The following is a 118,998-nucleotide window of genomic DNA, read 5'->3' as shown; positions in this document are numbered from 1 at the left end:
CAGTGCACATAAAATGGATGCATTTTATTGTACATAATTTATACCTCAATGAAGTTAATTTTTAAAATTAAAAAACCTCCAAACAGTGGCTTACATTTACTACTTGTCTCTTCACTAGTTGTACTAGTCTAGGAAGACTAAGGAACCCTGTAGTAACCTCTCTAAATTGAAGAGGTTTCAAACGCCAGGAATTTTTTTCTTCTCATTTACTCTATATGTTCATGGTAGAGTGGATGCAGGCACTGGGACCCTGGACAGTGGAAAAAAGAAAATGCGATAACTTGCATAACTTCTGCCTGGATACGAGACGTGCCACTTCTGTCCACATTTCATTGGCCAGAGCAAGTCATGTGGCCAAGCCTGATTTCAAAGAGATGGGACATTGAGCTCTACAGTGTGCCCTGAAGGAAAAACAGAATATTTGTGTACCGCCCTCATGACTACTAAACTAGTCATTTCTTCTTTTACAGTGTGGCTTCTACAACCACCATCCCTCTAAAATGATTGCGTCCAAACTGGGACTCAGAAAAATTGGAGATCATTTTTTCTGGTGAATGGTGACAGTAATTTGGCAGGATCATAGGACACATACCGGGAAGTTAATGAAAAGTAGGTAAAAAGGTAGGTGCCAGTAAAGAGTTTAAATTTTGTTCAACAGGCACAAAGGAGCCGTTGAAGGTATTCAAATGAAGGCATAATTTAGACAGGAAATAGGAAGACTGATTTGGCAACTGTAAGTAGAAGGGTTTGGAGGGGAGAGAGAATAGATTGGGCGACTCTTGCAAGAAATGTTGTGACTCCTGGAATTACACAGGACGGAACGACATGCAGACCATTTCTCGACATTATGTATTTGCTGTCTTTCTTGCCCCAGTAGGTAAACTTTAATGAAGTTAGATACTTCCTCCATTTGACTAGGGCAATGTCTAGCATATTGCAGACATTAATTAGATATTTGTAGAATAAATACATTAAATCAGTAAAAAAAAAAAGAATTTGGAGACACTTTTTACATTTCATCACAGAAATCTAAAAGGACTTTCAGGACTAGTTTCACTCACCTGGTTTATTGCAACTGGCAGAGTTCCTCTACCTCCTTCAAAAATTTGAGCCATCTCTTTAAGACTAGAAAATTCTAACCATGATTAAGAATCTGCTAAAAAAAAAAAAAAGGAGAGGGAGTTCTTTGGTGGCCTAGTGCTTAGGATTCCAGGCTTTCACTGCTGTGGCCCGGGTTAAGTCCCTGGTCGGGGAACTGAGATCCTGCAAGCCACGGATCAGAATCTGCTGAATTTTTAGATTATGTCACAGTATTTGCAGCAACAAACTTGAGACAGATCCCCAGTGCTGTTCACTAACCTTATGCACATTCTTCCTAAATAATAGCTTCCGTCACAGACCTGCTACTCCCAGACTGCTGAATGCCATAGGAAAAAAAAAATCACACCACCTTGAAGATTGATGCACCACAACTGCATGATGTCTAACCCACCTGAAACATATTTTTCTGCATGTCCCATCTCAGTTATCTCTCTTACTCTTCACATTAGTTATTTCAGATTTTACCACTGTCCTCATGCCAGCCACATACCCCTTTCTGCCCTTTCAGCAAATCACTATGTCTCCACCTTCAGAGAAAATAGAAGCTATCAGGTTGAAATTCCCTCAACTTGCTCACTGAGGCAGAGACTGCCATCTGCCCACCAAATACACATTTTCCTTGGTAACAGAACCTAGCTTGATTAAATTGGGCTGCCTGGAATAAGGACTACATTTTCCAGACTCTCACGCAGCTAGGTGTGGCCGTGGATCTAACTTTTGGCCAGTGGATGTGTTATATAGAACTTTTAGGAAGGTACCTTACAGGGAGAAGCCCTGAAAATCCCCCTTCCAGTCACATCATCCCCTCTTCTCACCAGGTTAGAACAGGGAAAAAAAATGGATAGAGTATAAGCAGCCAACTACTGACCATAAATGACCTTTAGGATTTAAGCCATGTGATGAAGATAGCAGAACTGAACAGACGAAGTGTGGACTGACCTTGTGGAGCTGTTATACCAGGTGTGGACTGCCAACTCCAGATACTGCCTGTCTAAGCAGTCGTTGTTTTGGGTTTCATATGCAGCATAACCTAATCCCAATACTTTGACCCTCCAACTTAACAAATGTCTCTACTTGACTCTTGCCCTTCGGTTTTGCCTCCTATCTCAAAGAAAGTGTATCTTCCTTTGTCTAAGCCCCATTCCTCCACTTGAACTTAAAGATTTTATTTTTTATTTCCATTTTATGAATTTATATTTGGATAGGCAATGCATTTACATGGTTCAAATGCAAATGATACAAAAGCTTATATAGTGGGAAGTCTTTCTACTATTCTTGCTACCTTAGAAAGCCAGTTCCCATCCCCAGAGACAGTAACATCAAACTTGTTAACTACCTTCCAGAGATACTTTTATTATACATGCAATTAAATAATGCAATTTATTGGACCTCTCATGAGCTTTCTATAATTTGCCAGTTTATGTCTTCAATCAAGGAAAATTTCCTTTTGGTAATTTCTTATAGCTTCTCTTTTCTTGTTGGGATTGCCTATTTGTACATTTATGAGAATGTTTTTCTTTACATCGTCACGCATAGTTATAAGAGCCATTGTAATATCTTTGCCAATTCCAGATGTTGGAAATAAGATCTTGGGGTGAACCTCCACTGATTGTGTTTTCTCTTGAGACTAGGTCATATTTTTATATTTCTTTGTATGCCAGGTAAGTTTGGATTGTATCATGGATGTTGGATTTATTACGTTACACTCTGGATTCTGGGACATGCCTCTGGAGGTGTTTCGTTTGCTTGGTTAAGAAAGCAATTAACTTGGTTTGATTCTCTTTCTGTTGGGCAGCATCTCAAATATCAGTTTAGTTCTTTGATTCTTAGGATGCTTGGATTCCTCCCCACACGTATGTGGTTCGTGATTCAGCTAGAGATTTGGGCCATTCTCAGGCAAGATATCATAAAAATGAGACACTCATCTAATGCCATTCCTCTCTACCAAGTGTTGACTTCCACCCAGAACCTGCCTGCTCTTGGTTCCACTTCTGCATCTTTAGTTTTTTTTCCCCCTGAATTTATAGTTGTTACATATGATAAAGTCAATCCATCAGGAGCTTACTTGGTTACACTAGAAGCAGAATCTAGAATTATCTTTCAAGTATGTCATTTGGTTGACAGTTGGATAATAAACTTGAAGGACCAGAATGAAGTCAAAGACTCCAGTTAGGAAGTTACTACAATAATTCAGTCAAGAGTTGATGAGGGCCTTCACCAGTCAGAATGGCCATCATCAAAAAATCTACAAACAATAAATACTGGAGAGGGTGTGGAGAAAAGGGAACCCTCTTGCACTGTTGGTGGGAATGTAAATTGATACAGTCACTATGGAGAACAGTATGGAGGTTCCTTAAAAAGCTAAAAATAGAACTACCATACCACCCAGCAATCCCACTACTGGGCATATACCCTGAGAAAACCATAATTCAAAAAGAGTCATGTACCACAATGTTCACTGCAGCTCTATTTACAATAGCCAGGTCATGGAAGCAAACTAAGTGTCCATCGACAGATGAATGGATAAAGAAGATGTGGCACATATATACAATGGAATATTACTCAGCCATAAAAAGAAATGAAATTGAGTTATTTGCAGTGAGGTGGATGGACCTAGAGACTGTCATACAGAGTGAAGTAAGTCAGAAAGAGAAAAACAAATACCGTATGCTAACACATATATATGGAATCTAAAAAAAAAAAAAAGGCCCCGAAGAATCTAGGGGCAGGACAGGAATAAAGACGCAGATGTAGGGGATGGACTTGAGGACACAGGGAGGGGGAAGGGTAAGCTGGGACGAAGTGAGAGTGTCGTGGACATATATACACTACCAAATGTAAAATAGAGAGCTAGTGGGAAGCAGCTGCACAGCACAGGGAGATCAGCTCGGTGCTTTGTGTCCCCCTAGAGGGGTGGGATAGGGAGGGTGGGAGGGAGACACAAGAGGGAGGGGATATGGGGATATATGTATACATATAGCTGATTCACTTTGTTATACAGCAGAAACCAACACACCATTGTAAAGCAATTATACTCCCAATAAAGATGTTTAAAAAAAAAAGTGTTGATGAGGGCCTTAACCAAATTAGTTTAACCAAACAGTGGGGATGAAGATGATGAATTAGAGAAAAATGCACTAGGTAAATAACCGAATTTCATGAATCATTGCATGGGAGATAGACAAAGTATAAAATGACCTTAAATTGTTTTGCAAATCAGATTATACACTAACACAAAGTACACGTTAGTTGGGGTACAAGTTCAGCAACAGTAACAAATGGTACATATATATATGAATTTTTTTTCCTTTTAGTATTCTGCAGTTGGACAGACAGCCCTGCTTCAAGCCATCTTTCAGGTAGCCAGGTTTTATTCATTTTGTTAATCCACCATCACTAGGGTATTTTCCTAGATTTTATGGGTCAATATAAAGTCATGATTCTATGTTCCACCTGTGGGAAGAGGGAAGGAGCAAGTGAAGGGCAAGCAATATCAACTTTTAAGTGTATGAAGTAGAATTTGCATATATCACATCTGCTCATATCCCAGTGGCCAAAACCTAGTCATGTGGCCACAACTAATTACAAGGCAATATGAGAAACATGGGCTCTAGTGGGACAGTTGAAACATGAACAGGGATGGGGGCTCTATTAGTAAAAGGAAAACTGAGAGAATGGAAGCTGGAGAATAAGAGCAGCCTGTGTCATTAGTCAGCCCCTCTGGGAGCTAGGAACTCTTGAGAATCCCCCTTTTCACTACAGAACAAATTTAACCCTCCTCCAGGGAAAACAACTCAAAATCCCACCCAGATTGTGAATCCACCAAAATGTCCAGGATCTCTGGGTGACTTTATGGAAGGGAGAAGGAAAGACTGGATACTTGGGAGGACAATAACTGCCTATGTTTCAAACATAAATTTGACATCCTCCCTTTAGCCTTCACACAAAAGCAGATACATTTTCTGTGTATTTGCCTTTGGCATAACAAGGTATGGTCACAATTTCAAGCATGCCAAACATGGATCCAAAATGCAGTAAAATGAGAGAGCTAATGAGCTAGACAGAGGGTTCCACAATGGCACCCGTCAGCACCAGGGTCCACGCAGTAGAACAAACTCCAAAGAATGGCTGCCACCAGTGTCTGTGTTCCCAGGGTGAGCCGCAGCTGCCTCCCACCTCAACAGGAGGCTCTCCAGGACCAGCAGTGTATGTCCACCATTCAATTGTCTGCTAGAAGATGGTGTGGAAGTCACGGAAAAGTAGCTTGGGCAAAGAAAGAAATTAAATTGTGATGCAGGTCTGCTGAAACCACAGCTAACCTGGCTGAGAGCTCCTGGATGATGATGATGACATATGAAGGCAAACACACTGTATTAGAGACATTTTCTCTGGGAACCTATCATCAGAGCTACAGAATTAAAAGGGAACTTGGATTCCATGGAGTCCTTATCACTTCTCACCCACCAAAAATATGCTAACTAAAAGGACAAATAAATACATTAATTGGAAATCTTAAAAAAATGCAGTAAAATGAATCATAAGCATAATGCAGTTTGCATCAGCTATACAACAGCCTCATGTAGACCAAATATAATTTTACAAGTGGCACTTCCCTGTTGGTCCAGTGGTTAAGACTCCGCACTCCCAATGCAGGGGGCCTGGGTTTGAGCCCTGGTCAGGGAACTAGATCCCGCATGCCGCAACTAAGAGCCAGCGCAGCCAAATAAATAAATATTAAAAAATTTTTTTTTACAAGTGAGTGCAAACAAGAGGATAAAAGGAGACCTAAGAATGATGGTAGGGACTTCCCTGGGGGCACAGTGGTTAAGAATTTGCCTGCCAATGCAGGGGACACGGGTTTGAGCCCTGGTCCGGGAAGATCTCACATGTTCTGGAGCAACTAAGCCCGTGCGCCACAACTGCTGAGCCCATGTGCCACAACTACTGAAGCCCTTGCACCTAGAGCCCGTGCTCCGCAACAAGAGAAGCCACTACAATGAGAAGCATGCGCACCGCAATGAAGAGTAGCCCCTGCTCGCTGCAACTAGAGAAAGCCCAGGCGCAGCAACAAAGACCCAACGCAGCCAAAAATAAATAAATTAAAAAAAAAAAGAATGATGGTAATGCTTGAAAAAGGGGGAGAAAAAACCCTAAATATTTGTTCATCTTTGTAAAGTTGATTTAAGATGTAACATCAACATATATACTTTATTTGGTAGGCAGTTCATGTGATAAAGTAAAAAGATTGTAAATAAAAAGAGATTAGCTAATAACTTCACATTTTAAAAAATTACTAACTGGGCTCAAATGATACTAAATGCAGAGTTTAATAATTAAAAAAGGTTTAAATCTGTGATCTAAAGGGAGCCTTTAACATGAAATATTTATTGTACTTATACTGGACAAAATGAAAACATTTTACTGGGCTACACTAACTCTACTCAGTTTGCCTTAATTTAAGTAGGGATTATCATTAGCTATATATGCTTTAGTTTCAAAGCATCACATTTTTTTTTTTAAAGAACTTTAGTACTTTTTTATTTTTTATCTTTGGCTGCGTTGGGTCTTTGTTGCTGCGCGTGGGCTTTCTTCTAGTTGCGGTGAGCGGGATCTACTCTTCGTTGTGGTGCGCGGGCCTCTCATCGCGGTGGCTTCTCTTGTTGCGGAGCATGGGCTCTAGGCACATGGGCTTCAGTAGTTGCAGCATGTGGGCTCAGTAGTTGCGGCACGCAGGCCCTAGCATGCGCGGGCTTCAGTAGTTGAGGTGCGCAGGCTCTAGGGCGTGTGGGCTTCAGTAGTTGTGGTGCATGGGCTTAGTTGCTCTGCAGCATGTGGGATCTTCCCGGACCAGGGATGGAACCTGTGTCCCATGCATTGGCAAGCAGATTCTTAACCACTGTGCCACCAGGGAAGTCCTCAAATTTTTAATCATAAATTTTCTCTGAGAATAAAAAGATTAAATTTTTGAATTAAAAAATCAACTTACTTAACTAAGCAGCCTAAAAGTCAGCTTTCCACACATAATTTAAAGATTTGAATTTTGCTTTTTTTTTTTATTATGATCCCAGCAAATGTTACACTAGAGAAAATGATTGGGGAAATACAAATAGATTCATTAAGAACACAGGCTGATTATTCATATCTACTACATTCAGAAGTATGCAAAACAATTTAGTTATATTGCAATGCTGTAACTCCTTTTCCTAACAAAGCATTATTTTATAAAACTGTAGTGTTGTATTGATTCAATTTTAATACAAAATACTTATATACATAATACAATATAAAAGTAAACTGTGGTATAGTGCCTTCACAAAGGGATCTATTAAGGCGCTTTACAAATACACCATTATGTTGACCCAAATTACTTTTTGTTTTAGATTAAAACAAACAGGCTAAATGTTTCACTTTAAATACCAAAGGGATTTTTGTTTATTTTTGTTTATTAAAGAAAAATTTCTAAAGTACCTTAGGTAACAGCAGCAGCAATATCTAAAAATCCTCCCACTGTATCCTCTAATTTCAACATATTATTAAGTCAGAAGAAAACATTTCCACTCACAGTTTTGCACTTTGCAACAGCAGAAGGTAATAACTTTTTAAAAAAGTCAATCTCAAAGTGACTTCTTAGTCATACATTCTATAGTTTCTATTACAAATAAGGTAGAAAAGATACAGCAACAGGGCCTGCCTTAGGACGTCACTGGACAATACATAACTGTATCTACAATTACATAATTATAGAACACATTTCATAAATACCACTGATATGCATAAAAGGGTTGAGTGTAAGAAAGACAGCAAGTTTTTTTTTTTAATGAGTGGGAAAATTATTTTAAAAAGAAAACATGAATGATCAATGTTTTCACTCCATTTCAATTGACAGCATATAGATTTTTGACATCGTTCTCATCTTTTTGGTCAGGAAGCACCAGATTCTATACTGGAAGATCTGGATATAGTTTGGGAATAAGACAGCTAATAAGTAGATCCAAACTGCTAAAAATGCAGATACTAAAGGCTTGTACAATGCTTCAGATAAACACAAAAAGCTTACACTGTCAGAAGAAATTTAAAAGAATACAAAATTTGTAGTGTCTGTTACATTTGAGGAATAAGGGCAACACAGATTTTGGGGGGAGGGAGGGGGAGAAGACAGCACCTTAGTTTTCCTACAATGTAAATGTAACAAAGTTGGTTTTGTTCTGTATTGCACCATAGTCCAGAAATAAAACAACTAAATGGAAATTTCAATAAATCTGACTGAGAAAGCCTGAAGAACAAGGGGGATAACTTAAAAATTTGAGTACTGAGCTAGAAAGTTCTTGAACTAATTTGTGTTGCATAGAATTTTACAGGACTAATCGAACGTTCCATGAAGTGAAGACTGCCATCTTATATAGTGCATTTTCCTACAATCCTCTGAGTAGAAGTCCTTCAGAAATATTTCTTTATTAAGCTTGTAACAAGCCAAACATGTATTTCAGTGCCCTCAAAAGGGTGTGTTTAAAATGTCTTGGTGCTGTACCAGCAAGAGAGGCGGTCCTAAGGATATCTTATCACATGGTACAGACCTTTCACACCATAAATTATCAGTGTTTATACAAGATCTGCTAATCTGAGTACTAATTAGTAAACTTACAGCAAAGTTCCTAGTTTAATATATCAGTGTTCTTGCAAGACAGAGGTCCCTAACCAAGAGTTTGTGACAGGTTTCAACACATCCAAAATCCCTAAACTACATGCAACATTTTACGCATATGTGTTGATGTGCATTTTTCTGGGAAGAGAGGCCACAGCTTTCATCAGATTCTCGGAAGGACCAATGACTCCCAAAGACCTACCATTACATAGTGGGTAATGCACTGGTTTACAAGCTGAGAAGGCCAACTATAGAAAGGCCACCTATAGAAAGGAGGGAAGTGTGAGCTAGTAAATCTTTTTTGCTCTCCCCAATTCAACCAGAACAACTTTGCCTCTAATTTTACTTGCATACATGATTCCATTAGCTTTTATTTGAAGAAAGCTATAAGTCTGAAAATTCACTAAAATTCTGCTTCTTCTCCACAAATATTGTTTTGATAAAACAATTCCCTATCAGTGGAGCTTCAGGAAATAAAATACAAATTTTACTAATGTGAGAATAGAGCCCTTTCCCCCTTCCTAAAAGTTAAGCTATATGTATTTTGGTATGAAACCACAAGTTGTCCTTATACCTAAGTATTATATATAATAGTAATGCTGAAAAACATACTGTTTAACCTTAATAAGTTAGGAGGTTTTGAATTTTCTACTAAGACCACTATGTATTTTTTCCTAATTACTAATGGCCACCTTAATTAGGAGTTAAATAATAATTTTTTTCACCAATTAATCTCTGCCCATGGGTAAAATATTGCCAAATAGCCACGTTTTCTTTTGCCAGTAACAATCTGTGTATGCATCTCTGTTCTGAAAGAGGAAAACTATAACATTACTGATGACATAATCAAAACTGTCACTATATAGAAAAAGTACTTTTCTAGTAAGTACCCACAAATAATTTCTAATTAAAGTTTCATATGAAGCTGAAAATAATCTCTCTGCTTAGGATGTGGAACTTTTTTTAAAATTTCAAAGTAAAAATATGAAAGATCTTATTAGCTTTTAGTATTGAAAATTTTAATTTATGGCAGCTTTGTTCCCTTTAAAAACTGAAAGCAGCATTAAAAATACCAAAAGAAAAATGGTAGTGCTTTGCTTCTTTCAAAGCCAGTAATTTTCTGAGATATGTTAGAAAATTAAATATCCCACAGATGGGAAAAGAAGATAAACTGCACTGTTTTTCATTTGGCTGAGCATACTGTTTCAACCTTGTATTTCTTAGTTACAAAATGTGAATTATACAGATTATCATTAGCCCGGGAACACTCACCACCATGATGGCTTCATTTCTATAGCTTATTTTTTTCCAAAAACAAATTATGGGGGAAGAAAAAAAAAACACCTCCGTAAATGTGGGGTATATTTCATATTTGGTTAAAGCAACAAGATAAAACTAAAACTGTCTTTCAAAAAATTTTCAAAAATTCTTGTTTTTTTAAAAATTATTTAGCATATGTACAAATAGATATCAGGCTTCTCCTTTTAAACAAAGCACTATTTTTTATTTTAAGTACTTTAAGTACCAAGAACTGACTATAATATTCAGCTCATAATTTACTTTATAACAATTTTTTTTCTAAATTACTGATTAAAAAGGCTGGAATAAATTAACATTTCAAAAGGATTTCCCATAATTTAGGAACATAAAAAATTGTACACAGAGCACACATACATAGCTCTGTTACATTTGCATAATTTTACTCTCAGAGCTTCAAAAACCCCTGCGTTTTAGGCCTTTTTGCAAAGCCTCATTACAATTATTTCCTAGTGTGTTAAACATACACTAGGTCACGATTTTTGATCTCTGAGCCTGTGTGCTGATCATCTTCATCTGACTGTTGCTCTGAGCCTTGTGAATTAATATATTCATATTCAATAGGCTTTGGATAATTATATGGGTAGCCATTGTCATCAAAAAACCTCCGAAAGGTAAATTCATAGAAAGCATGTTCAGGGTGCTTTCCATTTTTATACCATCCGTTCAGAGTGTCATTTACATTTTCTTCTTCATTATCATCACTCCGTAACTTATCAGGATCAACAGGATCAAAATTTGATGTATCTGTTGGGTGTGTGATTTTAGGAATGTATGAAGCAGACTGCTGTCTCAGGTCACTGGAAAAATCAATTGTTTTAAAAAACGGATGAGCTTTTATTTCATCAGCACCATTCTTGCCTAAGCGATCTTCTGGTCCTCTGCAGAGTTTAATAATAAGATCAGAGGCTTCAGGACTCAGTTTAGCTTGCGGTGGGATATGAAGAGATGTTTGCCAGTTGATAACCTTTAAGGAAGATTTTTAAAAATTAGAAGGAAAGAAATAAATAAGAAAAACAAAAATTTCCTCCAAGTTTCAAATGAAAAAATCTTACTGGACTATTAGTGTTTTTTTAAAATAAATTGCATGGTATTTCACCTTCCTTACCTTTTTATTTTACTTTATTTTTTTGGCCGTGCTGCACAGCTCGTGGGATCTTAGATTCCTCCATCAGGGATCAAACCCAGGCCCTTGGCAGTGGAAGTGTGAGTCCTAACCACTGGATCGCTAGGGAATTCCCTCACCTTCCTCACCTTTAATAATGAATCAGTGGGAAATAACCTTTCTTTCCATTCCCTCCTCTCCAGGCAACTTATACTCGTATTACATGACTCACTGTAAGTTTTAGCTCCTCTGTTAAGACCTTCAACCTATGGTAGAGATGACTTTCTACTGTGCCTCCCCAGTTCTATACATTTCCTTGTAGCATAATATCTCTAATACTTTGTGGTATCTATTTATGTTTGTGTCCTACTACATAATAAAATTTCATAAGGCTATAGACCATGTTTTGTCTTTGCATTTCCCAGTGTTTGGCAAATTGCCTGGCACATAATTAATAGATATTCAATAAACACTTATTCTTGTTTTGAATAAACTGGAATGAGGGAGGGAGGGAGGGAGGAAGGAAGGGAGGGAGAGAAGGAAGGGGTAGGTCTCCATAAATATTTGTTAAATAAATGAATAAATGAATTTCATTCTTCCTTATTCATATATGAGCTTATCAGCGCTGTGTAGGGAAGAAAATTAAACCCCCTCTTCAATAACCAAAGTAAAAACTCAATGGACCCTTTTGGCCTCGGCGTGTGACTCGGCTCAGTCCAGTTCGAGATGCTGACAAACAGGGCTGGTGCTTGAAAGCTTTTTGAGGAGATCACATGTATTTGAACATGTTATGACTGATATATACAGAGTAGAGGTTTTTGCTTACTATCCCTTTCATGGTGGTAGCAGGGGAGAACTTCTGAAAAGGTGCCAAAGATCTGCAAGAACATATATCTGCCCCATAGAGAATTTCTGTAGAATTCAATTCCACTGAAACTATTTAAAATCATTTTTCTGCCAAGCAGCCCCAGCCTGAAGCTCAACATAGTAACTAGACTAGCTATCCTAGCAATACAACTATCTTAAGACAACTTTGTCAGCTGCTTTAATTTACAAAGGTTAGTTCTAAATCCCATTCTTTTGACTATTCTAAACATTGTATGTTTCAAAGTATCCTTTTAAAAACTTGTTTTGGGCTTCCCTGGTGGCGCAGTGGTTGAGAATCCACCTGCCAATGCAGGGGACACGGGTTTGAGCCCTGGTCTGGGAAGATCCCACATGCCGCGGAGCAACTGGGCCCGTGAGCCACAACTACTGAGCCTGCGCGTCTGGAGCCTGTGCTCCGCAACAAGAGAGGCCATGACAGTGAGAGGCCCGCGCACCGCGATGAAGAGTGGCCCCTGCTCGCCGCAACTAGAGAAAGCCCTTGCACAGAAATTAAGACCCAACACAGCCAAAAATAAATAAATAAATATATTTTTAAAAAAAAGCAGCACTCCCACAGGGATTGCCTTTAAAAAAAAAAAAAAAAACTTGTTTTTTTGTGCTTACAATTTTTTCTATAATAGATTATTTTGATGATTAAATTTGACCCCTTTGACAGAAGATGGACCAGTGGATTCCTAAGGGTCAGGGAGGAGTTTGCACATAGGGTTTCGGGCGGGGGGCAGGTGTTGAAGAACTGTTCTACACTTTGATTATGGTGGTGATTGCAGTTGTTAAATTTCGGAGTGAGTTTTACTGAATGTAAATTCAACGTGAATAAACATGACTTTAAAAACTTAAAAAAACAAAAAACAAAAACAAAAACAAAAACTCAGTGGATGGGCTCAACAGCAGAATGGAGATGTCAGAGGAAAGAATCAGTGAACTTAAAGAAAACTCGATAGAAATGATACAATCTGAACAACAGAGAGAAAAAGAGTTTGAAAATATGAGAACCTCAGTAACCTATGGGACTATACCAAAAGGTCTAACGTTGGTGTCAGAGTTCCAAAAGGAAAAAATATGTGGTACAGAAAAAATATTTGAAGAAATGATGGCTGAAAATTCTCCAAATCTGATAAAAGACAAACCTGTAAATTCAAGATGCTGTTTGATGTCAAGAGACACCAAAGAGGATAAGCCCTAAGAAATCCATGCCCAGACAAATCATAATTACAACACTGAAAGCTAAAGAAAATTTCTTGTAAGTAGCCAGTGAAAAATGATGCATTACTTGAGGGAACAATGATTTGAATTACTGTAGATTTCTCATCAGAAAACTATGGAGGACAGAAGGAAGTGGATACATTTTAAAGTGCTGCAAGAACTGAAACCCAGACTTCTATTACCAAGTGATAATATCCTAAGGAAGGTGAAATAAAGACATTCTTAGATGAAGGAAAACTAAAATAATCTCCTGTAAGCAAACCTGCTCTAAAATATTTGCTAAATGAAGTTCTTCAGACAGAAGGGATTGATATAGAAAGAATTGTAAAACATCAGGAATGCAGGAAAGCAAGGAAAATGCTATCTAGGTAAATACAAATGACTATTCTCATCTTGAGTTCTTTAAAATAAGTTGATGGTTGAAAACAAAAACTGTAACATTGTTGGATGAGGCTTTTTTTTTTTTGATGTGGACCATTTTTAAAGTCTTTGTTGAATTTGTTACAATATTGCTTCTGTTTCATGTTCTGGTTTTTATTTTGGCCAGGAGGCATGTGGGATCTTAGCTGCCCATGCTTTGGAAGGTGAAGTCTTAACCACTGGACCACCAGCGAAGTCCTGGATGAAGTTTTAAATGTATGTAGATGTGATGTATAAGAAACTAAGACACAAAGGGTAGAGAATGAAGGGGCCTATATGGTAGTAAGGTTCTACACTGAACGTTTAGTGGTAAGATACTGATTCTAAATAGACAATGAAAATTTAGTATGTATCTTGTAATCACTAGAGCAACCTCTAACAGAACTATATAAAGAGATAATAGTCAAAAACACAGTAGAGTGAGATCTCATGGAAAATGGCAAATAGGAAGCCTCAGTGGTCAGTGCCTCCACAAAAACAATCATTAAACTGAGGAAAAAAAAAATTCAACTCTCATCATAATCAACCATTTTGGTACTCTGGAATCTGACTAGACCCTAAGAGCAACGAGGGGAGTGCTTCACGAAGGGAAAAGCTACTAAAACTTGGTAAGATAGCAGTGAGCATGAACCAACTACCATTCTCCATCCTCAGCCCCACTGTGGTTATGGAGAGGGCAGCCCATTTTCCTGCAACGGCTGTATGGTGCCAAGGTAGGCAGTAAGGACTTCGCCTTCCAAAAATTTGAGGTTGTGCATTTTGGTTGGTCTTGGTGATTCCCTGAGGGACCAGCCCAGAGGCCTGCCTTTCTTTTGACCCTCTCAGGAATACTTAAAGAGAGAGACATGCTTTTCTTTTCTGATACAGACATTTAAGGAAATCTCTATCAAGTCACTGGATTAGGCTGTTTTTCTTTAAGTTTTGAGACTTCTTAAATAGTCTAGAGATAAGCCTGCTGTTGGGTATGTGACCTGCAAGTATTTTCTCCCAAACTGTAGCTTGTCTTTTCATTGTTTGACTATGTCTTTGGCAGACTGAAAGTTTTTAATTTTTGATGAAGTCCAAATTCTCAACCTTTTCTTTAATGAACCATGATTTTGATGTCATTTCTAAGAACTCTTCACCTAAGCCCAGGCCATAGAGATTTTCTCCTACATTTTCTTTTAAAAGTATAGCCTTTATATTTTATCTAGATCTATGACTTATTTTGAGGTAATCTTTGTGTAAGGTGTGAGGTTTATGTTGAGTCAGTATTTTTTGTATATGGCTGACCAATCTTTCCATCACCATTTGTTGAAATACTATCCTTTCTCCATTTGTACCTTTGTCAAAGAACAAATGGCCATATTTGTGTGGTCCTATTTCCCCATTCACTATCCTGTTCCATTATCTGTGTGTGTATCCTCTTGCCAATATCATACTGTCTGGACTACTGTAACTTCATAGTAAGTCTTAAAATCAAGTAGTTGTTTCCTCAAACTTTGTCCTTCTTTTAAAAAACTGTTTTTGTGGGACTTCCCTGGTGGCGCAGTAGTTAAGAATCCGCCTGCCAATGCAGGGGACACGGGAAGATCCCAAATGCCGTGGAGCAACTAAGCCCTGTGCGCCACAACTACTGAGCCTGCGCTCTAGAGCCCGTGAGCCACAGCTACTGAAGCCCGCGCGCCTAGAGCCTGTGCTCCGCAACAAGAGAAGCCACCACAATGAGAAGCCCACGCACCGCAACAAAGACCCAACACAGCCAAAAATAAATAAATAAATAATAAATTTATTTAAAAAAACCTGTTTTGTTATCAGTTTCTCTGTCTACCCATATGAATTTTAGAATTGGCTCACCTATACCTACAAAAATTCCTGCTGGGAATTTTTATTGGATTTTAGTGAAATCTGTAGATTAGTTTTGGGGGAACTGATAGCTTTACTATGTTGAGTCTTGCAATCCATCAACACGGTATGATTCTCCATTTATTAAGATCTTGGTTTTTTCCATCAGAGTCTGTAACTTTTAGCATTCACATCTTGTTCATGTTCTATTAGATTTATACCTAATAGAATTATAGGTATAATATGACCCAATATTATACCTAAGTATTTCATTTTGGGGAAGCTACTGTAAATGGTATTGTTTTAAAATTTCAGTTTCCATTTGTTCATTGCTCGACTATAGAAATACAATTGATTTTTACATAGTACCCTTATATCCTACAACCTTGCTAAACTCACTTATTAGTTCTTTGGAGTTTTTCACAGATTCCCTGGGATTTTCAGTATAGAAAATTATGTCATCTGTGAATAAAGCAAGTTTTTATTTTTTTCTAATCTTTATGCCTTTAATTTTTTTTGTTGCTGTATTACGCTGGCTAAGACTTCCAGAACTTTGTTGAATAAGACTCATTAGAATAGACATCCTTGCCTTGTTCTTGAAATTAGGGAGAAAGCATCCAATTTTTTACACACACAGCACCCACACAAATACGTATGTATTTATACATATGCATATACTTACATATATATATATATATTAAAATGAAGGAAAAATAAAGACACTTTCAAACAAATCTGACACAAACCTGAGAGAATGCATTACCAGTAGACCTGTAATAAAAGAAATTCTAAAAGAAGTTTTAAATATAATGTATTAAATGCAATGACAGAAGTTGTAACTTGAGGAGAGCATCATAGAAAAGATGATACATTAAGACATTCTCAGAGAATGATTAAAATGACCAGGAGTGAACCAGAAAGGGGGGAAGGTTGTGAAACATGGGAGAGAAAGAAGGACATTCCAGACAGAGGGAATGGTATGAACAAAGGAACTGAGGACAAATTTGGACTTTAACCCACAGACAAGGCCACTAAAGAGTTTTTTAATGGGACAATTTATGGTCAAAATTGTGAGCAGCTTTTCATTTAAGTGCCAGGGAGATACAGACATTTGTTAGTAGTTTGGGGCTAGAATGTGCATGAAAGGAAACAAAGCCAGCAGCCAGTAGTAAGAGTAAACTGGAATACATCTTCAAAAGGTACTAAAAACTTCTATGAGAATGAAATATTGAATGTAGTGTATGAGTGAGGAAGGATATGAGTATGGTAACACTGATATGATGGAGATAAGAGTTCACTCATGGAATTTTAGTGGGTTCCTGTATCCTTACAAGTTCTTTCTTTAATTCTAGATTAAGATGCTCAAAGTAAAGGACTGATAAAGGTGTATGGTATTGGGACTTCATAACAATTCTTTTGGTATAGATTCTATACCTTACCTTCACTTGTGTTTCAAATGGTGTTTGTGCCAAGAAAGGAGGTTGTCCCACCAACATTTCAAAAAGAATGACACCAACACTCCACCAGTCACATAACTGTGTATAGCCTAAAATAAGATACCAAAGTTATGGTTATTCACAAGCACTTTTTAAAAAGTGCTCAGAATTAATACAATCAAAATTAATATTAAATCACCAATTTATACTGTAAAATTAATACTTTTATTATAAGCCTGAAACGAGCCATATTCTAATGTAAGTTTCAGCTGGTCTATAGGCATACTGAGATTTATGAAACAAACGTTTTACCTGTTCGTAACAACACTTCAGGCGCAATATAATTGGGAGTCCCAACCAAAGAATGTGCAAGACATCGCTGGTGCTGGCGTGCAGCTCTCCGCTCTAGTGGCTTCAGTCTATCTCCACATCGACAGTTAGAGGGGTCACCCCATTCATTACTGAAATCCATGCTATCTTGCCGTGGATGGTCACCTGTATAGTAAATAAATAAATAAACAAAAGCAACAAGAACAAGAGTAAACCTAGTCTGTTTAACCTTTTGACGTCATAGTTTAGAGTTAACAACGCTTCCCCTTGTTGACAAGCTGAGATGCAATGTATGGCAAATCACTGATGGTGTTTATTAATAATTAGAGCCTGCACTCTTGAAATATCAATAGGACAAGTTTTACACTAAGAAAGATAAGCCTAAGATGCAGTAATTTACTCAAGTGATGACAGTAAAAATCACTAAGTAGGTAGGATTGAGAATTTGGTACTCAGACTGCTCTGCAATACTACTCTGGACAAAGTTTCAAACAAATTAGATTTGTGTTTCATTCATTCAGCAAATGACAACGATAATAATAAAGACACTATTCTTCTCTCAGGCAGCTTCTCTGTAGGGGAGAAATACAACAAACAAATACATATATAACAAACAGTGATGCATTCCATACAGAGAATCAACATGGGGTGGTGATATGGCAAATTTCTAGGGTGGCTTGGGAAGACCAACTGAGGTGACATTTGTAAAAAAAATAAGAGGAACTCAAACATCTGAAAACCAGAGCAAGGCATCCTACACAATCACAACAGTACCAGAGAGAAGACCAGTGTGGTTAGTAAGGGGAATGGAGCAGAAGCCAGTGCACAAGGGTGTTGCAAGCAAAAGAAATGGTCTGCTTTTTCCTCGAAGTACAGTGGGAAGATACTGGAGAGTTTGAAGCAAGAGAATGAAAAGGTCTGATAAATGTTTAAAAAAGAAAACTTTAACTGCTGTATAGAGAACAGATTATAGGGAGGACAAGGGTGAAAAAGAGATCAGGTAAGAGGCTATTACAGTTAAGTTTGGACTGTAATATGTAATGGTAATAGTGCACATGGAGAAAAGTGAACAGATTGAAGGTATATTTAGATATATTTAGAGGTGGAGTAAGCAGGACTTACTGAGGGATTAGATGTGGAGGGTATGGAAAAAGAATCAAGGATGGGTGGTGGTAGTACAATTTACTAAAAGGGAGGGGGAACAAATATGGAGGGGGAGAAATTAAGAGTTGTTTATTGGCAATGTTAAGTTTGAAAGGTCTATTAGGAATCCTTGTGAAAGGGAGAGGCTGTTTCTGAAGAGAGAAATTTGCAAGTCATTGATGTAGAGCTAGTAATTAAAGCCATGACTGGATGAAATCATCTAGGAAAAAAAATATTTGAAATTAACCTGACTGTAATAATCATCTAGGATGTTTGATTAAAATACAATTTCTACCCTCAGTGGAGATTTTCAATCAGAAGACTGGAATAGAGCCTAAGAATCATGTTTGTAAGATGAACCCCAAGTAATTCAGGTGAATCTGGGGAGACATTAAATTATGTTAAGCTGAATATTAAAGTAGGTTCAGGATCTACTCCTAGTAGTATCTCAGTTCTATCCATTTAATGTCTATCTACTTGTGTTCACAAGAAGCACTGGAGGCCAGTTATACTCACCTCAGAGGATTGCTGTAAGCATTAGATCAGAAAATACGTAAAGTACCTACTCATAGTAAGTATTCAACGAATGTTAGATTGACTTACACTTCCGTTAGTGCTTGGAGGGATCTTGGTGAGGCAGTGTGGTATAGAAGAAATAACATGGGCCCTGTAAGCAGACAAACCTGAGTTCAAAGCCTAGCCCTTACACTTATTTTCTGTCTGACCATGGGCAAGTTTCTTATTCTAACTTAGCCTCAGTTTCTTCACTCTGCCTCACAATGACGTTGTGAAGATTAAACAGAATCATGTACATAAAGTGTTTAAGGTTAAACAAGTTGTATAACAGTCATACAACAGAAGCCTAAACAGTTGTGAAAATAAATGTTATATGCAGGAACACAGACGAACCTCAAACAAATAAAGGAAGTCAACACAGAAGACTACATATAGAATGATTACATTTAAATAAAGGTTCAAGAGTAGGCAAAATGAAATAATAAATTATTTAGGGATATATACATAGGTGATAAGAGTGTAGAGAAAAGTAAAGAACTGATTATAGAGTTCTGAAATACTCCTATGGAAGAAAGAAAAGGAAGTGGTTGTTTAGGGTCTTCAAAAGTACTAATAATCTAGTTCTTAAGCTGAATGGTGGGTATGGGGCTTCATTTAAAAATTATTTTCAAATTGTTATTTGTCTGACATATTTCAAATTAATAAAATGTAAAGAGATTAACTCAAAAATGTTAATGATATTTAGAAATAATTAATTCTAGCACACTCTTTCATTTTATAAATCTAAGTATCTAAAGGATTCACCCACATTTATCCAGTGGAGTCAAGACCTGACCCAGGACTTCTGGCTCCCATCCAGGGATAATACCATCTTATATTTTACTGCATCATAAATCATATGAATATGTCCAAACAAATTTTATGATTTTACTCACCACTCTGATAGTACTTAGAATCATGCGTCCATCTGAAGCCAGTGCAGAGGCCGAAGTCAGTCAATTTAATATGACCATCACGATCAATCAAAATGTTATCAGGTTTAATATCTCTATGAATAAAACCCATTTTATGAACACTTTCGACCGCACAGGTAAGTTCTGCTATGTAGAATCGTGCCAGATTTTCTGGAAAGATGCCCATTCTAATTAATAGGCTCATCATATCACCCCCAGGAATATAGTCCATTACAAAGTATAAATTGTCCTTGTCTTGGAATGAATAATAAAGACGAACTACCCATTCGTTGTCAGCTTCGGCCAGGATATCTCTCTCAGCTTTAACATGAGCAACTTGATTTCGAAGCAGAACATCTTTCTTTCGAAGAGTTTTTGTTGCATACAAAGCCTTAGTATCTACTTTTCTTGCTAGGCAGACTTCACCAAATGCTCCTATTCCTAATGTCTTTATCTTCACAAACATAGACTTGTCCATTTTAGCCCTCTTAAGACGGATGTAATTAGACTCTTTTTGGCAAAGCATCTTTCTCATTTGATCTTGGGCATCTTGAGATAATCCAACCTAGGCAAATAAACTAAATATTAAATGAGGAATTATCTTCTATACTGAATATTAAGAAATCGCTTGGAAAAAATTCAGGCATATATTTAAAGGTTAAATGCATAATAATTTTTAATAAAGCATGTTAGAAATCTAGAATATACTTCAGAGAAAATTAATTATCAAAAGTGCAGCATAAGAAATAGTTAACAGGATACACAAGGTGAGTGTATATGCAGAGTCTGCTGTAGAGAGCAAGGAGAAGATGATATCAATGGTCAGCTTTCTACTCTTCTCTAATGCACTCAAAAAACATGTTCCCAGTGTGCAGTAGCCAAACATGTTAACATGCACCCTCATCTATCTCTCCATGCATATTCATCCCAAACTACGTAATCAGATTGCTTTCATTATATGCATCTCTTTGTGGAATGCCTATGCCTCAAATAGTCTTCTTCTCATTTTATCCTTCATGAAAAGAAATTCTTCCAACTCCAGGTTCATTTATTCTAAAAAACTTATGTATTAAGAACAAAAGAATGTCTTTCCTAACCTAACCACTCATTAATAGTCTTTCCTTTTATCTTTCTCAGGGCATTAGACTAAGGGTAGGACTCACAGCCACCACTAACGCAAAATGCAAAGGGTATGTCCTACATTATTTAAAAGGGACAACTTTTTTGATTACAAGGTATCTTTTAGATATTTTGGAATGTTTCAAAGAATAGTCAGTGTGACTTATGAAGATACCAAAAAAACAGATAAAAACAAAAACCAACGTCTAAGTAGACATGGAATACCTGGATTCAGAAGGAATGAATAGTTCATTTTTGACTAGTTAATGAAGAATTAACTTAAGAATTTAAATAGAAAAGGAATTTGATTTGAAAAGTAGAGCATAATTCTAGAAATGCAAGACTAAGTAAAATATAGCAACCTCATGCTTCTGTTAGGATGCGCGTTTGCATGCAAAATCTTTTAAGGGTGGCATGCCAGACTTAGTACAGAACTATTTCTCTAAAAATCTTACTTGCCTACACAGTAATGGAGGCTACAGAAGTCAGCAAAGCTTCCAACACCATAAAAGTTTAAATCAGCTATTAGTGAAAGTGAAGAGGAAAAAGGAAAAATAAACTAAGAAAATACATACAGACAGACTTTAGTAAGAAATCCTAAGAGCTAAATATGGATAAGTCATACAGGTTATCATGGTATTTCTCACCTCACAAAATTCAATTTATAGCAGGAGTAACTATACTGTAAAATCAGATTTAGAAAAATCATTTTAAAAGAATGGCTCTCTCAAGTTTCATAAGGAAGTTTAACACAAATTTAAGCCTCTTGGCTTTTGAGCACTAGATGTAAGATTAGGAGCCAAACCTTTGAACTGTAAACATAGGATAAAAATAATAATGAGAGTACCACCGTAATATCTAGTGAAGAGATCTACATGGACTCAACAACAGACATTAATCTAAAGTGTTTAATTATTCTGATCTCCTTTTTAGTAGTTTGATTTAATAATTTCAACATATTTTTCTAGTACATTATAAAAATAAAATTAGAAGGGGAAATAACTGAAAGGAGATGTGTCTGACACTTTCTAATAAGACCAATCTGATGAATAAGCCCCCAAGCCCAAAAACTACTGTAAATAAAAATGTTTCATAAGTTTATCAAGAGATGGGACCCAGATATTTCTAGCTTATTTTAAAATGTAAGATAATGTGTAAACTCTAGGAAAAAACCCTTGCTCCAATTTCCATTAAAGGGATTATGCATACCTAAACTACACACTGTAAACTGTGTTTTTCTTAATTTATTACAACTTTATTATAAAAAATTCTGAGTAAATCATGAAATGCTAAAATAAAATGGTATAATCAAAAATACTTAATGTTTACTGACTTTTAAATAATTGATAATACATTTAGGATAAAAAGAAAGAAAAATACTGGACCACAGTATTTTAAAATAAACAACAAGCAAATACATAATCAAGTATAAAAATGGACATTTTAAAAGGTTTTATACTCAGCTGTAAAAAAGAATGAAATAATGCCATTTGCAGCAACATGGATAGACCTAGAGATTGTCACACTGAGTGAAGTAAGTCAGACAGAGAAAGACAAATATCATATGATATTGCTTATATGTGGAATCTAAAAAAAAAAATGGTACAAATGGACTTATTTACAAAACAGAAATAGAGTCACAGATGTAGAAAACAAACTGATGGTTACCAGGGGGGTAAGGAGGGGGGAGGGATAAATTAGGAGATTGGGATTGACATATACACACTACTATATATTAAATAGATAACTAATAAGGACCTACTGTATAGCACAGAACTCTACTCAATATTCTGTAATGGGCTATATGGGAAAAGAATCTAAAAAAGAGTGGATATATGTATATGTATAACTGACTCACTTTGCTGTACACCTGAAACTAACACAACATTGTAAATCAACTATACTTCAATAAAAAAATAAAAAATTTTTAAAAAGAGGTTTTACCCGCATCATTTCGTTCTCTAATTGTTTTTTACGATGTAGACGCTGCTGATGAGATTTGAGTACATTTTCTACATGTTGCTCCATAAAGAATTTAAATGCCTGAGGAGAATAACTTTGGATACGAGATTCCCTTCGCTCTTCATCTTTCTTGTTTTTCCTAACGGTGATAGGTGAAGTGGTAATCTGTTTCTTTTCTTTATCTCCATTATCAACATTTTCATAACTTTTCTCACTCTCATCTTCCTTGGGCAAGCTCGGCTGTTCCTCTTTGCTAGATTTATTGATTGATTCATATGGAGGAACAGATGGGTTTTGGTGTAGCAGATGTTTGGGATAAGGTGGTGGTGGACCTTGATAGTTTGGAGCTTCAGCAACAGGCAGCATAACGGTCATATTTGAAGTGGTACCCTCAGAAAAAGGACCAGGTTGAACAGTTTGAATTGGCTGTGGTATCCAAGAAGGGTGTGTAGGTGCTAAAGCAGTCTGCAGCTCTGGTTTCAATACACGTATACTTTTCACAGGCTGTTGAATGGGAGCTGGTGTAATAGCAGTGACTGTTGTAGCTGAAGGCTGAGAATTAGCAGAATGACTTGTTCTGTTTCCTAATGGGTTATTAAAAGAATTTGACCTCACTGGTATGTTAGGTTGCCATGTAGGGATTTCATGTCCACTGCTCGGGGATGACTGGGCAGGAGCAGAAGATGACTGAGGCCAAGTTGTTTGCAGTCCAGGTACATTAATGTTATAAAGTTCCATGTTATGACTATTTCTGTTTGGCACCATCATAGATTGAGGAATATTCCCATTTGTGTATGATGAAGGAGCAGCAGGTCCTCCTGTTTGTAAAGCAGAAGGGCTTTGTCCGTTAGCTGGGGTCAGAGGATATGGAGGGGGTGGCTGCCGATTCACAGCGCCAGCAGGGACAACATTTTGGTGTATCATAAAATCAGTCTGGCCACTACCATTCTGAATTCCAGGTCTCCCTGGTGGAAAGTTAAATTTGTTAGCACTCTGCATGATGATTGGTTGCCTGCCAACAGGAACAGAATTAATGCCTCTCTGTCCCTGATTAGGAGGATTCATTGGGGACGTGTTAAGAGGTGGTGGAGGATAGCCCTCCTGCCAGGCTCCAGGTGGAACAGGAGAGATGCGGGAGATTACGTATTCCATGTTCCCAGAATAGCGCTTTGTTTGAGAGTTTGGTTCCCATGATGGGGGAGGTGGAGTTGTACCTCTTGGCGGGGGAGTCTGGCCTCTTGGAGGTGGTGGAGGAGTGACACTCCTGACTTGAGGAGGTGGGGGGGGGTTCACTCTCTGTCCGTTGCTAGGGTGAGCTTGAGTAAATGCTGTTATACCAGATCCTGACAAAGGTCTTCCTACATCTGTCTGTGAGTTGGGACTTTCAGAACGATAGGCCACACTTTCTCCTAGTGGTGGGCCATGTCTCTGAGGAACTAAGGATTCTTTAGAACCTTTCCAGCTTTGTTTGCGGTTAACTGATTGTTGCACACTCCCTATGGGAATAAAACAAAAACAAACAAAAAAAAACATGTTTTTTTAACCTCTTACTTTCGAAAAATTTAGCTTGGAATTCTAACACTACTAAACGATAATTCTCTTTCAAGAATCACAAAAATCAAATTTGAGTATGTGCTTTTATTTTACCTTTTAAAATTTTATTTATTTTTGACTAGGTAACACATTCTCATAGCTCAAAATTCAAGCGGTACAAAAGGACACCCACCCCGTCCCTTAAGCAACCAATGTCACTGAAGGTAACCAATGTCATCAGTAAGATACTTTAGGAATACACAGGTAAATAGTACTAGAAAAGGGAAAGGGAACCCTCCTACACTGTTGGTGGGAATGTAAATTGGTGCAGCCACTGTGGAGAACAGTATGGAGGTTCCTCAAAAAAACTAAAAATACAGTTGCCATATGATCCAGCAATCCCACTCCTGGGCATATATCTAGACAAAACTATAATTTGAAAAGATACATGCATCCCTATGTTCACAGAAGCACTATTTACAATAGCCAAGACATGGAAACAACCTAAATGTCCACTGACAGATGAATGGATAAAGAAGATGTGGTATATATATATATATATATATATATATATATATATATATATATATATATATATATATATATATATATATATATATATATATATATAATGCACACACACACACACACACACAAATAGAATATTACTCAGCCATAAAGAAGAATGAAATAATGCCATTTGTGGCTACATGGATGCGACCACAGATTATCATACTAAGTGAAGTAAGTCAGAAAAAGAAAGATAAATACCATATGATATCACTTATATGTGGAACCTAAAATATGACACAAATGAACTTACCTAAAAAACAGAAACAGACTCAGACATAAAGGACAGATCTGTAGTTGCCAAGGGTGGGTGGGCGGCGGGAGGCGGGGAAGGCTTGGATTGGGAGGTTGGGATGAGCAGACGCAAACTATTATATACAGAATGGATAAAAAACAAGGTCCTACTGTAGAGCACAGGGAACTTATATTCAATATCCTGTAATAAACCATAATGGAAAAGAATATGTATATGCATAACTGTATCACTTTGTTGTACATCAGAAACTAACACTGTAAATCCACTACACTTAAATTAAAAAAAAAAGTATACCTCCTATATATGCTATTGTGCCTGGGTCTTTTCATTAAAAAAATTGAAGATTCTGTAGTAGTACATAAAGTGTTTCTTTACCTTTAAAAAATGTTATTACAGTTTTTCACTGTATGGATGTACCCAAATTTACTTAATCAGTTTCCCTACTGATGGCTGATAAGGTTGTTTCCAGTCTTTTGTTTTACCCCTCCCCCACAAAAAGCAATGAAGAATTTTGTACAGATACCATTTCATATATATGTTAAGTAGACAAATTATTAGAAATGGCATTATTGAGCCAAAGGATGTGTCCATTTGTAATTTTGATAGATATAACACTAATTTTAAATACATTTCAGTATGGCTTTTAAAACAAGAAAAGGCAGTAGGGGATAACTAGCTGAACACTAAATAAGGTAGAGATTTTACAAAGTCTCTATTTAATGGAATTTCCAAATAAATTAAACAGGCAAGAAAACATATGATACCAAAAAAAATGAAGTATTTAAAATAGTCTGGTCACTAAGAAAAGTATAATACATTTAAAAAATATATATAAAATACATTCGTATAAGATACGATACATATAAATAATACATTCCAGAAGGATTAAACATTTAAATGTTAAAGATGAAACCACACAAGTACTAGGAGAAAACCAGTGAACATTCGATAATATTGGGGTACCTCTTTATACCTCCTGGGAAGGTCTTCCCAAGTATGACAAAGGTAGAGAACATACAGTAATAGACTGATAGATTTAAATACATAAAACACTTAGCACCATTCAAAACAAAACAAGAAGCACCCACAAATTTGAAAGTTCAACATCATCCTGGGAGAAAATACATTTAATAACACATGAAAGAAACCTGGTAAATATTCAGAACGTACAGTTTAACATTCTATTTCATCTAGGCTGGGCAGCATCTTGGGTCTATGACTTCAGGGAAAGTCATCACTCTGGGCAAGCTAGACAAGTCCTCTGACCACAGGCTCAGTCTCACCTTCCTCGGATAGTCAGCTGAGGCCAAATGCACGAAGTCACTCTCCCAGCTTTTACCAGTTAAGACGAAATCTCTGCAACCCTCAAGTATACTGCCATGCCTACTGCTCTGCACCTCCCATAAAGTTCTCTGTGTTCTTCCACTTCCTAAACCCTCCCACTGTTGCCCTCTAGACGTGCTCTGTTCTATAACTAGCAAATGCTTCTCGATCACTAACCTCTGCTCCAAGCTTTCCCCCCACGTCCTTAAAGCTGGTTATCGTCTGCTGACATTACTTTCCTTTCAGTCCTTTGCAATCAAGGTTTTCTTTAAAAATAAACTGGGCTAAAAGGTGGAACTCCACTTCTTTGCTCTCCATTTGTGTTTCTAGATCATTGTTATTTCTGCAAACTGTTTTTAAAAAGCCAGTTCTTTGGAAGCTCATGCTATCTGTGGGAGGCCACATTCATTCCTCTAATGGTCACCCAATGAACACCTACTTGCTCGCCCTCATTCACCCATAACTTTTGGCATTCTACCCTAAGCCCTGACAACATTCTATAACTTCAACATCCACATGGTCGAATCATCCATCACCCTGGTTCCGGGTTCAATCCCTGGTCAGGGAACTAGGATCCCACAAGCCGTGCGGTGTGGCAAAAAAAAAAAAAAGAAGCGAAAACTGGATAAGAATTTTGAAGTACCAAGTTAGAATCCTGAACAAGTTCTGCAAAATAATGGGACATCCTCACTTGGATAACCCAATGAACCTAACTAAACCTTATGTCTAAAACCAGACTTATGATCTTTCTCCACCAAATCCTGTCCTCCCTTAGCGTTCCCTTTCATAATGTGAGGTATCACCAACCATTTTTATACACCAAAAGCCTAAGAGTCATCCCACTCCATTATCACCCACCATATGCAATCTATTGCCATGTCCTTGTCAATTTTACTCCTCCTATCTCTTTCTTATTTCATTCAATTTTCTCCACCACCATCTCCCTAGTCCAAATTACCTTCATTTCCTGTGAATTGTATTTCTTATCAAGTCTATCCAGACACCCTCCTTTGCTCTCTCTAATCCGTTCTCATCCATTGCAGCTATCTTTCTGAAACACAAAGTTAATCATGTCATTACCCTGCTTGAAATGTTTCCATAACTTCCTGCTGCTCTTAGGACAAAATCAATAGACAGTCCTGCATAGTCAGGCCCCTATGCACTTCTCCATTCATATCTTATACTCTTGTTTTCAGCGTTCTAGCCACTTTCATTTCTTCGAATGTGACATCAAAACCTGCCAAACAAGCCATGCATAGGAACACGCTTCCTCATGAAACCCATCCCCATTAACCCTTGTCTTTCTTCAGATATCAGCTCTAGTATCAGTTTCACAGGAAGGTTTTCTCTGATCTCCTTGATCAGGTCAAAAATCCCTCTATTATATAAGTCCATAGTACCACATAACTGTCCCCTCTTCATTCACACTTACATAGCTGTAATTCTACATGTATTTGTGTATTTGAGCTCCCTTACTAGAACCTCAACTCCACAAAAGGGCAAGAACTTTATATCCAATGCCAAGCAAAGGGCCTGAAATAGTGGTTGATCAAGAAAAATTTGCTGAATGAAAGAATGAAAAAATTAGGCCTCTTACAAATCAATTAAAAAAGACAAATACAAGATTAAGAAAGAATTAAAATGTCAATTTAAAAATAATCAATAAACAAATGTTTAAGCTCACCAGTGATCAAAGAAATGTGAATGTAAAATCATAGTATTTTCACAACCATTAAATATACAAAAAGGATAATGCCGAGGATTTACAAATATAGGCATTCTCATATTAAACTGATTGGGACAAAATAAGTTGGTAACACCTTTCTGGTCAGCAATACAGGCATACCTCGGATGGAGATGGTTGTGGATTCGGTTCCAGACCAGTGCAGTAAGGTGAATATTGCAATAAAGTAAGTCATGTGAATTTTTTGGTTTCTCAGTGCAGATAAAAGTTATGTTTACATTTTATATATATATGTATATATGCACATATATATACTATAGTCTAATAAGTGGGCAATAGCATTATATCTAAAAAACAATGTACATACATTAAAAAATACTTTATTGCTAAAAAAAATGCTAACCATCATCTGAGCCTTCAGCAAGTCATAATCTTTCCTGGTGGAGGGTTTGAAATATTTTGATAATTATCAAAATATGACACAGAGACATGAAGTGAGCAAAAGCAAATGCTGTTTGAAAAATGGCACCAACAGACTTGCTTGATGCAGGATTGCCACAAACCTTCAATTTGTAAGAACTGAAATATCTGCGAAGTGCAATAAAGTGAAGCACAATAATATGAGGTATGTCTATGAGAAAAACTTTATGCAAGTCTTTGAAAATTTACTTTTACCAAATCATCAGGAATGTACAAAGATTTAGGTACAAGGGAATTTACTGCAGTGCTGTCTATAATGGCAAAAAAAAAAAGAAAAAAAAAGGAAACAAGGCAAATGTCAAAAGATGAGACTGGTTAAATAACATATGTGATAAGTCTACCTTACTGTAGCTAAGTATTCTGTAGGCCATTTAATAACAAGGAAAGTTATACATGGTATACCAAGTGAATAAAGTAGGTTTTAGTATGACCCCATTTTTTGCTTAAACAATAAGAATCAAAATACGCACATATAAACCCACTCCAGTTTTTGACTGAGAAACAAAACATACCAAAATCTTGTGGGTATTAATAGTGGTGTTTTCTTTTCGCTTATTTACTTTCTAAATATTCTATGATGAACATGTTTTACAATAAGATTATATACATAAAAAAGGAATAGTCTGAATTATATTTATGGTTAAAAAGAAAAATATTTCAGTTGCATTATAAGCAATCAAGCAGTTCTCAACCTAGACTGCTGCTTATCAGAATTACCTATGTAACTTTAGGGCCCCATCTGCAAATTCATTTTGGTGTAACACTATAATGTTATTTTTCTAGCTTGAGGCTTTCACTTACCGTGATGCTTTTAACAATTTCTAAGACAAAACATTTTATATACTGAAATATTTTTAAGTATTATAAAACAAGAGACTAGGAAAAAATTTGATTAATCACCTGGCTTTAAGTTGGCATTAATAGGTCTGGCAGCTGCTGCAGCCATCTGTTCCCGTCGAGGATCTTGGTAACTCATTTTACTAATGAATTCAATTGCAGCTTCTATACTTCTGTTATTAGTTTTCTGAAGAGCTTGTATAACCATATCCTGGTATGAAGTTTTAAAAACAGAAATAAAATTTAAATCTTATAATTAGTAAGAAGGAAACAACACTGTAACTTCCACTGGAGAAATTCATAATTTTGAAGAACAAGGCCCCAAGCCAAAATATTAATGTCCTGTTTGTAAAACTACTTTGGGGGGAAGGGCAAGATAAGGGTAGGGGATTAAGAGGTACAAACTACTATGTATAAAATAAATAAGCTACAAGGATATACTGTACAGCACAGTAAAACTATAAAAATCCATATAATCTCAAATTACTAAAGAAAACAAACCCTCAAATCCTTCAAATGTTTCTTTAATATTTTCACCTTTATGTAATGTATTACTGTTTTCTTCTAGGGTTTTTTCCCAGATACAATCGTAACAACATGCTTCTGAATTTCTCATTCTGAATTTCATTCTTATATAAACAAACAGAGACTATCAGATTGTTAAAAAGGTATCAATCAACATACTGGAAACCACTCTTTCGTACTGTTAAAGTATTTTATTAAGCATCTTTATCATTGTGTTTACTAGTAAAAGAGCTATGTAGTTCTGGTTCCTACTTTCTTAGAGTTTACATTTTCAGAGAATTTTATTTATGAGGACATAAATATGGGACAAATGGTAGAGGAAAAACACTCAGACTTTATATGATTATTTGATGAAGACTTTAGGAGGCTACATGGTATGATAGAAAAAACACGGAGTTTGGAATCGAATGGAACCAAAGAGGTTGAGTTCCGGCAGCCCTGCATTACTGTGCTTTGTCTGTCATGCTTAGAAGCAAAAATACACTCCAGTGATTGGAGATTTATGTGCCCCACTTTAGAACTGTGTGAACTCTCGTAACTTATTTAACATTTCAGAGCTCAGTTTCTTCATCTGTAATACACTCAGAGTTGATGTGAGGATTAAACAAGGAAACATGTAAAAGCACGGTGCCTGGAGCTCAGATACGCGTTGTCCTCCTGCTCTGTTCCGTGTCCTTTATTTTATATGTAAACATAAATGATACACTAACATGCAAAAAGTATACTGACACACATTTTTCAAGAGGGAGGCAGCTTCTTACTTGCCCTAGAGGATTTAGTATTTCAAACAATATTTTTAAATGAGAAATGGCTTAATAAGACTAATGGGTGACCAGGCTATTGATAGATGATCCTCTTACTCAAAATGACTGGAGATGACTGAGGCCAAGCAAAAAAAGGCTGCGGCAGAGACTTGTTGCCTACTCAAGACCTAGTCTCCTTTTTTTAGAAAAAGTTACTAGGATTTTTTTGAAAGAAGTTTTCCTTATAGCTACAGCGGCCACATGAAAATTCTGACCAATGAGACAAAAACCAAGGATTTCTGGAAGAATGTTGTTATCCCTGATTTAGGTGCTGGTCCCTCCTGTACCCTGTTTCCTAGACAATAGATATGACACCTGTGCTAGAGCATGTTGCCATCAAGAAGGAAAATTCAAGAGATTCGTTAAGAGTTGTAGTTTGATATTTTTAAGAGACTGAACCGATGCTAGCTATATAAACTGAGTCACTATTTTGTTTAAAGCATGATTATTTGGATTTTCATTAAAAGCAACCAAACTCAATCCTTAACTGATAAAAAGGTACAGTGTGGTCACATTTTATGCCAATTAGACTTTGCAAATTTGTAGTGAGATACAAAGGATTAGTAAGTCTCACTTTATGTGCAAATTTAAAATAATACAAATCATCCAAATTACAATTCACCAGGGAGCACTTAACTTTAAAAGCGGTTAAAGCAAGTGAACTGTACTGCACTTACGCTACTGCCACACGGCAGTGCTATCTCAGCTGGGAAGAAAACTGACACCCACCGTTCCTTTTCAACACTGTAGGAACCATATCGTTAAATGCACTAGAAGTTCAGCCTGTGATTTTGGTGGTGATTATGCTGGCTTTTATTTTTTAATTTTATTGCTGTATGTTAAAATATTTTTTACACCGGTAACAATATCAACCAAGTGTTCCTTAAGTGGGGGTCTTAGCGCCAGTGTGAAAAAGAGCACCCTTAAATCAGTAACTTTGGAATAGAAGTCTTATGTGCTAAGAAAACATTATGTCCACATTATCATGCTTTTGTTCTTCATGCTTAGAAACAAAAATACACTCCAGTGATTATAGCTTTATGTGCCCCAAGAATGCATCAATCCTTAATTTTTAACATTTAGTCCTACGAGGAAATTAATCTTGAAATATTTAAGGTTTTAATTTTATAGAGTACCAGAAACATTCTCAAAAAATTGCAACTGCCGTGAACTTGGCATACTTAAAGGAATAGATTAGAGTTTATGAAATGATAAAAATAATGAAGTGAAAGGAATTCCCTGGTGGTCCAGTGGTTAGGACTGTGCGCTTCCACTGCCGAGGACCCGGGTTCAATCCCTGGTCAGGGAACTAAAATCCCATAAGCTGCGTGGTGTGGCAAAAAAAAAAAAAAAAAAAAGCAAAAACTAGATAAGAATTTTGAAGTACCAAGTTAGGATCTTAAACAAATTCTGCAACATAATGGGAAGCTACCAGAATGAGTGATTCAGGAGGTAGAAGAAGTAAATTGCCATATTCTTTATATCACCGTGAATATAAATAATACCATTCCTTCGTTATTTGGATAAATGAGGATTGATAAATGTCTAAATGCTTTTAGTAAAGCAACCTCGCTTAAGGGGCTATTAATGTCATAAGGTAAACAATTTTGAAATGTGTGATTGCAGTAAAGCTAACATATCTTTGTAATGCAAAGCAATTATTGTTATTATTGCCAACAGATAAAGAACAGGGCACTGACCAATGTCTTACACTTCTTAAAACTGTTTACATTAGAAAAAATTTTTAAGTTCCTTAAAGGTATAGACCATCTTTGGTATGATTCCCTATCCTGACTGACGGGTTCACACACAGTAAGAGCTCCATAAATACATATTTACTGATGTGATTTATCTGACATACACATTACCACTTAAGGGCCTTTACAGCCATGTGATTTTCTAAACTCCCTTTCCCTAGCAGTATGTAAGAGGAAAGAATAAGACCAATGATTCAGCCTTCTCTTTATTCTTTGCCTTTTGGCTAAAGGATTAGGAAGAAAGTACTCTAAGAGACTCTCCATTCAAGCCATTTCCTTAATCCTCCAACTACTAACCAGGAAAACATCCCAGGATCTCTCCTCCTCCCCCACCCCCATATATTTTCTGGCGCAAATCCAATATATTTAGAACACTTAAATATAAAATTAATAAGAAATAATATTAATCAAGTGAAGAGAATGGGCCAGAAAGAATACTTTTTTTTCTTCTTAGTTTAGTTATAAATTTCCCTTTTCAAATCCATTACTATAATGCATACTTCGGTTCTCATTTTTAAAATTAAATACAGAGATATCTGAAAACATGGTCACTAAAATATTAACAAGGTGAAGGAATTTTAAGGGTAGTTATTTTTGTGTAGTGGAGCTAATTTTTAGTTTCTTCCTTACACGGTTTAATTTTTAACTGGGAATAGATATTACTTCTATAATAAGGAAAAAAGTTACTATCATTCTGAAAGAAAATGGAATCAATGCTTGATTATTCACATTTAGTTACAATTTCCATGGCCAATTTTTACCTAAAATGATTTCTGCTATCTAAAATATTCATCTAAACTATGTAATCATGGAAAATAAATTTTATTAGTAACCTAAGCGAAATGGATATAATTAAGTAATAAACAGACTATGAAAACCTTCAAAATGAGTTCTAAAAGTAAATATTAAAGACTTAGCATAATTGACACGAACTGAAATTTCACCAAAAAAACTTGAAATTCTTGGAGACTGATCAACAAGTAAATTTTTAGTTTTTGTTAAGTTAAGCTTTGAGTCTGAGAGGTCTGTGAGCGCAAGTGCTGAATGATGTCTCTGGCCCTCTTCCTTCTCTGTAGTATAAGCTTAAACTTTATCCCCTTAGGGCCCTTATTTCTACAACAGCCACTCGGCTCACCAGGGAAACTACCGCACACAGACAGATGTCCTTGCCCTGCCCTCACTTGTGGCTTCCCTCACCTGCACTTCCACTCTGACTTCATGACTTGACTTTTTAAATCTCAGAACCACAGAGAAAGCTAAAGAAATAATAACTATTTTGTTTTAATAATTAATGAAACTGTAAACAACATTCTTTGCTGATAGAATATACAAATTTCTATACATAGTTAAATTCTCTCAAAGGAAACATCTGGACGGGAGGTCACCTAAAAAGTGCTATGTAGCGTAAGGTAAGAAAAATCCTTTCTTTTGTTTTTAAAAATCCTTACCTCATCAAATCCAGCAGCTTGCAAGTCTTGAAGCATTTGTGGATTAACTTCTGAAGTACTCCGACTTGTTTCATTTGCAAATGGTTGTAGAGAGTTTCGGATTTCCAGCAAGGCTTTATGGTGCATCCCGAACTTGGGTGGATTCCTGACTTGTCGCGGATCTTCAGCTGACATTTTACTCAGGTTATGCTCGGCCTTAGCAGCATCGGAGGGTTTGGATAAATTCCTAAGGGATTCCCGAATTTCTTGCAGCATTTGTCGGCTGCTGCCAGTGTAGTTACTGGCAGGAAAGGTCTTAGGCCTCATTTGTCTATATCCTTCTGGCTTTTCACTCCTCTTCATGAAAACATCTATATATGTAACTCACACAAAAGACTTCTTTAAGAGCTACTTGATAGATTCAGAGCTTTCCCTTGAGCAAAACTGAAAAAGATCCTTTGTAGAAGTCCCCAGGAATGTTAAAATTTTTACGATCTAAATAAAAGAAAAAATAAACAAAGCTATAAAGTGACTGATAAAGCAGTACCCTGTATAGTAGTCAGGCACCCCCTTAATCGCGGGGTATACCTTCTAAGACCACCAGTGGATGCCTGAAACCTCGGATAGTACCCAACCCTATATATACAGTAGACACCTGAACAACATGGGTTTGAACTGCATGGGTCTATTTATATGTGGATTTTTTTCAACAAATAGTTGAAAAAACGGTACAACGCGACCTGGAGGTTGGTTGAACCCGAGGATGCAGAACGGAAGGCTGACTGTAAAGTTATCTCCGCCAGTTTTCGACTGCACAGAGGGCTGGCACTCCAACCCCCAAATTGTTCTAGGGTCAACTGTACTATGTTTTTTCCTTTACATACATATTTATGACAAAGTTTAATTTATTAATTAGGCACAGTAAAAGATTAGCAACTAACTAATAATAAAATAGAACAATTATGGGAATTCGCTGGCAGTCCAGTGGTTAGAACTCCATACTCTCACTGCCAAGGGCCCCGAGTTCAATCCCTGGTCAGGGAACTAAGATCCCACAAGCCTTGCGGCCAAAAGAAAAAGAAAAAAAGAACAATTATAACCACATACTGTAATAAAAGTTATGTGAACATAATTTCTCTCTCAAAATATCTTACTGTATAAATGTAATGCTTTTTCCATCTTAATTAAGCACTTATCATATACTGTGGCCATAACTTTTACAGTTTGTGGTGTGACAGCAAAACTAGCACAAATTTCTTTTTCCTTCTACACAATTTCATGTATAGAAGATTCGTTCTTACCGTAGATCTTAAAACCTTGGCACACTATTTTTTTTTCTTATTAAATCAAGAACTTTCACCCTTTCACTTTAAGGAAGCACCTTACGGCCTCTCTTTGGCATATCCGAATTGCCAGCATCACTACTCTTGCGCCTCGGGGCCATTATTAAGTAAAACATGAGCTGCTTGAACACAAGCACTGCAATATCATGACAGTCAATCTGATAACCCAGGCGGCTGCTGAGTGACTAATGAGAGGGATACACTGGACAAAGGGATGACTTACTTCCTCGGTGGGATGGAGCCAGATGGCATAAGATTTCATCCATGCTACTCAGAACGATACACAACTTAAAACTTGTGAATTATTTCTGGAATTTTCCATTTAATATTTTCAGACCACAAGTAACCATGGGTAACTGAAACCTTGGAAGGCAAAACCACGGATAAGGGAAGACTACTGTATTAGGGGGAAAAAACTCCACTGATTTATAAGTTAAAAGACTTAGGGTTATAGTTCTGGCTCCATTAAGGATTACTGTATAGTCAGGACATGCTAGTTGTGCCTATTTCCTAATCTACAAAATTACCTCAAGTACTGGTTATGACGATAAAAAATAATTTTAAGAGTGCTTTAGTAAGCATATAAAGTACAGCTGACCCTTGAACAACACGGGGGTTTGGGGCACCGACCCACCACACAGTGGAAAATCTGGGTGTAACTTACAATCAGTCCTCTGTACCCTCAGTTCCAAGTCTGTGGATCCTGTAGTACAGTAGTATTTACTATTCAAAAATCCACGTATAAATGGACCCGCACAGTTCAAACCCGCGATGTTCAAGGGTCAACCGTATATACAAATGTAAGGGATTTCTAGTGAACAATACAATGGGCAACCTCCCATTATTATCTTCATCTAGTGGCTACAATTTTAGGTTTTACTACCAGACTTCAAGTATACGATTGCTTTAAAAGAAAGGGAACTGCTGCTTTAAAAAGGTTTTAAAATCACTAGTCCAGAAGATACCTTTATGCTTCAAAAACAGATGCTTGGATTTATTTCCCAAACTGTGGACTGGGACTCTAGAGACAGTAAGCTTATTAACAACAGAGTGAGGAAAGGACCTCTAAGGACTTGTTTAATTCGTTACTTAATGCATGAATGGCTTCTACAATGCACTGGAGCAACAGTCACCTAAAATCTACTTAAATATCCCCACTGACAGGGAAATCACTAACTCAAGAAAGCCATTCCATTTGTGATCTGCAACAACTGTTAGAAATGTTCTATGTGGAACACCATGAAATCTCACTCAGTGCATATTCAGAGCCTGTTACAGGCTGGTGCTAAACAACTTTGTCTGCATTCTTACCAATCATCATGTAATGTGACTGGTGATTACACTTAATGAGACTAGAAATAGGTGATAATTAGCAATGTTTCCTATCCCCATGGTTCCAGTTACAAACTGTTTCACCCACTCTCTGAACCTCAGTTTTCTCAGCTACAAAGTAGAGACAATAAACCTGTGTTACCTCCTCAAAAACCCTTTCCCTGGTTACCTAATTATTCTGTTTTATTTTCTTGTTAATACTTACCACTATCTAAAATTATCTTACTTGTTTACTTGTTGTCAACCTCCCCTCACTGAAATAAAAGCTCCATAAAAGTACAGGACCTTATTTGTCTCATAAACACTGTCTACCGCCTATATCAGAGCCTGGCACATACTGAGTGCTCGATAAATATACATGTTAAACAAATGAAATAAACAGGTCTCCTAAACATCCCAGTTCCTTTAACTGTTCTCCAGTTCTTGTCATTCTTGTCATGCTCTTCTGGACACACTCTAGTTTGTAAAAATCCTACTGGTGCTAGAAAAGCACAGCACTTGTAATGAAAAAACAAACAAAAAATATTCAAGTATTTGTTCTGTTAATTATTAGCAATGTAAACTTGGGCATTTAATTCTCTCAAAAATTGCCTCCTGAGGCATAAAATGGTTAGAGTAAGAAGGTTTACCTTATGGCTTGAACAAGGATTAAGAGGAACAACCCAATACAACTAAAGGAATATACACACAAATGTTTAAAAATGTAGAATGCTCCTGGCAATACCATCTATAAGAGCAAATATAGATGTCATCAATCTAGATGCTCATCAGTAATTGTGTATTTATAGTACATCTATATAACGTGATGAAGCAGATGTTAAAAAGACCGATGCAGTTCATGAACAGATACCCATAATATTCTTTAATATTCTTAAGCAAAAAAGGCAAATTTCAAAACACTTTGTATAAAATAAAAGCCAATTTCTATTCTAAAATTAGATTACTGTGATGGAGAACCTAATATATAGCAAAGGGAACTCTACTCAATGCTCTGTGGTGACCTAAATGTAAAGGAAATCTAAAAAAGAGTGGATATGTGTATACGTATGACTGATTCACTTGGCTGTACAGAAACTAACACAAGCGTTGTAAAGCAACTATACTCCAATAAAAATTTAAAAAAAAAGAAAAAGAACAGGAGGGCTGCATCCGCCCCAAAGGCAATGCAGCCCAGGATAAGAGCCAGATCAGTTTCAAAAAAAGATTATCATGATGGTTGTACAGCTCTGTAAACATACAAAAAAAAAAACAAAAAAACCCACTGAATTACGCACTTTAAATGAGCAAACTTTGTGGTATATAAATTGTATCATACAGCTGTTAAAAATAAACTTTTATTTTCAAAAATTATATTTATGGATATTAATTACATATATACACATACATGAATATTTGCAGAACGCCTGAGACAGGATGAAGTCCTGAAGCAGACCACTAGAGGCACAGTTTCCTGATGACTTCACCTCAATAATCAGTACTTTTGTGGTACAATTGCTAGTTATGAATCAATCAAATTCTACTGGACAAGCAGCCCACATTTCTCCATTTTGTAAAAACAAAAATAATGAACTTTGTCACTGTTATGTCTGTCTACAACATGACCCAATCTACTGATAATTATTTCATAAATGAAATTCGGACTGATACATCTTGTGCTTTTATGAAGAAAGCTGGTCTCTAATGATAACCATTTTTTCCCCTAAGCCTTCCCAGAATATTAATAGCTTACTAATGAACTTTTCTAGGTTTAACACTTAGCTCACCAGTCTAAAGTTGCAGAATCAACTCTCTACCCTTTCTAAAAGGGAAGATATTTTCCGCTTCCAGTTCTAGAACCTATCATTTCTCCATCATCAAGGATTAACAACAGTGGTTGTGCAATGTCACATGTCAGTTCTCTCAGTATCTGGTTTGCATTTAATTTATAGCATCTAGGCAATCCTTTAATATCTCACTTATTTTGGGTTTCAACTCCAATTTAGCCATCATTTTTTTTTGGGGGGCCGGGCAGTGTGGCATAAGGGATCTTAGTCCCCCGATCGAAACTGCGCCCCCTGCAGTGGAAGTGCGGAGTCTTAGCCACTGGACCACCAGGGAAGTCCCTAGCCATCATTTTATTTATTTTTCTTTTAATTTTTAAATTTTTAAAAAATTTATTTGTTTATTTATTTATTTTTGGCTGCTTTGGGTCTTCGTTGCTGCGTGCGGGCTCTCTCTAGTTGCAGTGAGCAAGGGCTACTCTTCGTTGCAGTGCACGTGCTTCTCATTGTGGTGGCTTCTCTTGTTGTGGAGCACGGGCTCTAGGCGCACGGGCTTCAGTAGTTGTGGCACGAGGGCTTCAGTAGTTGTGGCTCGGGCTCTAGAGTGCAGGCTCAGTAGTTGTGGTGCACGGGCTTAGTTGCTCCGCGGCACATGGGATCTTCCCGGACCAGGGCTCGAACCTGTGTCCCCTGCATTGGCAGGCAGATTCTTAACCGCTGCGCCACCAGGGAAGCCCCCTAGCCATCATTTTATTATTATATTATTTTACCACTTCCAAGATCATTCTCCTTGATAGAGAAGAAAAACCAAAGTAAGCATAGTTTTGCTTCTCTCTGTCAAGATACTACATTTGTTTTCCATCCCCCTAAAACAGAAACTGGCAAACAGCAGGCAGTGCAAAAATATCTGTTAAACTAATAAATGTAGGTGATTTATTCCTTCTTCTTACTCTTAAGAAAATATAATCTTGGTTTTTTTCTAATTATAAAAAGATGGACCTTACTGAAAAATTCAAATATTATGTAATTATGTAAAGTAGAAGTCCCTCATAAGTCCCTCCTTCAACAGAGAGAGAATCACTGTAGTAGGATGAATAATGACATCCCAAAAGATAACCACTTCCAAATCCCTGGAATCTGAAAATGTTATCTTATTTGGAAAAAGGGACTTTGCAGATGTCATTAAGGAATTTGAAATGGGGAGATTATCAACAATTATCCAGTTGAGCAGTACATGCATGAGAGGCGGGGGAGATTTCATACACAGAATAGGAGGAGGCAATGTGACCATGGAGGCAGAGACTAGAGGGTGCAGCCAGAAGCTAAGGAATGCTGGCAGCCAAAAGAAAGATGGAAATGGCAAGGAACTGCCTTTCTCCTAGAACCTCCTAAGGGAGAGTGAGTGGCCTCGCCAACAACGATTTTGGGCCAGTGATACTGATTTTAGAATTCTAGCCTCCAGAACTGTATGAGAATACATTTATGTTGTTTTAAGCCTTCAATTTTGTAGTAATTTGTTACATAAGGCACAGAAAACTAATACAATCACTATTAATACTGCATATTCTAACATATATTACTCTTAATCAAAATGGGATCATAACACACAAAATATGATGTCATTCTTTTACATTATCATGTGACTTTACAAGAAGAGAATGTCGTGTTGACGAAACTTATCTGACCAAAGAACTTTTTCCCCCAGAGCATTTTATGAGATTCATGCTCTATGTAATATACTTTAGAGAATGCTGGACCAGTGAGATTCATTCTAGTCCTATATTCTATAACTCTGTACTTTGACTAACATTCCTAACATCCAAGTGAGTGCACAATGGGCACAGAAATGACTGAGTTCTGCGATACGTGTAATAATGTGTTTTAGGTTTAAATAAATGATTAGTTTACACTTAGCTCTTTCATATACACGTAGAAATACTTGTGAATAATATATGATGCCTGGTATTTCAAAATAATTTGGTTTTGTGATGAAGTGGCTGGAGATTTGGATGGGACAAAAGTGATAAACTGATGATTGTTGTAGCCGGGTGATGGGTACATGAGAGTTCACTGTACTATTCCCTTTACTTCTGTGTATGCTTGAGTTTTCCAAAACCAAAAGCGAAAAAATAAAGAAAAGGAAATGACTATAGCGCTCTGTATCTTGGAATGGTTCTGCTACAAATTATTTATTTATTTATTTTTACATCTTTATTGGAATATAATTGCTTTACAATGTTGTGTTAGTTTCTGCTGTATAACAAAGTGAATCAACTGTATGTATACATATATATCCATATCCCCTCCCTCTTGAGCCTCCCTCCCACCCTCCCTATCCCACCCCTCCAGGGGGATACAAAGCACCGAGCTGATCTCCCTGTGCTATGCAGCTGCTTCCCACTAGCTACCTATTTTACATTTGGTAGTGTATATATGTCAATGCTACTCTCTTACTTTGTCCCAGCTTCCCCTCCCCACCTTACAAATTATTCTTATTCAAATACAAAGTACACTAAAACACACAGGATTTCTTTAAAGAAACCATTACTTCTATGCAACAATATTGTTTCAACATTAGCTTTTCAAGGGAAATAACAGAAACATTATGCTTAAATGTTCATTTCAATTGTCATATGATCTGCATCACCTGATTTCAGAAATGGTGAAATGGAGGAAATGTGGCATGTCTTTATCCAATTGCTTTTGATTAATACCTGTGGCAGAGACTACACTAACATACTGCCCTCTATTTCCCAGCTAGTTGCCAAAGCCCCGCTAGTAGGTATCTGTAATGTGTGTCCATTCTGGGACAAGGCAGTTAAAAGCCACTGTTCTTCTCCATCTGTCACTTTCCTGCTTCAATGACAATCCAGGTCACATTTTGAGATGGTAGCTTCACATTATAGGGGACTGTGGGTCCCTAAGCCACTGGATGGCTTACTAACGACCCCCATTGGGTTGTGTGTGAGCAAGATAGGAAATCTTTGTTGTGTTAAGTCATTGATATTTTGGGATTTGTTACCACAAAACAGCCTAATATTATTGTGGCAATAAAGACCGTCAAAACAAGCAGAGTCTATTTATTCAGAGCTTGCTATTGGAAGGGAGTTGGCCACCGTCATTCGTGTTTAGCAGAGACTCAAAGGCAGGCAGGGAAGCGGAAAAAGACTTCAGGTATGCTCTAATTGTAGGCTGCTGCCATGAGGAAGCTGGAGGCCAGCTAACTAGAAGTGGGACATCCTATGTGATTGCTTTGGGAAGCATATTTGGTTTTCTCTGGTTGGTCCTGAGAGAAGCTGGCATCTACTGACCAAGACGTGACTGTTTGGGACTATTGCTACTAAGACTGTGGGTCAGAGTTCTACTCTCATATATGATCTAGCCATTGTTTATGTGTATACGTAGTCTCTCATTACCCTAATACAGAAATTGGTACCTAGAAGTGAGGTGCCGCTATAACATAAACCTAATATGGTACTGGCCAAGTGGTCAGGTTGAGGGCTTCAAGGCAACTGATACTGGAGGCTGGAAAAATGGAGAACCATGTATCACAGTGGCAAAATATTTGATAAAGTGGTTTGCCTGTTATAACTTACAAGGTAACAAAGAGCCCACTGAACTTGTAGTTCTATGACAAGAGTTTAGAAAAGAGAATCTTAGAAGTGTATGCTGGCTGCTATTGGCTATTTGGCAAAGCAATATAAATAAATGACAAGGTCATGAAAAAAAGCAGCTTATTTGCAAACAAAAATAGAAAGGGACAGAAAGGGTTCAGAAATTTAAAGTCTCGCAGAACTGGAAAAGCAGCTTGCTTTTAGACCCCAACATGAAGAGACAGGATTAAAAGATTCTGAGCACAGGTGCCCACTGAAACCTCTTGGCTGATTAAAGTACCTCGGTGGTTTAAAACAACAACAAAAACCAACATTAAGGGTATGGCCTTCCCTCAAATAACCAACTGAGAAGTGAAATGGGAGTTCTCAAATCTTTGGCTGAGGTTACTAACACGTGAACTTTTTTTTTTTTTTTTTTTTAATTTATTTTTGGCTGCGTTGGGTCTTCGTTTCTGTGCGAGGGCTTTCTCTAGTTGCGGCGAGCGGGGGCCACTCTTCATCGCGGTGCGCGGGCCTCTCACTGTCGCGGCCTCTCTTGTTGCGGAGCACAGGCTCCAGACGCGCAGGCTCAGTAGTTGTGGCTCACGGGCCCAGCTGCTCCGCGGCACGTGGGATCTTCCCCGACCAGGGCTCGAACCCGTGTCCCCTGCATCAGCAGGCAGATTCTCAACCACTGCGCCACCAGGGAAGCCCCACGTGAACTTTGGTTATGGTTACTGACATATGCAACTGACTGGAATTATACACATCAGAAGCTTTCTAAATTGAGGAAACTGTCTGTCAAAAAAAAATTTTTTTTTGAAAAACCACTCAAGCTCAAACTAAAAAACCCTTCAACTATTCAAAATTTAAAACCCTTGGGCTCTCAACTTCTATGAGCAGTAACTTAGTCAAGAAAGATTTGCACCTTCCAAAGAGGGACTATTCGCCCAAAGCTGACACTTCATAGGTGACCAAGGATGATAAAGGAAAAAGGACTCCCAGGAGGTTCTTGGAGAGCAATGGCCAACAGTTAACAAAAAACAATGGATGAGGGAGTTCCTCCCAGATAATTGAATCAAGGTCCAGTCAAGGAATCTCCCCTTCCTCCAGCGCTGGTTGCTTTCACAACATCTGCCTATGGTGGTTTAAAAATTATTTTATCAGCAATTGCTATTTCCCATTCTTCTCCTTTTCTAACAGTAGTGCTTATTATGCCCTCCTGTCCCTGTTTTACTATTGTGTAATGTGGTGAGTGAGAGGCAGACAGACAGCGAAGATAACTTCGCAGGTCTCTGGGCCAAGAGGAGCTATATCCGGACCTGATGAAGAGAGTACTGGACATATGGACCACAGGACCTGTGAATCTAGCTACTGCTGCTTAGGGCCCAACATGCTAGCAAAAGAATAACATAATACTATGAATGTCTTCCTAGGACAGAAAGTATAGTGTTTTCTTGATTCTCAGATACATGCTTTTCCACATTTTAACATTTCTGAAACTGAGTATATCTTAAAATCAGTATTAAAAGGAATTTGCCAGCTCCAAAGTGGAGTTCTGAAATAGCAGACAACACACATAGCTAACTTGACCATAAATAAAAGGCCAAATTTCCTTGTCACTTCAATTGTATTATTTTCACTGGCAGCACCACGTGGTTGAATCTAGACCCTTGATTAATGCTCAAAGTGTCTTCAAAAAGAGTCCACTATGATGTAGCATTATGTACTCAGAAACTGTCATATAATAGACAATGCAGGACTTCCCTGGTGGCACAGTGGTTAGGAATCCGCCTCCCAGTGCAGGGGACGCGGGTTCGATCCCTGGTCCAGGAGGATCCCACATGCCGCGGAGCAACTAAGCCCGCAAGCCACAACTCCTGAGGCCGCGTGCCTAGAGCCCATGCTCCACAACAAGAGAAGCCACCGAAATGAGAAGCCTGCACACCACAACAAAGAGTAACTCCCGCTTGCCACAACTAGAGAAAGCTTGCGCTCAGCAACAAAGACCCAACGCAGCCAAAAAAAAAGACAATGCAATTAAAGGCATAAACAATTGCCAAATTTAGGTGAGATCACAGAATTTTCAAAGGTAACAATCTTCTATGATGTACAAGCACTCAAATACCTGTCAAACCTTTTGAGTTACCTTCAGAAGAAGCTGTTTATTTTCTAACAATAACTCACTCAACTCAGGAAAAAAAAAACAAAACTAAGAGTTTAAGCAAAAGGAAAGGAAGACAAAACTCCAGTATTCTTCGATATGCCTCAAAATTATATACTCAATCAAAAAGACAATAAAGAGGTTCAAGATAATTAGCTGGGGTTATGAAAAGCAGCACGTCACCATGATGCTATGTGTTAACTAACCAAAGCCCAAAGTAAATCAGAAGAATTCTAGATTCTGAATGTGAATAACCGAGACTCAAAAAAATTGAATGGTATACAATTGAATGGATAAATGTATTCTATTGAAGGTTAGTTAAAAACCATGTTTATTTTCTTTCCCCTGAAAAATTGTTACTAAATAGATTGCTTGTTTTAGACTTAATGGTGTCTTGGAACTGAGGAAATATGACAATTCAACCTCATCTTTTTAAAATAACTGTACATTGAATTACATCATGTAGATGTATCATAACTTATCTATCCCCTACTGATGGTCCTTTAGGTTATTTCCAATTTTTGCTATTATAAATAATGTTCTAAACACTGATAACTTCAATTGTATTGGTAATATTCTAGTTCTGAGGATAGGTGGTAAGTTCATGGATGTTCATTTTACTATGCTTCATAGCTTACATGTATACACATATTCCTTGTACATATAAAAATTAGTTAATAAAAACTGTGGCAATAAAAATTCTTGTGCTGGGACTTCCACTACAGGCGGCACGGGTTCAATCCCTGGTCAGGGAACTAAGATCCCGCATACTGCACGGTGGTATAGCCAAAAATAAATAACTAACTAAATAATAAAGTGTATAATTCAATGGTTTTTAGTATATTTACAGAGTTGTAACCATTTAAACAATCCATTAAAAAAAAAATTCTTGTGCACCCATTATTGAGCATTTCCCTTAAGATAAATTCCGAGAAGTGGAATTGCTGGGTCGAAGAGAATGCATATTTAAAATTCTGATACTTATTGTCAGGTTGTCTTCGAGAAAGGTATACTAATTTACAATCCCTCCAACAAGGTATGGTTGACACTGGCATTAACAAATGTGAAACTGATATGTGAAAACTAATAAGCAAAGAGAATTTTTAGAAGAACTCTTCAACACTAAACAGCTTACCTCTTTAACCCATGCTACACTGGTGCCAGATGAGTCTTCCTAATACACAGTTCTGATCATGTTACCTCCCTACTCCAGAACCCTCAATGATTCCTTTAACTTAGTAGTTAAAGTCAGAGATCTGGGTCAAAGAGCAGGGTACAAATGCCAGTTCTACCAGTAACTACAATAGCTTTGTGATCTCGGCAAGCTGTGCCTCAGTTCCTTCATCTTCAAATGTGGGCAATAACAGTCCTTTTTAAATAGCGTTATTTTAAGCATTAAATAAGTTTAATACATGTCAAATGTTTAGAATAAGTACCTGACTCAATAAATGTTAGTTATTATCTTCTTACTCTTTCCACTATCTTACCCAGATTCTAACCAAGCCAAATTACTTGCTCTCAGCTAATGTACTTTGTGCTTCTCTGCTTTCATGTTCTTACTCTTCCTGTTCACTACTCTTGGAAGAGCCCCTGCCGTATTTCTTCTTGTAGAAATTATACCCAACTTTAAGGTCCCATTCAAATGCTTCCTTCCTGAAGTTTCCATTGAACTGGTAGTTGTTATCCTCCTCTGAACTCCAAATGCACTTTGCAAAGTCAAATAAAACTTATTTTTCCTACTAGATCACAGATTGACAGAGCATAGGTGTCTTGGGGATATATATAGATATAGATAGATAGATATGTATATCTATCTATCTATATATATGTATATCTACCTATATATATATATAATTTCAGATGAGAAAATGGATCCAGAGAGGTCATGTGGCCTGCCTAAGATCGTTTATCCATCTCAACATCACGCTAGGAATGGACTCGACACATCCTGAACCAGCCCAGGGCTCTTTTTATCATACCTACATCTTGAGTTTTCCTAAGGGATTATAGCTACTCACATTCTTTGAAGAGATACTTAAACTGGTTAGACTGAAAAGACAAAACCTCCATTTCTTAGAAAGTTCAGACCTTCATCAAATGTGCAAATGTGAGTCCAAACAAATATCACTGATATCTTGTCCAGCTTAGAAGAAAAACAGATCCCATTACAATAGAAGATTTCAAAGTGTTACCTTAGGTTGAATTAGGTTTATAAGAAAGATGGCCTGTCTCAAAGCTTTGACTAAATCAGTCATGAGAATATCAACAGTAATATGTACTGTCTTAGCACCACAGTCTTAGTTGTTCATACAGCAATATTCAAGAATCTCTGCATACTGATGACATCTTCTCCAATTCAGTTTCTAAGAATTAACTTATCAAAAGTGAAAACAATCACTGTGTTTTATCTTCATGCTGAAAAGTGACTGCCATTTCTACTTGATAAAAATGTTGATCAATGATTAAATAACTTTTGCGGTCTACAAAAATCCCACACTAATCTAAATATAACAACTAGAACAAACTAAATAACCAGAGCTGAAACTGTTCCAAGACTACATTTACGTAGAGTAACAAGGAGAAGCATTAAAAACAAAAACTCAACCTATAGAAGGATATCCACACATGATATCAAAAATATGTAGCAGAAGTATTTTATTATTTGCTTTTGAAGAGTGGCAAGTCATATTCAATAAATATTCAGGCATAGAAAAAAATGCGCCTTCCCTGGCATGTACCATGATCTAGTTTCTTGCAGGAGCAGCTGATCAGAGGAACACAATGCTACTTCTTTTACTGTTAAATCAGTCAAATTCCTCCACTGCCTTAGGGAATCAACTAGCTCATTTTACCTGTCTGTCAACTTATTAAAGAAATAACCTGAGTTAAATCACTAACGTAGACACCTTAGCAGAGAACATTCATTCCAATTATAATGTCCTACCGTTTCTTCCACATGGAGGAAATTTGATAAAAAATTCTTAATCCTCAATATATAATCCATAAAGGCCGGACAAGCTTCACGATTCAAATTCATTTCCCTAACCGGAGCGAAACAATATTATTTGTGCGAGATTATACTTATTTCTCACTAGATTTATGAATAACTTCTACATGACGATATATTTTGAGTAATATTAACACATGGGTCAACAGACATTAAATTTTCTTCCCTTAAAGAACTTTCAGTTGGAGAGAATGGGGTTAAATCAAGTCACCTGAGAGTCATTCTTTGTGATACAAATTCTTTTTGAAGTTATAACAAACAATGTCTCCTTAATTTCCTTTCCTTCCTTTTCTGTATTTACATACACACGCCTACTCCACAGAGATCCCTCCATCTCTCCTACCCCTTCCAGCTATGAACAGTACCCTATGTACAGTGGACTGTAAGTAGAGATTCCCAGAATTTCTTCAAGGTATATCCAGCATCGGGTCCCTCTGGGATGAAAGAACTGCGGCTCTGTTACTGCGAATTTCCTTCAGAACCACCTTTCGCTTTTCCCTCTTTCCTGAGCACCGCTGACCCGTGCGTGTTGGGGATAAGGGTGGAGGTGCGAGGGAGTCCGCGCAGGGCCTCCGGCGACACCGGCTCTTCCTAGCCCAACCTGAACCTCCAAGGCCGCAAAGCCCGGGGCTCTTCCTCCAGCCCCGGACGCGGCCAACCCTCGCTTCCCCAGGGCAGGGCTCCGCTCAGGTCCGTGCAACCAGCCAAATCGGGCCCGCACCGGGCCGGCCCGGCCCGCCCGTCCGTAGCAGCCCCTGGACCCCCGCCAGCGGGGATGGGCGTGGGCCCCGGCGGCCACCGCCCCGCCAACTCCGGCTCGGGAGGAGAGTGCGCCCCACCCGCTACGCCAGCCTCGGACCTACCTGCAGGGGAGAGCGGGGCTCCTGGACAGCGGCCACGGGCCCGCGGGCGGGCGCCGAGGCGGCCGGAGCCCGTCCCGGGGACTCCAAGTATCCCCGGTGGGGCAGGGCGGGCAGAGACGCCGGGGGACTGCCGCGGGCCAGCGCGGCCCGTCGCGGGGGTCGCGGGGACCTGTCTCTCCCCTTAGCACCAAGCCGCCGCCGCCGCCGCCATTTTGCCTTCCACTCGGTGTCGCCGCCGCCGCACTCCGCTGCAGGTTTCCCGGATGTGGGCATTTCCCGGCGTCGCTTGCGCGGGGGCCGAGGACTGGGGGCTTCGGCCCGCCCGGCGACGGGGAGCGAGCGCGCCGCCTGCGGCCTCCCGCTTTCTGCAGTCGCCCGCTTCTCTGCGTGTCTGCGAGCGTCGCCCCGCGTCGCCCCTGCCTTGCGCTGCTCAGGTGACTCGCCCCGGCTGCTGGCGTCAGGTTCCCCCCCTCCCAAGCCCACTCATTTATTTCATTGTCTCTCTCTTTTCAATTGAACTCTTTCTATGGACGAATATAGAATAAAAGATGCGCATCTGGAGGAGTTTAATTCTCAGAACCTCGCTGTGGACATCGGGATTCAGGATTTCTAGAGGCTTTGAAATAAATTGATTTTTGCTTAGCACTCTTTCCCCGAGTAAATCCGTAAGTATTTTCTGAATCAGCCAGATTAATATATTCTCGAACCAGGACAGATTAGGGAGTTTAGAGATTTTTAATCTGTCAGCCGAATCGGTAGAAGAGGAAGTCGTTATTGCCGTAATTGGGATAACGGTGACTGCGAGAAGAGGCTTTATTTCTTGTTAGATTGAATTAGAAGTTTGGGACGGGATCAGTGGTTGTATGATGTTTAAAGGTCCCGCCCACCCATTGTAAAGAGCGCCTTTGCCAGTTCTGCCTCTAGAAAATATATACACTTAGTATTTTCAAATATCTCATCATTTTTTACTAGAGACTGTTTTTTTTTAAGACTTTTTTTCTGATGTTGAATTAGTTGCTGGCTACTGTATCCAGAAGTTCAAATGTGAAAACCTGTTAAAAGATTACATTCCACGACCACTTGGTTGAAAATCTGTATTCCACAATCACAGAGTCTGTAGAAGACATGGCCCAAAGTGGCTGACTTAATAGCTCTAGGTCTTAACTTTCTTCAGCTGGAGAACTAAGTAACCTGCAGGGTATCTTTCAGCCTCAAAATTAATATGCATGATATGGATCTAATATGTTCACAGGCCTGCTTGTCCCTTCTAGATGGATTATGTATCAGGAAGAGCAGACTGCCGCCTAAACCTTGTCACCTCTGTTACCAACCCTCAGAGCTTCTTTACTTAAGCTCTTCATCTCTCTAAACCTAAAGATGGGTATCTCCAAAAACTACTGTCTTCAGGAGAATTCCTAGATAATTCAAGGACCTCAGTGAATTGCTCTATATATTAAGAGGTTTACTCCTGTGAAGTAGGGGGAGAAAAGAGCAGGGAAAGGAGAGAAGGAATATTCAGGATAGAAGAACCAACAAGATAAAACGTGGCTGAGACTGGGAGTGGGTGGAGGTGAAAGACCAGGAAAATGCCTACTAAGAGTGCTGATGTCTAAGAATGGCAATACCTGCCATTGTGTTTGAAGGTCTTTGTGTTGCTGTGATGGAAAACCGTTGGTCCAGCTTCAGTCTATTCAACTCTTCAGTGCTTCATGGAAGAGGGGTATTTTGATTTTGTTGTAGTTGTGTGGTTTCTGTTTTGTAAGTATAGTTGAGTTACAATATTGTGTTAGCTTCAGGGATACAGCAAAGTGATTCAGTTCTAAATATATATTTTTTTCATATTATTTTCCATTATAGGTTATTACAAGATACTGAATGTAGTTCCACGTGCTGTACCGCAAATCCTTGTTGCTTATCTATTTTATGTATAGTAGGTTGTCTCATTTTGTTTTTATCAACAGATGTAAGGGGCAAGTCTCATGCTTGGATGACTGTAGGAACAGAGGCAGCACACATGGAAAAAGTTTGGAGAGCACTGTGCTCCTGAGAACACAGGCTCTCCCAGGAATTCATACTATCTTAGGGGAAGGCTCTAAACTATGAGCAGCCCACACTTTGGAGTGAATTGTGTTGCACCTCCTTGAGAGTGGAGAATCTACATAAATTATTTGGAATTCTGAGCAGATTTGTCTCTCATCCATGTTTTTCAAACATTTATTCTTGTCAATGTGGACTCATGGATATTTATTTAATAGTTTGGGTATTTCTTGTTTTTGATCAAATTGTTCCAGCTTTGGCTATTGGAGCTCTTCCAGTTAGCTTCTGTGTCCCTATAACATACTCCCATCATTGTTTTGTTTTGTTTTGTTTTGAACTTTCTTCCTTTCTTGGACTACAAAATGCTCCAAACTATCTGGTTTATTTCCTGCCCCTCCAAGGAGCCTTGGTTCCTTTTACTGGAGAATGGTATTAGAAACCAAATCTGGGTTCTTGGTGTGCTCATTGCTACTGGGGAATCCTTGCTTGTAGGATCTCTCTGGCTAATAAGTTGATTCCATACTATGCAGGAGTAATATCTGTGTTTTGATTTGTTGCAGCTAGTATTTTACAGTCTAGTATTAATTACAGTTTAGCTTCTTATAACCATGGTCTGTACAAAAATTGTTTTGACAGTTGATGCATGTCTGATGGCTATGTTAGGCTGGTCTGTCAGCTACTGTTCCCCCAAAGTCCAGTTAGTCATGACAGTTTGGAATTGACCATCAGTTTATTTTTAATTAATTAAGGTTTATTACCTGATCAGCTAGATTCTGGTCATTCTACTTCTCCCCTCTCACCCCCACCCCCTTTGTGGTTTTCTCCCTCTACTAATATAGTGAAATGTTGTAATTGTTTTGATGCTAAGATGACTGTAGTCTAGGCTGTTAGTTATTTAATTATTCTGTGTTGCCACTTAACATTAATTGTGGTTCAGAATGATACCAATGAAATAGTTTAAATAGTTGCATATCATAGTTTGGCTCTCCCCAGGTTACATTATCTGTAAAACAAGGGCACTGCTACTGCTTCAGACCATCTAATTAGTCTGAGCTAGATATCATAGATACCATAAGTTTAAATGAAGGCTTGATATAAACTATACACTAATGAACTTAGTATGCTTCTTAGACAAGATTCTAAAATGGACTATTAAAAGGATGTTTCCACAATACTGTGAAATAGAAGTGTTATTCACAAAGGACAAGGAATTTTTCAATTATGCCAAAATTTTGATACGATGATAGCTGTAGCACAGGTGTTTTCTCACAATAGCCTTATGAACAAGATAAATGTGGCAGAGTGTCAATAAGTTAGGTTGGTTTATAAATATTTCAACAACTGTAGCCAAATACCAATGATTCGTATGTCACCGATAATTGGGAAGTGGGCCTAAGTCCATTTAACCTATCTCCTTACCAATGGGATGAGGGTGTAGAGAGGACGCTGGGCAATTCTGAAAACGATCAGCTTCTACAGAAAAGATTCAAAGGTGATTGTTAGCTCTTTCCTAAAGTGAAACAAAATTTGTCTTCTTAAACAGGAAGGATGGACCTATAGTAAGAATCAAAATCATCGGCATTAACTCAAGAATAGGGAGGTATGGTTTAGGGAGTATCAGGTGTGAAAGTTAAGGGTTTAAGTTAAACTAGTCAGCAGTCAATTGAACAAATATCAGAATAGGTAAAATAAGCTGAGACAGCATTAAAAAGGAATATCGTACCCAGAACCAGGATGGTAGATTTCTGTCATACTCTCAGCAAAGCAGACACCACTGGAAAAGTATTCATTTTGAAAGTCACACTTTAATGATGGCCTTTTTATTTTTTAAAGGGAAAACAAAATTGTGAGTTTAGTTCAATTCAAGCTAATTCAGGGCTTACTATGTATCAGATACTGTGTTAAACATTGTTAATACAACACTCAGACATGGGCCTTGTTCTTGAACTTGTGGTCCAGTAGAGGGAGACAGGCTGCTTAGCAAATGGCTGTAAGCACAATATAAGCTCTGCACAATGGGCTTTTGATGCACAGTACAATTTAGCCCAGACTGTCAGAGGCCAGGGAGAGCTTTCTTGAGAAAATGACACCTAAGAGGAGTCCGGAAAGGTACGGAGGATTTAGCCAAGAAGGGCAAGAAAGGTGGGGAAGGGAACCTTGCCCACAAGAAACCATTGAAGGGATTTTAAAAGTTTACCCCAAAGAAGCTACAATACGTAGTTCTGAATATTTGAATATATGATGAAAAGAATTAAATTTGTTTTTTGTGGCTCCTAAGAAGACAAATGGAAGCAAATTTCAGTTCAGTATGTGAAAATTCATTTATTTAGTTGAACCTTATAGTAAAGCACCCCAAAGGAATGCAAATTCGATAAAATGATTGGTGTTTGGTTCCATCTCATAGGTTCACATGATCATTTCATTAACCCACAATAATATGATTCTACCTTTTTTTATAGGATTGTTTTGGATCCCACTCACACACTAAAACCCTGCCATAATGCAATATCAATTACAGCTGTCCAAACAAGGAGGCTATATTGGGAAATGGGACACTGTTATCATGGTATATTTTCAAGTAGAGGTTGGATGACAATTTGTTGGGAATGCTGTGGAAGTGTTGATTAAATTTAGGTTGGAGATGCCCTCCAAGATATCTTTCACCTCTGAGATCCTACAGCCCTCAAAAGAAATTCTATTTGATAGTTTCATGAATAAAAGCAGTGAGAATTAACAAATTCATAAATTAGGGTTTTATTTATTTATAATCTTATGTTTCTTATTAAGTCTGGCAGAACTCTTCAATTGATAGAAAATGTAACACTATTCAAATGTACTTCCTTCTACTTATGGTTACAAATACCCTTAAATCAAATCAAAGCTTCAAACTTGTTTCCATTCCAAGCTAGTATGCTAAGCCTGTATGTCTGGTTCCCTCCCTCTACCAATTATTTACTGTAATGATCAAGGGAAATTGTATACATGGCTGCTGGAAACTGAGAAGGGTGCTAACAACGTACATGTAACCTTCAAACTTTTCACCAGCAGATAATACAGATCGAAGCAGAGGCACAAGTTTGCCATTCACTGTACACGGAAAATGTGTCACCTGGGAGCTAGGGTCTTCCAGGGATGAGATCAACTCTGGACCACTCAAAGCAAAGATGTTAGCCTGCCGAGTAGAATGGGAGGATGCCTGTACCGGGTGAAGAGAGGGACACTGTAGCTTAGGCTGCAGCAAGACATTCATACAAAGGGAAATATAAAGTCAGAAGAAAATTCTTAGCTATATTTTTATTATTGAATTCATGTGTTGACTGCTAGAGAATGTGCATCTACAAATATAACATGTATACTTCATTTTTACAGAAAAACTATATACATTGATGGATAGAAGACAGTATGAAAAGAATTCTCTCTTTGAGATTAAGTACTTAAAATTTTCTTTTGACTGTCTTTTCTACAGTGAATGACTTCTGTAATAACAGAAAGTTTTAAAAATTAGCCCCAGCAATAAAACTATAAACAGATTAAGAACTCCTATCAGCAACATTTTCTTTCCTTCTCTGATTCTTTGGAATTCAAAGTTACTAATTATCTTCAGTCGATTTTTTTTTTTTTTTTTTTAGGCTGTGCTGTGCAGCATGTGGGATCTTAGTTCCCCGACCAGGGATCGAACCTGTGCCCCCTGCATTAACCACTGGACCGCGAGGAAAGTCCATTCAGTCAAATATTTTTGAGCCAAATATATATAAAACAGCAGATGCATATATGTATTCCATTTTTAAATGTGAACAAAAAACCAAAATCCAAAAAACCCTGAGGTAAGGCGGCATAAAAAAATTGCAAATATTTATTGGGACGGAAAGACAAAACTTCATGGTAATTATGGTTGGAATTATAAAGTAAATAAACATACACTTCAGTTGTGTAATAGGAGTGATTTGTCATTAAGGTCTTAACAGTTCAATAATGCATTTAACAAACTTAAGAAAGACAATATCATAAAATTGTCTTAAAACACTGCATGTTAGGTCATCATTAACATTAAAAATAAAGATGGCAAAACTCTATTCTCCTACCACATCATCATACTAGTCTCTGCATGTTACCTATCAAATTTTAGTTTGTAAGTCAGCTCATTATCAATGTCAAATCCTATTTTATTGCACAATGTCCAATTCAGCAATTTTCAACTACGTTGTAAAACTAAATAAAAGCAAAAATCCTTAGGAAAAATGTACTTGCCTTTTTTCAAGAGAAATAAAGTTGGGTCTAAGGAGTTGACAGTTCTGTTCAAACCCATTCTAATAAAGGAAACTGTCAAAACATTTTCACCTTTAAAAAAATTTGAACACTACAAAAATTTTGCCATTTTTGTTCTCAATTCTTTCTGAAAAAAGTTTACAAAAATTATTAAGGAAATAAAATGTGGAAGAACTGAAGAAAATACTTGTAGTAAAGAGAATAAATACTAGCTAAGGCCACCAGGGAGGGGTATACTCCACATACCGTGGATAAAAAGGATAGGAACCCATTGGTGGTTTGACATTTTCGAGCCCTACAACATCGAAAATGAAGAGTTGGTTCCATGAGCTGTCCAGAACTGTGCTGAAGGCAGTGCATTTATCAGCACAAGGATCCCTCTGATGTTCTTCCACACGGTCCAATTCTTTTGCCATCAGTCATTAATCAGACTCTAGCTACTAACAGAAGAATATTCAGCTAACAAAAGCTGAAACTGGGCATCAAAATTAACAATAATTTATGGATGCTTCCCCTGCAAATTTCACATTTTCCAATAATAAAAATTTGCATAGAGAAGCTGGAATTTGAAAGGCTGTAACTGTTTTACATGAAATCTTTTAGTATCTTCATGAAAAAAGTTGTCTAGTAACATAAATTGCTTCTGCATCGGTTCCACAAACCAGACAAGGACCTAAAACATCCAAACTGTTCACAGACAAAGTCCTGTTGGGAAGCAAGCTTGTGATTTCAATACGGTCTTTGGTAGGATCATTGATGAGCCAGGAGCTTATAAGAGACTGATGAACATTAGCTTGGTTACTAATGCTATGAGACAAAAAAGTACTATTTCTTCCTCCTGGGAAAAGAAAAGAAAAGGTGAAAACTTCTTTCAAGACTAATTTTATCCTAGTAAACATCTGAAATTCTAATACTTAAAGAAGGTGATGATATATATTGGTTTTAATTCTCAAGAATAACTGGCTGATAATTCCATTATAACACATCACCATTTTTGACTAAAGGCTTAGTCAGTGATATTAAATACTCAAATTTCCATGGGATAATATGGCTATCAAACTTGAAATCTTTAGCAAAGCACAAGATTCATTTTGACCCTGTCTTCCTGTTTATTCTTTAATGGAAAGTCTCAGAAATGTACCAAAATGCCTAGAAGACAAGTAGAATAAATGTAGATAATATATGGAAATCTAAGTTCTTAGGTAATCAAAAATGAAAATTTCTGGATGTATTTCTAGATGAATATTTCTAAAAATATATTTATTTCTATATGTCTAAACATATAATCAACTTGCTTTAGATCTCCTTTTATTCTTCGCCTTTATTTCAGGTAAATGTTCTTAAAAGTAGAATTTAAGAACACTACCAGATTATAAACTTTTATGTCTGACAGTGCTCTGCATTTAATACAGGATTAAGTGGGGCAGAAGCAGTATATTTCAGTTTTAGCCTTCATTTGAAATTTTCTTTCTTTTCAACTTTCTGCCAGATCAAATAAAGATAGATTTCATGTACTCAATAAATGGTTGAGTACCTACTATATGCCAGGCTGTGTGCTAAGTGCTGGGAATACAAGGCAAAGTCCCTTATATCTTGAAGCTTAAAGATTAGTGAGTTTAAATCTTGCTGATTCTTAAAGCCCAGCTCAACTTCCTTCTCCAAGAAGCCTTTGAAGATGACTCTAGTTCATGCTTCTCTTTTCATTCCTGGAACCCTCAGCACTTATATGCACCACTAATAACGTACTACCTTGTAACATTTCTTATATGATTTAACTTTGCATGCCCCCTTCTCCGTAACTAAATTAAGTATTTCTTAAGAGCAGGTTGTATAGATTATATTTATTTTACCTTTTCACAGTGTCTAATATTGTTCCTTGTGATACTAGGCACAGAATATAGTAAATGGCTCTTTCCAGTCTAACCAAGGTTCTTCAAACAGTAAAATCTCAAATGCAAGATAGTGGGGGTAGGGGAAGAAGAAATAAAAAACCAAGTGCTTAGCTAATCCTTATTATTTATTAGAAACTAATAAAATTCTTAGTTTCTCCATACATGAAGTTATTAGCATAGACGTGCTGCATGCTCTACACATGCCATACTTCTCCAGAATTTTTCTGGAGACGTTTTAGATTTTTCCTTCTTAGTTTTTGTTTACCTTTTACTGCTCCTGTATTTTATATTACTCTTGAATACTGTGAAAATTAACATTAGAACCACTGTGCTAAGTCTCCTCCCTGGTCTCCCTGCTTCTGCTTTTTCCATCCCTCTCCCCAGTCTATTTTCTACACAGTCGCCTAAGTGATTCTTTGGAAACGTAAGACAGATCACCCCACTCCCCTGCTCAAAATTCCCCAGTGGCTTTCTGTCACATTCAGAATAGAACCTGAAGCCCTTATCCCAGTCTGCAAAGTCCTGCCCCGCAACTCCTGCTACCTCCTCGCACTCCCGGCCTGCTGAACTGCAGCCACACTGGCCTCCTTGCTGTTCTGTCTCAGGCCCTTGGAATTTGCTGTTTCCTCTGCCTGGCATGCGTTCCTGTGACTCGTACCTCCACTTCCTCAGGTCTCTGCTCAAATGTTCTCCCTGCCAAGCGGCCCCTCCTCCACTGATTCTTCATCCTCCTGTTCTCTTCACTCTTCTTCATAGGCATCAGGGTATTTGGTCCAGATCTTTTCCTTCTTGCTGTCTCCTTTCCTACTTTGCTGTGCTCTACTATGTATTGCAGGGACAAACTCCTTTTTCCAGGCTCCCTTGCCATCTGCCTTCCAGGCAGACCCTGCCCATGGGAGGTACTCCTGTGGGTGACTGGAAGGCAGATGGGGGGGGGGTCGGGGAAGGAAAAGGCTCCAGGTTCCTGGCAACAACAACACAGGCAGTAATTCCAGCCCCAGCTGAGGTGGCACCTTTTCTGCTGATCCGGGACCAACCTGGACAGCACTTCCAACAGTACAGCAGAGGTATTAACAACTGTTGATTTCTGGGCCTTCCTCTTTTTTTGCTATTTGCTCCTCCAGCATCCCTCCCATTCCCTTTTGTTCTTCTAGCCCTTCTAACACACGTGAAACCGATTCCTTCTAAATCCAGGGTAGTTTCTGTTTTTCTGATTGGACTTTTACTGAGACATTATCTATTTTACTTACTGTCTACTGGAATATTTGCTCTATGTGCCTCGAGGCTTTTCTGCTCACTGTCATGGGCTCTAACACCTAGAAGAGTGCCTAGCACGAGGTAGGCACTTGATAAACATTTGCTGAATGAATGAACAAATAAACTTTTGAACCACAGACAAACTCAAAAACAAGAAGCTGAGAAAGTGCAAAAAACAGAAACAAAAATACCTCTTGATTTTAAGTGTACAGTTTCTGGCTGACCTTTACTTACCTCTGTCTTTGATCAGGAGACAGGGCCTTTTAGTCTGAGGAGAAACCAGTACCTTAATACATAAAAGATCAACTTTTGTCTTGCCATACACCCTTGACAACGTAGTATAAGAGAGCTGTCAATGCCTATCCTATGGCATGAGGGCCCACAACAATGTACTCACAAACAAGACCCCTGGCTGTCCAAAGTTAGCCAGCTAACAGCATTTCTAGTCATCAGTATAGTGGTCAGTAGCTGACAGTCAGATTTCAAGCCCTGTGATATTAGACTTTACCCTGAGGCCAGAGAATGGAAACATTTTGTCATTCCTTAATGTTAAAAATATGAGAATTTCTAATATGGTATTTAAAAATATAATAAAATTACACACAAGAATCTTCATTAAAACTTTTTACCTTGGTAAAAGAGTGATGATTTCTCAGGTACATCTGTGGAGGCATCCCAATGCCAGAGAGATCCATCTTCAGAACAAGTAAATAGATGATCTGGGTTGGATGGGTGAAAGTGAACTTCCCACACTAAAAGATAAGAACCAAGAAGCTTATTCTTGTGTAGATTAGTTGAACAGACATCAAAACCCTGTCTCTAGGCATCACCTTCCATTAACCTCCATCACACACCTTCAAACTCCAAGCCTGTGATAAAAATCAAAGGCTTCAGGATCAAAGAAAAGACATAACTCTCCAAATGGCTAAAACATGTAGATAAGATAAAGAAGTCAAGTAAATCTACTTGTGTATTGGGCCAGCAAATGAATGAAAATAAATGCTAGTCATTTGACCTATTACAATTTTTTTATGGAAAAGTATGACAATGGAATAATTCTGAAAAGATTTTTTGAAAATTGTTAAGTTCTCTTATTTTCAATTCCTGTGTCATTAACACGTGAAGGTTATATTATTGGAAAGAGCGAGAAGACCATAAAAGTAGAATACAAATGAATTTCTAAGAGACATAGTTCAATTTTGGCTCATGCCAAGACTCTGGATACTTCTGGCCTGTATCACAGAAATAGCAACTAGCTCCCAGCAAACCAAAACCTGGAAATGCTCCAAAAATCTGGATCCGGTATTAGATGAAAGACTTTTAAGAAGCCAGCTTGGGACTGGGGACTCCTCAAGCTCTAAACTTTAAGGGAACTCTGTGTGCCAATAGATATCTGGGAGCCAAGGACTGCCCAGGACTCCTTAGGAAGACAGCTGCAGCGTGAAGGTAAAACAGTAGTCTGTGAACAAGGGTTTCGTGATTCTGGGTTAGGTAACCTTAGAGAGGCACCAAAGAAAGTGCTCAGAGTGTAGCATAAAAAGTGCAAGGCACATGTTTGCAAGCTGGCATTTTCATTCTGACAGTTACCACAATTAAACATGCCGCAAAACAAAAAGGTCACCTTCCTCCGGAAGGGAATGTATGCTGGGTGAGTCCCTGTGTAGAGTACATTCATACTGTTTCATTAAAACAAAGCAAAACAAAACAGCCTATAGAGCCATTAGCAAACTGCCCAAATCTAGATTCTTATGTATTTATATACTTTCAAATTAGAAAACAAACCTCTATAAAACATCTTATTTCTAGCCAAGAGTCAAGATGAATTCAAAATACACTATAAGCCACTACACTTTTGCGTTTTGCTGAACAATACAGGCTGGCGTTTAAAAATGGGCTGGTGAGAAGAGATCTGAAAGTTTGTAATTCTAACTACCACTAGGTTAGCAACAACAGACTCTAAGGGCACACCTATTCCTTTTTATTCTTTTTTCCTGGACATAGACATACCTGGAAGAGGGAAAAAGTTTCTATTTGCTTCTTAAATGTAATCTTAAAAATCATTTATCTTTCCAAAGTATTAATAATGTGAAACAAATTTAGAAGTTGCAATACTGGTATAATGTTTGTTCTTTTATAGTTTTATTGAAGCATTAATACCAACTTCTCTTAAGTCAGAATTTAAAACTATAATCCACCCTGACATGTGGTGATAAAATGAAAAATTTCTGTTCAGCCAAAAAATCTCCACCAAAATCAAATGACAAACATTAAACACAAGGCAAGAGCCTATATCTTTTGTTCTTGTTAAAAGAAAAAAAGAAAAAGGTACAATAATAAATTGAAGAACACACAGATTAGCAAATATAAAAAATAAAAGCCTGCATTTGCATGGGAAAAGTGCATTCTCACATACTGGGTGTGGCAATATAAACTCGTATTATTTTTACGTAGAACAATTTGACAACATGAATCACAGCTTTAACATTATGCAAACTTTTGGACTCATCAATTCTATTTCTAAAAAAGTATCCTAAGAAAAGAAGCACATAAAGATGAATATGTAAGGATAATCACTATGGTTTTGTGTATAATAATCAAACATGTTAAAGAACGTAAATTTCAAATAAAAAGGGATTAGTTAATTATTACAAATTTATACAATTCAGTCAAAAACTCTGCTGTAGAATGATCCATAGGTATCATTATGGACAGCTGCTTATAATACATTGTATATGTATAGCTCACCCACCAAAAACTAATGTATCACCACAATACTTACTTTCAGCTTCATGAGCCTTCAGTAGAGACACGGGCATTGTACCTTGTCTAACATCCCAAATACTTAACATTCCATCCTGACCACCGGTAGCTACAACATGCTGCTGGTTGGGATGTCTATCAACACAGTGGAGTGGCACTCGGTCACCAGTCCTTTAATGGGAGATACAATGACTTCACACAGTTGTAAAGTATAATTTATCTTTGAATAACCTACGAAACCTGTTTCTTTCCAGTAACTAAACGATAATTTTGTGGCTGGAGCTACTGGCTAAACTTAAATCATGTCAAAAAACTGACGTTAAATATATCTCTAAATATTAAAATTTTGAGGGGGAATTAAAGGCCAGAGTTATTCATTCTCTCTTCAATTTGGACACATAAGGAGCAAGATAATCTGATGGTAAGGTATGCAAAACATTTCCATTTCTTGGCTTTTTAAAAACATTATATATCAACTAAACAGCACATTCCTTACTTCTACTCTACCTTATTTAATGCTTAGTTTATGTAACTTTTTTTCCAGCTTGACACATGCTGTTTTCTAATTAGAGAAGAGAAGATTGCACACATAGAAAGGGGATTTCTGCTCAGAAAAAATATCTTGGACTGTATTTTTCTCCCGATCACATCTAGAGTATATAATTAGTAGAAGAGAATATTCTATTAATGTATTAATAGAATATTCCCACTATTAATAGAATCATTGGATGAGCAAAAAGAAATTCCCCATTAAATAACAAACTTCAAAATATAAACTTCTGGGGCTTCCCTGGTGGCGCAGTGGTTGAGAGTCTGCCTGCCAATGCAGGGGACACGGGTTCGAGCCCTGGTCTGGGAAGATCCCACATGCCGCGGAGCAACTGGGCCCGTGAGCCACAATTACTGAGCCTGCGCGTCTGGAGCCTGTGCTCCGCAACAAGAGAGGCTGCGATAGTGAGAGGCCTGCGCACCGTGATGAAGAGTGGCCCCCGCTTGCCACAACTAGAGAAAGCCCTCACACAGAAACGAAGACCCAACACAGCCATAAATAAATAAATAAATTTAAAAAAAATATATATATAAACTTCTGAACCAATACAACAAATATCTACCAAACGCAGCATGGTACTATCAAGCCCATCCAATTATACAGCTGGCCCTTGAACAACATGGGTCCACTTACATATGAATACTTCTCCATAGTAAATATACAGTGCTACATGATCCGAGGTTGGTTGAGTCTGGGGATGTGGAACCTCTGATACAGAGGATTCCATGTATATGGAGGGCTGACTGTAAGTTATACAGGGATTTTCGAGTGTACAGAGGGTCAGTGACTCCAACCCCCCACATTGTTCAAGGGTCAACTGTATTTGCTTTATCAAATTTAGTCAGAGATTATTCTCTTAACATGCAATTAAAATGTAATATGGTTTAAAGTCAGTTGCTATAAACAGTCAAGCAAATTTGCTTCACGCTACTGAAATTACAAATCAAACTTACAGTGATAATATCTGAGAGGGCTCATTTCCTTGTTGTCTAAAATCCCATATTTTTAACTGTCCAATTGAATTTACTGTAAGAATCTCAGGAGTTCGAAGGAAGGTTACAGCATGGAGTGTACTGCTATCTGCATTGTCTACAAACGAAGAAGACAGCATTGTGTGTTAACAGGTCCCCCTTTTCCATGAAAATTTTACACTGCATTCCCTCCATTGATTGAAATATTACAAATGAAATTTTAAATAAGTCACAGTTTAATTTCTATAGAAAAATGCAGTAATATACATGTTAAAATGGATTCTCCTTTAATAGAAAAATTATATCACTCACAGGACATCTGAACTGTGTTCCAAACAGAGGGCTAAGTTTTCACTTATTTCTCTATTTCCACTTTAGGTTGTTACCCTCCATTTCTGAGACAGCTGTTCAGGTTCCTTTATATCCAACTTTATTTCCCTCTACTGCTTAACCCAGAACCTCCATTCTATTGAGCCAAACACCATTGCTTCCTACAGAGCTCATTCTGACCTATATTATTCCGCTGACTTATCTCAAATCTATTCATCTTTATCCTCATCAGCTCCCTCCTCCTCCATGAAGTCCTTCCTGGTTGCTTTACCTGTCCTTTTCCTTTTCATAGTGTGTTTAAACTTATACCACTTAATTTACTATATACTTAAATTGTTTTGTGACCCTCCTCCAAACTGCCACCAGGCAGTGGTCCCTAAAAGCTAAACAAATAGTGTTCCTCAGAACTAAACATCATAACAACACAAAAAAATGATTAATGGGCTCAATCCAGACGTTCTGATTTAGGAGGTCTATGGTGATGGGCTGTTAAAAATCTCCTCAGGCAAGTCTGTGCAAAGTATGGTTGAGAACTACTACACTAGAATAATTCTTCTAAAGCATGACTGGCGGTACATCACCCCTTTGCTCAAAAACTTTCAATGGCTCCATAGTTGCCCACCTAACAAAACGTAACCTCTACGGCTGTGCATTAGATTCTTCACAACCTGACCGCAATTTACCTTTCTTGTTTCATTTCTTACTTCTCCTATACAAATATCTAAAATCAGGTCAAACTACACTTTCTGTCATTCTCTGAATGGCCTTACCCTGCCTCCATGCTGTTCCCTTTATCTGGTGTGCCACCTTTTAGTATTATTTATGGTTTGGAACCTAGATTAAATGGATTGCCACCTGCCCCTCAATTCTTTATCTGATAATCCCCTCTGACTCTCCTCTCCACAAATTTCTTTTTCTTCTAGTCACTCCTTCATACAGGCCTTATCAACATACTGTCTTGATAAAGGGATCCTGCTTTGTTTATTTTTAAATCCCTCAAACACCTAGCATTGCATTTACTTAGCACATGGTAGCTGCTCAATTACTATGCAATAGACCAAAGAAACAGGATTTTTCTTACCTATAGTTCTTATAGCTTCTTTGTGATCAGCTCGGAAGAGATTTATTCGACCATCTTCTCCAACTGTGACAATTTCTGGGTTGCTACACACAACACCCGTGCATGGCGCACTGCTGCAGGAAGGACTGCCCGGACCCGTGTGGTGATGAGCTGCTGTCCACTGCTGGCTGACTGACAGAGTCTACGTGTCACAGATGAGGCTACGATTAATCAAAGCAAAGCTCCAAAACACTACAGCTTTCCCCAACTAAAACTGTGTCTCACACCTTTCTAGAAACATAGTAACTCTTTTCCCTTTGTATTTCCAAGCATTAAGGTCTAGAAACTACTTCTATTAAAGCTCTGTATATACCAGCTTAGATTCAAAAGAAACACTTTTTAATAACATCCCAAACTTATCTCAAACTAAAGAAATGGTTTTTAGGTATCAGGTAATTATGTGTTCAAAGGCAACTCTAAATTCTTAAGGGAACTGGCCTACATTTAAGAGAAAATCTCTGTAGTGCTTTCCAAATGACTCCATTAAGAAAAACAGGGGCTTCCCTGGTGGCGCAGTGGTTGAGAGTCTGCCTGCCGATGCTGGGGACACGGGTTCGAGCCCTGGTCTGGCAGGATCCCACATGCCACGAAGCAACTGGGCCCGTGAGCCACAACTACTGAGCCTGTGCGTCTGGAGCCTGTGCGCCGCAACAAGAGAGGCCGCGATAGTGAGAGGCCCGCGCACCGCGATGAAGAGTGGCCCCCACTTGCTGCAACTGGAGAAAGCCCTCGCACATAAACAAACACCCAACTCAGCCAAAAATAAATAAATAAATAAATAAATAAATTTATAAAAAAAAGAAAAAAGAAAAATAGGACTTCCCTGGTGGCACAGTGGTTAAGAATCCACCTGCCAATGCAGAGGACACGGGTTCGAGCCCTGGTCCGGGAAGATCCCACATGCCGCAGAGCTACTAAGCCCATGCGCCACAACTACTGAACCTGCGCTCTAGAGCCCGAGAGCCACAACTACTGAACCCACGTGCTGCAACCACTGGAGCCCGTGCTCCGCAACAAGAGAAGCCACCACAATGAGAAGCCTGCGCAATGCAACAAAGATTAGCCCCCGCTCGCTGCAATTAGAGAAAGCCCGCGTGCAGCAAAGAAGACCCAACGCTGCCAAAAAAAGAAATAAATAAAAAATAAAAGCATTGCTGAAATAAACAGTTAAAAAAAATATGTAACTAGACCTGGCTCTTGTATTTACTAGGCATGCCTATTAGTAAGATGACCTTTATTAATCCCCAAATCTAAATAAGCATTCTCCTCTAGCAACTTAAAACTTTTACTTCAAGTGGGGCTATTTTAAAGGACTGCCCTTACCACTATGCTCTGAAGATCAGCAGTCAGGCTTTGGTACACACAAGAAAGGCGTTGTAAAAAATGTCAAGCCTTCATATAGTATATCCTCTCTTTCAATTGAAACTTAGGTTCTATCTAAAGCAAAGTAGCTGTTCCTGTTCTCTCTCATGATGCTTGAGCTAGAAAGTGCTCTTTCTTTCTTCAAAAGACCAGACTAGGATCTTAAAAGAGAATTACAGGAAAAGTACTTGCCAGAATACCATATTGTTAGATCTAACCTAAGAGAATACAAGAGATACCCAATTTGAATGAAGGTTCACACAAACATGGTTCTAGAATTAATCTACTAAAAGATGGGTAATACAATGATTTTTCCCCTCCATGTTTAAGACTATAAAAGCTTTATTATTTGTGTCATTATTAAGTACAGTCTTCTTTAAACCTTCCTAAAAACAATTAAAATGCAAATTGAGATTTCAAACAAAAGTTCTTTACCTGGTTATTCGGATGATGAAGGAAAACTGTTACACATCCTGTTGATGAAGCAGCTACAATTCTTTCCTGGTCAAAAAACTAAGTAGAAGATTCTTGCTTGTTATAGATTCATAAATATTAGCAGGGAGGAAGCCATTTGTTTGACTCAATTAGTAGTATAACAATTTTAAAATGCAAAGAGCCTATAAATGCTAAGCAAATAAAATGTGAAAGTCAAAATTCCATTCCCACCACTTAACTACCAGCTTTGAGACCCTGGCCAAGTTAAGTTCTCTAAGGCTTGGTAAACTTGCAAAACAGATAACTAATCCCTGCTAGGCTGTTATGAGAACTCAAAAAGCAAAAACATGTAAAGTGCCTTGCACAGTATTTGTCACATAGTACATGCTCCAAAGATCTTAGTCTCAGTGTTCTCATTAAGACAGAGATAACAGTACTTGATTCAACAAGCATGCGATGAGAATGAAATTAACTTATGTAAACGGTGCTTGGCACATAGTAGATGGTCAATTAGGCAAACAAACAAGCTAGGATTAATTCCACATCCCCTTCCCCAGTCCTGATTCTGCCATTAAGCAGCTATATGATGTTGGCAAATCATAACCTATAGCGAACTCAGTTTCTTGTAAACCTGGGGTGAGACTAGACAAACTTTAAGGTCCTTTACATCTCTAAATGTAAAGATCACTCTGTTTTTTTAAAGTTAGTTTTTGGATATTACACAGACTTACTTGTAAATCCATTACATCACCATGGTGTCTGATATCACACAATAACTGATGGTCTCCTTCAAATCCTCCATCAGAGTCCAAGTTCCCAAAATCTCCAATAGACCACAGTGAAACATAATTTTCCTGTAAAGCAGAAAATGTTATCTTGAGATGAAATATATGTCAAACTCTCCGAAATTAAAATTTGCACTACCTTCAATCAACCTTGCTTTAAAAGCATCCCAGGCAAATGGAATGATAATCATTAAAAAACAGGAGACACGGGGCCATCGATGGCTCTGAGATACAAGGCAACCGAGCCTGAGACGTGCATTCGGGGGACAGAGAAGGGCGAGAGGAGACAGAAGGCAAGAGGGTTCGCGCGCCGGCGGCCGGGGTCGCGGTTCCAGGAGGGAAGGAGAAGGCAGGGGCTTCCCGGGCCGGGAGCGGGGGTACCTCATTGTCCCAAGAGCCCGTGGCGAAAGTCTCCGTGGTCTGCAGGCTCCCCGGAGGTACCGGTCGCCAGCGGGTCTTGCTGATTTTCTGTGACACAAACTTAGCATAAATTTCTTCCATGCCGAAAGCAACCACGCCAGGGGCAGCAGGAAGCACAGCGCGCGCCACTCAGTCCCACCCCTTCCTGCTGAGCCCTGATTGGAACAGACCGTACGAGGGACGGTGGCTGCAGAGAGCCAATTCTCCTCTGTCGGCAGTGCGGGAACGAACCACCAACCCTCAAGTGGGAGGAAGCTGGGACGCCCTGCCCCACCCAGGAGGCTCTGAACCCAGGCAAGGGTGTTGCCCGTTCTTGTGCTGTAGGACCTGCTCCTAATCTGCAAAATCGGTATAGAAACACCGAGACAATACATTTGTGCAATAACTTTGCAATGTAAGACAAATTTAAGAGCAAAAACAAAACAAAATCAATGCAAGAGAAACGACCTAGTAGCCACACCTAAGCATTGTCTTGCATTTCACCGCGCATAGAAAATATTCAAAATTCTTAAATTCTCCTGGAAGTACGTCCATCAACGTACCAATTTGTTATTCAAAACCTCTCCCTCCCCGTCCCCCAAACAAATCCTTTTCTTCAACGTTGTTAATACACACTGTCAGAAACTGGAGTTGCAATTCTGAGGACCCCAGTTCTAACTTGGACTCCCATTGCCTGTGTGACCATCCTCAATTCATTTATGTATATAATTAAGAATGATTTTTAATTGTAACGTCGACAGCTCAGGAATCAGAGCCTTAGGTTCCTTCGTGTTTTTGATTAGACCTATGATACACCCTCCCCCCCTTTTAAAAAAATTCCTGTCTCTCAGAATCCTGTCCATCCTTCAAGGACCAGTTCTTTCCTCTATCTTTTCCTATTACTCCAGCCCATGATGATCTAAATAAACACGTCCCTTAATGTCTAGACCACTAATAGCACTTATATTTTGCCCCCTGTTGCTAATTTTCTTTTGATGCAAATCTCCCCACTTTGAATGTAAATCTTATTACATACAGGAGGTATGACTTATTCATCTTTAAAAAAAAAAACTCCTTTATACTATATTCATAACTGTGTTGGTTGTTTCTTTAAAAGGGGCCATGATTTTGTTTCTAACTGATATTGGCAGTCCTACTTCCTAGCCACAGCTAATGGAAGTACCTCATGGAAATGCAGTCCATCTAGGTCAGCTTTAGAGAGAGTTATCAGGTTCTTAATTGAAAATTGACTGGTGTCGTTTTGTTTTGTTTTTAACCGGAAGACTATTAGGAAACTGCAGAGAGATGAAATAGAAAATTATTAGTCCCAAACTGACAATTTTATTCCCAATATGGAAGTAAAGAATACTGTTTCATTTATTATCGCAGAACACAGGGAAATAGTTAATATATAAGTATATTTAGGATTGGAAGTAGACTAGATACCACATTTGCTAAGGTGTGGTTAGAATATGAAAATTGTTGCTGACGCAGTAGCATCGATGTCTTGACATAGCTTTGTTTCCTTCCTTAAAAGTTTATTGGACTAAATGTGAATGGATTCTTCCAGTCTCAGTTCTGATCAGGAGTCAGCAAGTTGGATGCTACAGGCAATGTTCCTTCTCAGCTTCTCACTCAGTGTCTTGCACAGCTGATAGCAACAAACCTGGTGTCCAGTCTAACGGTGGAATTTATGAGGCTTAAATAGCTGAAAACGCACACTTGTGTTGGGCGGATAACACATTCGCCATAGGATACTGTAGTATTTTTAACCAAGTGCGCTGTCCTAAGAAGCAAAGGATTCCCCACGCTCCACCCCCCCCACCCCAGGTCTCGGTATTCTTCCACTCTCTGAATTTGTGCTTTAGAGTTGAGAACAAATCAGGGTCCCAAAGTCTCTGCTAACGAAACACTAACGTACTTGTCACAAGCCAGAGGCTGGAGTACTCGGGTTAGAGAAGACCTTTGCCCTCCAGTTCTATTAAGATTATTGAGGCTCCACCATAGGGAGCTCTGTCTCCAACCGACCTAAATATTAGTCATTCATTGGGTTGGGTGAGGCAGGACGAAGGAAGCCCACCGTCTAACAATCTGAACAACTGTTCAGACCCGCCGCTCTCAACAGCTGATCTAGCTGCGACTGCGAAGCCACCGGCAGCAGCGGAACGAGATCCGCCCTGCCATCCCGCCACCGCGCTCTGTGACTAGAGCCGCAGCGAGGCTCGCCACCGACCGCGCCAGGGCCCACCCCGCCTGACCGCAGGACAAACTCAGCAAGGAGGCGCTGCGCAGCCCGAGGCCTCAGAAAGGCCACTCAGAGGTGGCGGTGGCGGTGGCGCTGACTCAGCGGGACCAACCCGCCAGTCCCGGGCGGCCGCAGCGGCCCCTCGCGCGGGCTGCAGGGCGTGAGGCCACCCCCGCCTCCTGCCCCACCCGGCCGCACCCGAGTCCCCGCGGCGTCATAAAGCGCATGCGTGCCGCGGGGGATGCCGGGAGCGCGCAGTGGCGGCAGCGGCGGCGACGGCAGTAGCAGCGGCAGCTACAGCGGGGACGCGAGCGGGGCGGTGACCGTGTGGGAGGTGGTCTCACTCTTGGGGAAGCTGCTGGGCACTGTCGCCGCGCTGAAGGTAGTTCTGTACCTGCTCCGGGTGTGCTTAGCGATGGCCTGGAAATCCGGCGGCGCCAGCCACTCGGAGCTAATCCACAACCTCCGCAGTAAGTGCCACCCCCGCCCGGTGTGGGGCAACTGGGGAAGGCCAGGCCTGGATCGGATCCCCTGGGCCTTTCGGAACGTTCCGTCTACCCCCGTGCCTGCTGGAGGGCTTCGGCGCACGGTTGCACCAGCGGTCCGGAACGGCAAGCGCTGGCGATTGCCTCCCCCGGGACCTGTCACTCATCGGCGACGTGCACAGGAACCAGAGAGAAAGAGCCAGGGGCCGCTGCTAGTGGGGCAGGGGCAGGCGTCTCCCCGCGGGCCTGGGGAAGGGGGCGCGGCACAGGTGGTGGGGCTGTCACTCGAGTCCGCCACCTCCCTGTCCGGGTCCGGCGGGCGAGGGGCGTGCCTTGGGGAGTGGGATGTTGGCCAGGGCTCGTAGAGACTGGGCTGGAACTGAGGGGACCCCCCTTCGACCCCCGCGTCTTCTCACTTCCTCCTCTGTCATATCAGTCGACCTAGCTGCAAGCTTTCTCCCCTGTTCTGCCTCCCCCGCCCTTCGTTTTTTCCTCTGGCGGGAGATGCCACCGTCTGATACTGGCGAGGGGAGGGAGAGGGAGATGAGAGTAATGTCATTGCGGATGCTGGGAGAAATTTCTGGGGCGGCTGTCCAGTGGAAAGCTTCGTGGGGGGCGGAGGAAGAGATAACTAGGGGTTGCTCTTCCTGAGGGACAGCGTATTTCAGGAGCCTTTAGAGGTCCTGGGATCCAGCAAACGATTTTGTGTGTGGAATGTTCTAACTTTTTGCAGGTCTACCATATGCTTTAAAAGCCTTGTATGGAAGTTTCTTTACACCATTATCTTTAGTTATTGTATTCCTGCCTCTGATGATAATTTTAGGGTGGGACGAGTGCTGTGTCACTTTCTTGTTTTAAATCGAAATGTAGTGTCGCCGTCTGGTCGGGAGACCAGAAGGACCGCAGTCCATCATACTTTCACTCTGGTCAGAATTTATAGCACTCTTCTGTGCCACTGACTTTGCAAATAATCACAATCCTGCCACGTGATTTTTTTTTTTTTTTTTTTTTAATTTTTGGCTGTGTTGGGTCTTCGTTTCTGTGCGAGGGCTTTCTCCAGTTGCGGCAAGCGGGGGCCACTCTTCATCGCGGTGCGCGGGCCTCTCACTATCGCGGCCTCTCTTGTTTGGGGGCACAGACTCCAGACGCGCAGGCTCAGTAGTGGTGGCTCACGGGCCCAGTTGCTCCGCGGCACGTGGGATCTTCCCAGACCAGGGCTCGAACCCGTGTTCCCTGCATTGGCAGGCAGACTCTCAACCACTGCGCCGCCAGGGAAGCCCTACGTGATATTTTTAATTGTTAAGGATGATTTAGCTTTTCACGTGTTTGTCATGTTTCCTAATTCGATTTGTAACCTCCTTGAGGGCTGGGGCTTTTTTTTTTTTTTTTAGTATCTTTGAATCCTCTCAAACAACTTAATAATCATTCCTTTTTTCATAAATGCCAATTAAATATATATTATATGCTTGGATCTATACTAGGAATACCAAGATTAGTGAGAGAAATAAATAACATTGGCTGGCACATGGTTAGTATTAATACCTAATATTAGTCATTTGACTGTTTTTTTTAAACAGTATTTAAAACTTGTTTCCTTAGCGTTTAGTAATGAATGTTTAGATTTAAAAATCCTGTCAAGCATTGCCAGTATTCACTTTATGGAAGGATATTTGATTGGAAGTGGAAATTTATGTGCTGAGACAATATTAAGTGTGATTTAGGTTCCCACGGATCGAGCAGAAGCTCAATACGTTGTAAATATTTTAATAAAATTTCTTAAAATGATCTAGTGCCTGCTAGTACAGGATACACACCTGAAACATTCTGTACTTGAATTGTGATTAAGTAATTTTCCACCGGTAGGTTATCGCAGTAGACACTTGGCTGTGGCAGAAACTGTAATCAATCAGGCTCTTAAAGTCTCTCCTTTCTGGGCCAAATTTGTAGTCAGCCAAAACTAGATCTTTTCCCAGTGGTTTTATAGTTACTTTAATGTATTGCATTACTATTCTTAGTTGAAATTTCTAAGGATGTTTTCCTATCAGAAAATTTAATGAGAAATATTTAACATACATGGATGTTGATATTGTGGATATTTCATTTTATACTAGATCTGTGATTGGTAAGAGGAAATGAGTGCTCAAATTGTTTAGCCTCTTTTGTAACACTTGTGCAACTTTAGTTTCAACTTCTTGCTGAATTGATTGTAGCCAATAGATTTCATTTTTATTAGTTTGTTACAACAGTAATGTTTGCTCATGGGAAAATTTCAGTTGGCACAAATTGAAAATTTCTCACTCTTTACAGGTTATTCCACCCTTGTGTATTCTTCCTAACTTAAAGACTTCTAACTAAATCTTTAGAAAAAGATTAAAATGTGATTATGCTGATATTGAAGTGAAAAAGGGTCTGCAAATTGGAAGAGGAAGCAAATTACAGTTTTAATGGGTTTTTTTAATGAAATAAAGTTCACGATTGGTTTCATTTTAATATTACTATAATAATTTTATTGAAAATACCTACTGAGTTTTTTCTAAGATGTAATAGAAATATGATTGTTTATGATTTCATACTTGAGATATCATTTACAGATTGCTTTAGACTCTAATGGTACATCTCATAATATCTCATAGCTTATGTTGTGATGATAAATGCTCCTAAGTGACTGAGAACAGTGGTCTAAAACTTGAGCATGCTTCAAAATCTCCTGGATCATTTGGAGAGCTTGTTAAAACAAATTAAGACAGATTGCTGGGGCTCTTGATAATTTGTATTTCTAACAAGTTCCTAAGTAATATGCTCCTGCTGGTCTGGGGACCACACTTGAGAATCACTGACATAGAGAACTGAAAATTACAAGATTAAACCCTGCCAGTGTTTCAGCTGAATCAGTTTTATGCTTTAAAATAAAATTTTAGGAAAAAAGTCTGTAGCAGTCCTGCCCAACAGAGCTGCTTGTAATGTCTGTATCTGTGCTGTTCAATACCATAGCCACCAGCTACATGGGGCATTGAGCATTTGAAATGTGGTTAGCACAACTGAGGAACTGGATTTTTGTGTTATTTAAATTAACTTTAACCACTAGCCACATGTTGGACATTACAGGTGTTTAGAAATGAAAAGTATTATTTTATAATTATAGGCTGATAAGGTACTCATGAAACAAATTAACTTAATTCAAAACAACTGTGAGCCTATTTAGTCCAGGGAATGGGACAATTCAAGTAATGTTTATATTAGAGTTTATTTTCTACTTTTGTTGGGATAATTTCACACCATGGTAAAAGGAAAAGAAGGGGGCAGGAGTGGATGAGCTTGAGAGAGGTGGTCTCCTAGAGCAGGGATGTCCAAACCAGAGTGTTTGTGGAAGGTTAACTCTTAACAGACTTCAAATGCTGCACTGGCCACTTAAAACAAAGCTAACAATTGTTCTTTTACCTATTTTATTTTTGTAAAAAAAAATTCAGTCCACTACCCTAATCCATCAGTTATTTCTACTTATATTTCCTTTGCATCCTTGATTGTGTCATTTTGCATGTATAATGTATATAGAGTTTGTCAAATCAATCAACTGATATTTGACTATCTTCTATATGCAGGACACTGGGGATACAGCAATGAGAAACAAACATCTATTTTCTCTTGTAGCTTACTTCTTGTGGGAGCAGACAAATAAAATATATGTCACATGATAAGTGGCAAAGTAAGGAAGGAGGATAGGGAGTATGGCGTAGTAGATTGGCAGTTGTAGGCAAGAAGACCTCACTAAGGTGTCATTTGAGTTAAGATTTGGTGAAGGGGAAGAAATTCAAGCCATGCAGGTAGAGCTGGGGAACAGGCATTCTAGACAGAGAAAATAGAATGTGCTAGATTTGGATTTGCGGTGTAGGAGAAAGACTGCAGTCAAGGATATGACACTAAGGTTTTAGACCTGGACAATGGGAATGATTTGCCATTTTCTGAGTTGGAAATAAGTGAGTGAGCAGCAGGGATTTTGCGGGGGTGGGGGGATGCAAGGAAGTGTGGGAGAGCAGGGGTTTATTTGGGGAGATGTGTGGTTTGAGTTGCTTATAAGACATTAAAGTGGAGACCTTCAGCAGGCACTTAAATTTGTAAGAATTATGATAATTTATAGCTTTTGTATCCTTATTTATCTCTGCAAATAAATTGAAATTATTCTTATTCTATTTAGAGTGTCAGTTCTTATCAACTAGTAGCATAAATAGTGGAACAGAGAATAGTCTATTAGTTTTATCATGTGCATTCATGGGCCAAATATAGCCAGGTAATAAAATCCTAAGTGACTTTTTTTCAGAAATTTGGGCTTCATTTAGAATCCAGAAAATACTTCCTCATTTTAACTTATATCAAGTCAGTCTTATGGGTATATACTAGTAAGTAAACTTACAGTGCATTGAATAAGATTTAATAGGTAAGATTTTGAGGGAGAATTTTAATACCAATGTGTCTACTTAAATTTAACTAAAATTAAAAATTCAGTTCCTCAGTCATACCAACCACATTTCAAGAGCTCAGTAGCCACACGAGGCTAGTGGCTAACCTGCTGGACAGTGCAGATGTAGAACATTTCCTTTATCATAAGAAGTTCTATTGGGCAGCACTAAATCTACATAATAGGTTGTATTACATTCTATTCAATGTGATCTTAGTTCCATTGTGCTGTTCCACATATTTTTATTAGTGTTGCATTTAGTTCTGGCCAACATGCTTTAAGCGTAGCAGTGAAAAACCGAAGATTATCAGACAAGAGTGGTCAAGATGACAAGAGCATCAGCATTTTATATGATGATTTGATGAGATAGAGGTTGTTTGATTTAGCAATGAGAGAGTTACGGAGAGCAGTAGTGTTTAAATACTTGAAGGAAATCATGTAGTAGAGGGTAAAACCAGGACAAATGGGAGGCACGTTTTGGCTCATTATAAGGAAGTATTCACAAAGCTATCCTAACAGTCAAAGATTTGGCTTTGAAAAGTAGTGTTTTCTGTCACTGGATATGTTGAAGCAAAGAATGGTTGACCATTTCACTGTAAGGGATATTGTGGAAGAGATTTGTCATCTGCTTTCACTGTATACTAGACCTCTCAGGACCCTTCCATATCCAAGATTCTGTCAATTTAATCACATCATGGTTTGCATGAAATCACCTGTGGGGTATGTATGTTGGGGGTGGGTGGGTGTGTGTGTTTTAGGAGAGAGCCACAGAAGTTACCATTTGGTTACCTATATTTTAGAGTTTTGCATAACATTTTAGTTTGTCAGAGATGTGAGGAGTGCAAGGAACATCCTCTTTTGAGAAAGTGTCAAGATAGTTAATTACATGTATTTATTAAGACTGATAATGGTTTAGAGAAAGATGTATTTTTTTAAATTAATTTTTATTGGAGTATAGTTGCTTTACCAATGTTGTGTTAGTTTCTACTGTACAGCAGAGTGAATTGGCTATATGTATACATATATCCCCTCTTTTTTGGATTTCCTTCCTATTTAGGTCACCACAGAGCATTGAGTAGAGTTCCCTGATCTATACAGTAGGTTCTCATTAGTTATCTATTTTATTTTATTTTATTTATATATTAGTTTTGGCTGTGTTGGGTCTTCGTTGCTGCGCGTGGGCTTTCTCTAGATGCGGTGAGCGGGGACTACTCTTCGTTGCGGTGCGCGGGCTTCTCATTGCAGTGGCTTCTCTTGTTGCGGAGCATGGGCTCTAGGTGTGCGGGTTTCAGTAGTTGTGGCTCACGGGCTTCAGTAGTTATGGCTCGCGGGCTCTAGAGCGCAGGCTCAGTAGTTGTGTCGCACAGGGTTAGTTGCTCCGCAGCATGTGCTATCTTCCTGGACCAGGGCTCGAACCCGTGTCGCCTGCATTGGCAGGCGGATTCTTAACCACTGAGCCACCAGGGAAGCCCATAGTTATCTATTTTATACATAGTATCAATAGTGTATATATGTCAATCCCAATCTCCCAATTCATCACCACCACCACCCCCCGAGAAAGATGTATTTTTGAATAATCTCTGGTCTTAGATGATATGCTTTATCATAACTTGATATCACTTAAAATTCTTCTTTGATTATAGTGTGAATTTAAAACTAATCCCTTTCAGATTTTCTGTATGGAGAGTGTCTCAGGCTCCACTTACCCCTTATCACGCCTAATCATTCTAGATGGGAAATAAAAGGGGACCATTTTGTTCATTTCTTACTGTTTTCCCTGGCATTTTGTTAGTGGAGGAGAAATAGAGAGTAGATGATTAACAACCGTTCAAGTCATAAAACTATATAATTATGTAATATTTCTTTTATTGAGATGTAACTTTGTAACAAGTTACTTACAGAAATTTAGAGAATGTTTCCAGATGACTTGAAATCCATCTGCAGCTTATTTTCTTACCTGTGTTTTCAGTGCTTCATACCAGCACAGGATCTCTTCTTTCTCCATCTCTGCCAGGATTGCTTCTAGTCTTCTATTCTCCCAGATCAAAAGTCTTGGAATAGTTATTGATTCTTTCAGACTGTCCCCAAATTAACTCAACAGTTATTACAAATACCTTTCATAGTCATGCCTTTCACTGTATTTCCATTGATGCTATCCTAGCCTAGGTTCTTAGCTGTCACTTGGAGTGATATGCCTTCAAGTGTCTGATTGGTCATCACACTTTCAATTTCTCTCCCCTCAGGTTCATTCTACACATTATACTGATTGTCCTAGTGTACTGCTTTCTGTTATGTCTCTTTTCTGCCTAGACTTCTGTTGCTTACTGTATCAATTGTAAACACCTCTCGCTTAGCTTTCAGGCCTTTTAAGGGTCTTCTACAACCTGTTGCCATACTCCAACTCCAGTCCTGTTCTTCAGACTGATCTCATTTTACTCCTCAGATACCTTGTGTTTTAGGGTACCTGTTCGTCTGCTCTAATAAAGACCAAAATAACAATGGCTTAAACAAAATGAAACTTTCTGTTTCCTGTAACAGTCCAAGTATAGGCAGTTCAGAACTAATATGGTGGTTCCGTGGTCTTGAGGACCTGGGCTCCTTCTTTCTTGTTGTGCTTCCTAAAGTCTTTCCCTCATCTACAAAGTTGAAGATAGTTTACCTCCATCATTTCCATATTCCAGCTGGTGGGGAGAAAAATGGGGAAAGGAGAAAACGCGCATTCCTTTTAAGGGCATTATCTGAAGTAGCATGCATAATTTCCGCCTGTGTTCTCATTGACAAGAACTTAACCATAAGGCTACACATAACTACAGAGAGGCTAGATAATGCACCCAGTTCTACCACTGTGAAAGAAAAGGAGTCCCTGGGGCTTCCCTGGTGGTGCAGTGGTTAAGAATCTGCCTGCCAATGCAGGGGACACGGGTTCGAGCCCAGGTCCGGGAAGATCCCACATGCCACAGAGCAACTAAGCCTGTGCGCCACAACTACTGAGCCTGCACTCTAGAGCCTGCGAGCCACGACTACTGAAGCCCATGCGTCTGGAGCCCGTGCTCCGCAACAAGAGAAGCCACCGCGATGAGAAGCCCGTGCACCGCAACAAAGAGTAGTCCCCGCTCCCCGCAACTAGAGAAATCCTGCACGCAGCAACGAAGACCCAATGCAGCCAAAAATAAGTAAATAAAATAAATAAATTAAAAGAAAAGAAAAGGAGTCCCTGCCACATCTTACATCTTGCTCACTAGAGCAAATACACATTGTATATACATCTCTTTAGGTACTATCCATCTGTGATAACAAGGTTAGGAGAATTAAGATTAATTTTTAGTCGAGTAACCATGTGTACATGTTTAAAAGATAAAATAATACAGAAGGGTTTATAATGAAAAATAACAGTTGCTTGCCCTGCTCCTCCCCGCTCCCAGACTGAACACTGCCTCGAGTGAATACTTTTAACTACATATTTGGGTCTTCTGGTGATTGTCTTCAGTCTCTAAAGCATATGCTTAAACTGCTATTTCTTTATCAACTTTAGACATCATCTACTGACTTCCTGCCAAGATGCATGAGTATTTACACCCTCTAAACTTACTCCCTTCCCCACATATAGTTATACCGTAATTTTTCCTTCCTCTTTTGTGGTTACTTTTGTAACTTTGAGTAATATACTTTAACCTCAATTTTTTGTTCCATAATTTATAAACTGACACTATCCCTTAACCCTTCCACTTTGTAAGAAAGGATACTCATTTTCCAACTTATTAGGGGCTCTTTTATATTGTCAGAGTTGATAGCATTTCATTTTGTTCTGAGCAGTAAATAAATCTTCTGCACTTTGTTGATTTTTGTGTTGAAAATTAATAACCATCATCACAAACATTAATGACTGGGTCAACACTTTGCTGAGCTACGTAGCATGCAAGAGTTTATTCCCTGCTCTTTGTTTCTAATATCACAGTCTCCTCTAGTATTGAGGAGGAATAGTCAAATGTTTCTCCTTTTTTTTTTTTTTTTTTTGGCCGCGTGGCTTGTGAATCTTGATTCCCTGACCAGGGATTGAAAGCAGTGAAAAGCATCAAGTCCTAACCACTGGACCACCAGGGAATTCCTTGTTTTTCCTTTTTTTACACTTCATCAGTTGCTTGAAATCATGTTACAGTTTAGTATTCTTCTTATCTAAATCGTGACTCTTGTATAGTATTTTTGTCTTTTTCCTGGAATTTATCTCCCTCTTCACCCTTCCCACTCCTCAGGTTGAGAAGAGGAACAGATACCTTCTTAACATGGCTCTAATTTTTTCAAGTTTTTTTAATTATTTGGTTTATAGCTTGGATTCTATTGCATTCTCCTTTTTGAATTCTGCTAACTTCTCATTTGGATCCATTGCATATTTGGATCAACATTAGCCATTATTATAATTATTTAATTAGGGTCCTTGGTCCCTAGGGTGCAGGAAAATTGGGCATGGGTAGTTTAAAAACTGTTCACTAATTCAGAAAGCCTAACGGTAATTGCATGTTTACTCATAATTAGGCTATACACGCAAAGTGAAATGGTAAATTACTTTGCTGTTTGCTAGAAATATTTCAGGGCACTGGCAATTGTATATGTCAGATTGTCAAAAATGGGAAAATGATTTAATAACTTAGTAAATGTAGCTTGCTTTAGGCATCTTTCAAAATACGGAATCCTGGGAAAAAGCAAATAATAAGAACCTTGTAGTGAAAATTTTGGAAACCACCCAATAATGGTCTAAGGAAGCTTTATCCTGAGCTTTATGTGTTCAGCTTCTTAATAAATGACTGGTGACATGCTTTTAAAACTATTTAGGGTTTTTTTAGTAAATTCTGTGTCCCTCTGTAGAGTAAGAAATCAGCCAAAGAAACTCACATGAGTTTGGTAGATGTATATTATCTAGCTTAAGGGAAGTAATCTCTTTAATTTACTTTATTTTTAGAATGTGCCTATAGCAATATGTTTGATTTTAGATGTCACAAATATTCAACTAGAGAAGAATGAGTAAGTGAATATGATGGTAATTGGATGTATTGAGTGAGGCTGCTTAACCTGAAAAATAAGGCTTGAAATGGTCATGATATGTTCAGGTGTGTAAAAAGTGTTGGTTGGATAGAAAATTCAGTATATTCTTTGTGACTGCAGAGCGTAGCACTAAGGGTTTATATAAGTGAGTTATAAAGAGGGAGATTTCCTCTTAATACAGGGAAGTGTTCTGATAATTAGTATGGTCGGAATGTGCAAAGGGCTGTTCCACATCAGTGCAACTCTTCAAGTAGAGATCATGGTACCAATTTATGAAGAAGTTAGACTTGATGACCCTTCTGACCTTGAGAGTCTATGAATCACCCCTCTGGAATTTGAATTGAATTCAGGGCAAATGAACCACTCAAGAAGTATTTTGGGAAATGAATTAGTAGAAGTCACTAAGCTATTTGAATATGGTAGTAGCAGTACAGTGAACTGGTCAACAGGAGTCTAACATCTCAATTTGAATGGCCCTACCCCTTATTTGCTTTGTGATCTGGAACAGCTTAGTCTTTCTGAACTCAATTTTCTTATCTGTAAGATGGAGTAATAATAGTGCTTACTTTATAGGATTGTTAGAGACAGCATAAGATTGTTTCATAGTTCCTAAGTTCGTACCTCAAAAGATAGTGTATGTAATGTGCTTAGGATTTTGTCTGGCACATGGTAAATATTTAGTAAATGATATCTCTCTTTTTTTTTGAATTTACTTATTTATTTATTTATTTTTGGCTGCGTTGGGTCTTTGTTGCTGCGCGCGGGCTTTCTCTAGTTGCGGCGAGCGGGGACTACTCTTCGTTGCGGTGCGAGGGCTTCTCATTGCATTGGCTTCTCTTGTTGCGGAGCACGGGTTCTAGGCGCGCGGACTTCATTAAGTGTGGCATGCGGGCTCAGTAGTTGTGGCTCGCAGGCTCTAGAGCACAGGCTCAGTAGCTGTGATGCACGGGCTTAGTTGCTCCACGGCATGTGGGATCCTCCTCTACCAGGGATCGAACCCGTGTCGCCTGCATTGGCAGGTGGATTCTTAACCACTGCGCCACCAGGGAAGTCCGATATCTCTCTTATTACGCTGCTTTTAAAACTTTTTAAAAAATGCTTTCACTGTTTTATTTTAATGATCTTTACAGGTAGCTTGCCTAAGCTTATTTGTGTAGAAACAGTACTTTCTATTTAGGTTAATTAATCCAAAGTTTATAATATTTTCAAATGGACAGATGATTTATTAATATAACCTAGTCTGTGACTATTTAAGTGTTTCTGTAGTTGGTATGCCTTGTTTGCTGATTTTTTAAAATATTCTTTTGTTATTTGGAGAGTCTGTATTTATACCTTTTATAGTGTCCTTAAACCACCTTTTCTTAACTATTTACTGTCTGGTCAGTCAGTATTAAGTGGTATCCTTTGATTCCTCCTGTCACCTATATGACTCAATGATCTAATTCTACTTTCCCCTTTTTTTCCTCTTCCCATTGTTTTTAGTTGCCTTCTTTCTATTTTGTCAGAACAAATAACGTTTAAGTATTATTATTCCACTGATGTCTTTACCCTTCTAGTTTTTTTAAAAAAATAGTTTAAAAAACTATTTACTAATTAAAAAATAGTATAAAATAATTTAAAAAGAGTTAAAAACAGATTTTATTCAGAAACTATTGCAGTAGGGGAAAAGAGACCGCAGTATAAAACTGGGCTCAGTTCCCAATACAGCATGAACAAGTGGGGATTTATAGCCTAGGAGCAGGGTGGGCGTCAGTGGATGGAAAATTACTAAGAGGAAACATCAGGGGTAATGGAGGATTCTGGCTAAAATAACTTGACAGGATTCTTGCTGAAGGCAGACCAATCCACCCTTTTAATTTTAGTCTTTGCTCTAAAATCGGTTATGTGTCCTTTTCTGATGTATCCCTGGTAATCTCTTGGTTAGATGAAGCACAGCTTCTACAAGATTCCTTAGGAAGGGCTTGTGTGTACAGCATTCCCTGAGTTCTTGCACATTCAAGACTTTTTTTTCCTATAACCTTGATATTTGAAGAACAGTTTTGGCTGCGTATAAAATCCTTGGCTTACACTTTTAAAAAATCAGCTTTATTGAGATATAATTTATGTAAAAACGCACCAATTTCAGGAGTATGATTTGAAAATTTTGACAAATGTAGGTGTGTAACCACCACCCTAATGATGTAAAACAGGGGTGAGCAAACTACATCCCACAGGCCAAATCTGGCCTGCTGCCTGTTTTTAGAAATGAAGATTTATTTGAACATAGCCACACCCATTCATTTATGTCTCGTGTGTGGCTGTTCTTGCACTTCAATGGCAGAGTCTCATAGTTGCAACAGAGACTCTACGGCCTGCAAAGCCTAAAATATTTACTGTTTGGATCTTAACAGAAGTTTGCTGATCTCTGATACAGAACATTTCTTTCACCCACAAAGTTTTCTCGTGCCCCTTTGCAATTAATCTCCTCCCTTCACCCCTGACTCCTAGCAACTGCAGATTGGCCTTCTGACATTATGGTTTTGACTTTTTGGGAATTTAATATTAGATGGACTCATATAGTGTAAAATCTCCTGGCTTCTTTCACTGAGATTAGTGCTCTTGAGATTTGTTCATGTTGTTGGGTATATCAATAGTTTGCTCCTTTTTAATTGTTAACTTAGACTTTCTTTCCTTGAATTTCTTGAAAACTCTGCTGCTTCATTCTTGCTTTGCTTTGAACGTTGCTCTTAAGACAGCTAATGGTTGCCTTTTTTTTTTAACTCTTATTAGGTAATTTGATATTTTTGGCCTTGAGACTTGACACTTTTTCCCTTGTTTTAGTCTGATAGTTTTCTATTTTTTAATTTTTGGCCATGCCTCATGGCTTGTGGGATCTTAGTTCCCCGACCAGGGATTGAACCCAGGCCCCCTGCAGTGAAAGCGCCAAGTCCTAACCACTGGACCCCCCCAGCTGAAATGTTTTGATTTGCAAATTGGTTTCTTTTTTTTTTTAAAGTTTATTCCCTTTCTCACAGTGTTCTTTTTTTTAAATTAATTAACTAATTAATTAGTTTATTTTTGGCTGCGTTGGGTCTTTGTTGCTGTGCGCGGGCTTTCTCTAGTTGCAGCGAGCAGGGACTACTCTTCGTTGTGGTGCGCGGGCTTCTCATTGCAGTGGCTTCTCTTGTTGCGGAGCACAGGCTCTAGGGCGTGCGGACTTTGGTAGTTGTGGTGCGTGTAGGCTTCAGTAGCTGTGGCTTGTGGGCTTCAGTAGATGTGGCTCGCAGGCTCTAAAGCGCAGGCTCAGTAGTTGTGGTGCACAGGTTTAGTTGCTCTGCGGCATGTGGGATCTTCCCGGACCGGGGCTGGAACCTGTGTCTCCTGCGTTGGCAGGTGGATTCTTTTTTTTTTTTTTTTTTTCAAATGGTCATTTTGCTTTAATCTCTAGCCTACAGAGGTAGTTCACGTTTTTTTTCCTTTTTTCCTTTAACATCTTTATTGGAGTATAATTGCTTTACAGTGTTGTGTTAGTTTCTGCTGCGTACGTATATCCCCATATTCCCTCCCTCTTGCGTCTCCCTCCCACCCTCCTTACCCCACCCTTCTAGGTGGTCTCAAAGCACCGAGTTGATCTCCCTGTGCTATGCAGCTGCTTCCCACTAGCTATCTATTTTACATTTGGTAGTGTATATATGTCAGTGTTACTCTCTCACTTCGTCCCAGTTTACCCTTCCCATCCCTGATGTGTCCTCAAGTCCATTCTCTACATCTGTGTCTTTATTCCTGTCGGCAGGTGGATTTCTAACCACTGTGCCACCAGGAAGCCCCGCCTATTGTTTTCTTTTTACACTTTTTATAGTAGCTTTGACTGGAGTTTTTGTTTGTTTGTTTTTCTTTTTCCTATTTTTAGGCATTTTGTGGACACAGTTCAAGAGCACTTCTGTCAGTGTAGTGACTTGCAGTTTCTTTAATGGATAATGATACTGGTAATAGTGGTGAGAAAAGGGGGGGAGTTGGCATATCTTGTTGCTCTTCTGTTTCTGTAGGATCCTTAATTTTCTTCCTTCTTTCCCTTCATTGCCATATCAAGAGGCACCATCCTTTCCCTGCCTGTATGATTCTCCCCCAGAAGCAGTGCTTCTTGTGTTTGCCACCCCTGGTCCCACTAAATTTTTTTTAAAAATAGCTTTACTAAAGTACAGTTCCATACCATATAATTCACTAATTTAAATTGTAAAATTTGGTGGTTTTGGATATATTTACAGATATGTGCAACCGCTACCATGGTCATGTAATATTTTCATCACCTCAAAAAGTTACCCTGTTTTGCCCTCCTATTCCCCCAACCATAAGCAACCACTAATCTATTTTCTTTCTCTATAGATTTGCCTATTCTGGAAATTTCATTAAATAGAATCATACAATATATGATCTTTTGTGACTGAGTTTTTTCACTTAGCATAATGTTTTCAAGGTTCATCTGCTTAATAGGATGCATGAATCAGTACTTTATTCTTTTTTATGACCTAATAATATTCCATTGTATAGATGTATACCACATTTTGTTTATCTGTTCATCAGTTGATGGACATTTGGGTTGTTTCCCCTTTTTGGGTATTATGAATAATGCTGCTGTGAACATTTGTGTACAAGTTTTTGTATAGACATACGTTTTCACTTCTCTTGGGTATACACATATGAGTAGAATTGCTAGGTCCTATGGTAATTCTCTGTTTAACCATTTGAGGAACTGCCAGACTGTTTTTCAAAGTGGCTGCACCATTTTACATTCCTACTTGCAGTGCATAAGGGTCTGATTTCTTCACAGTCTTGCCAACACTTGTTATTATCTGACAGTTTGATTATAGCCGTCCTAGTGGGTATGAAATGGTATCTCATTGTGGTTTTAATTTGCATTTCCCTGATGACTAATGATGTCCAGCATCTTTTTATGTGCTTATTGGCTATTTGTATATCTTCTTTGGAGAATTGGAGAAATGTCTGTTCAGATCATTTGCACATTTTAAAATTGAGTTATTTGTCCTTTTACATTGAAATATAAGAATTCTTTATATATTCTAGTAAAAGTCCTTTTTCAGTTGTATGATTTACAAATTATTTTTCTCTCGTTCTGTGAGTTACCTTTTTCTTGATAATGTCCTTTGAAGCACAAAAATGTTTAATTTTGCTGAAATCCAATTTATCCATTTTTTTTTCTCTTATTGCTCATGCTTTTGGTGTTATATCTAAGGACCCACTGCCAAATCCAAGGTCATGAAGACTTACCCCAGTATTTTCTTCTATGATTTTTATTATTTTAGTTCTATGTTTAGATCTTTGATCCGTTTTGAGTTAATTTTTGTATTTGATATGAGGTAAAGATTGAACTTTATTCTTTTCATGTGGCTATCCAGTTGTCCCAGCAGCATTTGTTGAAAAAGACTGTTCTTTCGCCATTGAATGGTATTGGGACCTTTGTTAACCTACTGAAGTTTAAGTTCCTTCCTTGTAGCCAGTACAGTGAACTTCTAAGTCCCAGACCTGTGTTCACTATTTTAGTACGTAGTGTTGTATTTTCTCTTTCTGGGAATAATTTTGTCTGTGCTTCATCTGCATTCCCTACTTCCTTCTACTTAGTCTTTTAAACTTCAGTCCCTGCCTTTGCTTTCTATACCCACAGGCTTGCAGCAATGGCAGAAGCTTTGTTGGAATGTGTTGTTTATTTTTCTACTGATAAGTAATATGAAGTCTGGATATTCTCTATCTCCTAGTAATGTGAAGGCATGGATCATGTGTGGTTTTGTTTATGACCCTTCTTGATCTTAGGTTTAGGTGTTTTTTGAATGGCTATGTGGAGAAATTCAGATTCTGGTGGCCACCATTACCCTCTAGAACCTGGAGGCTCCACAGTTGATGAATACATTAAATTCATTTGCATAAATATTTTAAACTTCTCATGATGCTTAAGTCTCATTTTAAAATAGCTGTGGCAACCTACTGAATGGGAGAAGATATTTGCAAATCATATATTTGATAAAGGGTTAATATCCCAAGTATATACAACTCAATAGCAAAAAAAATCAAACAATCCCATTAAACAAATGGGAAGAGGATCTAAATAGACATTTTTCCAAAGAAGACATACAGAATGCCAACAAGTACATGAAAAGATGCTCAACATCATTAATCATCAGGGAAATGCAAATCATAAACCACAATGAGGTACTGTCAGCTCATACCTGTTAAAATGGCTGTTCTCAAAAAGACAAGAAATAACAAGTGTTTATAAGATTATGAAGAAAAGGGAACCCTGGTGCACTACTGGTGGGAATATAAATTGTTGCAGCCACTACAGAAAACTGTGTATGGAGGTTCCTCAAAAAATTAAAAATACAGCTACCATATGATCCAGCAATTCCATTTCTGCGTATTTATCCAAAGAAAACAAAAACACTGATTTGAAAAGATATATGCACCCCCATGTTCATTGCAGTATCATTTACCATAGCTAAGCTATGGAAACAACCTAAATGTCCATCCATGGGTGAATAGATATTGATGCTGTGATGTATATATACAATGGAGTATTATTCATCCATAAGAAATAATGAAATCTTGTCATTTGTAACATGGATGGACCTTGAGGCTATTATGCGAAAGGAAATAAGTCAGACAGAGAAAGACAAATACTGTATGATCTGACTTACATGTGGAATCTAAAAAAATAAACAAAAAACCAAGCTCATAGATACAGAGAACAGATTAGTGGCTGCTAGAGGCACGTGGGGTGAAAAATGGGTGAAGGTGGTCAAAAGATACAAACTTCTAGTTATAAAATAAATGTCATGGGAATGTACAGTATGATGACTATAGTTAATAATACTCTGTTGCATATGTGAAGGTTACTGAGAGAGTACATCTTAAAAATTCTCAGCACAAGAAAATAAATTCTGTAACTGTATGGTAATAGATGTTAACTTATTGTGGTGATTATTTTCTAACATACACAAATATTGAATCATTATGTTGTATACCTGAAACTAATATAATGTTGTATGTCAATTATATCTCAATTTAAAAAAAAGAAATCTGAAAAAAAAAGTTGTTCATAGTGTAGCCAAATTAAGCAAAGCATGTTTTGATTAAAAAAATTTATTTCTGGATCGTTAAAGTCAAGTTGATACATCTAATCTTACAGATTTTAGAGCTGTAAGGACAAGAACTGTGCTATTTTGTTTATTATCACCCTAAGTATGTAGCACCGTGTCTGGTATGTATTAGACAGACAGTAAACTTATTGAGTGAGTTAATAAGGCCTTTATTGAATAATTACTGTTTGCATGGTTAATAAGGGTTATTGAAGTTTAACATATTATATTTAATCTTAAAGAATTGATACTTGGGGGAGCAAATACATACAGTCAACCTTCTATACCCATGGATTCTATCTCCATGGATTCAACCCACTGTGTATTGAAAATATTTGAAGAAAAAAAAATTTCCATAAAATTTCAAAAAGCAAAATTTGAATTTGCCACATGTTTGGCAACTATTTACATAGCGTTTACATTGTATTAGGTGTTATAAGTAGTCTAACCATGATTTAAAGTATATGGGAGGAGATGCGTAGGTTATATGCAAAAACTATGCAATTTTATATAAGATACTTGAGCATCCACAAATTTTGGTATCAGCTGGGGTTCTGGAACCAACCCCCTATGGACAGTGAGGGAAGACCATATTGACCTTGCTTTCCTTCTTGACAAATTTGTTTCTCTTGGGCTCTGTAACAGTATATCTGCTTGATTTTCATCTACCTCTGTGGCTGCTCCTTGTCATAATCTTTGAAGGCTCTACTTCCTTTGCATTTCTCCTAAATGTACACTTTTGTGTATTCTTACCTGGCCACTTTAGTTCACTTCCATTGCTTTAGTTGCCATCTATACAACTAGTAATTTATATCTCTGTTGTACGTTTTTCTCCTGCGCCCCAGATGCATTTGTCCAACTGACCGCTGTATATCTCCATGTGTATGGTCCATAGCTCCTAACTGAATAAATAACTTGTCCTTTTTCTCCTTAGCTCTGATCCTTGTCTAGGATTTCGCAAATCAGTATATGACATCAACATTTCAACCATTACCCCCCTCCCACCTCCAAATGTAGTCAGTCAGGTATACATTACCTACTAAATATAACTCAGATCCTTCTACTTTTCTTCATCCTTACTTTCATTATTAAAGACCAGGTTGTGATTACCTGAGCCATTGCAACAACTTTCAATTTTGCTCTCTTCCAATCTAGTCTCTACAGTGTAGCCAGAATAATTATTCTAAAATATGTCTGATGATGCCACTTCCAGCTTAAAATATTGCCTCATTCATTTCAGAAAATGGAATCATCAAGACAGATAAAGTATTTGAAGTAATGCTGGCCACAGACCGCTCTCACTATGCAAAATGTAACCCTTATATGGATTCTCCACAATCAATAGGTAAGCTTTGGATTTCTGAAAACGTCACAAATTTTACTCATTTACTCTGTAATCTTTGTAAGTAAAAATAGGCTGGGACCCAGATGTGTATCTAGTACCTTGCTAATTTGAGTTTTATGCCTTAGTAAGTTTCATAATCCCAAACTCACCCAGTTTAATAAAATGATGTTATATATGAAGTGTCTTTTCTATTTTCTTAAACGATACATATAAGAATTCTATAAAAAATACTCTTAAAACATACTTTAAATGAAAACTTACAGTTTAAGCTATGTGCTGACTTTTCTTTAGGGTCTTCAGTGTTGACTAAGGTTGGTTTTTGCCTTAGCATCAATTTTAAAAATCAGTATTAAAGGGAATGTGTAACTAAATTATTACTGACTTCTCTGCTTCACTTGCCCTGAATTTTTTGGTTTGTGCTTGTTTTTAGAAAGTTCCATATTTAACTCATTCTCCTGAAGCAGGTTTTGCTGAACTGCTGAGCCTTGGCAGTGGGCGCCTTTGAGGCTTAGAAGTGCCTCAGGATTCTGTGGGCCAGCTGCCGTGCTGCCTTCTTTTGAAGCACTTTAACAGTCAGCAGAGAAGATCCTGGGGAGCTTCTGAACCCCGAAGGCACCTGCTACCACCGCTCAGTGAAAATTGCTTCAGACGCAGAAGCAGGTAAATAAGTTTTGAGAAAGCAACACTGGAAGAAAAAACTAAAAGCTAAAAATGGAGAAAAGATTGTTTTAATTAACATTAGTTGATAATGTAAAGAGTAAATTGAAGTAGCTTATTAGTCTCTTAAGCTGCTCTGATTGCCAGTTTTAGTTTTTTTTAAGGTGCCAAAAATATGAAGCCATTTAATTTTGCAAGGATTTTGCATACTCTATGATATATGAAAGCTTATTTTCTTTTTATAAATCTACAGAAAAAACATCATAAAATATCAACTCAACTTAATGAAAGTCTTCCTTAACTAACTATATGGGAGAAGAAATTTTTGCAAATTGTGGGACTGTTGTACTGGGCATGCTAGCCTTTGGCATGATTACGTTTTCTAATTTTAACTGTGCATGACAGCACTGTAAAGTACAAAATAAGAGTTTTATTTCTTGAGATCATAAAAGTGAAAATAATTATTATGAAAAACAACTTATGGATGTTAGAAAAGGAATTACATGGAGCATTTCATATGTTTTTACAGCTGAATGTATCAGTAGTTCTCTTCTTCTTTTGCAGGGTTCCAAGCAACAATCAGTGCTCCACACATGGTAAGTTAACTTTGGTCATTTGGGTACAAATGGATCACATTTTTCCTCTAAGAGTGCTTTCTTCAGTAAAAACGGTTTAAAGAACATTTTTAACTTTTAATTATATGAGTTTTATCATCTATGAATTATGTAAATTGGTAATGAATTAATAAGAATAATCTTATTCTTAATACAAGATGTGTAGAAGGAACTCTTTTTGGTAGAAACTCAGTAAAGTTTTTGGTGGTTGTCATTAGTATCTAATCATGTAAAAATTGTATATAAAAAAATTGGATATAAAAGGTTATTTACTTAGAGGTGAGTTAATTAAGGGAGAGAATATTTTAAAAATATAATAGACATATTAAAGAAATCTCAAGTTGAATAATGTTTCATATTTTATTTGGATAATTCATTAGGGACTGGTCACGTATAGCAGTTATGAAGCTGTATAACTCTGAGAAGGACCTGTTTTAAGTTACTTAGCACTTTTAATCTGTTGCGAATTTTCTTGGGTTTAAATGTCAGTTATTTGAATCAGTACTCTGTTGGTTTTTGGTGAAAAGAACAATAGCTTTTCTGATTCTCTGCAAGTATTTGGGGTTGGAGAAACTCTTATTTAAACTTAAAGCCTTCTTTATACTAAAATAAATTCTACATGTATATTCACAGTGAACTAATAATTTTATTCAAAGAAAAAAATAGGCAATGTATTTATAAATATTTAATAAAAATGACTTTTTAAACATAACAAAAGCCCTAGAAGCCATTAAAAAACCTGATATAGTCAATATTTTGAAACATTAAAATCTTGGATTTCTGTAGATGGAAAATATAAGCAAAATCAAAAGAGGAAAAACTGAGGGAAATATTTGAAATACATATGACAGTATACGGCAAATCTCTGTATATTTACATATATGGAATACATATATACACATGTGTATGTGTGTATCCTATATATTAAGAAGTAAAATACTACTAAGCCCAAAAGGAAGTGGGTAAAGTACAAGAATGTAGTTCATAGAAAAAGAAATACAAATGACATTGACATTTAAACAAATGAAAAGATGTCATCTTCACTTATATTTAGTAAATTGCAAATTAGCACTACAATAAAGTACCATTTTTCTCCTATCATCAGAAATCAAAAGTTTATTACTTTGTATTAGAAAAGGGAAACTGACAGTTAAATTATTTTTTTGATTGGGAAAGTAAATTGATAGTGTTTTTGGAAGGCAATTTGGCAATAGCTAAAACATGTGAGATGAATATACCTTAGACTCTCCAGTTTTATTTCAAGATATTTATCCCATAAAATATTTGCACAAGTACAAAATAACTGAGGATATTTATTGGTACATTATTTATAATAAAAAAATTAACAGTAATCACTAATAGTCCACTAATAGTGGATGGTTAATAAATTATAGTAGATTCATACAGTGAAATACTGTGAAGTGAAATGAATAAAGTTCTGTAAATACGAATATGGCAAGATCCTCAAGAAACATCATAAAAGTAGAGTGCAGAAGAGTATTTAGAGTTTTTCTTTTAGTTATGGAGTAGGAGTGGTTTTTGTACGCATTACCTAGTCAAAGAAATTAATGATTAACAAAAAAATTGTAGTCTTAAGATCCCTGAATACAGTTTGAAGTGCTACTTAAAAAGAAAAATGTATATGGAAGTATTCGTTTAATCATAAAAGTTATTTTAGAGAATTGGTACCCAACATGTTTGGGAAATTGCCTGGAGGGGTGTTTTTCAGATAAATGGGAAACACTGCATGAAATTTTTCTTTTCTCTGAAGTGTGGTGCTGAGTGTCCAGTTCACCACCAAATGAGACATGGCACTAACTCCACAGCAAATGGTGCATTTTTAAACAAAAATAATAGCTTTATTAAGATGTAATTTATCCCTTTTTAGTATACAGTTCTGTGGTTTTTAGCCTGTTCAGAGTTGTACAAACATTACCACTATCTCATTTCAAAACACTTTCATCACCTCAGAAGGGACCCCTATACCTGTTTAGCAGTCAGTTCCCATCCCTCATTCTTCAGGTCCTGGCAACTACTAACCTGCTTTTTGTTTCTATGTCATTCTGGACATTTCACATAAATGGAATAATACAATATGTGGCCTTTTATGACTGCTTTTTATATTCTGCACAATATTTTCAAGGTTTATCTATGTTGTAGCATGCTTCAGTATTTCATTTCTTTTTATTGCCAAATAATATTGCATTGTATGGATATACCACATTTTGTTTACTCATTCATCAGTTGATGGACATCTGGGTTCCTCCCACTTTCTAGTTACTATGAATAATGCTACTATGAACATTAGTTTACAGGTTTTTGTGTGCATATGTTTTCAGTTCTCTTGGGTATATACTTGGGAGTGGAATCTGCTGGGTCATATGGTAATTCTGTGTTTAACATTCTGAGGAACCGCCAAACTATTTTCCAACGTGGCTGCACCATTGTACAACCCCGCCAGCAATGTATGAGGTTTCCAATTTCTCTGCTTCCTTCTCAACACTTGTTATTGTATGTTTTATTTATTTTATCCATCCTGGTAGCTATGAAGTGGGTCTCATTGTGGTTTTGATTTGCATTTCCCCAGTGATAATGATGTTGAGCATCTTTTCACGTGCTTATTGACCATTTCTATATCTGCATTTAATGAACCTCAAAGTCACAGGTTTGGAAGTGACTACAACCCTGGAATATTTTCCAAAGTCTTACTTACAGAAAAATGTGAAATGGCGTCCTGGTAGCAGTGAACATATTTAGCATCCAGATATTGAACCCCAAATTCCATTTCTTGCTAAAAGAGACTAGAGCTTCATGGAAAAGTGACTAAATTCCAGAAAGTGAAGAAGTACTCAGAGGCTAATGGGGTAATGTCAGGAGGACATAGGAGCAGGTTTAAAGAGACTCCCAGAAGCCAAATTGGGGACAATTTGAGAATCAAAAAATGGTAGATAGTGAAGATAATGGATTATAACACAGTGAATTCAGAAACAAAAATCTCTGAGTCCACAGGGATTTAAAAAAAAAATAGCAAGATGGGAAAAAAATGAAAAACAGAAGAATACCAATTAAGTGTGGAAATAATAATAGAATTTTAAAAATCAGTTCTTTGTAATTATCAGTGTAATAATTGAATTAGGCAAAGATCATCAATTAATCTAAAACCATTAAGAGGAAAGTTGTTGGGGAACAAAAATATCCATGTAGTCTCAAATTATTATTCGACGTATTACTTGTTAATTACAAAGAGAAAAATATGCCTTGAAAATAGAGTGATCTAGTGGTTACCACATTTACTGAGTGGTTGAGCTTGGCCAGTCCAGTAGTGAGATGGCCCAGTGTTATGTGCATCCTGATGTGATGCAATAGGAGGTGCCCTGCAAGCCCTGTGTGGTGTTCTTGCTCAAGTTCTTTGATCTAAATCTAACCATGAGGAAATTGACACATCTAGAATGTTTGTGGTATTTTGTAGGACAACTGGACAGGTCTGTTAAAAGGAGTCAGTGTTCTGATAGACAAAGGAAAGTAGTGGATGGAACAGAGTTGGGGGAGAATATTCTAGATTGGCACATGCAGTGCATGAACTTTGAATGGATTGGTGGGGGGAACAGCTGTAAAGGAGGTTTGGGAGACAAATGAGGAAATTTGAGTGTGGTGTTTATGTTGGATGACACTAAATTAATGAGTTTCTTGAGTGTGGTAATGGTGATGTGGTTGCAAAGGCGGATGTCCTAGTTTGGTTTTTTGGCAGATGCGTGCTGAAGTGTTTAGGAGTGTAGTATTATGATGTCTGCAGCATATTTTCAGATGGCTTGGTAACATAGTATGGCACAGTATAAATAGTTGGTGACTGTATGAGGAGAAAAGGATGTTCATTGTATTTTCTGTGGGTTTGAAATTTCTCATAATTATAAAAATGAACTTTTAATTATTTATTTATTTATTTATGGCTGTGTTGGGTCTTCGTTTCTGTGCGAGGGCTTTCTCTAGTTGTGGCAAGCGGGGGCCACTCTTCATCGCGGTGCGCGGGCCTCTCACTATCGCGGCCTCTCTTGTTGCGGAGCACAGGCTCCAGACGCGCAGGCTCAGTAATTGTGGCTCACGGGCCCAGTTGCTCCATGGCATGTGGGATCTTCCCAGACCAGGGCTCGAACCCGTGTCCCCTGCATTGGCAGGCGGATTCTCAACCACTGTGCCACCAGGGAAGCCCAAAAATGAACTTTTAAAAAACTTAATTTTTAGATTTAGAGATGAGCCTGGATTATCCAGAAGAATATTAGCTGTAGTGATAAAAGCATGTAAAAAGCTAATAATTGTGATTGAAGGCCTTGATATTTTAAATCTGAATGGGACTTTAATAATAACTTAGCATACCCCTCTTTAAAAAAACAAATCTTATGCAAATGTAGTACTGAAAAACATTCCTGAGTTTCTTTTGGAATTAAGTTGGGACAGTACTGCCTATAGATTAGGGATTGGCAACTTAAAGAAGTCCCTTCTAGTCCTTTCATTTTTTGGACTCAGGAAAGCCCAGGTGTTACAGGAGTTATTTTGCTTCTTTGATTACTTCATACAAATATAATACTTGTTATTTTATTAATGGAAATTATTAAACTTTCAGGGGATACTGATCATTTTAAAATATCCGATGAAAGCGTCTTCCTGAAAAAAGTTCACAAACTCTCTCTTATTAGAGACTCCATTCTTTGGGCTAAACCTCTTGTCTAAGAATAATAGCTTTGACTAAATAAAATGTCCCCAGTAGTTTCCTCAGTAAAAGTTAATCCAATGTGTCTCATAGAAACCTCATTAACTAACACTTTCGTGTTCCACTGGTTGATGTTCATAATGATGATTCAGAGATAGTATTCCACTGTATCATTTTGAAGCATCAAAGAAAGATAAGGTTAGTCAGATATTTTAAAAGTTTTTGAAACAATCTCAAACTTACGGGAAAGTTGCAAGGACACTGTCACGAACCTTTCTTTACTCCTTTTGAGAGTAAGTTGCTGAAATGATGCCCCATCACTCTTGAATACTTGAGGGTGTAGTGTGTTTCCTACAGTGGACATCCTGCTATACAACCACAACATAACCATCAAAACCAGGACATGAACACTGACACATTACTACCATCTAATCTTCAGGCTCCTTTTCAGTTTTTCCAGTTGTCCCTATGATGTCCTTGATAGCAGAAGGATCCAGTGCTGAGCCACTGCTCTTTTAGTCTCCTTCGATCTGAACCAGATCCTCAGCCTCTCTTTGACTTTCATGGCCTTGATTGACTTTCGTGGCCTTGACTCTTTGGAAGAAGTTGATGTCCTTCAGTTTGGGTTGTCTAGCGTTTCCTCATGATTCCATTCAGGTTATGCCTCTTTGGTGGGAAGATCACAGAAGTGATGCTGGGTTTTCATTACATGGTATCACAGTACAGTTTTGATTTGTCCCATTACTGATGTTGTTCACTTGATTAAGGTGGTGTCTGCCAGCCTTCTCCGCTGTAGAGTTACTGTTTTTGGCTTTTGTAATTAATAATTATTTTGTGAGGGGGTACTTTGAGATTCTGTGTCTGTTCCCTATTTATGTATTTATATCAGTATGCATGGTTTCCTGTCTTTTCCCTTTCCATATTTAACTTCTAACAGTGAAAAACATGGTTCCTTTTTCCTTGATATATTTATTTATTTGATCAATCCGACTGTATATAGCCAATTTCCCGCTGCTGTCACTTTCTCCCCCGACCCTTCTCATACCACCCCATCCTCCATCATTTATGTCTGACACCTGGCACTGGTCCACTGTGTTGTGCAGAAATCCTCCTCGTCTAGCTTGGATTCTGACTCCTGTTTGGATCTGCTTCCCTGTGTGAACACAGATGCCCTCCTCATCCTGCTTGGGCTCTGACACTTCTAACTGGACACTGCAGCTACTCTCTCTGCCACCTGGGTATGGGCAACTACCTTACTCAGCCCAACTTAATGGCTTTAGGATCGACTTGTTCAGAAAGGGGATGGAAGGGACAGGATACCAGGAGAAAAGGGAAAGGAAGGTAGTAACCAGAATTTTTTGATTAACCAAGTCATTTTGTTCTCTAACCAAGCAAAAGAGGGAAGCCACTGATTATTTGACAGTTATATGCAAGATTTCCTAAGAGAGAGTTTTTCCAAAAATACACTAAATGGAAGTAAAAGATCAATTAACTGTTAATTTTACCTTCACAAATGACTTTGAAGTATCTTAAAGAATAGCAGCATCAGGTCATTGAGCTGTAATGGTTGAATTTTCATTAATGTGAATATTATACCTTTTATTCATAAATCCTTTAGAATTTATAAAGTGCTTTCATACTTCATCACTTTTGTTCACAGTGGTACTGCTATGGAGAAGGCAGAATAGGAACAACTTTTTTCTCTCCATTTTAATGATGTGGAAACTGAGGAACAATGAGCTAAAAATAATTTGGAAAGTCAAGGGGTAATAAATGCAGAACCAGTAGAATCCAGTACTTTGAACACTTAATCCAGGATTCTTTTTCATAGTACTAGTGGTTTCCACTCATTAGGCAAGAAGCTCTTTGCAAAAGAATCTATATGAAAAATTGAAAATTTTAGTTATTTCTCTGTTACCCTTTTCCCAAACACACCAACCACTGGTCTACATTTGTGTGTTACTCCTAAAGGGGTTCTGTGGAACCTTAATGACTTTCTGGAACATGGTCTGAAAATCCTCGGATTATATGAGGCTACATCTATTAATGGCCTTCTCCCCTTTTTACGTTAATTGTGGGAAAAGATAACCTTAACGTCTTTTCTTTTTAACTTTTTAATATGGAAAATTTTCAACACCACACATGCAAATAGAATAATGTAATGAACGCTCAAGTAGCCATCACCCAACTTCAGTAATTACCAACAATTTGCTAATCTTGTCTTATATAATTGTTTCTCTTTTGCTGAAATATTTTAAAGCAATCCCAAACCTAATATTATTTTACCCCTAAATAGTATAAATCTGAAAGACTTAAAAGCACAACTACAATACCATATCATGACTAGCAATGTTCCTTAGTATTATCTTATATTTAGTCCATGTTCAAACTTTGCCAGGTGTTTCAGAAAATTCTTTTACAGCTGATTTGTTTAAATCAGGATCCAAACAAGAGCCTTACATTGCACCTTTTTAGTCTTTTTTAGTCTTTTTAGTCTCTTTTAATTTTAACAGTCCCCCTTTTTAAAATGCCATTTATTAATTGACAAAATTTGTTCATTTATCCTATAGAATTTCCCGTATTCTGAACTTGGTTAAATGTTTCCTAGTGGTGTTTAACTTGTTCCTTTTTTTTTCTTTTCAAGAAAACTCCTTAATGATTCTTCTGTTCATCACATCAGGAGGTACATAAATGTCTGATTCTCCACTTTTAGTGATTGGAATAAATAGTATTTTCAAAAAATTTTTATTAAATTATAATATACACACAATAAAGTGCACGCATCTTAAGTGTACAGCTTGATGAATGTTTACGTGTGTATGTATATGTAACCACTACCCAGATCAAGATACAGAACATTTCCTGCACCCTAAGAGGCTCCCTCAGTCAGAAAGGCCTCTTTTCTTAGTCAACCTCTATCCTCAAGGTAACCAGTATTCTAGCTTTTATCACCTAAGTTAGTTTTCCAGAATAGGGAGTTTCCATTCTATCCTCCATTTTGAATGTTAGCTGTTTCTGATGATTAAAAAAATTTTTTTTTTTAATTTTGGCATAATTTCAGACTTACAGAAATGTTCTAAGAATAGTACAAATGATTCCCGTATACTTTTTACCCATATTCCCCAAATGTTATCATTTTACTTCATTTGCTTTATCATTTATTCTTTCTCTCTCCTCCCTCTCTCCCTTCCCCCATATATATATATATATATATATATATATATATACATATATATATATATGTATATATATATTTCCTTTTTCATGAACTGTTTAGGAGTAATTTGCAGGCAGAATGCTCTTTACCTTTAAAAATAGGACATTCACTTAAATAACCACAGTGCAGTTGTCCAAATCAGGAAATTAACATTGATTAAACGCTTAGCCAATTTACAGACGTTAGATTTCATCAGTTGTTCTAATAATGTCTTTTATAGGAAAAGAAAGTTGCAGATCAGGAGTTTCATTCAACTGCCTTGTCTTCTTAATCTGGAACAATCCCTCAGTCTTTTCTTTTATGGTCTTGAAAATGTTTATGAATGTTATAGGCCAGTTATTTTATAGAATGCCTCTCAATTTAGGTTTGTCTAATGTTTCTCTTGATTAGATATGAGTTATGCATTTTTGCCTGGAATATCCCAGAAGTGATGTATTTTAGCAGATGTCATGTGATGTCAGAGTGTCCCATTATTGGTGATATTAACTCTAATCATCTGACTGAGGTCGTGTCAATCAGGTTTCTCCACCAAGAAACTTCTGAACTCCATTGTAAAGTTACTACTTTTCCCTTTTGTAATTAATAAGTGTCTGGGGCAAACACTTTGAGAGTATGTAAGTATCTTGTTACTCTTCAAATGATAATACACTAGTTTTAGCATCCATTTGTGATTTTTTGCCTCAATCAGTTATTACTGAAATGGTTGCCAAATGGCAGTTTTCTAAGTTCATCATTTCATCTATATTTAATAACAGTTGAGGGCTTCCCTGGGGGCGCAGTGGTTGAGAGTCTGCCTGCCAATGCAGGGGACACGGGTTCGAGCCCTGGTCTGGGAAGATCCCACATGCCGCGGAGCAACTGGGCCCGTGAGCCACAATTACTGAGCCTGCACGTCTGGAGCCTGTGCTCCACAACAAGAGAGGCCGCGATAGTGAGAAGCCCGCGCACCGCGATGAAGAGTGACCCCCGCTTGCCGCAACTGGAGAAAGCCCTCGCACAGAAACGAAGACCCAACACAGCCAAAAATAAATGAATTAATTAATTAATTAAAAAAACAAAAAAAACAAAAAAAACCCCTAACTTAAAAAAAACAAAACAAAAACAGTTGAGAACAGTTTCTCCTTATTCTCCATTTATGTATGTATGGAAGGATGTATTTACTTACTGTCACTATGGATTCATGGATATCTATTTTTATCAACCAAGATCTGATAGTGAATGTGCTTATTGCTACTGGATCTGATGATTTTTAATAATGAATATACCAGGCATTTAAGGACAGCTTTTGACATAACATTTATTAATTCTAACCTCATATTTTGGAAAAGCACTAAAATGTAAGTTTATAAAGAGGATGGAGTAGAGAAGGCTTTATTTCTTGGTTTGGTCCAAAGTATAACCAACATGATTTTATTTGATTTGTCGTTTATATATACTGTAAATATAAAAATATATATCGTTTGGCCCCCTTAATTCCACTTGTAGGAATTTGTCCTATAGATATACTTCATAAGATTATTAAAAAGGTTATTACATTATCTTACAGGTACACCTTTTAAGATTATTTTATCTCTTTTGTTATAGAAGATTGAAGCTAACTTAAATATCTCTCATCAGGTATATTTATTACTACAGTACATTCATACAAAAATATACTCTTCAGCCTTAAAAAAGAGTGAACACACTTTAAATAGTGATAAGGAAGCTCCTTCAAGGTATAATAAGTTTATAAATGCATATGTATTTGCTTATATATGCATGAAGTGAATATGTTTGGAAGAAATCACTAGAAACTGGTAACATTGGTTGCCTTTAGGGAGTGAGACTGTTTGGAGATAGGGGTGAGATGCAGACTTTTCACTGTAAATCTTTTTGTAGCTTTTGACTTTGAATTAATTAAATTTAAAAAATTCGCACACTGGAGATCTAAAATTACTGAACACTTTATCTAAAACACAAGAATTTTAATCAAACAAGAATTTTCTTATATGTAATTCCTGTGTAGATATAAGTATATAATATGTTATGTTTTCATTGTTTTGGTAGATGACAATAGTAGAAAAATTGGTGACAAGTTAGCAACTTTATTTGTATGCCATGGTATATATACTTTCTAGAGTCTTGAAAAAAAAATGAATACTTGCTTTGTTTTCTTTTGGCAGCATGCATATGCACTAGAACTTCTATTTGATCAATTGCATGAAGGAGCTAAAGCTCTTGATGTAGGATCTGGAAGTGGAATCCTTACTGCATGTTTTGCACGTATGGTAAGAGCTTTATTTACCATTCTGGCCCCAACAGAAGCATATTATATGATTTGGCTGTGTATTGTTTTCACTAGCAGTTTTCGAAGGTTTTCTATGTTCCTTTTAAAATTCTATTAAGATAGCAGTTAGAATATGTATCACTTAGGATTTCTTTTTGTTGTTGTTGAAGTGACAGAACATTCAGTCAAAGTGGCAGAACTTGAAGGGAATTTATTTGGTTTATATAATGGAAAAGTCTAGAGGTATATCTGACTTCTCGTATGGCTGGATTCAGAAGAAGATCAAATGTTGTTATGGACAATGGGTTTCTCTCTGGTTCTTGGTTTGACTTTGCTTTCCTCCACATGTTGGCTTCATTTTCAGATATGCTCTTCTCTGTGATCACAAAGTGGCAACCAGTAGCTCCCAAACTTCAGTCTTCCAAGTACTCTTCTGGCAGAACAAAATACAGCCTGATTTCCAAACACTCCTACAGGTTTATTGGGATTGAAGGAGAGCTTTTTTTACATTAAGAAAAATGCTCTTATAAAAATGCGTTGTTTGTTATACTTCAGATTTTATCATCAGAGGCTTATCTGGTAAATGACTACCCAGGGTATAAGTCTGGAGGCCCACTCAGGCACCTTGAAGTCAAGGTTTATCTGTGTTCAGATAATCAAATCAGGTTGATGATGAAAAATCTTGTACCTGTAGGCCAGCTTGGAAGGGTATGGTTTAGTTAAGTTAGGATTTATGGATCCTTTAGGTCTAGAATCCATTTAATTTGCTATGAATATATAATTGGCAGACTACTGGAATGTAAGCTCCAGAGAGGTGGGAATTTTGTCTGATTTTTTTTCATTGATGTATCCTAAGCATCCAGAACAGTGCCAGGGACACAATAAGGATTCAGATATTTCTTTTCAGTTGTTTGACTTGTTTTGTACAAGTTAAACACTCACTAATGGGATGTAACCATGTACTAGAAATGGTATTTAATTAATGACTTGCTCTCTATACTTGACATGTTTCTGGTTTCAGAGGCATAATCATTTTTTAAAATATCATTAGATTTCTGAGTTATCTTTTTGAAAATGATACTAATCAGTGTTTTTCACACATTTACCATGTGTTAGTCTGTGTTCTCAATGCTTTTCCTGTATTCTCTTATTTACTCCTCACATGATTTATGAGGTATGTACCCCCTTCCTCCTCATTTTACAGTTGAGGAACCTGATTGATGGAATAACTTGTCAAGGTTATATAGTTGTAAGTAAGTGGTGAAACCTAGATGTGAACACAGGTGGTCTGACTTCAGAGTCTTTATTGTGTTAAATTTGTTTTACAATTACTATTTATACTTGGGGCCTTATGTATTTTTATATTTCCCACATGTGGCAGTAGAATCAGGTATAGAAATCCCTATAAAAAATTTTTTTATGTAACATTTTAATATTTAAAATCACACTTTTAAATGGAATTTAAATAAAAAATGGTTGCACTAATAAGTACCATTTAATATTGGTAGCTAAGTCCCACTTCAAGATCCTGGATTTAAAAATTAGAAATTGAAGAAAGCTATCATTTTTCTTAGTATTACAAGTTTTTGTAATTTATCCTAGCTTCTTAATTACTGAAATATCATTATTCATTTGAGGGTTATAGTTGAGAAAGTTGTATTTGCCAAATAATTTATAATAAACTGAGTGTTTAACAATCTAGTTGGAGGCTTAAGCTGTTTATTTGTCCTGATTTCTCATTGCAGAATATGACTTTGGATAAAGAAATACTTTAATGACGCTTTAGAAAAATAAACTTAGACCAGTGAACTATTGAATTATTCTTTCACTTCCAGGTTGGACCTAGTGGAAAAGTCATAGGAATTGACCACATTAAAGAGCTAGTAGACGACTCAGTAAATAATGTCAGAAAGGATGATCCAATGCTTTTGTCTTCAGGGAGAGTGCAACTGGTTGGTAAGTATCAGAAAACTTTTAAAATTTCCTCTCTGGAGAATTTTTATTTTCAGAAAAATCCCATGCAAGCTAAATAATACTCAGAGCTAATTATTGCATTTTTTTTAACATTCACTTTTAAGTACTAAGCAAGAAAAAGCAATTACTCTAAAATGTTACACTGGTTCTACCTTGACCATGGGTGACATGACTTAACTATTTCAGAAAATGCCATGTTGAGTTCTTTCTTCATTGCTTTTTAAGAAGTAGTATCAAAGTAACAAGTGTCGAATATAAAAAATTTAAACAGTGCAGAGATGTGTAAGATAAAAAAGCCCCTCTTTTTCCTCCTGAAGTTTATTAGACATACAAATGTACATATGAATAAACTGCACACACACATGGTTTTTAAATCGACTCATACTCTACATATTGTCCTTTAGGTTGCTTTTTTCCATTCAGCAGTATGCATGGACACATTTCCATGTGAGCACATTTTATATTGTGAAAAATAACAGACATCAAAATATGCATAAAACATAAATGTGAAGCTTAACAAACACCTGTTTAATCGCCACACTGATCAAGAAATGGAACATTGGGCTTCCCTGGTGGCGCAGTAGTTAAGAACCCGCCTGCCAATGCAGGGGACACGGGTTCGAGCCCTGGTCTGGGAAGATCCCACATGCGGCGGAGCAACTGGGCCCATGAGCCACAACTACTGAGACTGCGCATCTGGAGCCTGTGCTCCACAACAAGAGAGGCCACGACAGTGAGAGGCCCGCGCACTGCGATGAAGAGTGGCCCCCGCCACGAAGACCCAACACAGCCATAAATAAATAAATTAATTAAAAAAAAAAAAAAAAAAAAGAAATGGAACATTATTAGTACCTGGAAAGTTCTCTGCTTGCTTTTTCCTCATCATGACTACCTCCCTTTTCCCTAGTGGTAACTAGTATTATTACTTTTATGCATTTACTACCTAATTGCATTTCCATAAGCGATGTTTAATTTAATCTTGAACTTCAGCTAAATGGAACCATACAGTATATATTCTATGATGAATGACTTCTTTTATTCATTATTATGTCTGTAAGATTCATCCTTCTTTTTGCATATAGTTCATTTTTATTGCTGTATAGCATTCTATTGTAGGAACATTACCAGAATTTGTTTATTAATGCTACTGTAGATGGATATTTCGGGTTGTTTCTGATTTGGAGATATATTCACAATGTACGTAAGTCCAGATGCTTACATACACTCATCATACAAGCACTCATTTCTGTAGGTGTGTTGTTACAGTTCATAGAGTGACCAAAGATACTGCAAAAACTGTTTTTTGAAGTGACTGAACCAACTTACATTCCCAACAGTAATGTATCAGGGTTCCTATTGCTTCACATCTCTACCAGTACTTGGTATTATTAGATTTTTCTTTTTGCCCACTTAATGTATGGCAGTATCTCTGTGATTTTAATTTTGTATTTTCCTATTACTCAGTGAGGTTGAACACTATTTCATATGTTTGGCCATTTGGATTTCCTCTTTTGTGAAATGCCTATTCAGATATTGAGTTACGTATATTTTTCTTTGATTTGTAGGACTTCTATAGACTAGCCCTGTGTCTATTTATACATATTATCAATCTCTTCTCCCACTCTGTGAACTGCCTTTTCACTCTCATACTGTACTTTTTTGATAAATAGAAATTCTTAATTTTAATGTAGTCAGACTTAACCAATTTTTTCCTGGTGCTTTTTGTATCCTGTTTAAGGTACTCTGAAATCATGAAGATATGTCCTTATATTAGTTCTCAGAAGCACTGTCATTTTAACTTTTCACATTTAGACCTTTGATCTTTGTGACGTTCATTTTTGTGTATGTGTGAGGTAGGGGTCCAAGTATCTATTTTTTCTTTGAATATCCAGTTGTCCCAGCATCATTTATCTAAAAATCTATCCTTTCCCTGCTTTGAATCTCCTATAATTCTTCACACTGGGTAGTTCTATCTGAACAGATTTTTAAAGCATTTTTTTTTCTTTCAGTGGGGGATGGAAGAATGGGATATGCCGAAGAAGCCCCTTATGATGGTATTCATGTAGGAGCTGCAGCCCCAGTTGTGCCTCAGGCAGTGAGTTGGGTTTTTTCTGTGTTTGCATGCTTTATTCAACTAAAGCTCTTAAAAATTTATAGGAAATGACTTCTATTGATGTTCGAAATATCATCTATGTTACGTTGTGCTTTTTTTTTTCTTTTTGGTTGATAGTTATGCTCAACTTTTTTATAATTGAAACGCTGTGCATTTTAGTTGCAGTTAGTAGGCAGTTTTTTTTCATATGCAGACAGTTGTATAAATGACATGAAAATTGCTAAGCCCCAGCTCATGGCTGTCTTATTTAAAGCACTATTTGATTCGGCTAAGAACTAGTACACCAATAGAATTGGGACAGTCCCTCTGGAGTTCATGATCTGATAATCACTTGGTGTATTGTTAAATACCAGAATGTGCAAGACTATGTTAGGTGCATGGGTAAGACCAGGAAGTATTTGTCATACATTTATCCTCACAAACCTTATGTTCTAGAAAAGCTGTGTCATACATGTATCAGTGTATGATAGACATTGAAGGGAAAAGAAAACATGTACTGTAGGAGTTCAAGGGGGGGAGAGTATGTTGCATAGAATAGTCAAGGAGACTTCTTATAGGAATGGAATTTGGACTGAATCTTAAAGACTAGTAGCGTTTGCATAGTTGCAGTGAGAGGGAAGGATATTCCAGTAGTAATATATATTACGTAGTCAAGGAAATATTTAAGTACAAAATTGAGTTTTCGTTTTAGTAAGACTCTGATAAACTTATGTCAGCCCAAATATTCCTTGGCTTAGGTTTCTATTACATGTGATTTTTTCATAGTTCTTGACTAGATGGCAAGGGGCTAAAAGTGACACTGTCTTTTCTGCCCAGTCTCATCTACTCCCCAACCTGCAAGTGGTTTTTTTTGTGTGTTTACACAGTTATGAGAAGCTGAAAGTTAGGGGATTTGTTCTGGTCACTGACTTGTTATTCATTGGCTGAATGACCTTAGGAAAATCAACTGTTTTCTCTGACCCTGTTATCTGTTTGAAAAAAAGACCAAACCAGTGGTTTTAACATATTTTAATTGAAGTATTAACATGATGTAGAAAGGTGTACAAGTCATAAGTGAATAACGTAATGAATTTTCATATATGAACACATGATCAGTAGATTTTTTAACTTTTTAAACTTTTTTTTTTTTTTTTTTTTTTTAATATTGGCAGCCTAGTAGGAACAACTAAAATCTGAAACAGAACTGTGTTTAAATGAAAGGTCTTGGGTACAGGGCTCATCTTCCCCACTAAGACCCTAAGATGATCTCAAAGGGTATTTCTGGCTTTAGCTCAGAACGAATTTGAACATTTGTAGTAGCACTTGGAAGTATTACTGAGTGGGGAGGCTCTTTACATCTGATTAAATTTGAAGATAGGCATGCTGAAGGGGCTTTCCAGTTTTAAGAGAATAAAGATATTTATGCCTCCTTTGGATATCACCCCAAAACAACTAGAAAAACAAGAAACGGAAACACGAACTCCATATTCAGTTATCTAGGAGATTATACCTTCAATCCTGAACTCTACAGTGTGTGAAGACAGAAAGCAGTTAGAGTAATAACTGACCTGGAAGGGTGAAGGAAGTTGAACCAAAGAGACTGCAGAGAGGGGTATCAATGCAGAAGCAGTTTGCTCTGCAGAACTCAGAAAAAGCTTAGAAATTGGAGGCATCAGGACCTTGGAAACCAGAGATGACGCTTTGGCCTGAAAAGAGGGGCTGCTACTTGAAATTCTTTATGAGGAACAGTTAGCCCTAAGCCCTAAGAAAATTTCTGAGAACTGAAAGACATGATTCTATAGTTTGAAAAGATCTATTGAGTGCCTAGTACCATGAATTTAAAAAAAAAAAAAAAAAAAAGAAAGCCACAATATCACCATGAAATTTCAGAATGTTACAGATAAAGAGAATATTCCAAAAGTTTCCAGAAAAACAAAATAGATAATCCGTTTAAGGGTCAGTAATCAGAAAAGCATCAGACTATAGAAAAACAACATTAGAATGAACAAGTCAGAGGCAAACCATCACAATTCTGAATTGAAAATGATTTCCAATCTTGAATTCTATACCCACACATATCACTAAATACATAGAATAAAGATAATTTTAGATTTGCCCATCTCAATCTCTGTCTTTAAAAATATTCCACATACTGTTTCACAGAATACTTCTGGAGGAATTGCTTTAATTATATCATCAAAAAATGAGGGAGTAGAGAGACATAGGAAAAACCGAAAAGAAGCAGCCATGGTATCTAGGAAAGTAGGACATCTTGTTCAAGAGAGAGGTGGTAAGAGTTCCCAGGATTCCAGGATTATTGCAAAGGAAGTCCCAGTATGAACGCTATGCAGCAGGCCTGGAGAATAACCCGTCCAGATTTAGAGCAGAGGAGGAAGGTACTAGAAGGGAGCCTACCAAAAAAGAAAAAAGAGCAGTTAAAAAAAAAAAAAGGAAGGCAGGCACTAATTAGATAGATTTGACTGTGTGAAAATTTCATTAAGAAGCTGGGAGGGTACCAAGATTTAGAAACAGTTGCGAAGAAAATTAAGTGAATGAAAAAAGAAAAACCTTCAGTTTTTAACTGCAGGGAAAACAGCTATTATATAAGAAAGGAAACAATCATTGGGTACCTCTTGGCTCAGCTGCAAATTACATTTACACAGTCATAGCTGAAAATGGTTTTAATAAAAAATTATGATATTGGTTGGATTGGGGGAAAGGAGCAGAATATAGTTGGCCCTCTGTATCTGAGGGTTCCACATTCAAGGATTCAACCAATCATGGATCGAAATACTCAGAAAAAAAAATTTCAGAAAGTTCCAAAAAGCAAAACTTGAATTTGTCACACCTGGTATTTACATGGTATTAGCATTGTATTAGGTATAATAAGTAATCTAGAGATGATTTAAAGTATATGGGATATATAGGTTATATGCAAATATTATACCATTTTATATAAGGAACTTGAGTGTCTGCGGATTTTGGTATCAGAAGTAAGGTCCTGGAACCAATCCCCCTTGGATACTGAGGGACAGCTGTTTATGTATGAGAGCTTAGTCCTCATCTAGCATATGATTTGAAATAAAAAAGGAAATATTATACAGCATGGTGACCAAAGTTACTAATACTATACCATATAATTGAAAGTTGCTAAGAGAGTAAACCTTAAAAGTTCTCATCAAGAAAAAAAAAATTTTTTTTTGGAAAAAATACCAAGAAAAAAAATTGTAACTATGTGTGATAATGGATGTTAATTAAACTTATTGTGGTGATCATTTCACATTATATACATATATCAGATCTTTATGTTGTACACCTAAAATTAATACAATATTTATATGCCAATTATATTTCAGTTAAAAAAAATAAAAGACATGCTTTAGAAGTAAGCACTACAAAAGAAGACAGCTAAAAGGATTTAAAATGAGTGGATTTAGGGAGCAAGATTGGAGTAGGGGGAAGAAGTCTGCTATTTTTTCATTAAAAACCTTGACATTTAGAAAAATTAAAAGGGAAAAAATAAGGTAGACTTGCTGACAACAAAAATTTTAATTAAAGACACCCTTCCCTGGGATAATACTATCCAAAGTAAGGTTTCTTCCTTACTGTTTTTGATCAGTGGTCACCTGTCAGGCTACATTCAAATTGTGACATGTGACTTAAAAATTTTCTGACTAGAGGGGCTTTCACAGAGTAGTTTTGATTCTTCATTGACAGGGCGTCCTCGTCCTAATGCTGCAGAGACTCCAGGCCTACCTTCCTTCGTCATGTCATGGTGCCAGTAATCCTAAGTTCAGTCATAAAACCAAGGTTCCCTTATTTTTGGTTCAGTGATGCCTTAAATTCTTAGATAGGATAGGGATTCCTTGCTGATTTTCTACACTTCCCCTCCTCCCCTCCAAACTATAAAGATTCAAAATAGGCATACAGGAATTGAAATTTCCTGTTTTGCCTTTGACCTTCCCAAGAGGATAGTCCTACATTATGTGGTTCAACTCAAACATTTTGAGCACTGCAGTTGTACCAGGTACTGTGTTAGATGCTAAGGGCACAAAGATGAATAAGACACAGTCCCTGTCGTCAGAGCATTTGTACTGTAGTAGGGAAGGTCAGTAGGTAAATGAGTGAGTGGGTAATTGAGTAACAGGTTTAGCAATGGAAGTCTGTATGTACTAAATAAAGTACATTTCTGCTTTCTGCCCGTGGACACTGAAAGTTGTGTATAGTGATATAAAATGACTGTTAACATAAAATCTATAGCTTGGTGTGTATGTGCTTTTCTTTTTCTTTTAGCTAATAGACCAGTTAAAGCCTGGTGGAAGATTGATATTGCCAGTTGGTCCTGCAGGTGGAAACCAGATGTTGGAGCAGTATGACAAGCTACAAGATGGCAGTGTCAAAATGAAACCTCTGATGGGAGTGATATACGTGCCTTTAACAGATAAAGAAAAGCAGTGGTCCAGGTGGAAGTGATTTTATCTTCTGCTCTTTCTTCTTCCACACATGCAAGGTGAAAGGGTGTGGATTTTAAGAGATTAGACTACAAGAGCCGCTTTTTTGGTTGTCACCTTTCTGCTGCTCCATTTTAACATCAGAAATCCACTACATTAAAAACGTAGAAAAATTTTGCATGGTCTGTCCTTCTTTTGATTTAACTCATCTTTGGGAAAAGGGGGTGAGACTTGGTTGGCACAAAGGTGTTTTTCTTTTTAAAGAGGCTTTCAGCCACACTCTCTAAAATTATTTTAGTATCAGCCACCCTGTTTCTATATTTGCAACTCGTTTTTATAGCTGCTGTACGGTCATGGAAACAAAGGCTGTCATCTCAAGAGAAGGGGTCATCATTTCCTGCCCCAGTTCATCTCTATTATACCATTGTTGTAAAGAGAAAGAAGGGAAAAGATACTCTTGTCCCAGTTTTCAAAGGTGTCAGAATCCCAGAGAGGACATTCTCCCTCTCAGCTTGATTTCTCTCTTTCAATCAGGTTCATAGACGTCTGACAACCTGTGCCTGTTTTACATTCCACTCTTGTTTCAGAACCACTATAAGGAAGAAACTCACCATTTTATAGAACAGGCTGGCCAATTTTTAATCTACTCTAAGTTCCCGGAGAGGGGAGGGGATTCTGTACGTGAGTGCCCAGGTCTCACACACCTTCCCAAAGGGCCAGCAGCATGCAGCATAATCTTCAGTACAGCATGGCTCATTTTAATGCCCACTTTTGTCTCTATGTCTCAACATAATCTGGGTTTTTCGTTTGAAGCCAAGATTTCTCTTTTTCCTCTCTTCCTTCTTTCCCTTCCCACTCTCTCCAGTGGGAGGGAGTGAGATCAGTAAGTAAGAGTGACATTAGCCAAGACTACTTGAAATTAAATGCCAAAATAAGAAAGGCCTTACTGCTTCCTTGTTTTAGAATCTACTTTTATTTGACAGATGTACTTATTTTAAGATGATTTCTTAATAAGTAAACTGGTGATTATAGGTTTAATAGACCTCTCAGTTTTGTTTTCTGGAAAGAGGAAAGGCACCTTTTGAATGAATGGTAATGGCAAAAATGGTAATGAATCTAACTCAGTTTGTTCAAAACTGAGTTTTACTTTTGACTAATTTTGATTGGCCATTTCTGGGATACCTTACTAGGAATTGCATTTTAATTCTTCACCTAATGTATTTATAGCTATTTTCTTTGAATTCTAACTGGAGCACTGCCACTTCTTTAAAAAAAAAAAGTTTTAAAAAGCTATCAGTCTTGTCAATTAGAATCAGATATAGTTACGAAGTTCATTTTGCTTCTAGTGTGGTTATATAACTACATAATTGTATGATTGCTGCTGTATAAAAGGGGCAAACATATCACTGAAATTACTGAAATTTGGTATCAAGTAAGAGTTCAGATTTGCATTAATAAGTTTAAAATTTCTCCTTTTATACACATTATTAGTACCATAATTTAATGATGAAGGAATTACAAAAAGGATTTTTGTTTTTATAACCAGAGGCGGATTTAGCTTGAAGCTAATGAAACTTAAGCTTCAGGGCTCTCACTTGCTTTGGGTCCTTCATGGCCTTATACCAAATTTTATATGCATAGTATTATTTTTAGTCTACCTTTTTTTTTCCTTCATAAAGAGGTTCCCCCCTTACCCAATTATATAAGCTTCAGGCTTCCACACACCTGTATTTTACCCTTGATAAGACTAAACTATTTGTATTAAATTTAGAATAATTTTTAAATCTATGGACAATTGTTCAATCATTTACCAAATATTTAAATATATATATACACTTGGTTTTCTTTTTGGCCTTCAACTTTTTAAAACATTGAGCAATTTTACATGTATGCATCATTGGAAAGTTTTCTCTAGTTGTACTAGGAGGACTTTCTAATTTTTTCTATTGCAAATTTTCTGTTTGTTCAAACACGTTTTCCTATATCCAAAGATGTAGTTCTAATTACAGAGATAATCAGTTACTTAGTTGTAAATCATGAAGTTTAAAGAATATAAAGGTAAAACAAAATCTGGAAACGAAATTGGAAAAAAACAACTGCCACATTAAAAAATAAATTTGTACTGAAAGAAATTACTAGAAAATAGGATGTTTGAAAGGGTAAAACATCAACGGTTAACTTAAAATCTTAAGAGACCATTAATCTGCTATTTCTGTTTGTGTTCATAAACTATCAGTCAAGGTCACAGGCAGGAAACAGAAAGTGTGCTCAGCTAGGATTTTGAAGTGATTTTAATGAAGGGACTATTCAAAGAAATATGGGAAAGGTTATGGGAACCAGTAAAGAATGTGACATACCCAGGGACCAGGGGTTCCCAGGGTGATAGTAGGAAGCTATTACCACTCTAGACCTAAAGGTAAGGAAACAATTTTACTGGAACCCACTGAGAGCAGGGACAGCAGAAGCGGGGGTGGGGTGTGGTCACTGACAGGAGCTGTAGCAATAGAGGGAAGCAGCTACTCCCACATCTATGAATCACCTCAATTTTCTCTCCTCCCGCCCTCTTCTCTCTGCCAGGGCATCGTATGGGGCAGACTTAACTGGAAGTCAGAGAGGAAGAGGCCCTGTGCCAGATGTAGTCTGAAGTCAGCTCTCACCACCTCTTTCCTTCCCCTTTTCTCCCATGCAGCAAATACCTCTGCTTCTTTTTATTTTTTTTAAATTAACTAATTAATTAATTTATTTTTGGCTGCATTGGGTCTTCGTTGCTGCGTGCTGGCTTTCTCCAGTTGCGGTGAGCAGGGGCTACTCTTCATTGCGGTGCGTGAGCTTCTCATTGTGGTGGCTTCTCTTGTTGCAGTGCACTGGCTCTAGGCACGACGGCTTCAGTAGTTGGGGCACGTGGGCTCAGTAGTTGTGGCTCATGGGCTCTAGAGTGCAGGCTCAGTAGTTGTGGCGCACGGGCTTAGTTGTTCTGCGGCATGTGGGATCTTCCCGGACCAGGGATCAAACCTGTGTCCCCTGCATTGGCAGGCGGATTCTTAACCACTGCACCACCAGGGAAGTCCCCCTCTGCTTCTTTTTAAATTTAGGTGTGGAATAGATTTGAGAGGACATCTAGTTTTTGTGTGCCCTATTTCTATCCCCGTCAGGCTAATCTATGCTTAAACTGTTCTAGACAGGAAAAAAAAAGAAAAAAGCCTTTATTTTAAATTGCCTTTGGAAAAGCAATATCTAATACTTTTCTTTGGCAATTTGTTCTGTCGTTAAATTTGTTAAATATTTTTCAGTGTGAGGACCTTCTTAATACATCATTAATTCAACAAGTGTGTGCGTGCCCACTATGTAGGCACTGCTTTAGGGCCAGGAATATACAGCTGTGAATTTGAAACTGACCATTCTCATGGAACTAACAGTCAAGTAGAGGATCCAAAAAAAATCCAAAGACAAGACAAATAGGCAATTAGAGTGTGGTGTGTTGACTCTGCCTTGAGGGTGGTAGGGAGTGACTGTTTAAGCCAGGCAGTGAAGCAATCAGAATTCCATTTCAGAAAGATAATTCTGGCAGTGGGGTAGAGAGTAGATTGGAAAGGGACAAAACTAGGGTCAGAAATAGGAGGTACCCGTAGCAAGTCAGGGGTACAGTGATGGTGGCCTGAATTAAGGCAGTGGTGGTAAGGATAGAATGTGGTTAAAAAGCGTTGCTTACATTTTCTCAGCTCACATGAGAATTATGTAAAAAGCTCCCTAGTCAGTTTCTTGCCAGGCTAGATGATTTCTGTTCTTTCAGATTTTCTTCAGGATTAATTCAAGAACTCATCATAGTGCTTTCTTACGAACATTCTGTTGTTTCTCACCAGCTTTCCATCCTTCTCTAACTGAGGCATCCAGAGCTAGTTGGAGTGCTCTGTGAGAGTGAGATCCAATCTTTTCTTGGAAGGTGTGATAGAAACTAGATGGAAAAAAAAAGAGAACTTAGTGGGCATGCTGAATTCTAGTGCCAAATAAAGCCCAAAACTTGAATGTAGACTTTTGTCCCTTTATACTTGGAAAAATGTTCCTTGTAATTTTGGTGGATTAATAAAAGGGGAGAGAATGTCAGAGAGATAGGCTATAGACTTAGAATCTGTGGTATTATGTTCAAGACTATGGATATGTAATAGTTGTATTAGTTGCTTTGTAAACTTAATGAGTTTTAAATTTGTATTTTATTTTATACAAGTATATTTATTTTATATATCTAGAAATCAACATTTTGTTAATCTTCTGGTAAGTTTTATTTTATTTTTGTTTTTATTAGCCACAAGAGTCAGAGGAATAAGTCCATCTCTGGTTTGTGAAACTGAGGAATGTTTCAGGGTGCTCATTCCATAAGTACTTTGTCTATCGATGTCTTCTTAAAGTGCCATGTACACATGAAAAAAATGTTATGAATTGACTGGCATTTCTAGGATTGACAGTTTAGGTCCTAGGATATCCAGCTGATCCTGTGTTCCATATTGTTCTGTACTGTCCCTTTTTAATTTCTTTACATATGTTATAGCATTATGATATATTTTGCATCCTTAAAGGCAGGAATATATTCTGTTGCTTTTGGAATTCTTTTTATGTCTCTCATAATGCTTTGTACAAAGTTAATTGTACAAAGCTTTTATTACCTCAGGAAGCCCATTAATTAGAAAATGTTCATGGATTTTGATTGTTACTTCCTGGTAGTACATATTTTCAGTTGTTCTTGATAAAGAATATATAATACTAAATGTTAGTAACTTAGAGTTATTAACCTAATAATTAAATTATGTATAATTACTTATTATAAAGTAACAAATATATACAGTTATTAATCTAATGAAATATTAGCACATATATACAATTTTAAAGAGCCTTTTTAGAAATTTAGGATGTACTATTTTTTACTGTAAATGATCTATGCATGTAAGTCAGATAAAGAAAAATATGGTTATGTAGAATTTTAAATATTAGGAAAAATTAATAAGGTTAATGGATTTTGGAGTCTTAGGATGTGACAAGGTTATACTTGCCATGGCAGCAAATTTTTGGTTTTCCTTGGCACTCTAAATGTTACAAACTCAGGTCTGTAAACTTGATTTCTTTTCCTTTTTTTTGGAGGGGGGTGCTATAAATAGCCTTCTATTTGTTTTCAACAATACTGTTCCTGACTACCAAAGTAATGTATATGCATTGTAAAAATAGGAAAAAAAATACAAAGAATAAAAGTCACCCATAATCCCAGAATCTAGAGATAACCTCTTATTAACATTTTGTAGATTTTTTCTTCTTTTATCCATAGATCTGTATAAATCTCTTTTGTAATCCTGAGATCATATGGTAGCATTATTTTGTAATCTCTTTTTATTTAATAAAATGTCATCAACATTGTCCCACATCATTAAACATTTTTTAACAATATGATCTTTTCCAGTTATATTGAGATATAATTGACATATAGCATTGTATTAGTTTTAGGTGTACAACATAGTGATTTGATAGATGTATATATTGCAAAATGATCACCACAGTAAGTTTAGATCTTACATCCAAGTCTTGAATCCATTTTGAGTTAATTTTTTTGTGTGTGGTATAAGATAGGGGTCCAGTTTCATTCTTTTTCATGTGGCTGTCCAGTTTTCCCAACACCATTTATTGAAGAGACTGTTTCTCCATTGTATATTCTTGGCTCCTTAATTAATGGACCATATATGCATGGGTTTATTTCTTTGTTCCATTGGTCTCTGTGTCTGTTTTTATGCCAAATACCATACTGTTTTGATTACCATAGCTTTGTAATATAGTTGGAAATCAGGAAGTGTGATGCCTCCAGTCTTCTTGTTCTTTCTAAAGATTGCTTTGGCTATTTGGAGTCTCTTGTGGTTCTATACAAGTTTTAGGATTGTTCTATTTCTGTGAAAAATGTCATTGGAATTTTGATAGGGATTATATTGAATCAGTAGATTGCTTTCGGTGGTATGGATATTTTAACGACATTAATTCTTCCAATCCATGAGTACAGAATATATTTACATTTATTTGTATCATCTTCAGTGTCTTTCATTAACTTTCTATAGTTTTCAGTGTACAACTCTTTCACCTCTTTGGTTAAATTTATTTCTAGATATTTTATTCTTTTTGATATAATTGTAAATAAGATTGTTTTCTTAATTTTTCTTTTGATAGTTTATTATTAGTATATAGAAACAGCTAATTTTAGTTAGTTGTCGTCTGCAAAGAGAGACAGTTTTACCTCTTTCTTTCCGATTTTGATGCCTTTTATTTCTTTTTCTTGCCTAATTGCTCTGGCTAGGATTTCCAGTACTATGTTGAATAAAAGTGGCGAGAGTGGGCATCCTTGTCTTGTTCCTGATTTTAGAGGAAAAGCTCTCAGCTTTTCACCGTTGAATATGATGTTAGCTGTGAGCTTGTCATATGTGGCCTTTATTATGTTGAGGTACGTTCCCTCTATACCCAGGTTGTTGAGAGTTTTTATCCTTTTCCCTTTTCAAAAAAATTTTTAAATGGAGAGGATATGTAGTGTATTGCTGGGCAATAAGGATATTTACTGACAAAATCCTTAATGCCTTGCAACAGGTAAATAAAATGTAAAATTATTAAAAAACAACAATAGTATCTTTAATCCATATTTTAAAAAGCACAAGTGAATTTAATTTATGAATAGAGCACTTTGCAAGTGAACTCTTTGAAGATTAAGTACTTTAATGCTTGCATGAATTTAAGTAAAAGCTGTTTTATGAGAATTACAGTACTTAAATTATTTGGAAGACTATATTAAGAGGAACAAGAACTGATAACTTATCATTTAACAGATAATCCAGTGCTGTATGACAAACACAGCTTATGGGAGAAGTCATTTTAAAAATATTTTCTTGCACAATTCATAAATTCATATTTTATAAAAAATACTGTACTGGCCAATAATCCCTTAATTCACCTACCTGGGAAATTTTAGCTCTTTATTTACCTTCCCTTCAAATTTATTTTAACAGCTTTTAAAAAACTTAAAAAATTTTATTATAGACAAGTTGCAAGAATAGTACAAAGAGCTCCTGAATCTCTTCATCCAGAGTTATCGATTATTAACATTTTTCCACATTCCTTTTCACTCCCTCTTTATATATATACATACATGTAACATTTTTTCCTAAGTCATTTGAGATTTAGTTGCAAACATCATACTTCTTTACCCCTAAAGTACTTGAATCTTTAACAATGTTTTTTTTTTAACTCAGATTACCCTCAAATAAGAAGCTTTTAGGCTTTTCTGGTAGCTTTATTTTTTCACTTTTAACAGCTTTATTGAGGTATAATTTATATACCATACAATTTATTTTAGACTGCATTTTTATTCCTTCCTTCCTCTCACTGGCAGTTGCTGGTACAGTGCTGCACCTGGCTGAGCGAATGGTTTCTTTTGGAGCTGATAAAGCTGCCTTATGAAATCAGCTGACAGGTATATTATACCTACAGATGATGCGTTTTCTCACAAAGAGTTTGGGTTGAGATTGACCCACTCGACAATTGCTAACAGATACCCTAAACAAAAGACTAAATTTTTGTCCAATTTTGTGAATGTAGCTGTAAAGAATTATCTGAACTCTAAATACTCGTTATTATTTTACAATAAATAGTATTAGCAAGATCCTGGATCTAAAAGTTATCATTTCTCTGAATATTTGGTCTTGAAGGAAGAAAGTTACTTTTGAATTAAAAAATAAAGAATTCAGGTCCTTTAGTTTTCATTCTTCATTCTGGAGTAGCACGAAGGATGTCTGAAATGGCTGATTTCCATTTTTGCTTTGACTTGGATCATTTGCTCAGTTTTGTTTTAGTTTTTGTTTTTAATAATGCTTGGGGATCAGTGTATTCTTACTGATTTATTAGTTGTATCTAAATTATTAGAAAGCCAAGTTTTGTAATATGTAACTCCTACTTATATATTTCTCTCCTTTTCTCCCCCCCAGGGACGAACTGTAAAAGCAACATCAGCTTGACCAGTATATAATATTACAGTGGATTGCTCATCTCAGTCCTCAAAGCTTTTGAAAATCAACAGCATCACAGCTTGTTTTGGACTTTCTTACACTATTTTCAGCATGAAAATGTGTGGTTTTGTGGGGTTTCTAATTCTTCAAAGAGGCACAGAAGCCAAATTGGTAGAAGAAAGATGCAAATATAAATTTGTGTATTATTACTTTAACATGCCCACGTTTTACTTTAAATGTTAAAAGAAAGGGTTCTGCAAAATGGAAAACATAGTTTGTGAATTGATTTTTGAGGAGTGGTTTTTCTTTTCTTAGACACTTAATTCTGTTCAGATGTTAATTTATCAGATTGCTTTTGTGCATCAGGTAACACCACCATTCATAAGTTAAGATTCTTGGTTTTTGGGTGTATGTTAGATGCTACTAAGAAAATAGAGATGAGCTTCCTTTTTAAAGCTTTTGATGTGGTGTCATAGAATAGCATGTTGTAGATACAATCGGCTGCTTTGTTACCTTAAAACTAAGCATTTGTAAATATTAAAACTTAAGAAGATGACAGGTGATGTCCCTTAAAACACTCAGCTGTTCAGATTGGACATAACTGACATAGTTCTTCCTTTCTCTCTTTAAAAATTCTAGGAGACTTGTAGCTCAGTATTGTTTTCCTGTTTCTGATTTGCTGCTCATAATGTACGTGGATTTAACATGCTGTGTAAGCTGCGTCCTAGTCACTGAACAGTTGATGCAGTGCTGCTTTGCCAAATAAAGTTAAAAGTGAAAGGCACTGGCGGTGTTTGAACGTAGAAGAATCGCGTGTCCACCAGGTGCACAACGCCGAGATCACAGAGAAAAGGTGGTTTCTCTGATGCTCTATTTTGTGAAATCTGAGCAGGTTAAGAGCATTAATCTAACTGTGCATTTGTGCAATGTGACTGCGTTTCTCAAGGACAAGAGCTACACCTCATTTACTATTGTTCTTTGCTTAACACAGGGCCTCTTGTAGATGTACAATAAGTGCTGAATGAATGAAAGAATGAATGAACGCACTGACTTAATGTCAAGAAAGAACAGGGTTGAGGATAAATTTACCAAAACCCATCCATTACCTAGAAATAGATTTATTAATATAACGACTGTAAAATGAGTTTCTAAGAAGGCAGTAACACTTTGGGATCTTGCTTAAATGTTGTGATTTTATACCTTTATATTAGGATCTTAGTTTTTCTAAGGGTTCTAGAACTTGAAGAGATATAAGCTCTAGAGCTAGCAGAACTAGCACTCCCAGCAAAGCCCTTCCCTCTGCTGTGTGCAAGTGTGTATGATTCTGGCAAATAGATCCTTAGTGAGGGGGAGGGGATGAGGCACCTCTCCCCACATCTTAAGTTAAAGTCTCAAATATTACTTCTTTGAAAATGGCTTTTAAAAAATTATGCATGCATGTTGTTACCAGTGTCTCTTCTTGGGCAGGGTCTTAGGTACAGGAAACTTGCATTAGTTGGTGGCCAAAACTTGTGAATTTGTTGCTGGCTTCAGTTTGCTGTTGTTACTGTTGCTTCTGGACTCAGGCCATGAACGCTTCTGATCCAGGACTCTGTCATTTGCGGGCGGTAGTTTCAAACATCAAGTATTCTTTAGGACTTTAAATTAATTCTTCAACTTATTCACTAGTCTGTATCCTTCCTAGCCATTATCAACATTTTACTCTATGTGAGTCCCTTTTTTAGGTCTTGGGGATAGAAAAAGGCCCTTACTCTCAAGAAGTTTGCAGTCCGGTTGAGGGGACAGTTTATAAATCTGGTAAGACAAACTAAGTGGCATCTGATTGGTACAGACAAATGCTATGCCAAGCATTGCTCTTGGACTTTAAACTTTTTGAATTAAAATTTTTAGGGACTTCCCTGGCGGTCTAGTGGTTGAGACTCCACGCTTCCACTGCAGGGGGCACAGGTTTGACCCCTGGTCAGGGAACTAAGATCCTGCATGCTGCGTGGCATGGCAAAAAAAAAAAAAAAAATTTTTTTTTTAAATGTTAAATAAAGAGGAATGGATTTTAGGGGAGCATCAATAAATGGGTAAAGATGGAAATAATGAATTTAATTCTATCTATGAACTTTTCTCTTGAAAAGAATTGAATTAATATATGTTCTGGTCAGAGAGAAGAAATGTCTCTTTAATCTTTAGTATTCATAATTTCTAAAATATTTTAGCATTTCATTTTTCCTTATTAGAAGGACTTCTTTACATAATATGAAGGACAACAATAAAAACATTTTTAAAAGTTCCAGCCTAGCGAGGTCCTGTTGAAACAAGGTGATTTTTACAGATTTGATTTTATTAAAGCCAAATCAAGCTCTCAATTAAGAATTAAATTAAGAATTCTATTTTCTAACGAAGGCTTCAACCCTTTCCCAAGTAGTATTTAAAAATGACATTTGGGTTAAAAGTATACATTAACATTGTACAAATATTTTAAATCCCATTGCCCTAATTTTTGAAATCTGCGTTGTTCAAAAAAAAAAGTTGATTACACTTTTAAATTGACTACAAGCTACTTATACTAAAGCATCTTAAAAATTCAATGTATTTTAAAATACAATAACATTTTAAAATAATAATACTCATGAATTCTTTGAAGGTATTCTTGGCATCTGATTGTCAGCAAGGAATAAAGGTCCTTTAATTTTGTTTCGTTAGAGAGGTAGCCATTTCTGATTTTCAGCTAAACGTTAACAAATTTTCTAATAGTTTGGTATAGCACTAAAATAACTCATGACTATGGTAATTGAAAACTAGTATTGCAAATGAAATAACAAATATGGGTTATTTTTTAAATGTTCTAAATGGGTTCAAAAGGCTAATAACTTGGGTAAGTAGTAAAATTCTTTCAGGGTATAAATCATTTCCTACAGCTTACTGTGTTCTTAAAGAACTATATTCAGTAAAACAAACAAGTTCTAATCAGCTTTCAGTTTCCTGTCTCAATTTCTCCTACCACTTTCCAGGAAGATGACAATATTTTGTCCCTGTTGTACTGAAAGGGTGGTCCAAATAGAGTGCCACTAAAAAATCCTGCTTGAAGACAACTGGCTGGCCCATGGGGCGCAAGGAAGTTTGTGTTTATGAATTATGATGTACTAAAAAGGAAAAAAAGTCTGGTAATTTCCTTTTGTTTAACCCTTCTCATATCATCGCTACAGCGGTAGTTGTTGGTTCCCCACTTTAGGCTTTATCTTTTTAACTGACTTTGTGTTGCTGGGGCCAGGACTCTGAGAAGTGCTCCCTCGCCTTAGTGCCGGAGTGCTGTGCTGGGCCAGTGAAACCCTCCCCTCTTCCTCATTCTCTCTTTCCCTTTTCCTGTTCTTCTCTTCCCTTTCCCTCCTTTCCTTTCCTTTTTCTTTCCTAACGTGAGAGGAAGTTCTACGGCTGCTGGGTCTCAAGAACTCACTCTCACTTGGGTGGAGTGTGCCACCAGGATGGGCATCACAGAATAACACTTGTGGCCAAAGGGCAGGTGACGGCAATATTGAGGGCACCTTAAGCATAAGAGGCAGCAGTCCAAGGGCCTAGGGCAGATGAGGACGTTTGTATTTGAATTCCATGCCCTGAACACTTTTTACTGTGCCCTTTAAAGGACTGCATCACACTGAGTAATTTGTTTTGCCAGCATTATTTGTTTATTTTAATTTTTAGGTGATTATCCTGTCAGGATTTTGCCTAGAAATTACCTTATGGATCAGAGAACCTGCAGAATTTCCCTGTTAACACTATTGTATCAGTTTTAAATCAATAGTAAAAAGGATATTTTCTAGGGAAAAAGACCTATGCTGCCACTGTCCAGCATCACGAGAGAGGATGTACAGTAAGTACATCACTAGCCCAGGAAAAAATCCAAATTCAAAATTCCAAGTATGGTTTCTACTGAATGTATCACT

The 118,998-nt window shown here is 37.5% G+C and overlaps 3 protein-coding genes and 1 long non-coding RNA gene across 9 annotated transcripts; 2 read left to right on the top strand and 2 right to left on the bottom strand.

Annotated features, from left to right (window-relative positions):
* Positions 1–9,776: 9,776 nt before the first annotated feature.
* On the bottom strand, positions 9,777–48,569 carry LATS1 (large tumor suppressor kinase 1). Its single transcript, XM_068550758.1, has 8 exons — positions 48,217–48,569; positions 34,176–34,649; positions 29,706–29,853; positions 22,942–24,455; positions 19,861–20,443; positions 17,249–17,431; positions 16,940–17,046; positions 9,777–11,027 (listed from the first exon to the last, which is right to left on the bottom strand). Exons 2-8 carry the CDS (start codon positions 34,515–34,517, stop codon positions 10,518–10,520), a joined length of 3,387 nt encoding a protein of 1,128 aa, XP_068406859.1. The 5' UTR covers positions 34,518–34,649; positions 48,217–48,569; the 3' UTR covers positions 9,777–10,517.
* LOC137769060 (uncharacterized) lies at positions 48,308–54,016 on the top strand. Its single transcript, XR_011074914.1, has 3 exons — positions 48,308–48,650; positions 48,757–48,881; positions 53,883–54,016. It is a non-coding gene; the product is annotated as an uncharacterized lncRNA (long non-coding RNA).
* A 402-nt stretch (positions 54,017–54,418) lies between these two features.
* On the bottom strand, positions 54,419–66,512 carry NUP43 (nucleoporin 43). Of its 4 annotated transcripts, none has more exons than XM_068550759.1 (9): positions 66,363–66,512; positions 65,928–66,050; positions 65,197–65,274; positions 63,361–63,541; positions 61,932–62,067; positions 60,448–60,599; positions 58,298–58,420; positions 57,070–57,326; positions 55,153–55,357 (listed from the first exon to the last, which is right to left on the bottom strand). In XM_068550759.1, exons 1-9 carry the CDS (start codon positions 66,480–66,482, stop codon positions 55,289–55,291), a joined length of 1,239 nt encoding a protein of 412 aa, XP_068406860.1. In that variant the 5' UTR covers positions 66,483–66,512; the 3' UTR covers positions 55,153–55,288. The 4 variants fall into 4 exon arrangements, with proteins under 4 accessions (XP_068406863.1, XP_068406860.1, XP_068406862.1 ...); XM_068550761.1 differs by lacking the exon at positions 55,153–55,357 and adding an exon at positions 55,815–56,466; XM_068550762.1 differs by lacking the exon at positions 57,070–57,326 and having other exon boundaries at positions 54,419–55,357.
* A 2,334-nt stretch (positions 66,513–68,846) lies between these two features.
* Positions 68,847–115,850, top strand: PCMT1 (protein-L-isoaspartate (D-aspartate) O-methyltransferase). Of its 3 annotated transcripts, XM_068551289.1 has the most exons (9): positions 68,847–69,095; positions 86,968–87,072; positions 88,294–88,325; positions 98,428–98,532; positions 100,367–100,487; positions 102,515–102,600; positions 106,891–107,060; positions 113,371–113,514; positions 115,046–115,850. In XM_068551289.1, exons 1-9 carry the CDS (start codon positions 68,867–68,869, stop codon positions 115,056–115,058), a joined length of 1,005 nt encoding a protein of 334 aa, XP_068407390.1. In that variant the 5' UTR covers positions 68,847–68,866; the 3' UTR covers positions 115,059–115,850. The 3 variants fall into 3 exon arrangements, with proteins under 3 accessions (XP_068407390.1, XP_068407391.1, XP_068407392.1); XM_068551290.1 differs by lacking the exon at positions 113,371–113,514; XM_068551291.1 differs by lacking the exon at positions 113,371–113,514 and having other exon boundaries at positions 106,891–107,107.
* Positions 115,851–118,998: the final 3,148 nt, after the last annotated feature.

Source organism: Eschrichtius robustus, chromosome 9 (assembly GCF_028021215.1).
Source record: "Eschrichtius robustus isolate mEscRob2 chromosome 9, mEscRob2.pri, whole genome shotgun sequence".
NCBI lineage: Eukaryota > Metazoa > Chordata > Mammalia > Artiodactyla > Eschrichtiidae > Eschrichtius > Eschrichtius robustus.
This window is presented reverse-complemented; position numbering and strand designations above follow the sequence as displayed.

Coding starts and splice junctions, on each gene's coding strand:
- PCMT1 (XM_068551289.1), top strand. CDS start 68,867: ATGCCGGGAGCGCGCAGTGGCGGCAGCGGCGGCGACGGCAGTAGCAGC. Junction 69,096..86,967: donor GCTAATCCACAACCTCCGCA/GTAAGTGCCACC, acceptor CATTCATTTCAG/AAAATGGAATCATCAAGACA. Junction 102,601..106,890: donor CCCCAGTTGTGCCTCAGGCA/GTGAGTTGGGTT, acceptor TTTTTCTTTTAG/CTAATAGACCAGTTAAAGCC.
- LATS1 (XM_068550758.1), bottom strand. CDS start 34,517: ATGAAGAGGAGTGAAAAGCCAGAAGGATATAGACAAATGAGGCCTAAG. Junction 17,432..19,860: donor TTCTAAGTACTATCAGAGTG/GTGAGTAAAATC, acceptor TTTACTATACAG/GTGACCATCCACGGCAAGAT. Junction 17,047..17,248: donor TGAAGTGTTGTTACGAACAG/GTAAAACGTTTG, acceptor ATCTTATTTTAG/GCTATACACAGTTATGTGAC.
- NUP43 (XM_068550759.1), bottom strand. CDS start 66,482: ATGGAAGAAATTTATGCTAAGTTTGTGTCACAGAAAATCAGCAAGACC. Junction 58,421..60,447: donor GAAGGCTCATGAAGCTGAAA/GTAAGTATTGTG, acceptor CTTATCTTTTAG/TGTGGGAAGTTCACTTTCAC. Junction 57,327..58,297: donor ATCATCACTCTTTTACCAAG/GTAAAAAGTTTT, acceptor TCTGCCTTCCAG/TCACCCACAGGAGTACCTCC.